Source organism: Neolamprologus brichardi, chromosome 3 (assembly GCF_056152115.1).
Source record: "Neolamprologus brichardi isolate AB-2024 chromosome 3, ASM5615211v1, whole genome shotgun sequence".
In the NCBI taxonomy this organism is placed as follows: domain Eukaryota; kingdom Metazoa; phylum Chordata; class Actinopteri; order Cichliformes; family Cichlidae; genus Neolamprologus; species Neolamprologus brichardi.
This window is the reverse complement of record NC_142106.1, coordinates 7,555,972-7,700,150: the sequence shown is the minus strand read 5'-3', so window position 1 is coordinate 7,700,150 and position 144,179 is coordinate 7,555,972. Positions and strand designations below refer to the sequence as shown.

General features: G+C 40.2%; 7 protein-coding genes across 9 annotated transcripts in view; 6 read left to right on the top strand and 1 right to left on the bottom strand.

Moving 5' to 3' along the window:
- Positions 1-10,903: 10,903 nt before the first annotated feature.
- Positions 10,904-14,085, top strand: LOC148103335 (butyrophilin-like protein 2). Of its 2 annotated transcripts, XM_087832148.1 has the most exons (3): positions 12,232-12,301; positions 13,417-13,752; positions 13,991-14,085. In XM_087832148.1, the coding sequence occupies exons 1-3, from the start codon at positions 12,232-12,234 to the stop codon at positions 14,083-14,085; spliced, it is 501 nt and encodes a 166-aa protein (XP_087688274.1). The 2 variants fall into 2 exon arrangements, 1 of the variants encoding a protein (XP_087688274.1); XR_015716800.1 differs by lacking the exons at positions 12,232-12,301; positions 13,991-14,085 and adding an exon at positions 10,904-11,146 and having other exon boundaries at positions 13,417-13,556.
- A 3,017-nt stretch (positions 14,086-17,102) lies between these two features.
- On the top strand, positions 17,103-38,430 carry LOC148103334 (immunoglobulin superfamily member 10-like). The gene is made up of 11 exons (XM_087838090.1): positions 17,103-17,385; positions 18,386-18,721; positions 19,663-20,000; positions 23,022-23,349; positions 24,943-25,275; positions 27,285-27,620; positions 29,551-29,883; positions 30,910-31,242; positions 32,410-32,751; positions 36,776-37,108; positions 38,252-38,430. Exons 1-11 carry the CDS (start codon positions 17,316-17,318, stop codon positions 38,428-38,430), a joined length of 3,261 nt encoding a protein of 1,086 aa, XP_087694216.1. The 5' UTR covers positions 17,103-17,315.
- Positions 38,431-42,908: 4,478 nt separating this feature from the next.
- LOC102793734 (uncharacterized) lies at positions 42,909-127,540 on the top strand. The gene is made up of 8 exons (XM_087831988.1): positions 42,909-42,970; positions 43,574-43,609; positions 49,415-49,678; positions 52,429-52,674; positions 52,761-53,225; positions 118,802-118,897; positions 125,781-125,865; positions 127,287-127,540. The coding sequence occupies exons 1-8, from the start codon at positions 42,940-42,942 to the stop codon at positions 127,291-127,293; spliced, it is 1,230 nt and encodes a 409-aa protein (XP_087688114.1). The 5' UTR covers positions 42,909-42,939; the 3' UTR covers positions 127,294-127,540.
- On the top strand, positions 59,038-64,133 carry LOC148103333 (polymeric immunoglobulin receptor-like). 2 transcript variants are annotated; one of them, XM_087832016.1, is made up of 5 exons: positions 59,038-59,107; positions 60,888-61,241; positions 63,150-63,485; positions 63,724-63,827; positions 63,918-64,133. In XM_087832016.1, exons 1-5 carry the CDS (start codon positions 59,038-59,040, stop codon positions 64,131-64,133), a joined length of 1,080 nt encoding a protein of 359 aa, XP_087688142.1. The 2 variants fall into 2 exon arrangements, with proteins under 2 accessions (XP_087688142.1, XP_087688140.1); XM_087832014.1 differs by having other exon boundaries at positions 63,724-64,133.
- On the top strand, positions 88,318-89,732 carry LOC148103332 (barrier-to-autointegration factor-like protein). The gene is made up of 3 exons (XM_087832183.1): positions 88,318-88,475; positions 88,727-88,853; positions 89,499-89,732. Exons 2-3 carry the CDS (start codon positions 88,728-88,730, stop codon positions 89,643-89,645), a joined length of 273 nt encoding a protein of 90 aa, XP_087688309.1. The 5' UTR covers positions 88,318-88,475; position 88,727; the 3' UTR covers positions 89,646-89,732.
- LOC148103331 (Fc receptor-like protein 1) lies at positions 115,489-117,713 on the top strand. The gene is made up of 5 exons (XM_087839476.1): positions 115,489-115,543; positions 116,560-116,595; positions 116,719-116,982; positions 117,062-117,307; positions 117,394-117,713. Exons 1-5 carry the CDS (start codon positions 115,513-115,515, stop codon positions 117,711-117,713), a joined length of 897 nt encoding a protein of 298 aa, XP_087695602.1. The 5' UTR covers positions 115,489-115,512.
- Positions 127,541-134,262: 6,722 nt separating the features above from the next.
- The window catches only part of LOC118456030 (cell adhesion molecule DSCAM-like), a 533,233-nt gene continuing 523,316 nt past the window's right edge, over positions 134,263-144,179 (bottom strand). Inside the window, exons 12-13 of the mRNA XM_087831802.1 lie at positions 140,618-140,947; positions 134,263-134,363 (exon numbers count right to left, since the gene is read on the bottom strand). Coding sequence (XP_087687928.1) covers positions 134,263-134,363; positions 140,618-140,947 — 431 coding nt within the window. The remainder of the gene's footprint in view (positions 134,364-140,617; positions 140,948-144,179) is intronic.

Genomic DNA, 144,179 nt, shown 5'->3' with positions numbered 1-144,179 from the left:
CCGATTTAAAAACGCTGAAAACTAACTTAAAAAACAAAAACAAAGAAAAGGTGGTCGGAGCAGTCGTGATGGCAGCCGACCTCACCGGCACCATCTTTTGCCAGAACAGTTCTCCACAGTCACTGTCCACATGGGTCAGTGGGGCCAAGAAGCACTCTGCTAATGTGTGGACTCAGACCAACAACATCCAGCAACACCCATACAGCATTTTCTATCTCCCAGCATTTTCCCAGTTTTTTGTTTGTCTTTGACTGGACAGTCAGATGTTTGTTGAGGCTGGAGGAACAGCCTCACACTTGCAGAGGTAAGTCAAATTGCAGAGATCCTGTTGGGTGCAAACACGAGAGACTGCAGAACACAACACAACAGCCACTCAAGAGCCATTTTACTTGCAAGGGGAGACTGCACTCAGAAAGCTAACACAAGCACACCTGTAGCCAGCTCCAAACTTCAGTCTCCTCTCACAGTCTTTTATTCAGCCCAGTTACACAACCCCCCCATCATAAAACCCCTGTGGGGTGCCATAAAAACTAAGGCACTGTGTGTGTGTGTGTGTGTGTGTGTGTGTGCGCGTGTGCATGTCTCTGTATACATGACTTCCTGCCACACAATATATGCTTACAACTGTTTAACCACATTTCCTAGTTATTCAAAGGTAATGTCCTCACACCCGTATATGGCTTAACTTTAATGGTTCACCATATTCAAGCATAGGCGAGCCCCTAAATACCCAGGGGTATCCCTCAGAAGATAAGGAAACCTGAATCTCACAAGGAATGTGCCTGCACTTTTCAATTCTATTCTATTCTATTCTATTCTATTCTATTCTATTCTATTTATATAGCACCAAATCACAACAAAAGTCGCCTCAAGGTGCTTTATATTGTACAGTAGATACAGAGAAAAGCCCAACAATCATATGACCCCCTATGAGCAAGCACTTTGGTGACAGTGGGAAGGAAAAACTCCCTTTTAACAGGAAGAAACCTCTGGCAGAACCAGGCTCAGGGAGGGATGGCCATCTACTGCGACCGGTTGGGGTGAGAGAAGAAAAACAGGATAAAGTCTTGCTGTGGAAGAGAGACAGAGGTTAATAACAGATATGATTCAATGCAGAGAGGTCTATTAACACATAGTGAGTGAGAAAGGTGACTGGAAAGGAAAAACTCAATGCATCATGGGAATCCCCCGGCAGCCTACGCCTATTGCAGCATAACTAAGGGAGGATTCAGGGTCACCTGGTCCAGCCCTAACTATATGCTTTAGCAAAAAGGAAAGTTTTAAGCCTAATCTTAAAAGCAGAGATAGTGTCTGTCTCCCGAATCCAAACTGGAAGCTGGTTCCACAGAAGAGGGGCCTGAAAACTGAAGGCTCTCCCTCCCATTCTACTTTTAAATACTCTAGGAACAACAAGTAGGCCTGCAGTGCGGGAGCGAAGTGCTCTAATAGGGTGATATGGTACTACAAGGTCATTAAGATAAGATAGGGCCTGATTATTTAAGACCTTGTATGTGAGGAGCAAGATTTTGAATTCAATTCTGGATTTAACAGGAAGCCAATGAAGGGAAGCCAATACAGGAGAAATATGCTTTCTCTTTCTAGTCCCTGTCAGTACTCTTGCTGCAGCATTTTGGATTAACTGAAGGCTTTGCAGGGAGTTTTTTGGACATCCTGATAATAATGAATTGCAGTAGTCCAGCCTGGAAGTAATAAATGCGTGAACTAGTTTTTCAGCATCACTCTGAGACAGGATATTTCTAACTTGCGCAAGATGTTGCGCAAATGGAAGAAAGCAGTCATACATATTTGTTTAATATGTGCGTTGAAGGACGTCCTGGTCAAAAATGACTCCAAGGTTCCTCACAGTGTTACTGGAGGCCAAGGTAATGCCATCCAGAGTAAGAATCTGGTTAGATACCATATTTCTAAGATTTTCAGGGCCGAGTACAATAACCTTAGTTTTATCTGAATTAAGAAGCAGAAAGTTAGCGGCCATCCAGGTCTTTATGTCTTTAAGACATTCCTGCAGTTTAACCCTTTAAAGCCAGTCGGAGCAGGCTTATTTATATTAGCACGCTCTGTTTTGCATAACTATTTTAAAATCCCAGTAGCACTGCAACCACATAAGCTAGCGCAATATTTTTTTTTGCATATGAAACCGGAGGAGTTGCACTTACATCTTATGCCATCAGCTTGTCCTAAGTCACAGTTTCCTTCCACATATAGCTTTGCAAAAACTGCATAAAAAGCACTTGCAGCAACAAAAAACATAATATTCCAGAAACACGTTTTGCCAATCCGATCAGCGGTTTGTAACACTTCCTACGTCCATCAGCGCGAACTATCGCATGTCCACCATGTCCTGCCCGAAACCGGAAGTGACGTAATTTTGCGGAAATGTAGTTTTTACCATCAGGGCCTTTCTGTTTGTTTCACGGACTTTCTGTGTCGTTTCTGGGATGCTTGGGACTCATATTGCACTGCTGGAAATAGTTTATTTTGATGCATATGCTGCTTTTTTTTTTTTGCAAATTTGCATTATAATATTTATTTTCATTTTTCCTGCAGTATATAAGAATTGGTGTATTTCAAAAATAAAACTATGTAGACACTCAAGATAAATTTCCTGTGGTGGGAAACAATTTTGTGCAACTTTTTTGTATTTACAGTTTTGAGGGATAAGCCTCTTAAATTTCTCTAACTAGAAATATATGTTAAAAAAACAAAAACAATTTTCAATTTTTTGTAGTTTATTGCACTTTTTTGCAATTTATGTAATTACTATGCACTTAATGCAGACATATTATTAAAATTTGGCTATAAAGGTTGTATTGATGTATATCAACTTGAAATGAACCCAAAAATGGCACTACAGCATGTAAAAATATAATATAAGCTCTTGTGGACTTGGTTCTATGGTAGGTCTTAAAGGGTTAGAATAGACTAAAAATGAACTGCAGGTTCCTGTGTTATCTGGCTTCATGGACAGATAGAGCTGGGTATCATCTGCATAGCAGTGAAAATGTATGCTATGTCTTCTAATGGTGCTGCCTAGGGGAAGCATGTATAGTGTAAACAGAATTGGTCCTAGCACTGAAACCTGTGGAACACCATAATTAACCTTAGTGTGTGAAGAGGACGCTCCATTTACATGTACAAATTGGAGTCTATTAGATAGATATGATACAAACCACTGCAGCGCAGTACCTGTAATACCTACAGCATGTTCTAATCGCTCTAATAGGATATTATGGTCGACAGTATCGAACGCTGCACTAAGGTCTAGCAGGACAAGCACAGAGATGAGTCCACTGTCAGAGGCCATAAGAAGATCATTTGTAACCTTCACTAAAGCTGTTTCTGTGCTGTGATGAACTCTGAAACCTGACTGAAACTCTTCAAATAAGCCATTCCTCTGCAGATGATCTGTTAGCTGTTTGACAACTACTCTTTCAAGGATTTTTGATATGAAAGGAAGGTTGGAGATTTGCCTATAATTAGCTAAGACTGCTGGGTCTAGAGATGCTTTTTGAGTAAAAGTTCAACTACAGCCACCTTGAAGGCCTGTGGTACATAGCCAATTATTAGAGATAGGTTGATCATATTTAAGATTGAAGAATTAATTAATGGCAGGACTTCTTTGAGCAGTTTTGTAGGAATGGGGTCTAAAAGACACGTTGATGGTTTGGAGGAAGTAATTATTGAAGTTAACTCAGAAAGATCGATTGGAGAAAAAGAGTCTAACTTAACATCAATGGTACTAAGAGTAGCTGTAGATAATATTACATCTGTGAGATGATTATTGGTAATTTTTTCTCTAATGATTAAAATTTTATTTGTGAAGACGTTCATGAAATCATTACTAGTTAAAGTTAAAGGAATGGTTGGCTCGACAGAGCTCTGACTTTTGTAAGCCTGGCTACAGTGCTGAAGAGAAACCTGGGGTTGTTCTTATTTTCTTCAATCAGTGACGAATAGTAAGATGTTCTGGCTTTGCGCAGGGCTTTCTTATAAAGCAGCAAACTGTTTCTCCAGGCTAAATGATGATCCTCTAAATTTGTGACACGCCATTTCCTCTCCAGCTTACGAGTCATCTGCTTTAGGCTACATGTTTGAGAATTATACCACGGAGTCAGGTACTTCTGATTTGAGGCCTTAGTTTTCACAGGAGCTACAGTATGCAGAGTTGTACGTAGTGAGGAGGTAAAATTATTAACAAGATAATCGACCTCTGATGGGGTAGCATTCAGGTAGCTGCTCTGCTCTATGAGCATTGAAGATGTTAACAGTGAGTGGATTATATTCTTAAACTTAGTTAAACTCACTTAAACATTACGGCCTCCCCACCATTCAACAGGCCAGGAAGGAGAACAATAGAATATGTAAACATGCTGTTTTAGACAAGGTTTACAAATTTAAGCACAAAAATGACACTTTTAACCAAATCACTCCAACAGATCCCTCCCACCCTGACCTTTATGTGGTAGATTTCTTATCTGAAACAGTAATATTTCAGTGACTGTTGCTTATACCACAGGTTAATTCACTCTACTGATCCCTGGTGGGAGAATCATCACCTCTGCCAACAAAGCCTGCTGGATGTTTGTTTACAGTCTGATGATGGGACATCTCCAAGCATGACATCCCGGTGTACTTCAGACCCAGCAACACACTCAGACAAAAACTGGTTCACCCGAAAGACAAAACGCCAAAACACAGACTTAACAATGTGGTGTATGCCGTACAGTGCAGCGAGGAATGCCCAGACCTCTACATTGGAGAGACCAAACAGCCACTTCACAAGTGCATGGCACAACACAGAAGAGCCACCTCCACAGGACAAGATTCAGCTGTCCATCTGCATCTTAAGGATAAAGGACACTCTTTCGAGGATGCCAATGTTCACATTTTGGACAGAGAGGACAGATGGTTTGAAAGAGGAGTGAAAGAAGCCATTTATGTCCACTGTGAGCGACCATCTTTGAACAGAGGCGGTGGTTTACGACACCAACTCTCTGCCATCTATAATCCAGTTTTGAGATCCCTTCCCAGACGCCTTAACGCCCACTCACACCCTGGGCCATCTGACCTCAGGAATTCGCATGATAAGGTGGGGCCAGGTTTCACAATGAGCTCACCCGAAACTCTGGCTGATTGAGACCCACACCCAGTTCCACACCTTGGCTCAGGCGATTAGAGGATCATCAGGGGGTCCTTTTGTCCCTCTGTGGGGGGACACTCCCACCAGGTTTATATCTGGGACTCTCCACCATTTGACCTTAGAACTGAAGAAGCCTCTCGGATGAGAGGTGAAACGTCTTCAAGTAACTTAAAGAAGTCCAGACGCTTTTCTTTGCAAGCTCCTTTGACTACGATGACCTGGATGACTGAGAACCTTCACAGACATGATGGGACATCATGCTCTGCATCTCCAAAGTTTGATTGTTATTCATACACAGTAATGTGAAGTATGCTCATATCTAGTATAAGTGGACCAACCTGAGTCTGTTTGAGTCTGAATGTTGGATGTTGTGTATCTCATGTTCTCTGGGCTTTGTTGTCCTCAGTCTTTTTGCAGGATTAGAAAACAAAACCAGGAGGCCCGTAAATGTTTCTTCTTGAGTTGGATGATAATAAGACCATGACACGGGATGCCACCTTTGGTCTTGTGATGAAACAAAGCTCAGGAAGAAGTGTGATTAAATGGTACCCACATGTGTGCTACTGAGAAGGATGTACAGGGGTACCTGCAGCTAAATCCAAGCCTCCTGTTAGTTGCAGCTGCAGAACGCTATAAGACTGAGACAGCTGAGGCATCAAATGTTTGATTAAATGGATGAAAAAGAGAATTTTCTTCCCATTAATTATCACTTTTTAAAATCTTTAGCAACTTCAAGTCTGTCAGCATGTTGAGGTTACAGAAACAATGAAGGCAGCTTGACTTCATAGAGTTGTTTGCAGTTTTCTGCCATCATGATCTCCCCTGAAGTTTATCACTATTACCCAAGCAGTAAGTCGACAGTGTAATGATAACAGCAAATCCTTATTTGCCTAGTATCATGTTTTATGTTGTTAATACTCCTAGACTGTAGGGGGAGTTAGATAGCTAGAGGAAGGTACCTCTGTGCGGACTGTGATGGCGAAGCTTTGTTTACATGTGAACCACAGTTCGATAAAATACCTTCTCTTCAAGTAATGGTGTCGTTCTTGAGAACCTACAACAACATAAAGAAACAAGACACACAGTACTGATAATGATGATTACGACATTGGTCACGGTGGCAGAATATGCAATATTAGACAACACAAGACCAAAATGGGGAAATGGATTCAAACCTTTCTTATCTTTCTTTTTTTCCATCCTGATGATTAGCAGAGCGTTTTGGGGTTTCAGAGATACTTCAGAAAAAACTGTAAGTGTTTAAAGTTACCTATTTCAGGTAATCTGACAGGTTGACTGAAGTCTGTGAAAACTCATCACATTAAATTAATTCAATGTGTTTTATCATCTGAATAGCCAAAACCTGTCAGACTTTATCTGACACAATATAAAGAAGAAAATCTACTCAATCAAAAAGACAAAATGTATTCCATTACTCGACTCTTATGAAACTAATTATTTGATGCTGTTCGTTCTCCTGCGTCTTTGTTCCTCACAAAGGTGGACAAAGTTCTCCAGAATAGCTTTGGTTTTATAGAAGCTACAGCAATATACACACAATATACATTTTTATACAGTGATATCCAGTGTTGAAAAGGTTACTTTTAAAATGTATTCCATTACAGAATACAGAATACATGTCCCAAAATGTATTCTGTAACGTATTCCGTTACGTTACTCAATGAGAGTAACGTATTCGGAATACTTTGGATTACTTAATATATTATGCTGTTTACAACAACATGAATGTACTATTGCTGTGTGATTTATTACTGTTACTGAAGGTCCACGGCTCCGAACCATAAAGGGACCTCTGGCTAATACGTTGTCGGGCTCGTAGCCGAAAACTAGCTTTACTTTGTTGTCTGGGTCAACTTTGCTAGCCAGAGACAGAGAGAGGCGTTGAACGGCTGCTCCAAAGGAACTTATTGTTTTTGGAGCAAAACACGAACACGGTGTACAGTCGAGTCTTAATAGCTTACTTACAACTGGGCTCGTCAGGCACTCTTCTTGGCTGCAGTGGTTATTATTATATTTACATGCTTCCAGCTCCCGTTTTTGCTCGATGACAGCTTGTACTTTTCTTTTTTCTCCCTCCCTCGCTCACAGACACATAAGGGGTATGGCAGTCCATTCTCCCTGCAGCACGGACTACACTGCCTATGATGCTACATTCTTTAGAGCTATACCGGTAGCATTCTGCCTATTAGCTTAGCACAACAACAACAAAAAGGCCTCTCTCACCCAGGAAACACACAGAGAGAGAGCGTCACCCTGTAACCATGGCAACCGTAACGCTGCCACGTGGAACAACAGCACGTAGCTGTCAAACAAAACCCAAACAGTCCTGACCCGCCACAATATGAAACAGGGAAGTACCGCCGTGTAATCCATTTATTTCAACAAAGTAACTGTATTCTAAATACCACCTTTTTAAACGGTAACTGTAACGGAATACAGTTACTCATATTTTGTATTTTAAATACGTAACGGCGGTACATGTATTCCGTTACTCCCCAACACTGGTGATATCATTTTAAAACACTCAGACCTGTGTTAGATTTCACTGCTTCTGTGTAACACACTTCATGATCGTCCTACACTCCAATCTACCAAATATCTGTCACATGACTTCCCTCACAGATGTTGAAGCAGAAGTGTGAAAAACAATTAAATTTAATCTCATGCAGTCAGGGTGTGTTTTTTGTGTGTTTTTTAGATGTGTTTTGTAGTCAATCTTCTGCACACTGTAGTTTTAACATACGAGACATCTAGCACCACATTGTTAAGGAGATGACAGCGTAAGGTTATTTAGCAAATAGAGCATATTTCTATTAGCATATATATAAATTCCCCACTCACCCCTGTGGGCGGTCAATCCTTCAAGCTCGGGTCCTCTACCAGAGGCCTGGGAGCTTGAGGGTCCTGCGCAGTATCTTAGCTGTTCCCAGGACTGCGCTCTTCTGGAAAGAGATCTCTGATGTTATTTCCGGGATCTGCTGGAGCCACTCGCCTAGCTTGGGAGTCACCGCACCTAGTGCTCTGATTACCACGGGGACCACCGTCACCTTCACCCTCCACATCTTCTCGAGCTCTTCTCTGAGCCCTTGGTATTTCTCGAGCTTCTCGTGTTCCTTCTTCCTGATATTGCTGTCATTCGGAACTGCTACATCGATCACTACGGACGTCTTCTCATGTTTGTCTACCACCACTATGTCCGGTTGGTTAGCCACCACCATTTTGTCCGTCTGTATCTGGAAGTCCCACAGGATCTTAGCTCGGTCATTCTCCACCACCCTTCGGGGCATCTCCCATTTTGACCTCGGAACTTCCAGGCCATATTCCGCACAGATGTTTCTGTACACTATGCCGGCCACTTGGTTATGGCGTTCCATGACCTGCCTGCTAGAATCTTGCACCCTGCTGTTATGTGCTGGATTGTCTCTGGGGCATCTTTACACAGCCTGCACCTGGGGTCTTGCCTGGTGTGATAGACCCCAGCCTTTATGGATCTTGTACTCAGAGCTTGTTCTTGTGCTGCCATGATTAGTGCCTCTGTGCTATCTTTCAGTCCAGCCTTGTCCAGCCACTGGTAGGATTTCTGGATATCAGCCACCTCCTCTATCTGCCAGTGGTACATACCGTGCAGGGGCCTGTCCTTCCATGATGGTTCCTCGCCTTCCTCCACTTTCTTGGGTTTCTGCTGCCTGAGGTATTCACTGAGCACGCTGTCAGTTGGGGCCATCTTCGTGATGTATTCATGGATATTCGTTGTCTCATACTGGTCTGTGGTGCTGACACTCACCAGTCCCCGGCCCCCTTCCTTCCGCTTAGCATACAGCCTCAGGGTGCTGGACTTGGGGTGAAACCCTCCATGCATGGTAAGGAGCTTTCTTGTCTCGATGTCAGTGGCTTCTATCTCCTCCTTTGGCCAGCCTATTACCCCAGCAGGGTACCTGATCACGGGAAGGGCATACGTGTTGATGGCCCGGATCTTGTTCTTACCGTTCAGCTGACTCCTCAGGACTTGCCTGACCCTCTGCAGGTACTTGGTGGTTGCAGCTTTCCTAGCGGCCTCTTCATGGTTCCCATTCGCCTGCGGGATCCCCAGGTACTTGTAACTGTCCTCTATGTCTGCAATGTTGCCTTCTGGTAGTTTGATCCCGTCCGTTCTGACTACCTTCCCTCTCTTTGTTACCATCCGACTACACTTCTCCAGCCCGAACGACATTCCGATGTCATTGCTGTATATCCTGGTGGTGTGGATCAGTGAATCGATGTCTCGTTCACTCTTGGCATACAGCTTGATGTCATCCATGTACAGGAGGTGGCTGACAAATGCTCCATTCCGTAGTCGGTATCCGTAGCCAGTCTTGTCAATTATCTCACTGAGGGGGTTGAGGCCTATGCAGAACAGCAGTGGGGACAGGGCATCTCCTTGGTAGATCTTCAGCCAGTAGGCTTGAACCATGTCAGGGCTTGGTGCTGTCCAACTCTTTATACTGGAGACCCTTTCTTGGATATCTGCCACTGTGATGGTTACTGGACCCTGTTCGGCTTGGCTGGCTGGTTCCGTGGAGAACAGCTGGTTTATTCTCTTGCCTTCTTCTTCTTCTTCTTCTCTGGTGTACCTCCTCAAGCGGCTGGCCAAGGCTGTGAGTCGTTGCTTGGCAGTTTCCAAGGCCTCAGGTATGGACAGCTTCCTGTACTTCTTAGGCACCTTCCTCATCGCGCCTTTCTGCAACTCCGATAGCTGGCTAACCTCCTTCCGTGCTACCTTGATCTTAGCCTCTAGCCTCCTTCTCCATATATGTATATATATATATATATATATATATATATATATATATATATATATATACTAGGGGAAGCTGGGATCAGCTGAGACCGGAGCTTCGGACTGTCACAACAAATGAAAACTCAAAATAAACATGGCATCTGGCAACGAACTGTGTGTGTGTACGTGTGTGAAGTGCATCTCACAAAGAGTTTAGTTCTGAAAACAAGAATCACTGTAAGTCTACGACAGAAGACACTGGAGCTGTGATCAGTCCCAACAAGTTATTTTATAACAAAAGTGCAAACACAAAAATGCTGCTTTGCATTTAGGAGCTTCTGAAAAGCTGACTCTACCATAACCTTAAACTTAAATCTTGTAAACATCCCACTAAACATCTGTGTGGCCTGATGCTCTTTAAACGACTAAATACATTTAGTCACATTCAAAGAACTGCAAATGGCTTTGGCATTTTAAGGTATGCTTGATGTCTCCTACTGGAGATAATAATAGTTAAATAGTTAAATAAATAATAGATAAAAGTTATTCCTGAAATAATTGGTGTGCAAACCAAGACAAGGGTTCAGAGAAATACAGCAATTTGCTGTATTTCTCTGAACCTTTGTCTTGGTTTTTCCTCCATTGTTTTTTTTCTTAATCACCTTTTAATTAATTAATTAATTAATTAATCAATCAATCACCTTTTTTGATTAAACACAACAATATTGGTGAAAAAAGGTGAAAATGCGTACCACACAGATCTTATGCATCACTGAATGTTGCCTCAACCTGCCACACAGTATGAATACTCCTCAAAATCTGAGCACGTTTGCGATGTCAATTTTAGCTCCAAGTTTCAACATGTTCATCACTGCATCAAACAACATAGCAAAACATGTCTGATCCTGTCTGTCTGACGGTGTAAAATAGTTGTGCTCCCCTGTCTCTGTGTCAGATGGTGTTTTCACAGCTGAAGTTAGTAACTTGGTGAAGTTAGTGTCTTGTATTTCTATCAGTACTTATTTCTGGATTTTTCTTTTTACTTTACTTTACTGTTTTACATGAATTAATTTAACACTTATGTCAGCTTTGGACTACTTCTAACTCAGAAAAGTGACTGAGAGAGATAAAAATGTGATCTCATCTTGCTCTTTCCTCATCAAGATGAGCAGCAAGAAACTGAGGACTGTCCTGATACCCCGAGAACAGTAAGTGATCTGACACCGTCTGGTTTGTATAGTTCAAATTATTATTTGAGCAATGCGTTGCTAATGTTAATTAGGTTACAATGATTGAATTGGCATTAAGATTCCTTTTACGTCATTTTGTTTTTTGACGATTTCACACAGAAGTTAATTGAGTAACTCATTTACTGAATGTTGGTTTGATTAAAATGAGAGAAAAGAAATTGCTTACAGTGAAGAAAAGGAGAAGAACCCAAGCATGTACAGACAAGCCTCCTCAAAGATAGGGTGTGTGCCTTTTTCAACGCTTTTTCAATCTCAGGACAGAACTAGACTAGACCTATATGTAGAGCATGTCTTTAATTTAATTCTAGTTTTAGGCTCCAACAATTTCAGCAGCTGTACTTCCTTCCTTTTTCTTTTTACTCAGTAAAGAATTCAAAAGTTTTTTCCATGTTTCCTCCGTGTGTGTTTCTGCTGCTTCTTTGTCCTCACTGTAAACATGTACTGAGAGACTCCTGCACTGATGTTTCATAGGAAAGTCCAAACAGCCTCACTGGTTCTCCATAAAGAACAAAGATTTGCTCTCTGTTGCTCCAACACAACTTAAAGACAATCAAAGGTGGACAAAGTTGTCTGTGGTTTTATGGAGGCTACAGCTAAATGCTGCCTCCTCCATAGTACAATATACATTTTTATACAGTGACGTCATTTTGAAGTGCTTTGGCTGATGATGGTCTTTAGTGTGTAGCTGATTATTGATGATGAGATTATGAGGTTATGTTTGTGTTGTTCATTGTGTGTTGTGTTGATCATTCAAGAATTGAACCTGTTAAACATTCAGACTTGCTTTGGATTTCACTGCTTTAGTTATGACGCACTTATTTATGATCGCCCTACAGTCCGAAGTATCAAATGTCATGTGACTTCCTGAAACGAGATTGAAGCGAAGGTGTTGAGTTTGAGTAGCAGAAAAGACAAAACATTTAGCTTTATTTAGACCTGAATCGAATGAAGTCGAGATACTTGGGTCATTCACTGGAAATACTAACAGTCTCAGACATTTTTCACAATTAAAGTGTCGCTCAGCTGAACTTGAGAACGCGGACATGTCTGCTATAACTGCGTCACTCGGTTACACTTCGCTGTTTGTCGGCTTCTTCATGTTTGTCTCTGCAGGTGAGGTTTAACCATTATAAACAAAAATATATTTGCTTCTGAGACAAAGAGAATGAACCTGTATTACAAGTCAACAATATTTCACAAAGAGTTCGTTTTATTTTGATTCAGAGGCCTGATAGACTCTGTGTAGATGTAACATCTGTGGCTGTAATCCAGCTGTGACAAAGACAAAGAAGTGTAATGTGTGTGTCAGTGAGATGTGTTGTAGTGTCAGGAGTCTGTATACAGCTACAAAGCTTTTTGTTCAGTGTATACAAACAGCTGTAGCTACATAAAGGCAGCAGAGACTCACAGTGTGTTATAATGAGAGGGCTGGTTCCTGTCACAGCAATTTTACTTAATTTTACTGCTGAAGAGCATGAGCATTTATTGAATGCAAAATCATACTTTTGTTGTATAAACATTGCCTTGGTTTGTCTTTTAGTCACTTGCGTATTCAAATTTTTAATGCCAAAATTGGGTTTTATCTGACAGACATGTCTTGTCCCTTTTCTCAAGAATTACTTAAATATGCATTGAAACAAACCGGTTGCAATATTATTCCAAAATAAATCAACTTCAACTTAAAATAAATTAAAATGTTTTAATCTTCTGTCAACATTGTGCAATTTCAAAATATAAGCATGCTTCAAAAACATGAAAATATAAATAACATTTGTGCTTTTAACTAATATTATAATAATAACAAGTCAAAACATTCACCATTTTGCCAGAGCTGGATGTTTCGCATCTTTTCTTGGCAACAATCCTGTTCATGTTTTTAGGTTCTGTGTTTTGGAGATTCTCAAGGTGGACCACAAGTGTTCATCAGTGTTAATATTCATTAACACAACATGACACAATCTTTGTTGTGTTTAGACTCATTTTCATTAGCATTGACTGAACCTTTTCGATCGCCTGTATTATTGTTGTTTCCTACTGTAAAATGATTGTTTTTATGCATTAATAAGAATTATATTTACAACTGACTGACTGAAACACCACTGATGACCGATCTGAGCGAGATCAGCAGTCTCACTTTCTGCAGTTTCTCTCACTGATCGCTTGCTGTTGAAGTGATCAGTTGTGCTTTGACCTTTAACCTCTCTTCTCTGTGTTGTTTCCTCTTTCAGAGCCAAAATCCATCACAGCTGAGTCTGGACAGGACGTCACTCTGACATGTCGAGCTCCAAAAAAGGAGATCATAGTTGTAGAGTGGAGCCGAGCTGACCAGGGAGATGAATATGTGCTTTTGTACCGAGATGGGAAGTTTGTTCCAGACAACCAGCATCCATCTTTTAAGAACCGGGTGGATCTGCAGGACAGACAGATGAAGGATGGAGACGTGTCTTTGATTCTGAAGAATGTGGTGATTAATGATGCTGGAACATACAACTGTGGTGTCGTCCAGATAGGAACAAAGCATTTGAATCTCATCAGCATCATCTACCTTCATGTTGTTCCTCCAGGTGAGTGAGTAGAGTTGAGTGTGTGTGTGATCAGAGGTGAAGCTGCTTCCTGGTTGTTGATGTTTGTTTCTAAAGATGTTGTTGATGAGACTTTGTAGAAAGCAGCTGGTCTGAGTGATGTGATCAGAGTGCAGTAGATAATGTCTGACAGCAGTTTGAAGAGGAAATGGATTCTGTTCTGTTCTTCACTCATCACCTACCTGACAGCTGACACCTCACACCTGTTTCTCACCTGCAGGTCAGACAGGAGGACAAGAGAAGGATGGAGGGAAGAAGGAGGATTTACCTGTTGTATTGATGTCCTTCTTGTTGCTGCTGTTATTGCTTTCTTGATCTACAGAAAATATAGAAAAGGCTCAGTATTCTGTTTCAGGCGTCTCAGGGCTTCGTACAGATAACTGTGAGACTCCTGCTGCTATTTCAAACCATTAGTGTTGACTTTCAGAATGTGGAAAGAAAGTGAGATTCAGCTTTGGCGTTCAAATATGTCCCGAATTTAGTTTCAGGTAACACTTTGTAATAACCATTATTAATAAATTATGAATTGCTATTTAACCTTAAGTTCATCAAAGTTATCATTAAACAATAAAATCAGAATTCATAGACAACAAACATTAACTCTATGTATTAATGTTTACTGCTGGTCCTGTCCTGGTGTACTAAACCTCACACTCAGTGACAGCTGGGATCGGCTCCAGTCCTGTTGAACTGAATTTCACCAGCGAATGCGAAACTAGAAGGAAATTTACTTCTTCACAAATAGTTGGTTTAGAAACAAGATCCAACTTTTACCAAAACGTCCAGATAATCCTCACATTTGTTGTTTATGAAAGCATGTACTGTATAAGTAGGCAGATTGCTCGTACTCGTTACATTGTGTATTTACATTTATTAGAGAGGGTTATGAGAAAGTTTCACAATACTTAATTTTTCATTTCATCAAACCTGTTCAGACTATGTTAGTTTGTCTCTCTGAGCTCTCTGTCAGCAACTCTGTGATCTACAGTGTCATTTTTCACAGGATTAATTAACACCATTTAAAACAGTATTACAAAGTTAACATCAACTTAAATTAGCGTTACAATACAGCTTCTTTACACTGTGCAAGAATTCAATGTACACGATTTTACAGTTTTGTAAAATATTATATACACGTGCAGTATATTTGTTTCATCTTTATGTTCAGCAGCTGTTTGTAAGATCAAAGTTATTCTGTGAGGATTGAGCTGCACAAACTGTTGCTCAGGTAGAGATCTGCTGTTACAGAATAATTAGAGTCACTGACTAAATCAAATGACACGACAAACACTGTATAAAATAATCTGAACAACAAAGCAAATACTGTGAATTATAGGGAATCAATAATCGGAGTGTGAATGATGATCTGCTACAGTTGAAAGACATCTCAAAAAATTTTTGTTACATAAAATTAGGTAGAGCTTTTTTCCTTTGGCACGTTTTTGGGTTTTGTGGTCTTTTCCTTCTTTATATTCTTCACCTTTAGATGATGTTACTTTTTAACTGAATAAATAAGTTTGTGGATGTTTTTAAGTGAAGCCAGTTTATCAAATTTTACAGTTTGCAAAGTATTCTGGGCAATAAACTTAAACTTTATAGTTGCAGAGTCAGATATTCATTTCTCTAAATCTGTATCACAAAGCGTATTACATATTTGTTGCTTTGAAGCAAGTCATTTTATTATTGTATTATCAGTATTGTAATGGTCTTCATCATTGTTGTTTTTTTCATGCTTTTTTGTTTTTGTTTCCATTTGTAACTTTTGAATGTTTCATGTAAAGTTTGTCATGAGCAACAACAAATAATTCCACAAAATAAAACCAGAAAAATGTCCATTATACACAGAGCCTTGATCAAATTTCAACTTTATCAAAAATCACATGATCAGCAGCCTTTATCATTGAAAGTAATCTCCCTCTTGTTTTCTGTTCCTGCTTCTTCATCTCTGAAAATCATCATCACACATTCGCCCTGTTTCACCCTGTTGCACCTTTGGCCAACAGACATACAGATTGTGATCCAAACCACACAGAAACTACCCCATTGATATCCCTAAGATAATTTCTCTAGATCCGCGCATGTCTGTAAGAAAGCCATCAGAAACTTGAAGATTCTACAGCAGACTGATCACGAACACACCTCAAAGCTGTGACTAACACTGGACGTGAACCAGAGCTTATATTTGATTTTCTTGATTTTACAACTGCACTCTTCAAACACTCCTCCATCATGTGTAAAATTAAAAGTGAAACCAATAAGACCACTGAGCTCATCCTCCATCTTGTCTACAAAAGAAAGTGAAACTACTGAGCTTATCCTCCATCTTATGATCTTTTAATACAGGAAAAAAAATGATTAAAAATGAAAGAATAACAGGAAGGTATTTGAGTCTGATAATAAAGAAAACTTAGAGTAATGAAACTTTATTCAATACAAGCATCACGAGGCTTTATTTGGTCGTCACTGCTAAAAACTGATTCTGAAGTATGATTTCACTAACTCTGAGGATCTAGCAACCTGGACAGTTGTTGGGTTTAAAAAAAAAACTCTAACCTCCACATTTCAACGTTTTTCTCAAAAGACATTTTCGACTTTAATTGAGAAAGTTTGACTTTCTTCTCAAAATGCTCATCAATAATTTTTTTTATAATGTGGGCTTTTCACTATGTACTTTTGTTATATTGCATGTATGATCATCCCGCCCATACGATGTAAAACGTCCTGTGGACTTTCAACTTCCTTAAGAGTAGTGATGACCAAATGAAGCTTTCTGAAGATTGTATTTGAAAAAAGGTTCATTCCAAACTTTTCAACACAGTCCTCTTTGGTGACATCTGGTGGCCAAAAGTATAAAAAGCAGCTTGAATCTAAAACTGGAAATGAACTGCTTCGTTATGATTGTCCACTCTGCAGAGCTGAGTTGCCAGCTTCTGTTTGATATGATGTGGCATTTCTGTGAGACATCAGGATACCGTTGTGGGGCTTTCAACATGTATTTTTTGGATAAAAATGTTGTATCTATTTGATGAATAAATAATTTTGTTAAAACGTGTGCCATGCTGTGTTCTCTCTTTGCTTGTGTCTTATTGATTTGTTAAATAATAATAATAATAATAATAATAATAATAATAATACAACCTCTAATAATAGGTTGGCCGTATGCTTTTTTTAACAATTTAACGACTCTCTTGTCTCTAATCATGTTGCACACTTTTTTCGCTTTCTCCCGCACAAAATCACCAAAACACAGCACAAAACCCGCCAATATTGAGTCACTTCCTTATAAACCACCTAACCAGTTACGAAGCAACAGTGACTCTGATCACGTGACTTTTCGTAAATAGAGCTCCGTACTTGTGAGACGAGTCGGACATTTCAGGATCGAGCGAGTAAAACTTTATTTAAATCTTAAATTTAATCTCGTGGAGTCCGATTTTAAAATCAGGTTGTTTAATTCACAGAAAATAGCAACAGACATGTAGACCAAGCTACGTGTCGGATCAGACAAACTAACAGTCAGATCAACGGAAGTACGGAATACGGAAATGTTTTTTGTAACTGCGTCGCTCTGCTCCACTTTGATGTTTGTCGGAGTTTTCGTGTTTGTCTCAGCAGGTGAGGTTTACCTGTTAGAAATCTCACAGTTTGGGGGCGAATTGGTAACAAGTAAACCACACTGACAGTCACATGTCTTCTCTAATAATTACTTTCATATTGATTCAGTTTGTCCGTCTGCAAAGGAGAAACGAGTCTGGGTGGATTCAATGTGGATTTATGTCTGTTGGCTGTAATCCAGCTGTGACAGAGACAGAAGTGTAATGTGTGTGTCAGTGTGATGTGTTGTAGTTTCAGGAGTCAGTATGCAGCTACAAAGCTTTTTGTTCAGTGTATACAAACAGCTGTAGCTACATAAAGGCAGCAGAGAGTCACAGTGTCTGAATTGTTGATGATTGACAGTGAATATTATAACAATTTAAAAATAACGGCAAGCTGTGACTGTAAAGTGTGTTTCAGCATATGAGGCTCTTTCACTTAGTTAGTAGTTATAAAATAAAACACTCTGAGCAAAAACTGATATATTTGTTGTCATAGGTGTAGATGTTTCCAGCTGTTCTGTAGCAAACATACAAATGTTTGGGCTCCAGCATACCTACACACCAGTACCTTTGGTAAACTTGGGGCTGTGGCTCAGAAGGTAGAGCAGGTTATCTTCTAAAAGTTAGTGGTTTTTCCTCCATGCCAAAGTATCTTTGGGCAAGATGCTAAAAACAAGACTTGCTCCTAATGTGTTAATGGGAGTGTGAATGTTGGATAGAAAGCACATAGACACAGAAAACAGTGATTGTATGTGTTTTTTATTGTGTTGGACATGGTGGATATTTTGGAATACGGTGACCAATTTGTAAATTGAAATTGTAAATTGGGATTTTTCAAATGATTGATTCCAGGGTGACAAACACAAACAAAGGGTTTGGTGATTTCTATCTACATTTGAAATATTTTATACTCCCAGTCAAATGTTAAAGAAAAAAACATTGTGTTTAAATGAAATCTTTCTGAGGATAATTGTACTTTGACCTTTAACCTCTATCCTCTGTGTTGTTTCCTCTTTCAGACCAGAGAAACATCACAACTGAGTCTGGACAGGACGTCACTCTGACATGTCGAGCTCCAAACAACAACATCGTAGTGTTAGAGTGGACGAGAGCTGAATACGGAGCTAATTATGTCTTTTTGTACCGAGATGGGCGTTTTGATCCAGCCAACCAGCATCCATCTTTTAAGAACCGGGTGGATCTGCAGGACAGACAGATGAAGGATGGAGACGTGTCTTTGATTCTGAAGAATGTGACGATTAATGACGCTGGAACATACAAGTGTGGTGTTTTCATGAGAGAAACACGCTTATGGCAGCTCAGCATCATCTACCTGACTGTTGTTGTTCCTCCAGGTGAGTGAGTAGAGTTGAGTGTGTGTGTGATCAGAGGTGAAGCTGCTTCCTGGTTGTTGATGTGTGTTTGTTGTATGGATGAGCTGGTGGATGTCAGAGGTAGACAGATGTTTCTCCAGCTGTTGTCTTTGTGGCTGGTAGTCTAGAGTTGTAGAGCAGCATTGTTTGGGTAAGGTTAGAGCAGAAACAAAGACATTTATGAATCCGTCTCTTCTTCTCTTGCTCTCTAACTCGTCTGTAAACATGTGTGGGGAAACTCAATGTTAAAGCCTACAGCTGGAGGGGGAGGGGAGGGGTGAAGCTGGTGGTTGTGAGTCTGTGAAAGTGAATCCTGCCGGTGCCATAGCTGTGAAAATGTACTTAGTGCAGACACAAAACATCCATCAGCTTCAAAGTGTGTCAGAAAAATGTCCACATGGTGACTGATGGATGAGAGAGGTCCCATTTTTGTTGTTGTGCACAAATCATTGAACAACACAAACACTTAGAGCTGCTTTCAGTGCTGCCTGTTTTGTTACTGCACACATTTCTGATGGTCCTACAGTCCAACGTAGCAAACATCTCCCTGAAGCCTCTTCTTAGAGACCAAAGGTTGGATCAGAGCGAGCAGCTGAAAGGACACATCTATGAATGCAGTCAGAGACTTTCTCACAACCTCACACTCATGAATAGAATTTAATAATCTAAAAACTGTGGTTTGTTGCTCTGTTCGATTTTGGTATTTGTTTCTTCCAGTGAGACTAAGTAGTTAAAAAAAGTGAGATAAAGAGAAATAAGTAGTTTTTGCTCAGGTTATATACTGATTATTTTATTACTGATTCAGAGAGGTGTCAGATAAATATCATTTTGGAAAAAAGTCCTCAATCTGATTGGTTGTTGTAGAAGTGAACAGTTGTACTTTGATCTTTAACCTCTCTGCTCTGTGTTGTTTCCTCTGTCAGACCAGAAAATTATCACAGCTGAGTCTGGACAGGACGTCACTCTGACATGTCGAGCTCCAAACAACAACATCTTAGTTGTAGAGTGGAGCCGAGCTGACCTGGGAGATGAAAATGTCCTGATTTATGACGATGGGAAGTTTGTTCCAGACGACCAGCATCCATCTTTTAAGAACCGGGTGGATCTGCAGGACAGACAGATGAAGGATGGAGACGTGTCTTTGATTCTGAAGGATGTGACGACTACTGATGATGGAACATACATGTGCCGTGTTTTTATAGGAGCACGGACATGGAAACTCGTCAGCATCATTAACCTGAATGTTCCTCCAGGTAAGTCTGTACAGTTTAGACACTGCTTCACCATTGTTTGACACAGTGACGTCACAAATATGAGCGCTTACTCTGCTGCCATTTTTAAAAATAAGATTGTGGCTGCAGTTTTTTGTCAGATGTCCTTTTTTAAATCAAAGCACAGAAAATTCCACCAGCAGGTAAATCTTCACTAAACCTTTATTTTTTACTTAACCTCCTGCACATGGATTCTGTTCTGTTCTTCACTCATCACCTACCTGACAGCTGACACCTCACACCTGTTTCTCACCTGCAGGTCAGACAGGAGGACAAGAGAAGGATGAAGACAGAGGGAAGGAGGCTGGATCTGTTGGGCTGATAGTCGGTCTGTCAGTTTCTGCTGTGCTTGTTGTTGTTATTGCCGTTCTTGGTTTTCTGATCTACAGAAAAAAGCATCAACCTTCAAAAGAGCATCCTGCTGATCAACACAGCAAACAGCCTCTTCAGACTTAAAAGCAATTTCAGATTTGGTGTTTAAAACTGCATGGACTTGTAACTATTTCATTCACCACAACAGCCCATTATCAAACAGAAACTGACAGTTCTGTACAGTAAAAGCTTTAAATGTTAGCCTGAGCCAACTTAAGGCTTTCTGATTAAAGGTTAAAAGCAAAGTTGTCACTAAGTAAATAGAATACTGTTTATAGTCTAAGGAGCTTCGTAAGAAAAGAGAAGTATCTGGACTTCTTTAGGTTTCTTTAAGACGTTTCACCTCTCATCCAAAAAGCTTCAGTTCTAACATGACAACATAACATGACAGGTGACATTTTGGGTTGTCTAGACCAGCGGTCCCCAACCACTGGCCTCGGACCGGTACCGGTCCGTGAGTTCAGGTGTTCAGGCTCAGGTGTGAAATGTGTGGTTTTCAGGACTTTTATTGGTTTTCAGCGTTATTTTGTTATCGTTTTTATCGTTAACTCGGTTTTCCTGAGTCTTTTCACGTGTGTTATGAATAAATCTTCTTTTTTTCGGTACCGGTACTACTTTTATTTTGTTGTATTTATCCGCAACACCATTTATTCCACAGCATGTCTTTATCCTGTCTTCCTTCTCTCACCCCAACCAATCACAGCAGATGGCCCCGCCCCTCCCTTAGCCTGGTTCTGCCGGAGGTTTCTTCCTGTTAAAAGGGAGTTTTTCCTTCCCACTGTCGCCAAAGTGCTGCTCATAGGGGGTCATATGATTGTTGGGTTTTTCCCTGTATCTATGAAGCGCCTTGAGGCGACTTTTGTTGTGATTTGGTGCTATATAAATAAAAATTATTTTATTTTAGAAGAATGTCTCAGCCTCTTTTCTTGCACTTAAGTTAGTCATTTCCCAGTTATCTAGCCCACTTCCAATATTGCCAGAGCTGCTGTCCAAGTTCTTCCTTTTACATTTACCCGAGTGTTCCTCTCCATGTTTATCATTGCAGTCTTTGCACTCTTTTGCCCACCCATCCTGCTGTCGTGTCAAAATGTGATTGTCCATCAAGTCATTTCTGATGGCTTTTTTGGTCGTTGTTTATTTTTCAATGTGTGATATATCTCTGCTAGTATTGGTAAATAGACTGTAGTCAATAGGAGATAGGAAGATGTTATAAATAAAAATAACATAATGTGAGTTGCTTTCAAAAAATCCCAGGGATGAACAACAAAAAAATAACAACTGTTTCAAAACCAACTTTATGGTTCTGTATGTAACTACATTATAATGAATCCCGTCCTTTTCAGGCTGAACTCTGATTTTATGTTTGTTGAAAAATATATTTTTAATGTCACTGCGCCTTTTAAGACATACAAATAAAGGAAATCTAAATGTCACTTTACCAGAAAAAACTGATTGGGGCTTTTCCTTTTTTGACATGAATGTCCGCTTTAGATTATCTATGAAAGACATGTGTGACAGATTATAGGCCAAGGACTCATTTACTTTTAATTTACATTTATTGTTTAAACACAACTACTTCCAACTGATACACAGTGGTTACTTCCTTGGCAGAACTTTCCAGAAATGAGACATCTGTCCAGACCTAAACAGGCAGTCAGTCAGTTCCAGTAATACCAGTCATATCATCAAATAACAACTCAAATGAACCCACCGCGAAGTTTACCATCATCCTCTGTCAAACTCAGAAATCACTTGCGGTTTCACCTGGTTAATTATTAAACACTTTATGATTCTACAGTCCAAAAGTCACTCTAACACAACGTCTTTAAGAGACTTTGTGTGTACATGAGTAGTTTGTTCTCACAGTCAGTGGCCTTTTGCTTTATTTAAACCATAAATTTAAGTTTTTAAACTCAGGTTCTCTGTTGTTTGCTGATGCAAGGCTATCTATAACAAACAGAGTTTGATCGTTGGAACTCAAGAACACGGACATGTCTGCTGTAACTGCGTCGATATTCTTAACTTTGCTGTTTGTCGGAGTCTTCGTGTTTGTCTCTGCAGGTGAGGTTTACCTGTTATAAATCTGTCTGTGTTTCTCTCTAAGATAAAGAGTAAGAACTACAGTAGAATTAATTTCATGTTAGTGCCAAGATCATGTCTGTAGGAATCATGTATGAATTTAAGATGTAGATTTTATGCTGTTGTTAACTCTTTGGTTTCTGATTGTTACGTTTAAAATGAATCTGAGCATTAGGGACAGGTAACCAGCCTGTCTCATGGCTAATACGGCGAAAACAATGACTGTACACAGTAACACCCGCAGCCACTACAGTATCACCATTTTCATCAGAAAGAAACCAGCACAGTTGCAAAGAAAACATGTACACTCTGCACAGAAAGGCCCAAGCTCACTGCTCAGTTAGAACCAGGAACCTTTTTGTTGTCAGGTAACAGTGCTGACCACCTCAATGAAGCCCTAATACTGTTAGTTTGTGTAAATTTTTGTTTTATAAATATTTTCTTTTGTAATGTGTGATTTTTTTTAATGTTTTTTTTTTTTATTTAAAAGCTAATCAATTTTTAAAAGTGAACAGTACTTGACCTTTAACCTCTCTGTGCTGTTTCTTCTTTCAGACCAGAAAACCGTCACAGTTGCATCTGGACAGGACGTTATTCTGCCATGTCGAGTTCCAAATAAAAATACAAACAAATTTGTACAGCGGAGCAGAGCTGACCTGGAGCCGGAATATTTCCTTGTTTATCGGGATGGGCAGTTTCCAGATAACCAGCATCCATCTTTTAAGAACCGGGTGGATCTGCAGGACAGACAGATGAAGGATGGAGACGTGTCTTTGATTTTGAAGCATGTGAGCAGCGCTGATACTGGATCATATGTGTGTCGTGCTTTCATGGAAGAAACGCGTTCATGGAAACCAATCAGCATCATCAACCTGAATGTTCCTCCAGGTGAGTGAGCTCAGACACTGCTTGATTTTCTTTCTCTCTCCATTATAATGTTACTACCATAAAAACAGAGACTGCTCATTTTTTAAGAAGGCAAACACAGGAATTCAGCTGAGGATGAAATAATTATTTCCCAGACTGTAGCTGTAGATGGAGCAGGTGATCCTGAACTATGCCTTAGTTGTGATGTAATAGACTTGGGCTGCTTGGTCCCTTTATTATTAGCAGTTATTAAAATAGATCTCTCCTATAGTTTGCCTTTTGTACTGTTTCTCTGTACTCTCTTTTTTTCTCACACCAACAACCAGTCCCAGCAGATGACTGTCCCTATTGTAATTAAAGTGACTTCCTGTATTCCTGATAACCTAACCCTTTCCCACTGCGCAAACAATGTAAATATGTATATATGACAGCTGAAAATATTTGTCATACTTTAAGTTGCACATCTGGTTCTTATGCAAGCCTCACTCCCCACATCATCGAGCCATTACTGCACTTCTTTTGGCTTTTTTGAAAATGTATTAATTGATTGATTAGTTTACAACATATATGGACTAGAGCTGGGTGAATATGTCAGTCTTCTTCATGTTCTCCTTTTTTTAAAATGTTTTTTGAATTTGTGTTGAGGATACTTGTAGGAATGTTTTCATTTTATTTTGGATAAATATCAAATTTACTTATTTGGAACTGAATTTATTTTCCATTTTGAGTGTGTTCTTCTGTAACACTTGAAGATTTAGACAGTTTAGTTTATTTTATACATCAGTATTGGTATACTGTTAGGATGCCTGGGTCGTTGACCCAGGGTTTTGAGTTTATTACATTATTTATCATTTCTAGTCTTTGGTTTCTTTGTTAGAGTTCTGTCTTATGGTTTATGTCTCTGTGTTCTCTAGTTGCTGTCTCCCCTTGTCAAGTCCATGTCTCTGTGTTATGTTTCCTGTTTTACTTTGAAAGTCTGTGTCTCATATAAATGCATCTGGTTTTGTTTCCTTTGTCCACAGATTGCTCCCTCTGTGTATTTAAGTCCTGTGTTTCTCTGTGTCTGTGTCGTGATCTAACCTTATCTACCTCTGTGGTCTGTCTGCATAAGTTTACCTTGGCGTCTCAGTTTTCTTACTTTTTGTAGTTCAGCATTAAAGTTGTATTGAAGTTCACCTTTTGTCTCCGACTGTCTGCACCTTAGGTCCTTTTCCTGCCTGCACACAGCCTTCACATAACTTATACAGCTACAAAGCTTTTTGTTCAGTGTATACATTCAGCTGTAGCTCCATAAAGGCAGCAGAGACTCACAGTGTCTTATAATGAGAGGCTGCTTTCTCTCACACATTCTGTTCACTTATTATCAGCACATGTTGTTGTTCTGTGGAAGCTAACATCTTGTAGTTTCTGACACTTTGCATGTTTAGCATGAGGCTAAAATCCCCCCTCAGTGGGTCACTGGTGACCTGCTGGATGTTCAGAGGTTCAGGAAATCCAACATGACTAAAAACTCAAATGTCAAAGGAAATAAACAAAATATTTAAAGTCAATCATTCTGATCATAATTGTACTTTGACCTTTAACCTCTCTGCTCTGTGTTGGTTCCCCTTTCAGAGATGAAAACCATCACAGCTGTGCCTGGACAGGACGTCACGCTGACATGTCACACTCCAAATAACAACAACATCAAATATGTACATTGGAGCAGAGCTGACCTGGAGCCAGAATATCTTCTTGTTTACAGGAATGGGCAGTTTTTTCCAGCCAACCAGCATCCATCTTTTAAGAACCGGGTGGATCTGCAGGACAGACAGATGAAGGATGGAGACGTGTCTTTGATTCTGAAAAATGTGAATACTGCTGATGATGGAACCTACCAATGCCGTGTCTTCATGGAAGAAACACGCTCATGGAAGCTCAGCATCATCAACTTGAGTGTTCCTTCAGGTGAGTGAGTGGAGTTTAGACACTACTTTCTGATCTGTGATTTATTTATTTTCTTGTATTTTTTTAATGGTTGACCTGGTAATCAGAGGTAGACAGATGTTTATCCAGCTATCCCGTTTTTATTCGGTCTGTGAAAGTGAATCCTGCCGGTGCCATAGCTGTGAAAACGTACTTAGTGCAGACACAAAACGTCCATCAGCTTCAAAGTGTGTCAGAACAATGTCCACATGGTGACTGATGGATGAGAGAGGTCCCATTTTTGTTGTTGTGCACAAATCATTGAACAACACAAACACTTAGAGCTGCTTTCAGTGCTGCCTGTTTTGTTACTGCACACATTTCTGATGGTCCTACAGTAGAACGTAGCAAACATCTCCCTAAAGCTTCTTTCTGAACATTGGGAAGCGGTGGTGCTGCAGTAACCTCTGTTGCACTCCCTTTTATATACAAAAAAGATAGCTTTAGATGTTTAAAATGTTTTAAACACTACTTCCATACTTTCTGTAAAAATGTGTGATAAACAAGTAAAAATACCATAATGAGATGCTTCATACCCCTGGGAATTCTGAGAATTGTCCTCATACTGGCCTCCTTATCATCCTCCAACTTCTGATTAAAATCACCTTCATGGTTCACCACGGTATGCAAGGAACTCGCACATCTGTCTCTGATGAATGTCCTCACAGACATTTAAAAAGTTTGAACACCAGTGGGGGGAACCTTCTGAGCGCCAAGTGATATTTTGGTGTACTATAACCTGGTTTAACATGATGACTGATGAGTAATTTCACACTCTTGCAAAAGGGCACTTGACCATGCTTTTGGGCCAAGAAAAAGATTATCTATACCTGGACAGGTTCTGGTCAGCTGTGCACGAATAGGTTTATTGTGTTTTTACTACTGTGTCCTATGAAATCTTGCATTCACAAGTCTGTCATACTTCTTAATAGTTTCATACGAAGTGTAAGTGTGTGTGTGTGTGTGTGTGTGTGTGTGTGTGTGTGTGTGTGTGTGTACCCTTGGTATATTGTTCTCAGTTGTGCTGACAACTTCACTTCACTTTAGGCTGCTTATTCCAGTCTGCTGTGTTCAGTACAGTGTAGTATTTCTAAGACTGAAACACAAATTTTAAATGGCCATGTACACTTTTGTGGCTCAAGAGTTGGGAGTTCGCCTTGTAATCGGAAGGTTGCCAGTTCGAGTCCCGGCTTGGACAGTCTCGGTCGTTGTGTCCTTGGGCAAGACACTTCACTCGTTGCCTACTGGTGGTGGTCAGAGGGCCCGGTGGCGCCAGTGTCCGGCAGCCTCGCCTCTGTCAGTGCGCCCCAGGGTGGCTGTGGCTACAATGTAGCTTGCCATCACCAGTGTGTGAATGGGTGAATGACTGGTTGTGTAAAGTTCTTTGGGGTCCTTAGGGACTAGTAAAGTGCTATACAAATACAGGCCATTTAACATTTAAATCCCTCGGTTTTAATTTGATTTTACAAACTTATAAATTTTACAAACTGAGTATTACAAAGTTAAAATACATGATTGCACAGGAGTGGTTTGTGCCATGGCTCAATAAAATGGTCCATTTTTAAGGGGCTTTTAGTATTAACCATGGCACTATTTTCTGAAATAATTCTGTTATTGCATGCAAATAGATATAAGTCATGCTTTTTAAAAGGAAACTATTATGTTTAAAAATGTTAAGTTTTAAACCTAATGTTTAAATAAGTTTCCCTTACTCTGTTATAGAAGCACTTGGAAAATGTTTTACAAAACTTTTACATTTCAGAACAGTGCAAAAAAAAAAAATTGCATCTGTAAAGTCAATAGAATTCATTCCATTCATGTTTTGGGAGATAACACAAATGTTAGGCTGTAAATGAAATTCAAAATGATGAAAAAAAACAAAACCCTAAAATTTCAAAGAATATAAACAATATATTTAAAGATAATAGTTGTAGTGATAATTGAACTTGGATCCCTGTAACCTGTCTGCTTTGTGTTATTTCCTCTTTCAGATGAGCAACACTTCATCACAGCTAAATCTGGACAGATCGTCATTCTGCCATGTCTAACTCCAAAGAAAAACATCAAATTTGTTCACTGGAGCAGAGCTGACCTGGAGCCAGAATATCTTGTTTTGTACAAGGATGGGAAGTTTCTTCCAGATAACCAGCATCCATCTTTTAAGAACCGGGTGGATCTGCAGGAGAGACAGATTAAAGATGGAGACGTGTCTTTAATTCTGAACAATGTGAACACTGCTGACAAGGGAACATACCAGTGTCGTGTTTTCACAGAAGGAGCACGGACATGGAAAACCATCAGCATCATTAACCTGAGTGTTCCTCCAGGTGAGTCAGCACAGTTCAAACACTGCTTCACTGCTGTCTGATGACAGCATCGCAAATATAACAGACTGAAAAACTGCAGTACTTGTATAGATTTTCCTGAATCTTGATTTTAATGTATACCCTCCATACAAAATTAGTTATAAAGGTTGAAATAAACACTGAGACCAGTAATAAATGAACTAAAACTAAACAACTAACTAATACTAAACTGAAATAAGAAAACTTTAAATTAAATTTTAAAAAAAAGAGATTAGAAAATGCACCGCTCTGGAAATGGCCACGTATCATGGTGGAGTGATTTGTGTGTCCCCGTGATCCCAGGGGCTTTGTTTTTTAAGGGTTTTGTTGCCCCCTGAGAGCATCTCCCCATGCAATTTGAAAAAAGTGTTTCAGTGTGCCCCTATGGAAAGAATAAAATCAAGGGACCTGTGTATCCTTCATAGGGTCATAGGGTTACTGGTGCTACACCCGGGAGCTACACCTGCTTGGATCCAGTCTCCTAGAGAGTGACTGGACTCTATTCAAGTTGAGAGCGGTCCTCATTGAGAAGCAGAGGCAGCAACAGCAGTGGATATTATCGTGTCAGTAGTATGTTGGAGTTCTCACCAGTGGACAAGAGAGTTGCTTCCCTGTGCCTTTAGGTCGGCAAACTGATCCTAACTATTGTTTATGCTTAAAAATTAAGAACACCCAGGCTTCCTAGGGTCACTTAGTGGGGTACTTTAGGGTGTTCTGTCTGGTAACTCTGTCGTCCTACTGGAAGACTTCAGTGCTCATGTAGGGCTTCCCTGATCTGAACCTGAGTGGTGTTTTGTTATTGGACTCCTGAGCACAGTTTGTCCATAGCAAACACCAAGTTCAAACCAAAGGATGTCCACCCACGTGCACATTGCACCAGGGCATCCTAGGTCGCAAGTCAATAATTGATTTTGTAATCGTATCATTGCATCTGCATCCATATGTCCTGGACAATTGGGTTAAGAGAGGACCCGAGCTGTCAACTGATCACCACCTGGTTGTGAGATGGATCTTGGTGTGGGAGCATGCTGGACAGACCTGATACATCTAACATCTAAGTATAGCGAGGGTCTAGTCCGGGAGATCAACTCTCACCACCAGCAGGACTTTGACAGTGTTCTGAGGAAGGCGTGGGTCTGAGTGCAAATGGACTCATTTCTGCACTTCTATTGCTCAGGCTGCTGCAAGGAGCTGCGGCCAAAAGGTGGTTAGTACCTGTTGTGGTGGTAATCCATGAACCAGATGGTTGATACTGGAGGTGAAGAGAGCTATCAAGCTGAAGGAGGAATCCTATTAGTCTTGGTTAGTTTGTGGGACTTCAAAGACAGACGATAAGGTACTGACAGGCCAAGCAGAACATGGCTTGGGTAGTAACTAATGCAAAAACTCATTTGTAGGATGAGTTCAGTGGGTGTATGGAACAAGATTTTTAGAGTGCCTCGAAGCAATTCTGGCCAATCGTCAGGTGAAATTGTGCTCCACTGACACGATATACAGTGGAGGTGGGGTGCTGCTGAATAGAACAAGCAGAAAGGTTAGTGAGAGATGAAAAGACAGATTGGGACGGCGTATGCAGTTATAAGAACTGACCATAAAAGCGAAGCTCTCAATTTACTGGCCAATCTATGATCCCTACCTTCACCTAAGGTATGAACTCTGGGTAGTGACCAAAAGAGCAAGATTGCGGTACAAGCAGCATGAACGAGATTTCTCCAAAAGGTGATTGGCCTCTCCCTTAGAAGTAGGGTGAAGAGTTCAGTCTTTCAAAAGGGGCTCAGAGTAGAGTCACTACTGTGCTTCAAAATGAACCAGTAGAGGTACTTCGGGTATTTGGTTAGGTAAAGATGAAAATTCTAGTTATAATTGTACTTTGTCCTTTAATGTCTCTGCTATGTGTTATTTCCACTTTCAGACCAGAAAGTCATTGCAACTAAGTCTGGCCAGAATGTCATTCTGCCATGTCAAAACCCAACCAACAAGATCAAAGCTGTACGTTGGAGCAGAGTTGACCTGGAGCCAGAATATCTAATTTTTTACCGTGTTGAGCAGTTTCTTCCAAATAACCAGAATGAGCCTTCTAAGTATCTGGTGGCTCTTCATGAAAGGCAGATTAAAGATGGAGATGTGTCTTTGATTCTGAACAATGTGAACACTGCTGATAATGGAACATACGTGTGTCGTGTCTTCACGGAAGAAACACGCTCATGGAAATCCATCAGCATTATCGACCTGAATGTTCCTCCAGGTGAGTTACAGGAGTGCAGACACTGCTTTCATGTTATTTATGGATGACCTGGTGGTTGTCAGAGGTAGACAAACGTTTCTCCAGCTGTTGTCTTTGTGGCTGGTAGTCTAGAGTTATAGAGCAGCATTGTTTGGGTAAGGTTAGAGCAGAAACAAAGACATTTATGAGTCAGTCTCTTTTTCTCTTGCTCTGTAACATGTGTGGGGAATCTCAATGTTAAAGCCTACAGCTGGAGGGGGAGGGGAGGGGTGAAGCTGGTGGTTGTTGTGAGTCTGTGAAAGTGAATCCTAATTAACAAGCAGATGATGGAGCCACGTGATGGATTTACCATCGTTGTTTGCTAATGAAGTGAAAACAGTCACTTGCCTGTCCTGAGTGTAGTTATTTTGAATATAAGATAAAGCGAGAACTATAAGAAGATTATAATTATTTTCTCATTTTATAGCTAAAAATAAAAAAATAGTCCATTAGGCCTGTATGAATTTTGGCAGATGACACCACCCACACAGTCAAGCACAGAGGTGGAACTATAATCCTTTGTGGATGCTTTTCTTCTAAGGATACAGGAAGAAAGGGTATACAAAAGGGATTTGATTCATATATTAATAGTTTAATCACTAACATAACATTAGCAATAGTGATATGTTATTAAAAAATAACGATATTGCCCAGCTCTACAGTGATCCAGAAATGGCAAAGACAAAGAAGTGTAATGTGTGTGTCAGTGTGATGTGTTGTAGTTTCAGGAGTCAGTATGCAGCTACAAAGCTTTTTGTTCAGTGTATACAAACAGCTGTAGCTCCATAAAGGCAGCAGAGACTCACAGTGTCTTATAATGAGAGGCTGCTTTCTCTCACACATTATGTTCACTTATTATCAGCACATATTCTGCTGAAGCTAACATCTTGCAGTTTCTGAAACTTTGGATGTTTAATGCAAAGTAAACAATTCTAGTCATAATTGTACTTTGATTCCTTTGACCTGTCTTGTTGACCTTGACCTGCTCAGTCTTGTTTCATCTTTCAGATCAGAAAAACATCACAGCTGAGTCTAGAAAGAGTGTTATTCTGCCATGTGGAGCTCCAAACAACAAAAAGATCAAATTCATACATTGGAGCAGAGCTGACCTGGAGCCGGAATATCTACTTGTTTACCGTAATGGGCAGTATCTTCTAGATAACCAACATCCGTCTTTTAAGAACCGGGTGGATCTGCAAGACATACAGATGAAGGATAGAGATGTGTCTTTGATTCTGAAAAACGTGAATACTGCTGATGATGGAACCTACCAATGCCGTGTCTTCGTGGAAGAAACACGCTCATGGAAGCTCAGCATCATCAACCTGAATATTTCTCTAAGTGAGTTATTGTCTCTAAATCATCTGTAAACATGTGTGGGTGATAGTATTTCTATACCAGCCACTTCTTCTGTCTGTTGGTGGACTACCATACAGTCCTTCCATGATTGTTCCTCTTCTTTCTCGGGTTTCTGCTGCCTGAGGTATTCACTAAGCATGTGATCAGTTGTGGCCATCTTTCTGGGGTACTCATGGACCTCAGCATACAGTCTGGGGGGTTGGATTTGAGTTGAAACCCTCCATCTATGGCAATCAGCTTTTTTGTCTTGATATCAGTGGCTTTTATCTCCTCCTTTGGCCAGCCAATTATCCCAGTAGAGTAACAGACAACAGGCAGGGGATAGGTGTTAATTGGCTGGATCTTGTTCTTTCCATTCACCTGACTCCTGCGGGTATTTATTGGTTGCGGCCTCTTTATGGTTATCGTTTGCCTGTGGGATTTCAAGATACCTGTAGCTGTCCTCACTATCTGCAATGTTGCCTTCTAGTCGTGCCATCCCGTGTGTTCTGGCTACCTTCCCTCTCTTTTTTGCCATCCGACGTCACTTCTGCAGTCTTAATGACTGAATGACATTTTGATTTCTTTACTGTAGATCATATTGGTGTGGATCAGTGAATCAGTGTCTAGTTGGCTGATGGTATCCATAGTCAGTATTCATAGCAACTGTTGTTAATGATCTGGCTGAGGAGGTTCATGCCTTTGCAAACAGCAGCGGGAACAGAGCATATCCTTGGTAAACAGGTTAACAGACCCTCGGTAACAGTAAGACAAAATTTAATCAATACAAGAAAAGACTAAATAAACAATGCTGAATATACAAATGTGATTAGTAGAGCTGCTGTTTTCGTTATATGAATCCTGTAACTCTACACCAGGAAAACCATCAAATATGATGCGGGTCTGATTTTAGAGATTTGAAGCTGTCCAAAAAATTATGATACACTTTATTTTAAGTTTGGTGTGGAATTACATTAGTGTGAGCACCCCACCCACTAGTTGTTTCTTATTACAGAAACATTGTTTTTAAAGTATAGTATACAGTAGGTATGAGTAGGTATGATGTGTGTAATATACCATGAATTTGGAAATAAAGCTCAGTGGACTTTCTTCATTAGAAGTGAACAGTAGTATTTTGGCCTCTCTGCTCTGTGTTGTTTCCTCTTTCAGATGAGAAAAACGTCACAGCTGAGTCTGGACAGAACATCACTCTGACATGTCGAGCTCCAAATAACAACATTGATGTTTTGGAGTGGAGCAGAGCTGACCTGGACACAGAATATGTCCTTTTGTATCGCGATGAGCAGTTTGATCCAGACAACCAGCATCCATCTTTTAAGAACCGGGTGGATCTGCAGGACAGACAGATGAAGGATGGAGACGTGTCTTTGATTCTGAAGGATGTGACGATTAATGATGCTGGAGCATATGACTGTCATGTCTTCATGAGAGGAACAAACCACAAGAACAGTAAACCCATCAGCAGCATCTACCTCAAGGTTGTCCCTCCAGGTGAGTGAGTAGTGTTTTTTTCTAAAGATGTTCTTTGTAGAAAGCAGCTGGTCTGAGTGATGTGATCAGAGTGTAGTAGATAATGTCTGACAGCAGTTTAAATAGGGCAGCCGATACATGTAGTTGCACAGAAGGCTTTTCAAACTTGTGATATAAACTATCAGCCAATATCAGATACTATATCAGATGGCATGTACTGGACATGGAAATTACACAAATTTATCAATGATTTTGATAGACAAGGAATGGCTTGGCATAGGAAGACCTTGGATGGCAGGTGGTTGTTTTCCTGACTTGTTGCATGCACGGACAAGGCAAGCCAGCACATAGTCCTAGATGTCCTTCTCTATAGTCGGTGACCAAAATCAGCACATTGGGAGAGAGATGTCCAGTCTTTTTCAAGGTGTTGGAGCTTGTGTTGTGTTGGACCAAAAGTGCAGCACTCTGAAATGAAGGGTGAACTAAAATTCAGCTTTATTTCTGAGCAGTGACAAAGTACAAAGTCAGAAGCAAGTAATCTGAAATAATAGCTCTTCTTAGAAACCATATAACAAAGAGGGACACAGTGAAGAGAGAGAATGTGACAAAAGGGAGAGAAAAATATATATATACACAAACACAGACACAGAATCACGTGTGAACAGGAAAAAGGCAGGAGAAATTCGTATATAATGCTTTTTTACTCTTCCAGGCTACTCAAAGTGCTTTATAAAACATTTTCACTCATCCACACCCTATCAGCCAAGCATTTTTTCTATGCTTAAGTGCTTTCTATCTAACATGTACACTCCAATGGATGTAATAATGGAACAGTTTGGGGTTAGTATCTTGCTTGAACCACCAACCTTCCAATCAGTAAATGACCAGGAGAAATGCTAATTATAAACTAATTATAAAGTGATGAAAGTAGAACTAAATTCAAAGCACACAAGATAATCGGTCACCAAAATAAAACAGGAAGATACAGAGGACCGGAAACAAATGCAGACTTGACACAAAGACAAGAAGGTTAAAAAAAACATGAAGACAAGACTGACTTCACAAGAAGGCATTAAGATGGGGTGGCTTGTCTTAGAACATAGGTCATTTACTGATTGGAAGGTTGGTGGTTCAAGCAAGATACTAACCCCAAACTGTTCCATTATTACATCCATTGGAGTGTACATGTTAGATAGAAAGCACTTAAGCATAGAAAAAATGCTTGGCTGATAGGGTGTGGATGAGTGAAAATGTTTTATAAAGCACTTTGAGTAGCCTGGAAGAGTAAAAAAGCATTATATACGAATCAGTACATTTACCATAACAGAAACAAGATAGAATACAAAAAAAAATAGCCTAAAACAATTAGACTGTTTTAATAAAACAAAAAAGAACTAAGCATATAAAGACTAAACACAGAGAAAACCAACCAGGACATCTGCAGCAAGGACTAAACACAGAAGGATTACAGCTATAATGAGAACCAAAGTCTCCAACTACTCTCAGATGGAGAGACTTGTGTCTCTCCATCTGAGAGACTACCTATCCATACAGCCCCTGGATGGAAAGGGGCTGTGTGGATAGGTAAAAGTACTATGGCATTTACTTGGAGTCCCAAAGAGACTGTTAAAATGATTGCCAGAGTGAGGGTGCAGGCTTTGTGTCTGGATAGGTAAGGTTTGCTCTGGCTATGTGTGTATGGCCATGTCCACACTAATATGTTTTCATTTGAAAACAGATCCTTTTCTCTCATTTTGGCCCTCCGTCCACACTGAGGCAGCATTTTCGGTCAAGAGAAACGGAGCGTTTTGAAAACGCTCTCCAGAGCAGAAACATTTTAAAACACTGTTTTCGCGTTGCAGTGTGGACAGCAAACCCGGAGCCTTTTCGAAAACGATTACACATCTTAGTCATGTGATGCAGTCATCTGACCAATTAAACCAAGATAGCGCAGAACATTACAAAACAGTTGTTTTGTTTGCTCTCAATTTTGACAGCCCTATTAATGGTTAATATCAGTTTGTACGTGCTCCAGATAGCATTCGTTCAAGTTCTTTAACTCCCACTCACTTTTGCAATTTTGTACTTTTGTGTTACTCCCTGGAACAACTCCACCTCATTGTTAGTTCATTTAAAAAACTCTGTGCTTTTCCTCAACATTTTGCTGCCACGTTTCAAAGAGTTGGAAAGTAAATAAACGGCAGACAGAAATGAGGCAGGTGGAATCTTCTTGCATTTCACATTTGGCTGTTTCAATGTGGATGAAATGCATTAAAATGATAGTGTGGACGTGGAGTGTTTTCAGACACATACCCCGTTTTCAAATTTATCCAGGCTAGTGTAGACATAGCCTGCGTGTTTGTGTGTGTATATCTATCTATCTATCTATGTATATACAGTGGATTAATTAAATTAATTCATTCCTGAGGGTCTTTCGTAAGTCGAAGCACCCATTGCGTGTTTTGGGTGAAGCAATGCTGAACGATAGGCTATAGGCTAATTGCTAACTAGAACAACAGTACGTCGTTCAAGTGGAACAGCGAAGCGCAAGTACGGAAGCCAAGGGATTGTCACATGATTTGGAAGGCATTGTGGGCATTGTAGGCTCAGCCAATCAGAGCCACCAGATTTCGTTACTCGGGCATTTTGCCATAACACGGGCAGAAATATTGCAATTCAGTGCCTTCGTAACTTGAATTTTGACAAAGTTGGCCTTTATGGAAGAGTGGCAAGAAGAAAGCCATTGTTCAAAGAAAACCATAAGAAGTCCCGTTTGCAGTTTGCCACAAGCCATGTGGGGGACACAGCAAACATGTGGAAGAAGGTGATCTGGTCAGATGAGACCAACATGGAACTTTTTGGCCAAAATGCAAAACGCTATGTGTGGCGGAAAACTAACACTGCACATCACTCTGAACACACCATCCCCACTGTCAAATATGGTGGTGGCAGCATCATACTCTGGGGGTGCTTCTCTTCAGCAGGGACAGGGAAGCTGGTCAGAGTTGATGGGAAGATGGATGGAGCCAAATGCAGGGCAATCTTGGAAGAAAACCTCCTGGAGTCTGCAAAAGACTTCAGACTGGGGCAGAGGTTCACCTTCCAGCAGGACAACGACCCTAAACATAAAGCCAGGGCAACACTGGAATGGTTTAAAACAAAACATATCCATGTGTTAGAATGGCCCAGTCAAAGTCCTGATCCAAATCCAATCGAGAATCTGTGGCAAGATCTGAACACTGCTGTTCACAAACGCTGTCCATCTAATCTGACTGAGGCAAGGATTTCAGTCTCTAGATGTGTAAAGCTGGTAGAGACAGACCCTAAAAGACTGACAGCTGTAAATCCAGCAAAAGGTGGTTCTACAAAGTATTGACTCAGGGGGCTGAATAATTACACACACCCCACTTTTCAGTTATTTATTTGTAAAAAATGTTTGGAATCATGTTTGATTTTCATTCCACTTCTCACGTGTACACCACTTTGTGTTGGTCTTTCACGTGGAATTCCAATAAAATTGATTCATGTTTGTGGCTGTAATGTGACAAAATGTGGAAAAGTTCAAGGGGGCCGAATACTTTTGCAAGCCACTGTATATATACACACACACACATATCCGCGACCTCCTCTATCGGTCAGTAATACTACTGTGCAGGGGTCTGTCCTTCCATGATGGTTCCAACTCTTTCTTGGGTTTCTGCTGCCTGAGGTATTCGCTGAGCACACTTTCGGTTTGGGTCATCTTCTTGATGTACTGATGCTCACTAGTCACCAGCCTCCTTGCTTCCATTTAGCATACAGTCTCAGAGTGCTGGAATTCAGGTGAAACCCTCCATGCATGGTCCAGAGCTTCCTTGTCCTACTGTCAGTCGCTTCTATCTCCTTCTTTGGCCAGCAGGGTACCTGATCATGGGCAGGGCGTAGGTGTTGATAGGCCAGATCTCGTTCTTAATATCTGTCTATGTTTAACATGAGGCTAAAATTCCCTCTCAGTGGGTCACTGGTGACCTTTAACCTCTCTTCTCTGTGTTGCTTCCTCTTTCAGACCAGAAAACCATCACAGCTGAGTCTGGACAGGACGTCACTCTGACATGTCGAGCTCCAAATAAAAATATCAAATTTGTACATTGGAGGAGAGCTGACCTGGAGTCAGAATATGTCCTTGTGTACAGAGATGAGCAAGTTTTTACAGATCACCAGCATCCATCTTTTAAGAACCGGGTTGATCTGAAGGACAGACAGATGAAGGATGGAGACGTGTCTTTGATTCTAAAACTTGTGACAAGTGTTGATGATGGAACATACAAGTGTCGAGTGTTCATGGAAGAAACTCGCTCATGGAAACACAGCATCATCCACCTTCGTGTTCTTCCTCCAGGTGAGTGAGTAGAGTTGAGTGTGTGTGTGATCAGAGGTGAAGCTGCTTCCTGGTTGTTGATGTTTGTTTCTAAAGATGTTGTTGATGAGACTTTGTAGAAAGCAGCTGGTCTGAGTGATGTGATCAGAGTGCAGTAGATTCATGTTTAACCTATAATTTAAAAATAAGATACAAATGATCTGACCAAAACGGTTTACGCCATAAAGCTGCCATTTTGGAAAAAAAGACAAAATAGGCACCAAACCAGTAAAAAATGTATATTTTTGGATGAAAACAGTACTTGTGTTATTTTATTTTCATTTAATTTGTTTTTTGCTTTGTGAAACTCCATCTTCGGTCTTTTTCCCTTCTGGTTAAGTCAAATAAGTAAAATTCAGAAATACATAATCCCTCAAACTAATGGAATTTTAAGTTATCATTTTTGGTACTTTGAAAAAACAAATGTGATTCTTAATAATTAGCATGGTTGCGTAGTATTTAGCATTTGCCTCACAGCAAGAAGGTCCTGGGTTCAATTCCACCATCAGGCTGGGCTCTTTCTGTGTGCAGTTTGCGTGTCCTCCCCATGTTTGTGTGGGTTCTCTCCTCGCTTCCTCCCACAGTCCAAAGACATTTAGTTAGTGGGGTTAGGTTAACTGGTCGTTCTAAATTGCCTGTGAGTGTCAGGGTGTACCCTTCCTCTCACCCTGCAGTAGCTGAACAAGGCTTCAGCCGTCCTTTGACCCTGTATAACCTGGCTAGGTTTTCTTTTATTGAAGCAATTTTTAACAGTTTTGTTCAGATCATATGCATGTTTTTTTAAAGAAGCTCAGAGCTCAGAAATCCCCATATTAATAATAATAATAATAATGGATTGGATTTATATAGCGCTTTTCAAGGCACCCAAAGCACTTTACAATTCCACTATTCATTCACTCTTGCATTCACACACTGGTGAAGGCAGTTACAGTTGTAGCCACAGCTGCCCTGGGGCAGACTGACTGACTATGTAAGAGTTTACACAATATTCACGTTTTGACCAACTTACATTTTACCTAATCATTAGATCAGACATAAGCATTCGAAGAGGAAATGGATTCTGTTCTTTTCTTCACTCATCACCTACCTGACAGCTGACACCTCACACCTGTTTCTCACCTGCAGGTCAAACAGGAGGAGACACAGGGGATGGATCTGTTGGACTGATTGTCGGTCTGTCAGTTCCTGCTGTGCTTCTTCTTGCTGCTGTTGTTGGATTTTTGATCTACAAAAAATATAAACAGTCTCCAGGTTCAAATGAGCGTCGTGCTGATCAACAGAGTGCACAACCTCTTCGGAATTAAGATCATCTTATCCTGAACATCCAGAGTCTGATGTTATTTCTCTGGTGACCATCATGTTCAGACTCAGGCCAACTGTGTGTGTCTGTGCTGTCTGTCAGTGATTCTGAACTACAACTTATTCATCTTCAGGCTGTTCATTAGATAAAACTGTGTTACAAACATGAATGAATTTATGTGCTATAATCTCAGAATCAACTATAGTTTTTTCGTATTTTAGCTTCAGGATCAGCACTTTACAGTTTAATTACAGACACTGACAGACACTTACTGAAGTGTGTGATGGTGTATAGATAAGGTCTGGTGGATTATAGATGATCAATAACTAATCTGAAAGTTTTAAGGAATTGATCAGCTACAACAGAACTGTTACCTGAATTGTGGGTGTTTAAACCTGTATGGAAAAGAAATAGAAAAAAAACCTTATAAAATAAGATAGGGCCTACTTCATATAGTGAATCATATAAGCCTTATATGATTTACTCATGAAAGTGGCCACTTTCTCATTACTTTCATATATTGTTTTAGTAAGTATCCAAAACATACAAGTTTCATTTATATGATTTTTCAAGGGATCTTATATCTGTTTTCACTCTTGTATGCTTTTCATACAAGTTTCACACAAGACAGATACAAACTTTACAAGATTTATATATATCTTTTCCGTATGGGTACATTCACGCGTACACAGGTATTTTTGAAACTGGAGATTTTCCGTTTTTGTTTTTTTGGGTTTTTTTTTTAATCCCGTCTACACGTACAGTTTTGGAAAAATATCTATGTCCACATGTAAACACTAAAAACTGAGTTTTTTGAAAATCTCCACCCTGGCAGGAGTTCTTAAAAATCTCCGCTTTCACTGATCCTTTCATTTGTGTAATTTATTACACAATTGATATATATTCAATAGGTAGCTCTTTTTTGGAAGTTCAGTTAACGCTAGAAATGTGTTTTGGAGTTTGTACATGCTTTGGAGTTTGTATGTTCTTTGTCTCTAGGGGCCACTGTATATATTTATATATAAACATATATAAATAAAACCAATTTTTTTTACATTAGTAATTCCTTTTGTGCATAATTTTATATTGTTGTTAATAATAAATTAATTAAAGCAACAAAACAACCTGAAGAGCCGGTTGGGAGCTGAAAGAGCCGGCTCTTTTTAGTGAGCTATGCCAAAAGAGCCGGAAATTCCATCACTAGCTGGGAGTTAGCTGTTCTCACCGGCTCGAGTGACCCTTGAATCCCCGGTTAGCTATCGATTTGGTGGGTAACAGACAGTCGATGGCCCCACCCCTCCCTGAGCCTGGTTCTGCTGGAGGTTTCTTCCTGTTAAAAGGGAGTTTTTCCTTCCCACTGTTGCCAAAGTGCTTGCTCATAGGGGGCCATATGATTGTTGGGTTTTTGTCTGTATCTATTATTGTACGATCTACTGTACAATATAAAGCGCCTAGAGGCAACTGTTGTTGTGATTTGGTGCTGTATAAATAAAATTGAATTGAACTGAATTGAACTGAATAGAAACCAGACTGTTCTGTTCTATTAAGGCAGAGGGCTGTACCATTTGCTTCCTACAGATCATCATGAGGAGATTGTGAACAACAGTGAAATGTGGAAAAGCTGGAAAGTGATCCTGCAGTAACATTGAGGAAGGCTACAGGGGTGTACGACGTGCTCTGCCCCTAACCCTAGAGCAGAAAAACAGATATGGCTCAACACAGGAGCAAGCTTGCAAAATAATGTACATAATCTGGCAGATAAAGGTTAAGAGAGACAAGCAGCTAAAGGGAGACCTGTGTGCTCTTGGGGAATTATCAGATAATGTCTTTTGTACAGTTGACATTGTTTTGTCTGTCTGAAGAATGCATTTCACCATGTATAAGATAAATGATGAGTACAATGATTGCTAATACATTCACTAACTATATTCCTTTGCAGCAAAGTAATGTGGGTGACATGGCCAAAAACTGTCACGTGGTTAACTGAATTGTTTGTACCCTCTTTTATCAATTAAAGAGTGAGGCGGACATGCAGGAATTGGAGTTGCTTGGACAGGCGAGTGGCAACACTGCCCTCCTTGATGCTCCCCTTGCAAGTGAAACGTACACTGGTGTCTGTGTGGTTGCTTTCAGTAACAGTTTCTGTTTACCAGCAGGGTTGACTTAAACCCAACAGAAAGCAGTCTTACGTATTTGTTTAATATGTGCATTGAAGGACATATCCTGGTCAAAAATGACTCCAAGGTTCCTCACAGTGTTACTTTCTAGTCCCTGTCAGTACTCTTGCTGCACCCTTTTGGTCAGATAGAAGAAGTAGTATCCAGAAGTTCTACCAGTGGCTGGACGAAGCTCGACTGAAAGGGAGGCACTAATCATGGCAGGGCAGGAAAAAGTTCTGAGCACAAGATCCACAGAAGCTGGTCCTCTACCAGAGGCCTGAGAGCTTGAGGGTCATGTGAAGTATCTTAGCTCTTATAGAAATTTCCAATGTTGTTCCTGGGAACCCCCTAGCTTGGGAGTCACCACACCTATTGCTCCAATTACCACTGGGACTACTATTACCATCACACTTTTCTTGAGTTCTTCTCTAGTTAGTTTTTTAAACTTAAACGGTAATACTCCTTACACTAACATAAGTAAAATAAACATAAACAAAAGATAGTGTGATACCCAGTCTTCATCCACTGAGATTACAGCCGATACAGGTATAGATCAAACAACAATGCCACGAGTTTTCAACTCACACTGGCGAATTAGCTCTGGCTGCTAATTGTTAGCTTCATGGTTATTGCTCCCAATGAATATATACTAATGACACATAAAGTGTACAACTGTCCTACATTCTCTGTAACCCCGTTGACTTATCTTTAAACACAGCTCAAGTTATTTACTCTCTTGTATCTGCTTACCTGCAAATGTATAGACATTGTTACATCCCCCAGGAGGATGTCTCTTCTCCCTACTAATCCTTTGTTTTGTCCAGGTTCCACCTCCTCTGTCCTGATTGGATGCTGCGCAGAGTCTGGCTGATTGGTAATCAGCAGAGCACTATTTAAGGCCTGTGGAGCTGTGCTTCTGGGCCCTCTGGCCATTTTGGTTGCTATACCTGAGCAGGCTTGCATGCCTTTGTAGCTGGTATGAGCATTGTTGTTGTCTTGTCCAGACTGCTTGTAGGGGAGAGCTGCCTTTTGCTTTGACACCCTGTTTTCTCCTGTTTATGTGCTGTTAGGTAGGTTATGGTTATAGGTTGTATATTTTGTTTCTTTGGAGTTAGGTAAGTTTCTTTTATTTCTACATCAGGGATGTTTTGTTTGTTATGTTGGCCTTGGCTCTCCCTGACGTTACACCTCAGTCTGGACTCAAATCCCATCACCAGTGTTCAATAAACCTACTAAAATTACCATCTTGACTCCTCCTTCTCTATCCACCTTTATGTTCGTCCCTCCAACCCCCTAGACTAGCCAGGGGACGTAACAACATAGTACATTGTTACACCTTTGTACATTTGTCTCACACAGCTCTTGTTAGGCACTGCATTATGGTTAGTGGCCGGGCTTGTTTACTACTGTGAGAGCTGCTCATTTCAGGAGATACTCCCTTTTGTGGTGTAACGGAGGAATAACTACCCTTCCAGCACTATGTCTTATTGGAGACTGGGGCACACAATATTTTACAACAATAAAAAATAACATATTTGAACAATCAGAACATTTTAAATAAATATTATATTGTAAATAAAATGGGGGATGTGTTGTTTTTGTCCATAATGCCTCTCTTGTCCTACAGTATTTATAGTGAAACATCTCCATCTACTGGCCATATATAAACCATGTGTGAGGATGGTGTTAATGTAAAATGTGAATCATAGTGTTCCAGTCAGTCATCAGTGTGTCTCTGCACAGCTGTAATTAAAATGTGTTCAGAGGGCCTCAGTGTCTGAATGGTTCCAGTTCAGCTCCATAACAGCAGCGTCCCTGGTTTGATTCCTGTGTTTCAGCTCATATCTGCCTCTCTCACTGAGGGGGACGTCCACTACATGGACATGGATTTGTTTATCAACCAAACTACAGATCACTGAGAGCAGAGGGGACTTCATCCTCCATAAAGTCTTCTTTTAATAAACTCAGAAATGTCACTGAGTAGGATGAGCTTAATTGAATAATAGAAAATTCATCCTCTGCATTTAAATGTCGTATAAACATCTCAGTTAAACCTCAAATGACATCAAAAGAGTGTTGTTGGTTTCTCTAACTTAGAAACCACAACAGACATGTAATGACTTTAACATACACACAATTTTATACTCATGAGCGTGTTACATTTAAACAATGTTACAAAAACTGGGGCACTGCAATGTGAATGTCTGTATATTGTAGAATAACTGTATAAATCTTAAAGACATTAGTTACGCAACCTTGTGTGTACAAATACAGGAAGAAACGGAGGAAGAGGGTGGGCTTTACTTGGTGTCAGTGACAGAAATGAAAAAAAGCTCAAATGAGTGAGAAGGACGATGAAGGAAACATCTGTGCTGTGTCTGCTCTGTAAGTAGAATCTCTGTGTTTGTTTGAATTCTTGTACTTTGACTGTCTGCTCTCCTGATAACTGATGATGGAGGAGAAGACATGAAAAACAAATCAGGCTGAATTCAAGTTCAAAACACCACGAGGACCAACTGCAGGTCTGAACTGACTCTTTATCTTTGGAGTCGAGGAAACACAGCAGGCAGTGAAAAGATCAAATCATTCACTCATTATATCAACATAGCTGCACAGTGGACACATGACTTTACTGTGGGTTTATTTTAGGAGTAGAGGACATTTTGTATTAAATGAACAGTGTAGTCAGTGCACATATTTATGATCACAACAATTACATTCAGTGCTGTTTCTGAGATTAAAAAAAATAATGATTACATTTGAGTAGAGGAGTATGAACAGCATAAACCGTAGGAATATACATATGGGATGTTGTGTTTTACTATTACACACATTCCCATATTTTGTTGTCCAAATGTTTTTGAAACATATTCCTGTCATCAAATAGAAAATGAACAGATATACCAGAGTTTGTGTGTTTGTCAGCTGTTTGTGTGGAGTTGTTCTTTATGTTCACCTCAAATCAACCTGAGTGTCATTTCTCTTTAGTTCTGATCTCACTGCTGAGCAGCACAACAAACCAAGGTCAGTAACCTTCTTCTGTCACAGTTTAAACCTGATAAATGTGGTAACACTTTTATGCAATGCAATTTGTGGGCAACAAGGCGCAACTACCCTGCAACAAGAAAAGTGATTATGATAGTTTTAATTTTATAGGTAATATATAAGACAGACTGAATAGTGAAACTTCCATTATGCAGAAAATTACTTAAGCAGAACCAGTAATTACTCGGGTTGCTGTGATACTTAAAATTATTTACAGAACAATCTGTATCTCTTTCCCTTTAAAATACCTGGAAGTTAAAATAGACGAAATTAAGTGACTCCATAACACGGCCCACAACCCCGTAAGTACTTACAGTGTACTTGTTTTATTGTTTCTTGCAAAAACCTGATTTGTTGCCCGCAAAATGCACATAAGCACAGGGAACTTGCGCAGTATTCGTGGGCAGAGTTGGGGAGTAACGGAATACATGTATCGGCGCTACATATTTAAAATACAAAATATGAGTAACTGTATTCCGTTACGGTTCTTGTTTAAAAAGGTGGTATTTAGAATACAGTTACTTATTTTATGCAATAAGAGACTCTAATGCAGGGGTCTCGATCTCGTGACTGTACACTGTGTTCGTGTCATTCAAATCCTCTCTCTGTCTCTCGCTAGCAAAGTTGACCCAGACAACAAGGTAAAGACACTTTTCGGGCTACGAGCCAGAGCATTCAGAATACGTTACGCTCATTGAGTAATGTAACAGAACACATTATAAATACATTTTGGGGCACATATTCTGTAATCTGTAGTGGAATACATTTTAAAAGTAACCTTCCCAACACTGATTGTGGGTCATTTTTTAAAATGTTGCTAGAAATGCTTGCCAGTCCTGAGATTGTTAATCAAAAAATGTATGCATTACACATTACAGATTGTAGTTTGTTATAATACTCAATACATGTATATACCAATACCATATAATACCATGTTACCAGGTAAAATGACCTGAAATACACAGTCTCATAATTACCATTTAACAAAGATAAAAGCTAAGGCTACAGCCTCACACACCAATACACTTAATGAGGACACATTAAGTGATTTGTATTGGTGATATTTCACTTAGCATTTATGTACAAATACAACACAAAATAAAGATGAAAACCGGTGCAAAGACACTTTAAAGTGATTACCACAGCGTCTCTGTGGAAACATGAACAGGTAGAAATGGAGGCTGCAGCCTGACTGCTGATCAGTTTGTTACCTGTTGAAGTTCAGCATCTGGCTGCTGGGCTGGGGTCAGCATTCACTCAGCTATAACATTACTCTGGATTCCTGGCTAAATCGCCACAGTTTTCAAAAACTACAACTATTCTCTTCCTCCTGCACATGGACTGAAATTAGTTGACTGTAGCACAAATGTGCCAAAAAAATTGAATTCTTTAAAAATAAAGAAAATTTAATAGAAAAAAAAACATTCTTTGATTGTTTTTTCTGTTTCAATTCAATTTTATATTAATCCCATAGAGTCAAAACACAAAGCACATTATACAGGGTGGGCCATTTATATGGATACACCATAATAACACGGGAATGGTTGGTGATATTAAAGTCCTGTTTGTGGCACATTAGTATATGTGAGGGGGCAAACTCCTCAAGATGGGTGGTGGCCATTTAGAAGCCGGCCATCTTGGATACAACTTTTGTTATTTCAATAGGAAGAGGGCCATGTGACACATCAAACTTATTGGTAATGTCACAAGAAAAACAATGGTGTGCTTGGTTTCAACATAACTTTATTCTTTCATGAGTTATTTACAAGTTTCTGACCACTTATAAAATGTGTTCAATGTGCTGCCCATTGTGTTGGATTGTCAATGCAACCCTCTTCTCCCACTCTTCACACACTGATAGCAACACCGCAGGAAAAATACCAGCACAAGCATCCGGTATCCGTAGTTTCAGGTGATGCACATCTCGTATCTTCACACCATAGACAATTGCCTTCAGATGACCCCAAAGATAAAAGTCTAAGGGGGTCAGATTGAGAGACCTTGGGGGCCATTCAACTGGCCCACGACGACCAATCCACTTTCCAGGAAACTGTTCATCTAGGAATGCTTGGACCTGGCGCCCATAATGTGGTGGTGCACCATCTTGCTGGAAAAACTCAGGGAAAGTGCCAGCTTCAGTGCATAAAGAGGGAAACACATCATCATGTATCAAGTTCAAATATCCAGTGGCCTTGAGGTTTCCATTGATGAAGAATGGACCCACTATCATTGTACCCCATATACCACACCAAACCATCACTTTTGTTGTTCCAACAGTCTTGGAGGGATCCATCCAATGTGGGTTAGTGTCAGACCAATAGCAGTGGTTTTGTTTGTTAACTTCATCATCCTGTTCCAAATTTTGTTTTGCCCATTCTGCAAATTCTGTGCTGATCTGGGTCATCCTCGTTGAGATGCTGCAGTAGCTGGAGTTTGTAAGGGTGTCATTTGTGTGTAGCTAATATCCGCCGAAGGGATGTTCGACTAATGCCACTCTCCAGTGACATGCGGCGAGTGCTACACTGTGGGCTTTCTTGCATCCACATTTTGACAAATCAAACACTGAACCAGTTTCACAAAACTTAGCAAGCAGTTTGCTAACTGTAGCATGGGAGATGGGTGGTCTCGTAGAGTGTCTTTCATTGAAATCTGCAGCAATGACCCGGTTACTGCGTTCACCAGATATTAACACAATTTCGATCCGCTCCTCACGTGTTAACATGTCATCGACATGTCAATGGCTGTGAACAAAGAGAAACTTGTAAATAACTCATGAAAGAATAAAGTTACGTTGAAACCAAGCACACAGTTGTTTTTCTTGTGACATTACCAATAAGTTTGATGTGTCACATGGCCCTCTTCCTACTGAAATAATAAAAGTTGTATCCAAGATGGCTGACTTCTAAATGGCCACCATGGTCACCACCCATCTTGAGGAGTTTGCCCCCTCACATATACTAATGTGCCACAAACAGGACTTTAATATCACCAACCATTCCCATTTTATTACAGTGTATCCATATAAATGGCCCACCCTATACTGTAAGATCAAGATTCTACAATAATACAAAGAAAATCCTTACAATCAACCCCGTTTGAGCAAGCATTTGGGAGAAAATAACTCAGGCAGAAACCGCCAGGAGGACACAAGTTAGGGAGGGTTGCCTGTCTGCTGCTTTACACACACAAGTTCTTGCACATGCATACACGTGCACACACATAAACACACATAGTGCCTTGTCTTCGTAACCAAGGGGGGTTTTACGGAGGGAGGTGCTGTGATGTGTATTGTAACAGTTTGTCAATAAAAAAGTTGCGAGGACAGCTGCTCTTTGAAGTATTTGGGCTAGAGACAGGTGAGGAGCTCCACTGCCTGGTTCTGACCAAAGCCTTTCCTCGTTAGCGAGTTAAAGACCGGTTGAAGGTGTTCTTTCTTGATTTCGCTCTTCATGAGGAATAACTCTCTAAACTAGCGGGGCCTGTGGAAACACAGACTCAACACTCACCTCAAGGTGCTCAATATGCTTCATATTGAGAGAGAGAACTCTACAAAGATGAAAAGAAAACCACAACAATCAGAAAACCCCCTTTGAGCAACCACTTTGGCGACAGTGGAAGGGAAAACCTCCCTTAAAGTGGGAAGAAACCTTCAGCAAAACCAAACTCGGAGAGAGGCAGCCATCTGCCACAACTGGTTGGGGTGAGCTGGGGGAGATAAAACAAAAGAAATGCTGTGGAAGACGGACAGAGATTAATAAATCTAAATATTTAATATCTAAATATTAAATGCAGTGGCTAAGGAACGAAGACAGAGGACATGACAGACTTAGACAGGAAATGGGGAATGACAAAGCAACAAGAAAATATAGATCAGGAATAACTAAACTTTGAAGCAAAACCAAAAATACATTATAACTAAAAGAAATCACCATAACACACAACAAAACATTGCTGAGTCTAATGACCCAGAACCATGACAATTTGTGCCCTACCCGATTTCCCTTTTTTGTATGTTTGTCACACTTTTTTCCACACAGGGCCATGTGAGCATGGATTTTTTCCATGGTGGCGTTGGTGTAATTTAATTTATAAACTACATTTGTGTTTTCTTTGTCTAATATTTAAATGTGTTTGATCATCTGAAACATTTACAGAAAGTGTGACAAACATACAAAAACAGGAAATTAGAAAGAGCACAAATGCTTTTTCACAACACTGTAAATTCAGTTGTGGATTTAACAGGGAGCCAGTGAAGAGAAGCTAACATAGGAGAAATATGCTCTCTCTTTGTAATTCCTGTCAGTGCTCTTGCTGCAGCATACAGCTACATTTTAGTTTAATATATTCACTGAAGGACATATCCTGTAAAAAAAAAACAAGACCTTCCTCACAGTGTTACTGGACGTCAGAATAATGCCATAAGTATCTGCTTAGATACCACATTTCTAAGATTTTTAGGGCCAATTATTCTAGCTTTCATTAATTTCATTAAGAAGTGATCAAACAAAGAAGTTTTCAGGCAACACTGTTAATGTTCAGTTTCTATGCCATATTTCTTTTTTCCTGGTGTGGAGAAAACTGAAGAACATTTGTAATGCAAGCAACACCATAACTGTAACTGTAATGTAATTACGGAATTTAGTACAGTATAATTTATTGTGTTAATGGAAAATGTAATGTAATTATGGGATTACAGCCAACTCTGATGCTCATTCATATGATCTGTTTGGTTTGATGTTTTGAGAATGAAAATTATAAAATAATAAAAGCAATAAACCATTTTGACCATTTTATCAAGTATAACCAGTGTTTGAAAAGTTACTTTTAAAATGTATTCCATTACAGATTACAGAATACATGCCCCAAAATGTATTCTGTAACGTATTCCGTTACGTTACTCAATGAGAGTAACGTATTCTGAATACTTTGGATTACTTAATATATTATCATGCTGTTTACAACTACATGAATGTACTATTGCTGTGATTTATTACTGTTACTGAAGGTCCGCGGCTCCGAACCGTAGTAAAGGGACCTCTGACTAATACGTCTGGTTCGTGTCGGGCTCGTAGCCGAAAACTAGCTTTATTTTGTTGTCTGGGTCAACTTTGCTAGCGAGAGACAGAGAGAGGCGTTGAAAGGCTGCTCCAACAGAACTTATTGTTTTTGGAGGAAAACACGAACACGGTGTACGGTCGAGTCTTAATAGCTTACTTACAACTGGGCTCGTCAGGCACTCTTCTTGGCTGCAGTGGTTATTATTATATTTACATGCTTCCAGCTCCCGTTTTTGCTCGATGACAGCTCGTACTTTTCCTTTTTTCCCTCCTCGCTCACAGACACATAACGTGTATGGCAGTCCATTCTCCCTGCAGCACGGACTACACTGCCCATGATGCTACATTCTTTAGAGCTATACCTGTAGCATTCTGCCTATTAGCTTAGCACAACAACAACAAAAAGGCCTCTCTCACCCAGGAAACACGCAGAGAGAGAGCGTCACCCTGTAACCATGGCAACCGCCTGGAACAACAGAACGTAGCTGTCAAACAAAACCCATACAGGCCTGACCCGCCACAATATGAAACAGGGAAGTACCGCCGTGTAATCCATTTATTTCAACAAAGTAACTGTATTCTAAATACCACCTTTTTAAACAGTAACTGTAACGGAATACAGTTACTCATATTTTGTGTTTTAAATACGTAACGGCGGTACATGTATTCCGTTACTCCCCAACACTGAGTATAACACATAATAAATGTTTCATTTTAATCCTCACAGCTCGTCTGACTGTGAGTCCCAGCAGCTCCCAGTTCTTTCAATATGACTTTGTGTCTCTGAGCTGTGAGGAGGACGACAGCTCTGCTGGATGGACTCTGAGGAGAAACACAAGCAAACAACAGAGGACTCAGTGTGCAGATGGGTGGGGAAAACCAGCTGGATCTTCCTGTAACATCAGATATACTTACCCATCTGATAGTGGAGTTTACTGGTGTGAGTCCAGAGAAGGCACCATCAGTAACATGGTTAACCTGAGAGTCACTGGTAAGTAGATCAAAAACCACCAAGTGCTTTACAATAAAAAAAACTGAGAACAAAAATATAAAACAGCATACATATAACATCATACAGCCTAAAACTAGTTAAAAGCTAATCTGAATAAATGAGAATTTAGTTGATTCTTAAAAGAATCCACAGCTCCAAAGTATTTATCAACCCTGGTCTTAAAATGAGTTACAGGGACCATTAATAGCCTTCGACTACAAGAATAGGTGTTGCGTTCTAGAAGGTCAGAAATATTTGGTGGGGCTTGACCACACAGGTCTCTAAAAGTAAAGACAAAGATTTTTATATTAATTTTGTGCAGTCTCTTTTTTGTGTTGTTAAAGCCTAGCAGCAGCAGCATTCTGTGCTGATTGAACAAGGTCAAGATCCTTCTTATTCAAACACATAAACAGCTCTTACAATAATCAAGCTGTGATAAAATAAAAGCATAAAAATTTACCTCTATTTCAGCTTGTGAGACAACTGTTTGACACTTAGAAATATTTATTAGTTGAAAAAAAAAACAAACAAACAATGTTTCTGATTCATTCACAAGAATGGCTCCCGAGTTCAATTCAATCTATATACCACTAAATCACAACAACAGTTGCTTCAAGGTGCTTTATATTGTAAGTAGACCCTACAATAATACATACAGATAAAAACCCAACAATCAAACGACCCCCTATGATCAAGCACTTTGGTTACGGTGGGAAGGAAAAACTCCCTTTTAACAGGAAGGAACCTCCAGTAGAACCAGGTTCAGGGAGGGGCGGCCATCTGCTACGACCGGTTGGGGTGAGAGAAGGAAGACAGGATGAATGACGTACTGTGGAAGAGAGACAGAGGTTAATAACAAGTGTCATTCAATGCAGAGAGGTCTATTAACACATGCTGAATGAGAAAGGTGCCTTAAAACTCAATGGAATCTCCCAGCAGCTTATGTCTGTTGCAGCATAACTAAGGAAGGTTCCACAGAAGAGGGGCCTGAAAACTGAAGGCTCTCCCTCCCATTCTACTTTTAAATACTCTAGGAACAACAAGTAGGCCTACAGAGCGAGAGCAAAGTGCTCTAATAGGGTGATATGGTACTACAAGTTCATTAAGATAAGATGGGGCCTGATTATTTAAGACCTTGTATGTGAGGAGCAGGATTTTGAATTCAATTCTGGATTTAACAGGAAGCCAATGAAGGGAAGCCAAAACAGGAGAAATATGCTCTCTCTTTCTAGTCCCTGTCAGGACTCTTGCTGCAGCATTTTGGATTAACTGAAGGCTTTTCAGGGAGTTTATGGACATCCTGACATTAATGAATCAGAGTAATCCAGGCTAGAAGTAATAAATGCATGAACTAGTTTTCCAGCGTCACTCTGAGACAGGATATTTCTAATTTTAGAGATGTTGTGCAAATGGAAGAAAGCAGTCTTACATATTTGTTTAATATGTGCATTGAAGGACATGTCCTGGTCAAAAATGACTCCAAGGTTCCTCACAGTGTTACTGGAGGCCAAGGTAATGCCATCCAGAGTAAGAATCTGGTTAGATACCATATTTCTAAGATTTTCAGGGCCGAGTACAATAACCTCAGTTTTATCTGAATTAAGAAGCAGAAAGTTAGCGGCCATCCAGGTCTTTATGTCTTTAAGACATTCCTGCAGTTTAACTAATTGGTGTGTGTTATCTGGCTTCATAGATAGATAGAGCTGGGTGTCATCTGCATAGCAATGAAATTTATACTTTGTCTTCTGATGATACTGCCTAAGGGAAGCATGTATAATGTAAGTAAGTAAAGTAAGTAAACTTTATTTATTAAGCGCTTTTCACAGACAGACAATCACAAAGCGCTGTACACAAATATTAAAATAAACAGTAAAATCAATAAACATTATATACAATGTAAAAGATCAAATTTAAATAATGTAAAAAATATAAAATATGTATATCAACAAAAGGCTTGTTTGAACAGAAGAGTTTTTAACTGTTTTTTAAAAGAATCCACAGAGTCAAGCAAACGTAATTGTAGTCGTAAACTGTTCCACAGCCTTGGTGCAACAGACTGAAAGGCTCTGTCGCCTTTTGTCTTCAGTCGTGTACGGGGAACAACTAAGAGACTCTGAGTCTGTGAGCGGAGATGACGAGCAGCAGTGTATTTTATAAGAAGTTATGGATAAGTATAATGTAAACAGAATTGGTCCTAGCACTGAACCCCGTGGAACTCCATAATTAACATCAGCGTGTGAAGAGGACTCTCCATTTACATGCACAAATTGGAGTCTATTAGTTGCTGTAATGGGTTCTGAAACTCTTCAAATAACCCTCTGCAGATGATCAGTTAGCTGTTTGACAACTATTACTGGCATATGACAACAATTATTGTATCTAAGCTGATCACCAAATCAGATAAAGTCTGAAAAACGAGACTTACAGAGTATTTCTGTGAGTATCTCTCCAGGTGGTGTCATGAATCCAGCTGTGTGCATGTAAGATATGACCCCAAAGCAGAATCCAATAAACCAAAACTAAACTGAAAAACCCAGGCACTTACCAAATAACACTTAAAATAACAAAGTAGCCTTAACATAATACAAAAATGACAAAAACTCAAACCGCTTAGATAAAATGACCCAGGACCATGACAGGTGGACGATAGATTACAAATAACACTGGTTTTTCAGTTTTTCAGTGTGAAGTTAGTGTTGATGAAGCTGTGTGTAAATGGATGAAATGCTGTAGTTTGTCTCTGTGTTGAGGTGGATCAGTGATCCTGCAGAGTCCTGTCCTCCCTGTGATGGAGGGAGATGACGTCACTCTGCTCTGTAAAACAAAGACCACTCCCTCCAACCTCCCAGCTGCTTTCTATAAAGATGGCTCCCTCATCAGGAAGCAGCCTACAGGTCACGTGACCATCCAGCATGTTTCCAGGTCTGATGAAGGCCTCTACAAGTGTGACATCAGCGGTCATGGAGAGTCTCCATCCAGCTGGATCATTGTCACAGGTGACACACTCACCTGTCTGTGTTTCTGCAGCTTTCAACATTCACAATGTGACGACAACTTCATGACTGTGTTTGCTTTATTTTAGGGGAACACACCACCACACCTCCATCTACACCCACCACCACAACCACCACAACTGTCAGATCTTCACCCACCTCTATACATACATCCAGCACCACAACTCCACCCACCATCACACCCTCACCCACTGCTACCAAATCTCCATTAATAACTGCTCCATGCATGACAACCACACCTCCACCTACATCCACCACTACCACACCTCCACCCAACTATACACCTCCACCCACCAGCTCACATTCACTCACTGCCACCAAATATCCATCAATAACTGTTCATGGCATTACATCTACACCTCCACCTACATTCACCTCTCCTCCTGGTTCAACCTCCATCACTCTTCCTCCATCACGCTCTCATCCTCTTCTCTCTATGATGTTGGTCTACTCTGTTGGATCATCTTGTGTTGTGGTTCTACTGGTGTCACTGGTTCTGCTGGTGAGACGATGTGCTCACAGGAAACCTGAAGGTGAGACTCAGACTTCCTGATCTTTCATGTCTGTGTTTGTTTAGAAGAATGAAGTTCACATTCATTATTATTATAGTTACGACTTTCCTAAATGCAACCTGTTTTTAGATATTTAATTTATATTATTTTTAATTTTGCATCATTTCAGCAGATCAAGAAGAAGCTGGAGAAGATGACATCATCACTTATGTCATGTACAGCTACATCCAATTATCAGATCCTCAACAGCCAATCAGAAAAAGCAAAGGTAGTACTGTGTTTCCATCAAAAGGGTTGAGGTTGACATTTAACATTTTAAATATAATTGCGAAACTTTGTGACGTGTTTCAAATGGCTGCTGAGTTGTTAGATTTGTTTCTAAAACAACTTTTTTGCAACTTTACAATTAAGGAACACTGCAAAGTAGAGGTGAGGATGTTTCAGAAATAGGACATTAGTAAGGAACTTTCTCTTTGATTTCTTTGTTTTAACACCAATTTATTGCTTCTTGGCAATAAATCTTATACTGTTGGAAAGTCTGTTTCTTCTCTTAAATGGCACAAGATTTGTAAGGAAAATTTGTGAGTTGAGCAGCAGAGTCAGGTATGTAGATTGTATGTGGTTGTGTTGTTCATGATGGCATGACTAGTACTCACAAGCTGATTCAATTCAATTCAATTTTATTTATATAGCGCCAAATCACAACAAAAGTCACCTCAAGGCGCTTCATAGATACAGAGAAAAACCCAACAATCATATGACCCCCTATGAGCAAGCACTTTGGCGACAGTGGGAAGGAAAAACTCTCTTTTAACAGGAAGAAACCTCCGGCAGAACCAGGCTCAGGGAGGGGCGGGGCCATCTGCTGCGACCGGTTGGGGTGAGAGAAGGAAGACAGGATAAAAGACATGCTGTGGAAGAGAGACAGAGGTTAATAACAGATATGATTCAATGCAGAGAGGTCTATTAACACATTCCACAAGTGTTCAGTGAGGTCGAGGTCAGGACTGCAGGCAGATCATTCCATCTTCTCAGAAAGTTGTGCCTGTGAAAGTTCTTGAGAAGATAATTTTTTTTTGTTTAGTGTGAAGCCAATTAAGTAACAGATTGAACAGTCCATAGACCTTTAGCTGTGTTTTCAGCCTCTCAGACATTTGAACCATTTTTAAACTTGCATGTAAAACCACAGCAGCTACGTCCTGTTGATGACCCCAGTTAGTGTGAACCAGGTTAAGGTTTAGACGTCTCACCACAAGATCTAATGATAGTGTTCAAGTCATGAGAACCCTTTTGCTTTGTGCTTTGTGGTATAGTGTGTGCGTTTGTATTATTAGACTATAGCAGCCTTGTGGTCATCCACACTTGTTTTTCACAGAATGAGCCGTCAGTTATTTCTCGTCATTATGAGTTTCACAGCAGAGGTGTTAACATAGGAAAGCTGAAAAATGCTGCAGATTATAAAAATTGCTTAATCACCTAATCTTGTCAATTACTTTGCAGCTGTTGAGTAATAATATATCAATGGTGTTGCTGTAGTTTCAGTAATTTTATATGCTTTATATTGCAGAGACTGATACAACTGTGGTCTACCCAGCAGTGGGCTCTGATGATGTCAGTAATGGACAAACAACCATCAGGACAAGAAAGCTCAGGTACAGCTGGACTGTTCACCCTGTTTACCGTCATTATGCTAAGCTAAGCTAAGAAAAGTTTAAAGTAATCCATGAGAACCAAAAGTGCAGGCTGCAGATTGCTCTAAACATATAACGATTTTTCTACTCTTGGGTTTGTATGATATCATAGATACCTAATATGGTCTCAGTTACATATGCTCCAGCCACCTGTTATTTCAACCTTTTATTAGTAATTGGAAGCCAATCAGTAGAAAGTTGCCTTAAAGGGAGAGGAGCTAATACAGATTGTCTTAGACAGGATGAACTAAGGGGCTCAAACAAAGCTCAGTGTAAGCTAATGAAATATTACCCTGAACTGTGAATCGTGCAGAGGTACTCTAGTCAAGTCCAAGAATAAAAATAAAGAGCTGGAAATGAACACAGAACACAAATCTTCACAATCTGATTCAACAAAAATAAACTTGTACAGTGAAAACACAAGTTATAGTGCATGAACTTCAACAGCGTAGTGTTGCTTCAAATACAGGAAATGGTGCAACATATAATTGTGACGCTCCTTATAACCCTGCTGGTACATCAGGCAGGCGGCTGAAGTTGACGTGCAATAGAATAACACCGACAATAGTGCAGGGTCTATTTTTGATTGAACCTGCAAGAAACAGTAGATTTTTTTTATTTGTTTCTCTAAAACTGCACACAACAGTTCACCTACAAAGTAAAACCTCTGAGCTTGAGAGAAAAAAACAGAGCACTGTTTTTGTACCCAGAGAGCAAAATGTTACTAGTCTTCAGTAGGATACTGTCCATAAATGTTTCACTAGGACTTTGAGATAAATTGAAACATATTAGCAAGATGTCTGACAGTCCAGTTGACTACAGCTGAATAACTATAGAACATACATCTGTCATTACCGCTGGTTATCAGTAGACCATCCAGGTATATATTGTGCTAGATGTATCTATACTTACTCTTGCTATAGTGAGAACACACGTATGCACTCAGTATTCCATCATGAACAACCCACATCTCCCTCTGTATGAGTCTGTGAGGGTGCTGAGCAGCTCTTTCAGTCAAAGACTGAACCTCACTGACAAAGTAAAACAGGAATGAAGATCGACACAAACAACCATCAGAAACAGCAGCATAAATGAAGTAAGACATGAAACACTGAGAGGTGAAGCAGAGAAACTACAGACGGAACACAGAGGGAACTAACTGACAAACACAAAATAAGAACTGAAGCTGAGAGAAAGAAACACTAAACCTACACTAGAAGAAATCATGTGATCAAAGTTAAAGATCAGCACAGATCTGTGGGCTCTAGGTTTGAAGAAGCAGTTTAAAGTGTGAGCAGTGTGGACGTTCTGATTTGTATCTAAACTGGTTTCCAGTAAAGTCTGAACTGGGACTGTGTGTGATGCAGAGAGGTGGAGATTGGAGGTCTTGATTAACCTACAAAGCTTGTAATCATGTTTCCTGTTGTTTGAACTGTGTGTGTTTGTGTTCAGACTTTAAACCAGAGCCAGACGTCGTCTACTCTTCACTGAAGTAGTCCACCAGTCCAACCACTGACGTCCAGCTGCTGGTCTCCAACTGGTCCCCCCAGCACCTCAGACCAAAGGACATCCACATGTTATAGATTTTATGTCTTTTTATCACTGAATTAGACTCTGATGATGCAGAACTACTTAATGGAAATCAGTTACTTAATTTATTGGCATGCAGATGTTTTATGTCTTCAGTAACTTACAACAAGTATCCCGTTGTTGTCCTTGGAAACATTTATATTGTCTCACTCAGTAATATAAGATTAAAACACAGACTTGAGTGCTGCAGTGTCTGATAAACTACAAATTCATGAGCTCAGACTGGACTTCCTTTTGAATCACATTTCCTGAATGAGCACAGAGCTCAGTCCTGTTAAACTTTCAATGAAGCTTAAAGCCTCTCTGAGGTCAAAGTCATCATAGGTCAAAGGTCAAAGTCATCATCCAGTTATCTAATTTGGAGAAGAAAAACTGTTTTGGGTAAAAAAGTCCCACAGCTCATGGTCACAGGTTGGCTTGGGCAGCCAGTTTTGCTTTGCGTCTTTTGTTCTAATGCAACAGAAAATGATACAGACAGAGTATAACTGAGGTGTACTGAAAAAAACAGTTCCAGAAGGCAGATTTGGAAAAATAACTTCTGATCTCTGAGTTCAATAATAGCAAACTTTTCATTCTAGTTAGTTCAACCCACTCTGTGTATTACTGTGTATTTTCCTCTTGAGTTAACTACATATATGAATGCCTGCTGATAACTTAATGGGTGTTCAACCATGTATGACCATAGTTCACTAAGTCATGAAGCAGGAATTATAGATTTTATCCTAAGCTGTGAACTTTTTTTATTCTAACTGTGAACAAACAACGTTTCTGAAATGGCAGCAACTTCACAAACGCATTGCACAACATAGAAGAGCCACCTCACATTTTGGACAGAGAGGACAGATGGTTTGAAAGAGGAGTGAAAGAAGCATCTATGTCCACTGTGAGCGACCATCTTTGAACAGAGGCGGTGGTTTACGACACCAACTCTCTGCCATCTATAATCCAGTTTTGAGTTCCCTCCCCAGACGCCTTAACGCCCACTCACATCCTGGGCCATCTGACCTCAGGACATCACATGATAGGGTGGGGCCAGGTTTCACAATGAGCTCACCCAAAACCCTGGCTGATTGTGAGCTACACCCGTTTTCTCACCTTGGCTCATGTGATTAGGTAGAGGTTCAATAGGGGGTTCATTGTCCCTCTGTGGGGGGATACTCCCACTGGGGTTAAATCTGGAACTCTCCACCATTTGACCTTAGAACTGAAGAAGCTTCTCGGATGAGAGGTGAAACGTCATCAAGCAACTTAAAGAAGTCCTGATGCTTTTCTTTCCAAGCTCCTTAGACTACGATGACCTGGATGACTGAGAACCTTCACAGACACAGACAAAATAGACTTAAGTAAACCAAAGGACATATCTGTCTCACCACATCTTAGTGGTTAATGCAGTTGTTCCGGTAAACAGAAACAAACACTTCCTCTCTGCTGAACTGCAGACACTGTATTTATTGAAGAGGCACAGCATCACTTTAGTGAGTCCTGCTCGCCTTATGACCAAAGAATCAATCCAGATGATCACAAAACTAGAATCAAATATCTATGATGATGTATTATTGGAGGCTGAGATGAGTTATCAGACATTGTTGATCTTTTGGAAAAAATTCACAAAAATATTCAAATACGTTCTCCTCCTCCAAAAGCAGTTTTTATTTTATTTTCTTCACTCTAAAAAAAGTGTGTGTGTAAGAAAGGTTTCCTGTGTGAGGTACTATATGTAAACTATGTAAAGATCCAACAGGTGGCAGCAGAGGAGCTTCAGTTTGACCAAGGTAGGGTGTCATTCTAGAAGATGAGGACTGCTGGGGAAAAAAGTGGTGGGGTTACTGTACCAGTGTGAGGGGCGGAGGATGGTTGCTTTCCACTCAGAGGTGTGAAACTGAGATTTTTTCTAAGCCCGTTTAAAAAAGAAAACAAAAAAAATCATTACAATCATCTAAGATGGATGACACAAACACACGTGTCAGTTGTGATAATTTAAATGATTTACCTAAAGCAGTGATGCCCTTTAATTACTCTTTTTTATTAATATTCATTGCCATAATTTGTGACACACAGGAAAAAAAAACAAGCTTGAAGAAAAGCTTTGTCTAATCTCCATGTGCCAGCTTCAATTATCTTCTCAGCTTTATATATAGTATATATACTGATGACTTATAAATAATATAAAATAATTTCCAAATCCAAATTGGTGAACAATAAATGAATGACAATAAAGCTTTTATCCAGTGTATTATAATCAGTCATATCCAACCAAATGACTGTTATTAAATATGTTTCTGCCATAAATCCAGATTGTTCCTCATTAATTTAATATAATTTAATATATAATTTAATATACGTTAGTCCTAATGTTAACCTAATGCAGAACCATTTCTGCGTTTCCATTGGAGGACTCCGGTCCAGCCCACCATCTCTATCTCTCTCTCTAAGTCATAAGTGTGGCGTTACAGACCTGCTCTCTCACTCAGGGACTTTCAGCTTTATCTGAACCTCAAAGTTCATCTCATATAGTCTGAATCTCAGATTCTGATTTTAAAACAGAAACAGAAATGTCTGCTGGAACTCTGTCACTCTGCTACAATTTCCTGTTTTTCAGCGTCTTTGTGTTTGTCTCTGCAGGTGAGTTTATGTGAGAAAGTGAAGGTTATATATTAATAATAATGTGTGTGAAAGTGACACAAGGTTAGATAGAGTCTGTGTGGATTTAACATCTGTAATCCAGCTGTGACAAAGAAGTGTAATGTGTGGATGGGCTCAAACTGTGCTCATGAATGTTTTGTACTTGTAAAGTTGTGAACTGAGTTTTGTAACCTTGTAAACCAAAATATCTGAAAATGTTATGCTTGTGCATCTGTAGACTAGAATTTGCGTGTTTGTAAAAAAAACAAACAATTATTTACACAAGTTACAAATATTTTTTTTGTTAAGGTCTGGTGAGACATACAAAGCAAAAATCTACACTGTGTTCTAAATTATTATGCAAATTATATTTTTCTGTGATTTTCCTAAAAAGTCGATTCAGTCAGCATAATTTTTGAGTCAACCATTCGAGTATAATTTAAATGTTACTGAACAAACCGCACAATGAAAACAGTGTTTTTCAAATTTAAAAAAACAAATTAATAAGCACAGAGTTGTAAAACATTTTATAGGTTGTAGAGAATTGAAAATGGTCATTTGTTTAATTTGCAGTATTAATAGATCAATTTTTGCTGAAATCCAAAGCTATTTCCATCAAAAAACACCTTAACAGGTCAAGTTACATATTAACATAGCACCCCTTATTTGATAGCAGTTTCACATTTCTTGGATGTTCCATGGATGCAACATTCAAGTTTCAACTTGAAAAAAAAAAATTATAGACTATATTTTGTCAGGTTCCTGTTTCTGTTGACCCAGCGTTTTAAGTTTTAATTTATTTGGGTGTTGTTTATGTTTAAGTTCGTTAGATTAGTGAAGTTCATTTGGTTATTAGACTCCTTGTGTTTTCTGCCCCTGTATTACCTCACCCTTTGTGTTTCATGCTGAATGTCTTATGTTATCAAGTTTGTATTGTCATGTCTGTGTCTCGTGTTTCCTGTTATATTTTGAAGGAGTTGTGTGTTCTTTGTTCATCGTATTTAGTTTAACTTCCCCTGTCCTGTCATTAGCCTCATGTCAGTCAGCTGTTCCCGCATGTGTTCCCACTTCCCCTAATCACCTCTTGTGTATTTAAGTCCTCTGTTTTCAGTGTGTTATTGTCAGATTGTCTGCGTTGTTTCTCGGCCAAGAGTTCATGTCAAATTTTCTTATGTCTGGTCCATGTTCCTGTGGTAGGTTTTTATTTAATTTAGCTCACCCAGTTTAGTATATTGTTAGCCTTGCCTTTTTCCTTTTGCTTGCAGTTAATTTGCCAGCCACAATAAATGGCTCGTGTTTGGTTATTCAAGTCACGTTTCATGTTTTGTTTCATCTGCATTTGGGTCCACCTTTCACTCTACACACAGTCAGCCCCGCTGATTGTGACATATTTATACAAAACATGTGTATACTTACTACATTTGAATCACACGTGCTCTTGAAGAAAATGTATCTAAATCTGCCACTAAGAGACTCGCAGTGTCTTATAATGAGAGGCTGCTTTCTCTCACACATTCTGTTCACTTATTATCAGCACATGTTGTTGTTCTGTGGAAGCTAACATCTTGTAGTTTCTGACACTTTGCATGTTCAGCGTGAGGCTAAAATTCCCCCTCAGTGGGTCACTGGTGACCTGCTGGATGTTCAGAGGTTCATTAAATCCAACATGACTAAAAACTCAAACGTCAAAGGAAAAAAACAAAATGTTTAAAGTCAATCATTCGGATCATAATTGTACTTTGACCTTTAACCTCTCTGCTCTGTGTTGTTTCCTCTTCAGACCCGAAACTCATCAGAGCTGAGTCTGGACAGGATGTCACTCTGACATGTCGAGCTCCAAACAACAACATCACAGCTGTACATTGGAGCAGAGCTGACCTGAGAGATAAGGATGTTCTTTTGTACCAGGATGGTCACTTGGTTACAGACGATGGTCGGTTTGTTCCAGCCAACCAGCATCCATCTTTTGAGAACCGGGTGGATCTGCAGGACAGACAGATGAAGGATGGAGACGTGTCTTTGATTCTGAAGAATGTGACGATTAATGATGCTGGAAGATACAAGTGTCATGTCTTTGTGAATGGAACAGACTCATGGAAACTCCTCAGCATCATCAACCTGAGGGTTTCCCCAGGTGAGTGAGTGATGGTCCTACAGTCCAAGTCCAAAGAGCATATTTAACTCTGAAGAATAATTTTAACCATTTTTATACAATATTAATATAATAATAAAATCACTTTAGTACATGAGGATGCAAATATTTTAATCTAAATTCTAATGTCAATGAACTTACTTATCATGACTCTGTTATGTAGCACAAAAATTACAAGTTTCAGCACTGGACCTCTCTGTGAAATCAGCCATCTGTCTACACACAAAAGATGACCCTGTGTAACTACAGGGCTCCAACAAACATTATATTGATGTTTTCAAGTTTGTTTCTCTCTCTCTCTCTCTCTCTCGTTCTCTTCAGAAACCATGAACACTGAAGAAAACACAAAGTTTACAACGTAAATGTCTTTGATCTTATCAAAGTCTCACATATTATTGCCCATAAACAGTCTTGAGCTAGCAGGAAAATGTTCAGATGCTGAACATACAGCATCTGTAGCTCTGTATCCATGCTAGTTCTGACCCACAATGCCATAGTTGTGCTCTCAACTAAACTCTGGTCATGTGACCATTAGCGAAAAGAATGTCACGGATAGAGGCGGCGACCGGGAGCAGCGTTCTAATGGGCTACAGCCCATGCAGTGTGTTTTGAAATGTGCAGTACCGGTATTAAAGCCTCATGTCTTCTAGTTCTGGGTGTCTCGGCTGATTTCTGTCAGCCTCACTACTCCACAAAAGTGAAGGGAGGATAAAACTTCGGCCCTGGAGGAAGCATCTCCCCTTGCGTCTCCCGAACACGGACTGACAGCGAGGATTGGTTAACAAATCAACGCTACACATTTTTATTATTTATCCAATAAACAAATTGACTAAATTAAAAATAAGTCTATCACAGAAACACGTAAAACAAACAACATCTAATTAACTGTCTCAGGGACAGTTACCCCCTGGATTGGGCCATTTTATACCTCAACAATAACAAGTATTATTATGACTGTCTTTTTCTGGAAGCAACATGGCAGTCCTGCTGACTCCCAACGAGTCTTCTTCTCCATTCACGTCCAACCTCACCTCGTATTTGCTCCTTTCCCTGGAAGAGAAATGAAAAGAGAAAATGAAGAGAAAATTGGGCTAGCCTAGCTTTGATTAATAATATTATCCTATATATATATATATATATATTATATTTATTATCAAAGTTCGTGACATTCTGTTCAGACTCCCTTTGCCCAGAAAATATCATCCTGACTGTTAACTAGTGTGATGTGTAAGCATGTTGCAAAAGCCATTATCACAATATTTCTCTTCAGTCATAGCGCTGAATGAATCTGACCCTTAAAAACACGTAGCACCAAGTCTCTAATTTAGCCTTTAAACCAGGGGTGGGCAACTCCAGGCCTCGAGGGCCGGAGTCCTGCAGGTTTTAGATGTGTCCTTGATCCAACACAGCTGATCTAAATGACTAAATTACCTCCTCAACATGTCTTGAAGTTCTCCAGAGGCCTGGTAATGAGCTAATCATTTGATTCAGGTGTGCTGACCCAGGGTGAGATCTACAACCTGCAGCACACCGGCCCTTGAGGCCTGGAGTTGCCTACCCTTGCTAGTCTGTCTGAAAGGAATTAGAAAGTACTATTATTTTTAAAAATACAGGGACTTAAAATAAAAAGTATTCAGAAAATAATAAATCCTCAAAAGTAAAGATACCCGAAAAAGTATTTGTTCTTTCTTTCCTCCCACCTCATTAGGATACATGGAGTCTGTGTGGGCTGTAATCTAGAGCTGAGTGATGTTCAGAGGTTCATTAAGTCCCACATGACTAAAAACTAAAATGTCAGAGGAAATAAACAAAACATTTAAAGAAAATCATTCTGATCATAATTGTACTTTGACCTTTAACCTCTCTGCTCTGTGTTGTTTCCTCTTTCAGACATGAAAAACATCACAGCTGAGTCTGGACAGGACGTCACTCTGACATGTCGAGCTCCAAACAACAACATCATAGTTGTACATTGGAGCAAAGCTCACTTGACATCAGGCTATGTCTACTTGTACCAGGATGGTGACTTTGTTCCAGATGACCAGCATCCATCTTTTAAGAACCGGGTGGATCTGCAGGACAGACAGATGAAGGATGGAGACGTGTCTTTGATTCTGAAGGATGTGACGATTAATGACACTGGAACATACGAGTGTCGTGTGTTCATGAAAGAAACGGGCTCTCGGGAGCTCATAATCATCATCCACCTTCATGTTGATCCTCCAGGTGAGTGAGTAGAGTTGAGTGTGTGTGTGATCAGAGGTGAAGCTGCTTCCTGGTTGTTGATGTTTGTTTCTAAAGATGTTGTTGATGAGACTTTGTAGAAAGCAGCTGGTCTGAGTGATGTGATCAGAGTGCAGTAGATAATGTCTGACAGCAGTTTGAAGAGGAAATGGATTCTGTTCTGTTCTTCACTCATCACCTACCTGACAGCTGACACCTCACACCTGTTTCTCACCTGCAGGTCAGACAGGAGGACACACAGAGGATGGAGGGAGGGATGAAGAAGTGAAAAAGGAAGAAGGGAAGAAGGATGAGGGAAAGAAGGAAGAAGGGAAGAAGCATGAAGTGAAAAAGGAAGAAGGGAATAATGAAAAGGGGAAGAAGGAAGAAGGGAATAAGGAAGAAGTGAAAAAGGAAGAAGGGAAGAAGGATGAGGGAAAGAAGGAAAAAGGGAAGAAGGAAGAAGGGAAGAAGCATGAAGTGAAAAAGGAAGAAGGGAAGAAGGAAGAAGGAAAGAAGGATGAAAGGAAGAAACCTGAAGTTAAAACAGAAAATGGCAGGAAGGGTGAGGGGGAGAAGGATAAATCTATTGCACTGCAAGCTTTACCTCTGCTTCTTGTTGCTGCTGTTAGTATTTTTTTTCTCATCTAAAAAAACAAAAACAAATCTGGTCTCATCTAAGTGACTTCTTCAGTCTCAGCTGACTCCAGGTTTCCCCAACATGGAAAAGAGAGCTTTGTTATCCAACCCTGGACCATCACCAAGTTATTGGTTCAGTTACACCTGGGTGAAAGTCAAATCTCAGGATGTACCACTGATCACAATAACTTTGTGGACCAACACATCAAATTCACCAGGGAAGATGTGAGATATCTCAGAGGGGTCAGGGGTCAAGAGCTGAACTCTGAGTCTCCTGCTGCTGATCCAAACTTTGTGTTGACACCAAAAGTGAAGAACATGCTGATCATCATCTTTAAACCTCACAGCAGAACTGTGGGTCAAATGATCTGAAGACACACAGAAATGAACTTTCCTGTGCTGCCCGTCAGTGACTCTGAACTACAGTTTATTAATTTTCAGGATGTTCATGAACACAAAGTAAAGCTGTGTTACAAACATGTATGAATTAGTGCTGTCAGCGTTACTCTCTTTAAAATGACGTTAACACCATAACAGCATTAACGCAGCAAATCTCTGTTAGTGAGTTACCACCGATCACCTGCACAGTGACAACATTTTACGTAGCTAACCACGTTAATGAGCTAACTGTGCTAACGTGTTGATGCTGTGCAGCCCCACGCACGGGGTGATCCACGATAACTTGCTAATGGAGATTTGCCTGACGGCTCATGGTTCAGCTACAACTGAATGACGATGTGCAAGGTTGACATTGAGGTTTTTATTGAGAATTTAATTATTTTTTTGTGAAATTAAAATTTGATTCCAAAGAGACAAAGAAGTTTGGGTGGTTCAAGTCTTTTGCACAGTACTGTGTGATTTTTCATAATATAACAACAAACATTAGATGTGGTCAAAGTGTCTCCAGATCACAAACTTGCCTCAACTCTTCCAAACCATCCCAGCAGTTTATCAGTTACCGCGACAACAGGAAAAAGAAAAGCACCTAAATTTGCCCAGAGACCTTAAATAAAGTTCCAAGCATCCGCAAAGATAAACATCATATAAACAAAACATTCCAGCAGCTATAATCGACGTCCTCAGATCTGATACATTAATTGTCCAGGAAACTCCTGTTTTTATAGCTTGGATCATTTTTGTTTTTTTGTTTTAAAAAAAATAACTATTCAGTTATTTCTTAGTGTTTATGGGTCTTTATTTTCTTATTCCTGATGTGGGTTCCTGTCATGGTACTTTATGCCTTCAGTTCTGTGCTCCCATTCAAGAGTTCTTTAGGTGTATGTGTGTATTTTGGGTTTGTAACTTAATTGACTTAAGTTTTTGTTGTTAGTGCTGCATTGAGTTCTGCTTATCTGGTTTCCTGGAAGAATTTCCTGTTGTTTAAGATTCTTTGTTCCTGACCTGCAGTGGTTTTGTACTTTGAGAGTTCAGCTCTAAAGCTTCTCTTGAGTTAATTTTTTTGGTCCTGAATCTTGCATTTAGGCTCCATCTCTTACCTAACAAACAATCTTTGATGAAATCTTGAAGAGTGGATTAGTGAGACTTGAAATTAAATACAATTTAAGATTATTTCACACAGATGATGTGACAGTTTCCTTCTGGTCCCTCCTCTGAGGTCATAGCCTGGAAGATGTTATGTCATATATTATGTACTGTGTGGAGTGGACGGGATAGAAAACCCAAAATGTAGACTCTCAGAATAATTCTCAACAGGCAGCTTTTTTGCCATTTTTTTTAATGGGAAACATGTTGTTTACGAAGTGTTTTGATAACCATCTGCATGCATTCAGAGTTGTACGTACCAAAGAGAGATGTATAGTGAAGATGTCAGATCTAACATTTTATAAACCTTTTAATATTCAAAGATCATCCTTTTCAGATGGGACATTGTACATTGTTCCTTCATTCACAATGTTTTGAAGACAAAATAAATGTTGTTTCTCAGAATTTTTTTTTTTTAATATTCTCTACTATGTTTGTGACACAAAAGGAAAAAAAAAAACGGCTTGAAGAAAATGGTAAATAGACTGGTTCTCAAATAGCCCTTTTCTGCCCTGAGCACTCAGTGTTTTGTCTAAAAAGCTTTGTCTAATCTACTTGCACCAACTTAAGTTATCATCTTGAGCTGATGATTCTTAAAATAATAGAAAATAATTTCTGAATCCAAAGTGCTGAACAACCTTGAATGACACTAAAGCTTTTAACCAGTGTATATTTGTTATAATCAGTCATGTCCAAAACCAAATGACTGTTATTAAATATGTTTCAGCCACAAAACCAGATTATTCCTCATTAATTTAAGAAAATAAGAGTCCTGATTTTGACCTCTTAGGTACAAATATTTTGGCATCATTATTTAAAGACTGGCTGCTCTCCAGTTTTCTTCATTTCTGCGTTTGCATTGGAGGACACTGGGCTGGACCAGTGTCCTCCACCACTGTCTGTTCCTCCCTCTCTGACTCTTAAGTGTGGAGTTACAGACCTGTTCTCTCACTCAGGGACTTTCAGCTTCATCTGAACCTCAAAGCTCATCTCATATAGTCTCATCTGAAGCTCCGATTTGATTTGAAGCCCTGATTTTAATTCAGAAACACAGACATGTCTGCTGGAACTGCGTCACTCTGCTCCACTTTGCTGTTTTTCAGCGTCCTCATGTTTGTCTCTGCAGGTGAGATTAACTGTTAGAAATTGTTTATCTCTGAGGTAAATAACTGAAGAGTATGAGCCTGTTTACATGGTAATACACTTTGCATGTTTAGCATGAGGATAAAATTCCCCCTCAGTGGGTCACTGGTGACCTGGTGGATGTTCAGAGGTTCATTAAATCCAACATGACTAAAAACTCAAATGTCAAAGGAAATAAACAAAATATTTAAAGTCAATAATTCTGATCATAATTGTACTTTGACCTTTGACCTCTCTGCTGCGTTGTTTCCTCTTTCAGACGAGAAAAACATCACAGCTGGGTCTGGAGAGAACGTCACTCTGACATGTCGAGCTCCAAACAAGAAGATCGTAGTTTGGAGCAGAGAAGACCTGAAAGATGAATATGTGCTTTTTTACCAAAAAGGACAGTTTGTTCCAGACGACCAGCATCCATCTTTTAAGAACCGGTTGGATCTGTGGAACAAAACGCAGGAGGAGAGACATCAGTACGGAACCAATCACCATCATCTATCTTCACGTTGTTCCTCCATGTGAGTGAGTAGAGTTGAGTGTGTGATCAGAGGTGAAGCTGCTTCCTGGTTGTTGATGTTTGTTTGTTGTATAGATGAGCTGGTTGAAGTGCTCACATGACTGCATCAAATGACTAAAATGTGTCATTGTTTTCGATTGTTTTCAATCGAAAATGTATTAGTGTGGACGTAGCCTTAGAGACCAAAGGTTGGAGCAGAGCGAGCAGCCGAAAGGACACATCTATGAATGCAGTCAGAGACTTTCTCACAACCTCACACTTCATCTGACCACATTTAGACTCAGGTTCTCTGTTAGTCACTGAAATAAATATATGATCAGATCAGAGGACCCTCCAGCAGAGACGAGGACAGGCTGGCCGGGCTCTCCAGAACCCCCAGCGGAAACAGTCACTGAACCAGCGGGCACAGGGGCCCCTGGCACACACATGGCTGACTGCAGCTGCACAGAGCACTGACCCTGCTCAGGCAGCGACAGCCGGGTGCAGTCCTCAGCTGGGTTCTTAGCCTCCAGGGGTCCAGAGTGGGCTGAGGATTGAAACCCAGCCTCTGGGGAGGCCCTGGAGTGCGCACAGTCTCTGAAACGGCCAGCTTTTGAGGACTGATTACAATATTTATTGGTTCATCTCTCTGCTTAGAATTAGAGGAACAGTTCTTTATGGGTTGAATAAACACAGCTTGCTGTACAGGGGGAGTAGGTGAAGATGATGGCTGAATAGGTGGCTGACCTGAGGGCGACTGAAGTAAAGGTTGGGACGATAATGGTGGTGAAGTTGGAGACTGAGCTGATGATAAGGCTGATGATTCTTTTACCAACTGAGCTATTGCCTGGGCTATGGATTGTAACATAGTCTGTAGTAAGTCTGGCTGTGGTAGTGACTGAGCTATGGGTTGTGAGGTTGAATGTGATGGAGGTGACGACTGAGCGGCTAACTGAGCTAGTGGCTGCTGTGTAGCTAACTGAGCTTCAGGCCGGGCAGCCAACTGAGCTTCAGGCCGGGCAGCCAACTGAGCTTCAGGCCGGGCAGCCAACTGAGCTTCAGGCCGGGCAGCCAACTGAGCTTCAGGCCGGGCAGCCAACTGAGCTTCAGGAAACACAATCTTATTAACGACAGTTGCATGGCGAGCCAGGGAAAACACCATTATCCTCACTGGCAGCACAGAAAACAGCCCCAGAATAAACAGTCCTTAAATTGGAAAGCTCGTGATTATTATCTCTTGTCTCTCAGAAGTCTCAGGACCTGGCTGTGGCAATGGGCATCGGCGGCGTGAACGTCGCTTCCTTCTTGGCCAACCGGCCGGGTAATTCCACATCCGGCGGGCCAGGCTGCAGATTCCCCAGCGGGCAGTGCAAAACGGCCGAGTTTATTAAACTCCACCGAGTCAGCGGTGACGCTAATCAGAAGGCTAGACCGTCCAATTTCCCCAGCCGTTTACTTCCGGCCTACCTGACCTTCTGAGGACCCGGCCCACGTAGACCGCGAAGGCCGGGTCCTCAGGAGGATGCAGCCCATGAATTTGGACACGACCCATGCCGTTAACTGCCAATTCCCCATGATGCACCTCGATAGCAGTCACGTGGGACAGTTTTGAATCCTGCTGTGCTCAACTTCCCCACATTGTCAAGTTCACATAAGTTGCTGATTTAGCTGGACATGAGTTTTCAAGTTAGCTTTTTTTGGTGTAATTGGGACGTTTTTAACTTGTAATTTTATGTTATAACAACAACTTCAGTCATCTATCGTCAAACTGATATAGAATAATATGTTGAAATAACAAACATCTAGAATTACATTTTACAGTGTGGTAGATGGTCACTCTCAAGCACAGCAGTGTAAATCACAACAATATGTACACAACACAATACCCCCCCCCCCCACACACACACACACACACACACACAAACACACGTGGATATATACATTTACACAAACATACACAAAGCTTTGTAAACCGACCATAAATAACCAATCTTAATCTTACATACATAAAATACAGGATGACAGAAATGAAATGAATAACACTGAATTTACATAAGGTGCAGAGGAACAACCTCTTTTATTTCATGAATGACTCTCAGTTTTTCGTTACTTTAGTTTAAATTATTCATTTTTCAATTTGTGTCATTGGTAGAGAAGCTAAATTGTGTGTGGAGTTAATGAAGTTTGCTGGGTGAGAATTATTATGTGCAATGCTCCAGTTTGACCTCATGGGGGCAGTGCTGTTACACACTCAGACTGCAGGACATAATAACAGTGTTGGAGTGTGAAAGTAAATCAGCTTTAAACCATAAACCATGTTTGTTTCTGAGTATTTCCAGAGTGATTTCTGATGACATCATGGTAAATGTCCTGTATTTATATAGCGCTTTACTTAGTCCCTATGGACCCAAAGCGCCTTACATATTCAGTCATCCACCCATTCACACACACTGGTGGTGGCAAGCTACATTGTAACCACAGCCACCCTGAGACGAGGCTGCTGGACGCTGGACAAATTTGACTTGAAAAAATTGTTGAAAATCAGTTCAGGTCTCTATTACACATTCTTGACCCTTTTCAGTCTGGCTTTCAAAAGCAGCACTCTACAGAGACCGCTCTGTTAAGAGTCTATAATGATCTACTAATGGCATCTGACGCAGGGAACTGTTCTGTGATCATTTTGCTTTATCTTAGTGCTGCCTTTGACACCATCGACCACAAAATCCTACTTAACAGGCTCAAGGTTTTGGCTGGTATATCTGGCTCTGCCCTAGACTGGTTTTCTTCCTACTTATCAGACATATTATATCATGCCTGTTATTTATATATATATATATATATATATATATAAATAACAGACAACTCTTTATTAAAACTTACACACTGGTTATATTTCATTCATCTACAGAAGGAATTCACTCATTAGACTCGTCTTTGTCTTAAAAAGTCTTATTTTTTGAGACTTAATTACAGAGATATAAAAAAACCCAAAGGAAAACAAAACAGTGTTGATAAAGGCACAGCCAAGCAAAACACCACAAACACAAAAACAGGCTGTTTAAAGAAGGCCACAGAGTGAAGAGTACAGAAGTCAAGCAGGGTGGAGCAGTTCAGTGATGTAGGTGGAGGCTTCACACTGTGAGGCCAGAAAAATAAGAACCATGATTTGAACTGAACCTAAAACAGTGCAGAAGCTCTAACAGTGGAGAGATGTTTAGAGTTAAAGTTTTGGTCAGACCAGAGATCAGAGCATCAGTTCATCACACTGCCCTCACTGCTGTAATGATTCATGCCACACTGTTGTTCTTTTATGTGCTAATGTGATACTCATGCTCATATGTTAGTGTTACCGACCATATAGTTCTGTATGAACCACACATTCACATACAGCATACACGGATAAATGAGAAACAGCCATTTATGTTTTTGTACTGTGGTCAGAGTCAGAGACCCAGAATCCACTTCAGCAGCTGTAGAGACATGTATGACCTCTTTTCATTATGTGCACCATGTATTATTTTACTAATTCACTGCTGGAGTTTGTTTCTGTGGGCAGCAGGATGAACGTGCTGTGAACAGAAACATCACAGTCATGGCTGAATCAAGGTGCCCTTTGACCTCTGACACCACTGTCTCTTTAAAATCCACACAAACATGACGTGAACATTTTCACAGTGTCAAATTATTCTAAAATCACAATGTTCCTTCATTTGAGCCAAACTGGTGGATCTAAAAATCCATCTAAACTGATACGATTTAAATTGTCCCAAAACAGCACCAATGTACAAAAGTTTGTATCATCTGTACAAGAGTATAACATATTTAAATAGCAATTTCATTGTTGTGTATTTTGTGTCAGTTTAAGAAAAGTCATCAAGTTTCAGCCCAACAAAAGTAGATCAGGGTGTCTGACCTGGACAGTGTGTCAAGTTAAAGAAAAGTTGAAGAGGTTGTCAAACTTCTCAGTGCAGGATCAGAGAGAGAGAAATATCAGAGTCTATAACAGTTTGTAAACTCTGTAAAATTTGATAAGATGGATTTACAAACTAAGCCTACATCCACACTAGCCTGGATAGATTTGAAAACGCCGTTTTCGTCTGAAAACGCTCCGCGTTCACACTAGCATTTTCAGTTGTTTTCACAGAGTTGTGCGTTCACATTGAAACGGCCAAAAACACATACGTTCCAGTACTGCACATGCGTGAAACGCAAGAAGATTCGGCCTGTCTCATTTCTGTCAGCCGTTTATTTACTTTCCGGCTCTTTGAAATGTTGCGGCAAAATGTTGAGGAGTTTTTTAAATGGACTAACAATGAGGTGGAGTTTTTACTGCAAGCAACACAAATGTGCAAAGTTGCAAAAGTGAGTGAGAATTAAAGAATTTGAAGAAAAGCTATCTGGCGCATGTACAGTTTGATATGAATCTTTAATAGGGCTGTCAAAATTGAGAGCAAACAAAACAACTGCTGTGTAATGGTCTCTGGGATCTTTGTTTATTTGGTCACATGACTGCATCACATGACTAAAATGCGTCATCGTTTTAGAAAGTCTGCTAAAGAGAAGAAAATGCAAACTGTCTTCCAGTGGGCTGAACTTGAGGAAAAAGTCACATGAAGTCAATAAATATAAATCACACCAACATAAAAGAGTTAATTTGCTGAACCTGAAGCTCCATTTTAGATTAGAGCTCATAAATTCATGTATGTTCGTAACACAGTTTGAGTTTGTGTCATGTTGGGCTGTGTGCAGCAGGCAGGAAAGGACCCAAACCCAGAACTCAAAACCAGGAGGTCAAACTTAAAGTGCAGCTTTATTGCTGGGAAAAAAACTCTTAGTAAATTAAATTCACCAAAACACTCTGGACATATAGATCTAAGGACTGAAGCACTGGAAGAGAAAAAGTAAACAGGCACATGAGGGGAAAAAAACACACAGCATGTAGAAGGCAAACACAGTGCTTAAATACACAGTGGAGTAATCAGGGAATAGGAGACAGGAGGGAAACAAAGTTGGGAGAAATTATGGCTAATGAGAAATGGGGAAAGCAAAACTGAATACACTGACATAAGACGTGTACCTTATGTCATGTATATATATGTAAAGTAAAACAGGAAACAAGAAACAATTCACAAAGACACAATTTGTACACTGAAATAAACCTACACTAAACACAGAGGCATAAGAACCAAACCTAAGAACTAAACCCTTAACCAGAATAAACTGAACCATAGAATTATAATAACAACCAACAAAGCACAACAACAGAATCAGAATACAACCCATGAAGCAAAATCAAACCAAAACTCAAAATGCTTGGTCAAAATGACCCGGAACCATAAAAAAACAGTAAATCTCATGAACAGCCTGAAGATGAATATACTGTAGTTCAGAGTCACTGACAGACAGCACAGACACACACTGTTGGTCTGATTCTGAACATGATGATCATCAGAGTTGTCTGCAGGATGTTCAGGAGAGTTCATTTATGTCCTCAGATCGTCTGACTCACAGTCCATGCAGATATTATAGATTTGTAAATGATTACCTAACAATCTTGTCAACACAAAGTTCTTTATTGACAGGCAGTGGGCAGAGATGGGCAGTAACGCGTAACGCATTACTATTGCAAAAACAGTAATTAGATTACCGTTACATTCCCGTAGGAATGCTGTGTTACTGCGTTACTAAAACCGTGATTTTTTGCGAGAATGTCTCATGACAGTGACGTAAGCGAGTGCCACGTTTGTGACAACAGCTGTGTGCAGATGAACAATGGATAGTATATCGAGTGCAGAGAGAGTATGAGCGTGCAGCGTTTAAAGCGTGGAAGTACTGACCTTACTTTGAGTTTGATTCCATAAAAAGTGACAAAAACATTAGTGTCCACTGTTCACTGTGTGGGAAGAAAACTTCTTTTTACAGCGAAAAAAACCCTAAACTTCCAAACAAGCACCGAGTAGCTACGACGTAATGGGAAACTCACAGAGAAACTCGCGGATTCTTCCACTGACCGCTGCACACCTGCACCAGGGTAACCCTCCGCCTGCCACAGTCCTGCGTTACAGGTGAAAATAGAGCAAAAGGACCGCTAGTCTTTGACTTTATTTATTTTCTGCTGTGTTTTACTTGCATCTATTTGAAAGACTGAGTGTAAACACACAAAATATTTTATTTTATGTGCTGGAATGTGCAGAAAATAGGTTTAAATATTAAACAAATTTCTTCCAGTCAGAGAATGTTGCATATAATTAAATGTTTGCTTGATGCATAAAGTTAAAAGATTAAAACTAATAAAACAAGTTTTAAAAAGAGACTTTTCCATTTGATTACATTTTGTATGATGGATTATGCAGAAAAAGTAGAATTGGGCTGAAAGATCTATCACTTTATCACCTATTCAGGTTGTAAATCGTGTTTTTAAAAAGTAACTAAGTAACTAAATAATTAATTTTGAAAATAAGTAATCAGTAAAGTAACGGGATTAGTTTTTGGGGCAAGTAATCAGTAATTAGTTACTGATTACTTTTTTCAAGTAACTTGACCAACACTGGATGTAACACTATAGATCAGGGCACGCGTGCCTAGGGTTAATTGATGGCACGACCATAGCTGGTTTTTAACTATTATTTTTTGTAACGGTATAAACAATAAAAGGTGGTGGATTGGCCAGATGCTGGTCAATGTGTTAAAATAGCTCAGGATATACAGGAGGAGGAGAGACCCGAGTGTCAAGTGAACTGAACTTCAGGTAAGAAGTTATGACCTGCAGTCTATCTGGGTCTGCAGGTGTAGTTTACTTTTGTTGTGCTGACTTCTTACAGTCAGTTACAATAACTCTGGGTACTGGGTACTAGCTAGCATGACGGAGTTTCTATACAGCTGGGTGGGTGCTATGTTACTGATAGTGAACTTTATTTTATTCATAAGGTTAGTTAGTAGAGTTGCCAACTGTCCCGTAAAAAGACAGAATCGTCCCGCATTCACAGAAATTATTACCCGTTTCGTGTTGAGCTGAGAAGGGACGCAGTTTGTCTAGGATGGAAAAAGACACAAAGATGGATTTATTCTGTCGTTACACTGCACAGCTGCCTCTTCTTCTCCTCTCATTCTCTTCCTTCTCTCTCCTGTTGCTAATTTAATCATGAAACTGATCAATAATCAGCCGGAGCTCAGCGGGAGGTGCCCGCGCCGCCAGCTGCGCAGCTCAGCGAGCTGGAACAGGAGCGCGTGCTGCCAGCGGAAGACCTCAGCAAGCCGGAGGGACCTGCTCAGCCGAGGTTGTAGGTCAGTCAATATCCTTTTCATTTCTTTTCTTAAAACTTCCATTTGCTTCATCTGCCTAGAGTTTAACTCGTCTGTTTCTCTCTCTGGGTGCTCACTTGTCACAGTCAGTTCCTTTTATGGGCATGCAGTTCCTGTTACACACACCATTTCCTGTCACACACACAGCTGCTATTTTCTCTCAGACTTCCACTTTTCACTCACTCTACTATCAACTTTCCTAAGTTTTTCTTACTTATTATTTTTGTACAAATCACACCCAATCACTTAAAACCTGCTTCTCACAGCATTCACACACTTAACCTGTGCCAGGAGTTGAGGAATATAACTCAAAATACACTTTCCTAAGAGTCTTTTAGACATGCCTTTCATAATCAGAAAGAGCAAGTCAAAAAAAAACAAAAAAAAATTGAAACCTATATTAATTCTCACAGCACACACAAGAAATTAAAAAATAAAACACACCAGCATTTATTGCTGAGGAAAGGTTACTACTGAAGTTAATATGTTAGTCTTAAGCATGTACAATGCACTCAATATATTTATATCAAAACTCAGTCACAGATCACACATTCACAACAATCCATTCAAACTCTATTTATACTCTCGTAATGAGCAAAACCAGCATCCTAGTTACAGGCATTTAGCAATATTTGCAAACAATAGTTATAAAGCTCAATAACACTCTAAACCAAAAGCAACAATCTCCATGCCTCAAAGAGGAAAAGGCCTAGGCGTCCCTGGCCTTGGCAAGGGTTACCTCTGAGCACTGCGCCTCCTAGTGGTCCAACCACCATCCTTCAAATAATTTATAATACTTTGGAACAACAGTAAAACACCCAAAAAAGTGTAAGACTGAAGCAGGTCCAACCTTATAACCAATAAGGGTTTTAACCCATAAATAACCAAATTCCCTAATAAACTAAATTCACTCAGCAGTCCAACTGCTTTAAATCCTCATTAGCGGTCCAACCGCATTAAATCCTTTTAGCAGTCCAACTGCTTTAACTTCTCATGAGATTTTCACCAAAATCAAAACAGACATTCACCAGTAATTTCAGTAAGTAGACTTTAATTTTTCCATGTCCAATTTAGCACATTTTGGAAATAATTCAACAGGTAGTGCCTTACCTTTGGATAAGCTGGCTTATGCCCACTCACTTTGACCACTGATATTCGTGCCTGCCCGTCTGACCACCTCGGACCCCGGATTTCTCCATCTACACCTCCAACTCACTCTCCCTCCTCAATAACCGGACGAGCCTCCCAAAATGTTAGGTTCAATATTGAGGAGGGGTAGAGGAGGGAATCAACTTCCATAATAACAACACTGGTCCGGCCGGGCGGAGTCAAACGATGATTTTAATGCACACGCGTGGGAAGACCGCCCGCTGTACGCAAACAGCGCAGATCCCGAACTTACAGAGCATAAGCAGGTGTTTTATACCTTTCAGGGCTTAAACTTAATACGCCCCTAAACGTCACTCAGATACAGTTCATACATAGGTTTCAAAACCACAATGACTTAAGACAGTTTAAAATAATATTGTCTCCGTCTCCACAGCAGATGCTTCCTGTCATCTGACTTTCACTTCTCGTCTGGAAAACCAGACCCCCACCCTGCAAGAAACTGTTCCTCTTTTTGCAGAGACAATTTTAGAGTTACAAGCAAACAATAAAGTCTACTGTGTGTTTGTCAGCATGAAATGCACTCAGTTTCAACTTGTAACCTTTTCCACCAGACAGAAGGCCAGCCCGTACACATTTAAGATTATAAAAAGCATTCAAAAGCATTTAAGATTATAGATTCAACTCAACAGTTTAGAGTGGTTATAACTGCACCTGTAATAAAGGCTAATTGGGTACCAATATGTTTAAACATCTGAATACAATATCAATACTACAGATTGTATTATTAATGCAATGGTAATGATGATGATTATTAACAATAGCAGTAAAATATATTTCTAATTGCTCACACTACATAGGAGAGTCTTGGAGCTCCCACCGGCGCGGGATCATTTCGTGAGACTTCCCGTCAGTTCTCCAGCTGGTCTGGTTGTGTGTTTGTGTGCGCCTACCTGTGTAGTTGAGGGTACTAACCAATGACTGTATAAAACATGGACGACGCGACAGCTCCCCAAAAATGAAGCCAAAGCGTCTATATGCCCCCCCGGTGTCTGGCTGCAGTATAGGTCATAAACCCCGCCTCCTCCATGTTAGCGGATGGGACTGGGGTCAGACTAAAATAAATTTATTCTCCTCAGATCATTTTTTTCCAAAGATTCTTTCTTTTATTATCAATAGTTCTCATCACGCTGATTGATGTTCAAGGGGTCTCCTCTCCCATAAGTTTGATTCTAATTCCTACCGCGGTGATGTTAAATTGGGGTGAAACGTCATCATAACAGCTTTGACTGGCAGCTGCAGTCACGGAGAAACTTGCGTATCTCTGTTCGGGAATAGCAGATAGAGCGTAGGCTCTGAGAGGACGCCCAGCGTTTACGCTACGCAAACACGACCGAGTGTTTTAACCTGACAGCCTGAGGTGTTCTTCAGTAAACTGGACTACCCGACAGAAGGACCCGAGGCCCTGCTGCACTTTTTCGGTAAGTTAAACGTGTTTGTAAGCTAATCCGTAACTACTGTCCTTAGCTAGCTCCTGAGACCTAGCTAGCTAAGATGGGCACTCGGCTGTCAGGGTTCGTTTAGCTAATCCGTGCAGGTGAATGAATTTACACAGACTAAAGAAATCAAGAGAAACGCTCCGGGCTGCTCAGTCACTAATTACTGTTACTGTACTTTTATTACAAGTATTATACTGTAAAAGCAACAGGCTGCATCCTGCTTCAGCTCCTGTGCAGAGCTGAATATTAAATATTTGCAAACAACAGCATGTTTTCAGCATGTTTTCTCTTGCCACATCTGTAAAGACAGTAACATTTTTTTAAAAGCTTGTACCTTGTAGCTCCTCATTAATCAGGAACTATGGATTAAAGTACTGTAGTGTACTGTAATACTGAAAATACTGAAAAAAATGTAAGAGAAGAACTTCAGATCCTGAGTGTGTGAGGACAGAAGAATCAGCTTTATTTAAATTTTGAGGGATAAAATTTATATTTGAGTTTGATGGTTCTGTTGTCTTTGTGATTACAGGAGCTGCCCTCAGATTCAGACCTCAGCCCCATCGAGTGACAGCAGACAGATCATCCAACATGTTCACATGTTAACTGCAAATTGAACTGATGAAAACAGTACAAAGGTTAAAGTGCCTCATGTGCTGTAGTGAAAGCTGCAGCTGTTTTATTGATAAAGTTAAAGACAAAAAAACAAAAGGAATAATCACTCATGTAACTGTGTCACTATATATCAGCATTAACAGGACCTCAGTTTGGTGTTTCACAACGCTGCTGATCTCAGACCTGCACAGCTTCTGTTTTAAACACTTGATGTACTCAGCTGCATGAAGAGCACGTTTGAGTTTTTTTAACACAAGCCAAATTGCATCCGAGTCCATTCAAACAAGGCAAATGATGTTGTAACCGCCGTTTTTCCCCTGTCCGCTTCGCTCATGGCCACTTGGAAGTAGCCTGCAGTCAGGTCCAGGGTTGAGAATAACAGCGCATTGCCAAGCGCGTCCAACGACTCTTCGATGCGAGGAAGTGGGTATGCATCTTTGCACGTTACTTCGTTCAACCGCCTGTAATCGCAGCAGAACCGAACACTTCCATCTTTCTTAATAACTACCACCGCAGGTGAGGCCCATGGACTTGAGCTCTCTTTGAGGATCCCCTGGCTAACGAGTTCCTGAACATGCCTCTTAAATTCCTGAAAGACATGGGGTTTGACCCTTCGGTGCCTCTGTTTGATAGGGGGTGCCTCGGTAGGGATACTGTGTGTCAAAGTGGTGGTATAGCCATAATCGATTTCACTTGCTGAGAATACGCCTTTGTGTTTGGCTAATAGCTGACAAAGCTTTTGACACTGCAGCTCCGTGAGATCTTGAGTGTTGGCCTGTACAGGGACTGGTAACTGCCTAACCTCGCCCCCTGTCGCTATGCTCTCACCCTGGCCCAGCAGCTTAACCACGAGCGCCCCCTCTCTCTCCTCTACTTGTACAACCTCTTTGGGGAGTACAGCTCGTGGCTTGCTAACAACTGCAAGCCTGGCTCTAGGCATCAACTTGACAGCTCTCTCACTTGTGTTCATCACTCTGAGAGGGATTCTTCCACCACTGGTCATCGCGAGAGTGTTGGCAACTAACAGTCTCCGGGGCAGCTCTATTTCTCTTGCCGCCTCAGCCAGCACTTGGCACTCAACCCTAGGTGGGACTCTGCAACGGCCCTCCACCACTTTCTCGCTCATCGGGGGAATGATGATGGGTTCCCTGCCAGCCACCTTGACAAACCCAATTTTGCCACCCGGACCCATGCGGGAGGTCTCCTTCCTCGCTCGGGCTATCAACCTACGGACGGTGGCCTCTGTCTCGTCGGGAGCGTAAGGATCCATTTGGACACAACCCCCATAAAAAGTGCTTCGAGATCTTCTATAACATTCATCCCCCGTCTAGTTTTTTGGTACAGCGCCGGCTAGCATGGCCGGGTTCCCCACAGCTGTAGCAAATGTATCGCCCTTCACTGTCTTTTAGGGGTGTTCGCCTGCGCTGTACACTCTGCTGGCTGCTCCCCCCTTCCCTGCTCTGCAGTGCTAGGTGTTAGGTTTTGTATTGTTGATTGTCATTTATGCTTAGAAATATTTAACCATATATGCTTAGAGGTGTATAATTAATTGTGTACTTATAGGATGTGTGATCTTTAGCAGGCTGCAAAGGCTTGGTGTGCATTCCAGAGTGTTCTGGAATCCACACCTACATCCTGGGAGCATGGGAAGAGGTCGTACATTGTTTTATTGTTTTATGGTAGGATAAACGTAGCTATATCTGTTTTAGGCTAAGTGCCTTTTGTTTAGATGAACTGCTGGACTTCCAAACCAGCAGGTTTAGGGAAGTCATTTATGGGGTCACACTCTGACCCCCCCCCCCCCCCCCCCCCCCACACACACACACACACACAAAGGCAAGGTACTCTTTGTGTGTTTGTATACGTCATATATTAATGAACCTCTGCATATTCATGTAACCTCAATAAAAGAGCAGTGTTACGGGGGAGCGGACGAGAGCAACTGGGGTCAAGCGAAGGAACGGCGTTTGTCCAGTTCTCTCCCGTGCACGAGAATGATGAAGAACTTTGCCTACTTCGTGTATTGCTTTGCTGTGTAATTATATTGTCTTCAACGTTCCAGCGAATAGGTTTAAGCTACAAACCTATCACTAGGTATAACTCTTCCTGGCGAGAAGCTAGTTTCTTAATCTCCTCATGGAGCATCTCCATGGTAAGGGGGGATGGTCTATCCTCAACCGGTGCAGTCGCATTCACTGCACCTTTAGATCTAGGCCTATTTTGGGGAACAACAGAGGGTTGAGCCTCTTCTTCCTCAGACCAATCAACTGCTGCTTGCAACAGCCCGACAAAGGTTAGGCCTTTCACCTCCTTCAACTCCTTCAACTCCTTAAGTCCTCGGCTGTAAAGGCACGCGCGCGCTCAGTACCGCACTCCGCTCGCTCCCAACAGCGCGTGCACGTACTCTCCTCAATATGTCACTTCCTCTTGGCTTATTCAGACAGGCTGCTAAAGACCCTACATGGCTTTTATGGATTAAGGTTTACCAGTAAGGAAAACTAATGCAAATGTGTGTGTGAAATCTAGGAATAAAAGTGGTGCAAATAAGTGTAAGATAATGATTACTCACCTTTCTTGCCTGTGTCCTCTTCAAGGTGTTTGGGCAAATGTTTCCCCGGGGGTCCAGACACCATCTAAAGTTTCCGGGAGAGACCATTGGTAAAGAGAGTGTGGTGAATCTTTTTGTGCTTGGGTTTCTGGGTTTTTATAATATTGGGTTTGGTGTAACATTAAAGTGTGAACTATGTATTAATATGAAAATGTGAAATGTATTTATGTATTTATTTATTCTAATTGATATATTGTATACTGTGGTGGAAGGATGGGATTTAAGAATTTACCTGAGAGTGGAAGAATGGGTTAATCTGTGACAGCTGAACATATTTAAGACTGCCAGTTGTCATTAGAGGTGGATTTGTGTGCTGTGAAGAAGCTCGACGAGTTAATTGTTGTAAGGAGAGCTGTATAGCAAATAAATACTTTTGTTCCTCTACACTTGCCTTGGTTCATCTCACTGTGTTTCCAGCCGCTAAGGGCCGCCCTGTTAAGGTGGTGTCAGAAGTGTGTCATTCATGCCACAGTGAGAAGATGATGACAAGAGGTGGAAGAAAGCCAGGCCATGAGGAGCAGCCTGATGAAGGAGTTGGAGCTTCATCTGAGCTAGAGGCCATGGCAGCAACAAGCCCTGAGGACAAATTGGAGGAGTTGACAGGGTTGGTGAAATCTCTTATGCAGTCTCAAGCAGCCAGAGACCAAAAGTGGGAGAAGGATTTGTCACATCAGGAACAAAGGTGGAAAGGCATGCAGCATCAATTTCAGCAAATCCAGCTACAAGTTAATGCTGTAATTGATAAGCCTGATCCACCAGAGGCGCCAGCGCCCCCTAAAACATATGAAGAACAAGAACTTGGATTCAATGGTGAAGACATTCCAATGGCCAGTGGGTCCAGGTCTTTAATTGAACCAAAACGTTTTCCTCTGTCAACAGAAGATGACACTGAACATTTTCTGACTACGCTTGAAAGAATGGCAAACGTGTGTCGATGGCCCAGAGATGAGTGGGCTATTCGTCTGGTTCCCCTGTTGACAGGTAAAGCCCGCACAGCCTACATTCTTATGGATTTAACAGACTCTGAGAATTATGATAAAGTGAAAGAGGCAATTCTGGCAAAATATGAGATCACTGCTGACACCTACAGATGCCGCTTCAGATCTCTGAAAGTTGAACCAGGTGAGACGCCATGTGAACTTTATGTAAGATTGAAAGACCGGTTTTCAAGATGGATTAAACCTGAAAAATCAACTGTAGAAGAAATATCTGAGCAGATAATTCTAGAGCAGTTTTTGAGAATGGTTAACCGAGAGCTGGAGATCTGGATACGTGAGCATGACCTGAAGACAGCAAAGGAAGCAGCTAGCCTCGCAGAGGTTTTCACTTCAGCCAGAAAAGGAAGCAAGAGCACCTACTTCAGACCCACTACGCCCAACCAAGTAAGTCCATTGGGGGTGAACAGGGTTCTGGTCAAGTTCAGGCTAGAAATCTTTCTAGTTCTAGTCAGCTCCCTTCTCATAGACCTCACAATGTGAAGAAATCCTTTAAGTCTTCATTTCAGGATATTAAATGTTATCACTGTCATAACTTTGGCCATACACAACAATTTTGCCCTGCCCTTAAGTCAAAACCATCTCTTTTGTGTGCAGTTCCAAGATCAGCCACAGAGCCGGTAGAAAAGAAAGCTTGTACTGTCCCTGTTTTAATTAATGGGCGTAAAGAGGAAGCTTTGCTTGACTCTGGGTGCTTCCAAACTCTTGTACACTGTAGCATAATTTCAGGAGAAAAGCTACAGTGGGGTTGGGGCTACAATAAGTTGTGTGCATGGAGATGAACACAGGTACCCCACTGCTGAGGTTTACCTGACAGTGGGAGGTCAAACCTACTTGTTAGTGGTAGCTGTGGTTCCCAGTTTGCCATATTTAGTGATACTTGGTAATGACATCCCCACTCTTTTTGATCTAATACATCAGTCAGTGTATGACCCTCAAGTGAGTGCTGAGAAAGACATTCAAGGCTTAGGTGATGAATCTGGAAGCTCACTTCCTCTAGATATGACAGTTGAGCCATTTCAACCCTGTCATGTAGTCACAAGAGCACAAAGTGCAAATGAAATGATGCAAGAGCTACCATTTTTTGAGGAGTCTCTCAAAACAGAGCCAGGGAAGATTAGGAAGTCTAGGGCTCAGAAAAGAAGAGAAAAGTTCAAAGGCTCAGGGGAAAAAGGTACAGCATTGTTTCCTAAGCCAAATAACCAGCTTGAGTTTGATGTTCCCTCAGATTTAGGTGCAATTCAAAGAAGCGACCCTACTCTAAAACCCTGGTTTGAGAAGGTAACAGAGGTAGAGGGGGCTAGTCAAGGTCAGGTAAGCTGTCTTGCAGATACTGTTTACCTAATTAAAGGAGGCATCTTGTACCAGAGAAAGGGGAAGTGCGAAGCTGTAGCACTCCCACAACAGTTCAGGAACAAAGTTATGGATTTGGGTCATTTAATTCCATGGGCAGGTCATATGGCTTTTCACCAAACACTGAATAGGATCAGCAGCCGTTTTGTTTGGCCAGGGATGTATATCCAGGTTTCTGAGTTTTGCCTTTCCTGTGAAAAATGTCAGTTGACCTCAGGCAAAGGAGTAGCGCGAACCCAGTTGCAACCACTGCCAATTATTGAAACACCCTTTGAGAGGCTAGGCATGGATATCGTGGGCCCTTTAGAGAGGAGTTCCACAGGTCATCGCTACATATTAGTCATATGTGACTATGCAACACGGTTTCCTGAGGCCTTCCCACTCAGATCAATTAAAGCTCGTCACATTGCTAATTGTCTTCTGCAGCTTTTCTCTAGGGTAGGCATAACAAGAGAAATTCTGACGGACTGTGGAACAAACTTTCTATCCAAGTTGTTGCAGCAGGTTTATAAGCTGTTAGGGATAAAGGGACTTAAGACCACCTCGTATCACCCCCCAAATGGACGGACTAGTGGAGAGATACAACAAGACTCTCAAAAGTATGCTGCGCAAGTTTGTCTCTGACACAGGTGCTGACTGGGATCAATGGCTGCCATACCTTCTGTTTGCCTACCGGGAGGTCCTGCAGGTTTGTACTGGCTTCTCGCCTTTTGAACTTTTGTACGGTCGCCAAGTGAGAGGCCCCCTGGATCTGCTTAAGGACTGCTGGGAGGACCCCAAAGCAGAGGGTGAAAACATCGCAGCCTACGTAATTAACATGAGGGAGAGATTGGAGAAAATGGCATCATTGATGCAAGACAACATGAAAGCTGCACATCAAAAGACTTGGTATGATCAGAAGGCCAGGGATAGGGTCTTCCTTCCAGGTCAAAAAGTACTGTTATTGCTTCCCACCAGTAATAACAAGCTGCTGACAAAATGGCATGGACCATACGAGATTGTCAGACAAGTGAGTAAAGTCACTTATGAGCTGAATATGCCAGAAAGAGTTAAAAAATATCAGACATTTCACATGAACTTGTTGAAGGAAAAAAGATGAAAAGGTTGATAACACATTATATGCAGTAAACGCACTGCCCAAGTGTCCCCTCTCCCCACCAGTGTTGGTCAAGTTACTTGAAAAAAGTAATCAGTAACTAATTACTGATTACTTCCCCAAAAAAGTAATCCAGTTACTTTACTGATTACTTATTTTCAAAAGTAATTAATTACTTAGTTACTTAGTTACTTAGCTACTTTTTATAAACACGATTTACAACCTGAATAGGTGATAAAGCGATAGATCGTTCAGCCCAATTCTACTTTTTCTGTCAGACCCAGGATCCCCGAGCAGCTATGAATTATATTATTATTGTATGTATATTTGGTGTTGCTGTCCTTCTCCCTGTTTGCACGTGTGTGTGTGTGTGTGTGTATATCTGTTTCTGCGGGCGCCTTCAGGCCTGGTGGGTGTGGCCCTGCTGGCGGACTGGTCACACCCGAAGCCACACACCTGCTGCTGATCAGGCCTCGTCGGGGGAGCTACTTAGGAGAGTCTTGGAGCTCCCACCGACGCGGGATCATTGCGTGAGACTCCACGTTAGTCACCCAGTTTAGGGTTAGTCGTTTAGTGCATGCCTGCTATTGTTAAGTGTCCTGACAGCTGCCGCTATTGTTTCCCGCAGGAGGAGCGTGGGAGGCTCAAAGAGCAGCGAGCACCGGGAGTGCAGACACGGAGCAGAGAGCACAAGGAGGACACGACATGGGAGTCTTGAGAAACACGGGGATTTATTGTTGTTTTGCACCATACACTGTAAATAAACGCACTGTTCGCACACAGAGCACCGCGCCTGGGTCCTCCTTCCCTACACCCCCACGGTCTGCCTGTCAAACCGTGACATTTTCTGCATAATCCATCATACAAAATGTAATCAAATAGAAAAGTCTCTTTTTAAAACTTGTTTTATTAGTTTTAATCTTTTAACTTTATGCATCAAGCAAAAATTTAATTATCTGCAACATTCTCTGACTGGAAGAAATTTGTTTAATATTTAAACCTATTTTCTGCACATTCCAGCACATAAAATATTTTTTTGTGTGTGTTTACACTCACTCTTTCAAATAGATGCAATGATATAGATGCTCTATTTTTACCTGTAAAGCAGGAGTGAGGTAGGCGGAGGTTTACCCTGGTGCATTTGTGCCGCAGCGGTCAGTGGAAGAATCCGCGAGTTTCTCTGTGAGTTTCCCATTACGTCGTAGCTACTCGGTGCTTGTTTGGAAGTTTAGGGTTTTTTCGCTGTAAAAGAAGTTTTCTTCCCACGCACAACGGACACTAATGTTTTTGTCACTTTTTATGGAATCAAACTCAAAGTAAGGTCAGTACTTCCACGCTTTAAACGTTGCATGCTCATACTCTCTCCCGCACTCGATATATGATCCACTGTTGATCTGCACACAGCTGTTGTCACGAACGTCGCACTTGCTTACGTCACTGTCATGAGACATTCTCGCAAAAAAATCACGGTTTTAGTAACGCAGTAACGCAGCGTTCCTACGGGAAGTAACGTAATCTAATTACTGTTTTTGCAATAGTAATCCCTTACTTTACTCGTTACTTGAAAAAAGTAATCGGATTACAGTAACGCGTTACTGCCCATCTCTGGTTACATCATATTCTATGAGGATGTTATGTGTTTGTAGACTTTCTGCCCAGTTTGGACCATTTAGCAGAAGTCAGCCTGTTTAAGGCTCTGATATCTATTCTGTATGATTTAAAGCAGTTATGACATGGTCTGATTTTCTCACCCAATAAAAGAATATCTAATATATCAGTCTACTCTTCATTCTATCAGAAACAGTTATCACAGCTCGTATATTTTCTTTTTACACATATATGTAAGCATTGAGCCACATTTAGTAATGCCAACATATTAAACGAACAATATTTGTCTCTCATATATAATACATCTATATACACACTGTCAAAGATGTCTTTGAGTGAAGATTGAAGGTGTTAGGAAATTTGAATAAATGCAACTTGAATCTTTACTAAAGTTCAGTGAATGACACAGAGTTCAAGCTTACTGCTGTAATATATCATAATAATCTGACAATAACTATAATTTTGGCCCTATTATATTTACTTTAACACAGTGAGATGACTTTAGTCTCATGAACAACATTAGCTAATTGTTATTTACTAACTAATCTTGAAATGACTTTTCAGTACAGAAATGAAGCCCAACAATCATGTTTACAGTCCTGTGATTTCAGCCTCAGGTACTCAACAAATCAAAGTGATCTCATAAAAAAATTAATGAACAAAAAAAACATTTTTTCTCCCTCACTTAGTCAGACAATGCTGTATGAAACGTTTCTCGTGGCTAGTATTATTGTTTCTAGGCAACCTGAGCAGCGCAACAAAGGCCAGATCGTCCCATTTCACAAGCCTCTCACTTCCGCACTTCTCGTACTTCGTAGTACCTGCTGTATGTAGTCCGTGAACTACGCACGGGGCTGGACAAAAAATCGGCCCGGGCATTTTGACTAGAGACCGGCCCACCAAAAAAGTGACGTCATTCAGGGGTAAAACCGCAAAGGATTCTGGGAACTTGTGGCAAGCGGTACTAGCGCATGCAGGCTTTCAATTGAACTCAGTTACACAGCGATAAAAAGAAACACAAAAAAGGGCAAGAAACTGTTGTATTATTAACTGCAATAGCCGGTGTTGTGCCAAAAAGTGATTGTCTGCCAAAAACTGATTTCCGGTATTTGCCAAAAACTGATTGCTCGTATTTAAATTGCTATAAGTAACTTGTTGGGCTATAATATGTGAAACATATGTCAAATGCATCCTCATGGATGACATAAAGTCATATTGAGCTACAAACAACATTAGTGTAACAAGGTAGAAGCCGCAATCAGTCTTTGGCAGTGACTTTTATATAACCTTTATTCATGCCTTTAAAAAAAAGTCTAATTAACATTAAAAATGTCTTTTGTAAGAAGTAGTTGGACAGCAGAAATGGCTCAAATATTACAATAGTTCTGTAAAAATATTTAAAGTGGGGATAAAGGACCGGATTATTTATAATGTAAGTACAATAACACAGAGTTGTAAAGATACTTGAAAAAACAGCTAATTTTTTAATTCCATATATAGCCCCTTTGTAAACGCTGTTCACCGAAGTCTATTTACCAATAGACTAAATGGATGGCCTATAAGATTGCTAAACAAGGGGGAGGGTGCATCCGACCTCCTCGGCTGTAATTGGTCCAGCCCAGAGTCGATCATGACCAATTGGCCAATCCAACACCTTTCATTATTTATACCCTTCCAAAAAAAAATAAAAAAAATCGATCGGCCCATAAAAACAAAATATCGCCAGCGGCCCACCGGGCAAATGCCCGGTATGCTCTCGTCCATCAGTCATCATGTGGACATTTTTCTGTCACACTTTGAAGCTGATGGACGTTTTGTGTCTGCACTAAGTACGTTTTCACCTGCTACGGCACCGGCAGGATTCACTTTCACAGACTCACAACCACCAGCTTCACCCCTCCCCTCCTCCTCCAGCTGTAGGCTTTAACATTGAGTTTCCCCACACATGTTTACAGACGAGTTAGAGAGCAAGAGAAGAAGAGACGGATTCATAAATGTCTTTGTTTCTGCTCTAACCTTACCCAAACAATGCTGCTCTACAACTCTAGACTACCAGCCACAAAGACAACAGCTTGAGAAACATCTGTCTACCTCTGACATCCACCAGCTCATCCATACAACAAACACACATCAACAACCAGGAAGCAGCTTCATCTGTCTGTATGCCCGATGGCCAGTCCAGCTATGACTACGCATACTACGAAGTGTGCGGTCGCTGGATTGGGACACAGCCACAGATGGTATCACTCCCTCCAGTTAATACACGACACCACGGTTCTTCATTCACAGATGGATTTATTCTTCCGTCACACTTCTTCTCAGAAACACCATAAAATCCACCGTCAAACTGTTATTACATAAAAGTACAGAATGACCAAACATAAACATTACAAATAAACATTTAAACCCAAGTTAACAAATACGCGATAAACAAACACAGTTAACACACCTCGCTGGCTGCACGTAACCGTGAGGGAATGAGTCCGCTTCAGGAACAAAAACTTAACAAAAATAATTCCCAACTTCTTCTTATTCTTCTTCGCAGCTTTACCTTAAACTGCTTATTTATTCCTTCTTCTGACTTAGTTAACTTATTAACTCTTTGCACATGCTTTTGACCTCCCTTTACGTCACTTAAAGGGCGCAACACAGAATGAACCTTAGTTCCTACCCCAAAAGGAACAACAACAAATAAAGGAAATAAACATACATGAACACAATAAATTAAACAAACGGGGGGGGGGGGGGGGGGGAGTGTTCGCCCAGGGCACCAAACAGGCCAGCTCAGAGGTCTGACGCTTTCTGGAAACAGTGACATGCAGCTGCGATGAGCTGCACACCCCGCCTCTTTTAGCTCCTCCCACAGAGGGGAGGCTGTTGTTGAAGTTCTTAAATTCATCCTCATTTTCTTGTCGGTTCCTTTTTTGGGGTGAGCGCGTGGATATCTGTGACAGCACGTGAATTTCACGAGGACAATATCTGCAATCACTTTGAAACAGGTTCGTTTGCACCTGAAAAAGAATATGATAAGTTGAACATTCATTTTGAAGCATTTTAACTCTTGACTTCTTTTTCCTTTCGTAGTTTAAATATTGTTGATGCTTGTTTCTCGTCTCGTGTATCTTCAGCCATGCTTTGACCTACGACTTTCATCCGTCCCCTGACGGAGCTCCTAAATCAAACTACCCGTGTGTCACATTAATGTTCTTTCTCTTTCTTTTCTTTTTCTTTTTTTTCTATTTCTTCTCAGGATGTCAAGCAGCACTCAGAAGCACCGCACCTTCGTCAGCGAGCCCATGGCAGGGAAACCGGTGACGGCGGTGCCAGGAATTGGACCTACTCTGGGGAGGGAGCTGAACAGGGAAGGCATCAGCAAGGTGCGCAAAACACACACACAAAGCAGAATTTGGTTTTTTGGACATGAACGACTTTAATGAACTATAAATGCCTGTGACAGGGGAGCGCGCCTGTCACCTGTCAGGCAGAAGATCCCAAACAGATTTCTGCATTTCACCTTCATGCTGTGTTTTTCTTACATTTATAGCGTACATATTATTTATAAATGCAGTTTGAACCTCTCTCTCACACAACGTCAGTCTGACTTTTACTGTTTTTAACTTGATTTTTGCTATTCTTTGTTTATATCCCTGTTGTAAATATATAATCATGTGAATTCCTGAACTCTCTCCTGAAGCTGTCAGAGGAGCTGATGTGTTTGTTCATGTGTGGTATTTTCTGTGTGTCAGACTTTAGGTTTTGTTTTCCTGCTTCGTGAACTTTGTCATAGGTTTCACTTTCCTCTGAAATGCCTCCTTTGCGCCTCACATCGGTCATATCCTGCTCCTGTTTGCACTTATTTCTCTCTCATGTCTTCAGTTTTGTCTTGTCCTGTCCTGTAAACCAATCTTCTTGACTCCCTCAGTCTCCAGCCTCTGTTTGTCTCAGTGATTGTAAGTGGTCATTACAGCTCAGCTTCCTTTTTAAAGCTGTCTGATTGGATGGTGTGTTTCTCGTGTTTTCAGGCCTCTGGCCTCCTCGGTCACTACCTGACGCATGACCGAAACCCGCAGAGCTTCAATCAATGGGTCAAACGCAGCAGTGGAGCGAACAGTCACCAGGCCAACGCCTGCACCCAGGCTATGAAGGAGTGGACAGACAACAATCTGTGAGGACCTTCCCCCTCTACCTGAGAGGCACCTCTCAGCTTATCATGTGCTGAGCATGAATAAAACATAAATAAAAGTTTGTGTGCCGGAGCTTCGTTTGTGTGTGTGGATCTGTGTTTGTTAAAAACTTTGTTTTTAATGACTCGCTTGCACTGGCTCAGTCTAACAGACGCCTGAAGGATGATGCGACTCACATCCGGTGAAGCGCCGCTCTCCTGTGGCCGTTTTTGGTACTGCAGATAAATGCTGAGAGGTAATAAATGACAATCATAGTTTAGGAAGCAGGTCAAGGTGTTTGTTTGACCTTCATGATGATAGCAAGGGGAGGGGGGGGGGGGCAGACTGAGTCTCTGAAACACGATGGAGTCACCGATCAGGACTCTGTTAAGCCCCGCCCCTCATTGCCCAGCCACCCAGAGTCACAGAGGAGAGCACAGTCAGTTTGAGCTGCGTCACGTTTCCACAATCAGCCTGCCAGGACATTAGAGAAGAAGTCCAGCACATTCACGATGCTTTTAAACATGTTTTCATGTGTCAGTGAGTCATCGCTCACATTCATCACGTCAAAACTGAAGCTGCACTCTGTGTTCGATAAAGTTCACAGATTTAGACTGTTTCATAAAGCAAAAGTTATCATTCCTGCCCGTGGACAGAAATGGTGCAGAGTTTGTGTGTGTTTGATCATAATTAATATTACTGATCGCTTGAGTGGGCAGGCCGAGATGGAGGAGGAAGACTTTAAATTAGTTCACAGTTTGTGATCAGAAAGTGAAAATCGAACTACATTTCTCACCAATAGGTGGCAGTGTTTACCACAGTACTTTCTGTGTCCTTGTAGGATTAGGATTTAACTTTATTGTCATTACACATGTATAAATACAGGGTAATGAAATACAGTTTGCAACTAACCAGAAGTGCAAGAGCAGTAAGTGAGACTTAGACTTAGAGGTCATGTCCAAATTCATGGGCTGCATCCTCCTCAGGACCCGGCGTTCGCGGTCTACATGGGCCGGGTCCTCAGAAGGTCGGGTAGGCCGGAAGCAAACGGCTGGGGAAATTGGACGGTCTAGCCTTCTGATTAGCGTCACCGCTGTCTCGGTGGAGTTTAATAAACTCGGCCGTCTGCTCCTTGCTGTCTAAAATATAACAGGACACTGGTGTAAATTCTCGACCATCTCACTCTTCTGTTTAATCAGTTTTCTGTTTGATGTTTATTCAGCTGTGTGAAAACCACCTGGGGGATTAATAATGTTTTATTTTATATAATCTAATCTAATAACTTTAATCTCAACCAAACCGATTTACTCACGAACAAACAAAACACTGAAAAAAGCCCAACAATAACATTTTTAGGTTGTTGAAGTGAGTTATATGTTACGTTTAACCTGAGTAGCGAAAGACCGCGGTGATCTGTGGTCTTTCGCAGTTCTCGGGGGCTTCAGTGACCCTCGAGCTCCTGGCTAGCTATCGGTCTGGTGGGTAACAGACATCTCCGAAAACATTAGAGCACTTTAGCAAATATGTGATATCTTGATAAACTGAGCAGATATTTGATGTTTACACAGCTATATTCTCGTCTGAAAATATGTTAAAAGTTTATTTTTTGACCCAGAAAGAATAATAAGAGTGATATTAAAAACTTAGTAGCGGCCGCCATTGTTGAAAACTGTAATTGGCTGGGCCGCGCTATGAATTCTGGGATATGGTGGGCCACGAATGACACACCAGACCCATCCTTCAAATTCGGGGAAAAGGAGGACGCATTTGTCGGCTGCATTCGGAGGAGTCTACGAATTTGGACAGCCTTTGTCACGTTGCTGTGACATAATCGGCCTACAAATGCAGCCCATGAATTTGGACGCAACTACAGACTTAGAGCTTTTTATTGTCATTGTGCAATTTCTTGAACAGCAAAATTGGGTAGCTGGCCACAAAGGTGCAAAAGCAAGAAGAGGAGACACTATACAACAGGGGGGGTGAATATATGTGAGTGAAATTATATACACTGTGTATGCGTAAGAAACACTGAAACAGAAACATTGTGGGTCTGTATACGAGGGCAATTATAAAATATAATAAATAAATAAGGGTGGAGGGGCTATGGTCATTTAGGGTGGAGATGGTAATTTCACAGAGACCAAAATATTGCACCTATCAAAGATATTGCACATGAGCCAAAAAAAAAAATAGCAATTAAGTCCAGGGAGGGGAGTGGACACTAAGTGCGGATCTAGAGACATTTTCTTAGGGTGGCAAAGAATTCAAATTGGAAAAATCAAAGCCTTTTTTTTTCAAACACACACGCAGGTGGTTACATATGTTTAAAACGATTCAAATGCAGTAAGTATACACCTTTTCGATATAAATACAGTCTATAACTTAATTATTTTCTGTAGCTCACATAATTAAAAACTTTAGTTACATAAAACATGCGAATTTTGATCTTATGTACTGTATAGCCTGTATAATAAATAAATATGTAGCCCAAAAAGAACAAAATCCAGAAAGCTACACCCAGGGGTGGTTCATCTACAAACACAACTTTAACTAAAGTTTCACACTGTTTTTGTTAAAAAAAATAATAATAATAAAAATAAAAATAATAAAATTGTTACAGGCTTAAATTGCACAAAATGTCAGAAATCTGCACTGTCATGAACAAAAATTTAAACCTAATTTTTCATGATTTCTTGGATTAACCCTCAGAGGTCCAAAATATAACTGGCCATTTTTGACTCCCTTTGATTTTACATTTGGATGTCACCTTCAAATTGTTTCATTTTATTTTTCTCCACTTGCCTTGTCTGGTATCGTTCTTTTCTTTTTCAGCTCAACCTCACGTGTCTGAATTTGGCTGTTTTTTCATTGACATACTGTATTAATATTACTGATCTAAAATCACACAAAAAACTTAAAATCCTAGTAGTTTATATTTTTATAACTTGAAATGCAAATATAAATTGTAGATTTTGAAAACTTGTGCACACATTTTGTAAACATATATAATACACCTGCTGGTTTTTTAAAATTTTGTACAACCATTGAAAAATATTACACAACCACAGTCGCCTCAAGGCACTTTATATTGGACAGTAGATCGTACAATAATAGATACAGAGAAAACCCAACAATCATATGACCCCCTATGAGCAGCACTTTGGTGACAGTGGGAAGGAAAAACTCCCTTTTAACAGGAAGAAACCTCCGGCAGAACCAGGCTCAGGAAGGGGCGGGGCCATCTGCTGTGAGAGAAGGAAGACAGGATAAAAGACATGCTGTGGAAAAACTCAATGCATCAATCAATGCATCACACTGACACACACATTACACTTCTTTGTCTCTGTCACAGCTGGATTACAGATGTTAAGTGTCCACCCAGCCTCGTGTCTCCTTCACACACAAACAAACTGAATCCAGATGAAAATAATCCTCCTGTACTTCTTGTTATCTCGGAGAGAAACTCAGTTTAGTTCAGTCTCACCTGCAGAGATGAAGACAAGGACAAACAGCAAAGTGGAGCAGAGCAGCGCAGTGCCAGCAGCCATCTCTGTGTCAGTATTTGTGCTGATCCGACTCTTAGTTTCTTCTTAATGTCTGAGTCTCTCGCTGTTTTCAGTCAATAACAGAGCCTGACTTTAAATACTGACTACATCAGATTACATTTAAGCTTGAAATAAAGCTGAAAGTCTGCTTTGAAGAACAGATCTGACTTTCAGCGGCTCACTCGGACTCTGCGCTGTTTGTGGTGCATTCAAGAACCTCGGAAATAGGGGCGGTCCTGTTTTGTGCACTGGGCGAACACTCCCTCTGCAGCGTTCCTCCCTGTCCAGGATGTGTACATCCTCATCGCTGAAAGAGTGTCCACTGGCCTGTAGGTGTAAATAGACTGCGGAGTCCTGGCCCTACTACACTCTAAAAAGTAATTCATCAGGCCTTTTACCACCACTTGATTAAATCCATGGCTGCAACATAAAAAAATCTAATTTATTGATTAAGATAGACCTTCTAAGTTGCAAACTTTATTTTTTGGGTTGTGTTGAATTAATAATGTTGGTAATTACATTAAATTAATTTTATATGTAATTTGAAATTAAATCCCAATGTTAGTGGGTTCAAAATAAAATTCAAGTTGTAATTACTTAAAGAAATTGAATAGATAACTTATTTTTTTCCACTGTAACTTCTGATTTCAAGTTCCCTCCCCTACCGACTTAACTAGCCTGGGCAAATTCACACATGTTGTGTTGCATGGTGCAAGCTTTTGTAAAAGACATTTCAAGGTAAGTAACATTTCATTTACAAATAACAGTTCTACCAAAGCAAAGCATTTGTGCTAGTCAGCTGTAGTGGATTTATGTATGATGTGACGCTCATACAGTTAAGGATAAGACTTATAAAGTTTCATCTGACAAAAGTCTTCAGCTAGAGAGTGCAACTGTGGCTAGGAAAAGCGTGGTTAAAGTTTTGCTACACAGTGCAATCTAATTTCGATCATAGGTTGATTTTGTTTTTCTTTTTACCACAATTAGACTCCTTTAAACTGTGAATAGTTTTGTCAGAGGGATAACCTAGAGGCTTCTTTTATCCGTCTGGCTCACCTATTGTATGTCTTTATAAAACTTGCATGACCTATACGTAATATTACATTGTAAATGATTTTGGTTAGTATTGTGATACAGCTTAAAGTAAGTATTGTTCTTGATCTTAAGAGCTGTAGCTATCTTTGTTTTGTTTTGTTTTTTAAAAAAAAACAGATTGTGTGAAATATTGTTAATGTCATTCCAATAGCATTATTGTGGCATAGGCTATGTGAATCTACTTAACATTTAGACTTTTGTAAGCAGTTAGTATAGTGCGATAATCCAGGGTCATTAGTGCTTTGTTAAGTTGGGACACATTTTTTACAAAATGGGCTGGGAGTGAACAATGTGTTAATTCTAACCTCTGCAAAAACAGGGTTGCTAAAACATTAGAGATTACACCACGGTTATGGTGGGGAAGTCTCCCTTGTCTTCACCAAGATTGTTTTTGTTCCCTCAAAACTTGGAGTAGCCTTAGGTCACACCTATCCTCTTTAAATAATGTATTAGAGCATTCATTAATGCAGTATAGCTAATAGTCTGCAAGGTTTAATTCTTCTGTTTGTGTGGTCTACAGATAAAGGAGGAGTTCAAGAGAATAACCACTGTAAGCCTTAAATGGCTACACTTGCCCATTGCACCCCAAAACTGATGGATGTCATTTTATCAAGGGTAGGAGCTAAGGGAGTGAGAATCAGGCAGCTCAAGGACATGCTTCTTGAGGCAGGACAACTATTTAGACTTTAGGTATCTTTGAAATGCACTTTGTTGGCAGTCACTCATGTATTTTATACTCATACTTTATTTTTTCTTAAAAGCACAAGACAATTGAAACACGCAGAGAAGTAGCCATCTGCTGCCTCATCACTTTCCTTGGAGAGAAAGAAGAGGACCTTTTCATGGAGTTTGGTGTAAGTAATCCAGCATTGTGTGTGTGTGTGTGTGTGTGTTCCATTGATGATCTGATTTCATTAAGATTCAGTAAGTATAAAAGTCTAATCTATAATTCACTAACCTATTTTTAAAATTTGCTTTACAAGGACACAGAAGAATTTAAGGCAGGTGATGAAAACTGCCATCATCAGTGACCGGTACACCCCTGGATCTAACATAAGACTGCAACCATTGTGGTGGAGGAAACAAAAATCATGGAGGGCCAGAATTTTCCAAGGTGCTGGGTTTTGCTCATGGGCATAATATATGCTCTCAATCTGAGCTGATGCAAGGATCTGAAATATACTTTTGAAGCTGTTCAGAAGCTGTTCCTTGACCTTGATGGAACCATCATTATGTTAAAGATGCTGACTCTGTTTCAAAAAGTGTTAACTGTTTTGAATCCTGTATGTGTAACATTGATCTTAAAGGTGTTTGCTGCATTTTGTAATAGAAAGATGCAAGATCTTGTAAAGTTTGGAAAGCATTGAAAGTTTACATTTACTGAACACTTGCGTGGAAGTATTACTGTAACAAAATGTTTTCTAAGTAGATTTTTTACCAATTGAACACATTTGTTTCTGTGGTGTTAAATACATAAAGGCATATTCTATAACTTGGCTGTGATGGCATAAATCTAAACTTCTGGTTTATTTTCACTTTTTAAATACAACGTGTTGAAATGCCTACAGTTAAAAAATAAAAAAGTTATTTGATAAAAAAAAAATGTTTAGTGAATTCCTTTCTTAAAAGCTATTACAATAAAAAAACAAGAGAAAGCTAAAATGATGATAATAATGATGAAAATCAGCAACTTAATATTTTAAATAATGAACTTTAAAAATTGTTTTTTTAATTGCTGTAATTAATTACATAACACTTAAAAATCATTTTAAATAATGTGGAAAAAGTAATTGGAGGAACTTAATTTTTATGAGTAAACAACTTAAAAATATGTTTTTAAGATACCAAATATTAAGTAAATGGTAATTAAAATCACCTTTGATTATGGAGGAAAAGTTAATTCCCCTAACTCAATATAGTTTGTTGGTTCAATCTAATTTCAACATAAGTTATCGTAACTCAAAAAGAGTAATGGAAACTGTTGCGTTAATTTTTTTTGTTGAGCTTAAACAATGGTTTTTAGAGTGTAATGAATGTTATTTCACACAACCCAGGAAAAATCATTAATACATAATGGGCTTGGATTGACAACATTATGGATGAAATGTGCTCTATTTGGAAGCAGCCTGCCCCCTCCCCTCCCGACAACTTGCATGTGAGACTTAAGCACAGCAGCAGCAGCAATCAGGTGCACCGAGGACCCTCGCACTCACTTTTCACGTATATGTGTGTGATAGAATTTAGAAAAAACATTGGTACAAATTATAAGTCTATATCAAAATGTCTTCTGTTTTTGTGTTTGTTGTTGGGCTGTCAACGTTAATGCCTTAACGCTGTCATCACAATTAATGTGATTACATTTTCTAATGCAATCAACCCATTTGGAGCGCAGAATGGACAAACTTTGGACAAACTGCCTGAAATGCATTGACAGAGACATTTCAGGGATTTTGAGTCATTTTGCGCTCTGAATGGATTGATTACGTTAAAATTTTTAATCGTGTTAATCATGATGACGGCATTAACGTTGACAGCCCTATTTTGTTGGTTTGTTTTCTTTTTGTTTTATTTTGCGAGCTAGTTATTAGATGCTGCTCCAGCCAGAGAATCCCCCACTGCCCCGCCCTCTCCTCGCTGTGTTTGGCAAGCAGGTGCACCCCACAAACGGAGGCGCCTTTACTCCCCGCAAATGGGCAATAGAACACCAATCGGTGCCCATGGCCCAAAATGAGCCAGCATGATGTACAAGCAACCTTTTTTTTCTTGCAGATGCCAAGATGCCGCCCCCACCATGTTGCTGCCCTGGGCAACCACTGTCATCGGGGTGACGTCAGCACAAATGTGATAAAAACATCATAAAACATCAGTTTTAGTAGAGCCCTCTTGTTCTCTCCTGTAGTCTGAGTGTAGCCATGATAACAGTGAGACAGCTCTGCCACCATGAGGTCAAACTGGAGCATTGCAGGTAATAATTCTCAGCCTGAACACTGTTGGAACATCAGACCTCCTCACACTTTGGACTCATTGTTATTTGAGTTTATTCAGTGTTTCTAGTTTCACTTTGATTCTATTATTTTCTTCTCTCTGTGGCGATTCTTTGGTTTTCTTAATATTTCTGTGCTTCCCTGTTTGTGTTTGCATCTTGTCTCTCTATTCGATCACTTCCTGTTTTATTTTGAAAGAATCTGATCTCATTTGTCACTTTACTTCCTTTTTCTGTCACTCCACACAGATTTCTACCTTCATGCAGTGACCCTGAAGTATCTGCAGCTGCAATCAGAGCTGGTTGAATCTCTAAACACCTCGATTACCTCCTTTCAGATACACTGACGCCTGACCTGCATCTGAGTGTCCTGGACTTATGTGGAAGACCAAAATCCAGAGTTAGTTCTGAGCAGGTTTTAAGATTTTTTTTTTCTTAATATAACAATTAAAACATTTAGATCCCTAAAACACAAAGTGTGAGGAACACTTTGATCTCATTGTTTTTCTGAATGTTTCCAGTTTCATTTTGATTCTATTATTTTCTTCTCTCAGTGGTGATCCTTTGGTTTTCTTAATGTTTCTGTGCCTCCATGTCTGTGTTTGCTTCACTGTTTCCTCTGTGTGGCTCATGGAGGAAGCTTTGATCTGTGTTTGGTGTTTCACTGACTGAACAGACAGCCTTTGCTTCTGTTCACTCATAGAAGACTGATTACAGCAGGATTCATAACAGTGACAGCAAACACACGGGCAGGAAACTCAGGCTAAACTACATTGGCAGCATCAAATGAGAACAATTTGAGGCTGCTGTGTCTCAGAAGATGCTCGTCTGTGCTTTCATGGGCTCTCTTATTTATTTTTTAATGGTTTTCTTGTTTGACTAAAACAATTCTGTCCAAAATGCTTCTGCGATGTTTTTAACTCATTCTCATGAAGCTTTCAAAGCTTCTTCTTTGGCTCCCTGTCAGCTTCAGACTTAACGTCTTGGTTTTTATCTTTATGGTCTTGTTGGTGTCATGTGTTCATTTTGCTTTGTGCTGCTGGCTTTTTTTTTTTTTTTTTTTTTAAATTACTGTAAAGCTTAATGACTGTTCTTGGTCTTAACAAGCACAACAGAAATAAACTTTACTTACTGTAACACTGACCTGAAAGTGTTCAGCTGTGTCTAAACTAAAACCATGAGCTGATTAAATCCTGTCACAAATATTTGCTCTTCTGTATTTGCTCTTTGCTACATTTTACTGCCGTGGAACTTGCTAACTCTTTTCTCTTCACATGCTCCTCCATACTGGACACTGTGGGTCCAGTTAAGGTGAAACGTCCTAGAACCTGCTCACAACCCTGGCTAAATGACTCTACACGAGCCCTACGACGCGCCTGTCGCCAAGCCGAGAGGAAGTGGAAGAAAGATAAGCTTCAAGTGTCCTTTGACATCCTACGTATGAGCTGTTTGAGCTATCAGGAATCTGTTAAGATGGCTAAAGCAGCTTTTATGTCGGCTATTATCACAGCTAATAGTCATAATCCTCGTATGTTATTTAAAACCTTTAACTCAGTGGTTAATCCTCACCCTGATGTTCTGAGAGTGACTTCCCCGGCTCTCTGCGAACCCTTTTTAGTTCACTTTACAGAAAAAAATTTGTTCCCTTAGAGTTCCGCTTTCTCCTCTGTTTAATCAAATTTCTGCTTCGGGATGCACCTCGTCCTTCCAGCAGTTTGAGCCTGTGTCACTCTCTACCCTGAAAAGGATAATTGAGCATCTGAAAAATTCCAACTCTGTACATGACATCCTCCCATCTTGCATCATCAAGGAGGGTTTTAATGTAATTGGGCCTAGTATTCTATCCTTAATGAACTTATCATTACTTTCGGGTTGTGTCCTGACCACTTTTAAACATGCAGTAGTGCAACCTGATCTTAAAAAAGACCCGATCTTTCTCTGTATCTATGAAGCGCCTTGAGGCGACTTTTGTTGTGATTTGGCGCTATATAAATAAAATTGAATTGAATTGAAAAAAAAAGTAGCCTTGACCAAAATGACCCTGCAAACTACAGGCCGATTTCCAAACTTCCTTTCTTGGCTAAAATGCTAGAGAAAAGAGGTCTTTTGTAACTGCAGTCCTATCTAGGTGCGAATAGCATCACTGATAAATTCCAGTCTGTGTTCAAATCACGCCATAGTACGGAAATGCATTGCTGAGAGTCTTCAATGACCTCCTTTTAATCGCTGATTCAGGGTGCTCAGCGGTTTTAGTTTTACTGGATTTGTCCTCAGCGTTTAATTTGGTGGACCACAATATCCTTTTAATGAGGCTAGAGAGAACAAAAACAAAACGTAGTCAGCCGGCGAGGCACGGGACCGTGACACATATATACGCCAGGTTAGGGAGATTAGAAACACCAGGGAAAACATCTTAACAGAATCTTATCAACGAGAAAAGGAAAAATAAACAACATCCACGAGATGAGACACTATCAAAATAATATAATTGATAACATAAATAAAACAAAGTAACAAACATATTCTAGTACTAAAACATATCAACTTTACACAACACAGCAGTTACACATGGAGACATAACTGTGGAGATAGGAAGGGATCACAAAATATAATAACTAAAAAATACATAACCCAACCAGGAACTTAGAGTTCCATGGCTTCGAAAACCCAATGCCCAGCTCAGAGTGGCTAAAAGTAATTTCTTTTAACATTCTTTCATTCTGCTTCTATATCAAAAGTCCAATTAAGATAGTCTAGTCCTTCACTAATATAATGCTGCCTTCCAAATCTTTATAAGAAATATTTGCACATTCTGTATTGAAAAATACCAAATTCTTTCAGAATTTAGTTTTATCTTATCAAAAATTTATCAAACGTACTAAGAACGTAATAAAAAATATAACCAAAAAAAGCTTAATTTACAGTTTGAAATGCAGAATAATGAAAATAAATAACTATCTATTAATTCGCCATGTCCAAGTAGCAAAAAGTGTATGAAAAATTATATCCTTTTCTCACATTCTGACAGAAACGCATGACATTATTCAACATTATACACATTATTCATAAGGGCACAAAGACTTAAAAAACAATAAAGAAAATGTTAATAGAAATGTTTTTTTGCCTTGACAACATACATTCGTCTTCATTTCAAACAAGTATTTCTTTTCCACACAGAGAGCAGTCCCATTCTCCAGCCTCCACTTTCCCAAACTGCTCTGTATTCATCTGGAGCCACTGTGTGTGAAACCACCTGGAACAGCTGTTACACTGGATCTGTGGGTGTTAAAAAAAACAACAGAAAACACAATAAATTATTTCATGACTTCATTTCAGGTGACTATATTGATTAATCTGCTATTAATAGGTGTTGCATAATGTGTTCCTCAAATATTCAAAAGCAAAAACGCAACAAGCAAAAACAAATGACATGAAGGCTAAGGGTGAATTTCTCCTCTTGCCCACCTACATCAATATAAAAAATAATAAAAAAGAAGCAATTATACAAAATAGACTTTCTACAATAAATCCCTCAATTATAAATATGTCTTACCCATTTGGTGATTGAAGGCCGTGGAATTGGTGGTTTTCGAGTAGAACACATGGCACAATGTTCTCTGTCTCAAACACTATTAGAAATATTGTCAAGTTAGGGATGGATATATTGATATACAAGTGCTTTCTTTCTGCTATAATAGTTCACAAACCTGAGGCTTGCAGTATTTGTATAGCAGTTGCTTCACATTGCTGTACTGTTGCCTTTATTGTTATATTATCTTTCTGGAGGTGGCTCGTATAATTGATCCTTCCATATCTTCTGAGCTGTATAAGAAATGCTGCATGTAACTTTGATTCAAACAGTTGACCAATTAAATAGTGTCACTCCCTTAGAAGTAGGTTTGCAGGAGACTCTCGCCCATGCTTGGCTGCAAAAAGTAGAGATAACAGGAAACGGCCAGAGGAGAAGTAGGGCAAGGTCGCAGCCTCGCTGGAGCTGAGAAAAGATGTGTTGCAGCTGATAGACGATATTCTATGGGTACGCTGTACAACGTGACTACTGAATGCCTGTGAAACACTGCTGTTTAGACTAGAATGGGATAGATGGTAATAAAACTGTTAGCGCATGTCACCATTTTGAGATTCGCAGCACCGTGTCATGCAGGACGCATCTCCCTTCTAGATGTAATTTTGTGAGAGAAAAGTGTGAAATGGTCTACAGAGCAGTGTGTTGTCTTACATCAGATGCCTCTGAGGTATCAAAAGAACTCGGTAAAGTGTTGATATTTAACATAGCATACATATTATTTAAGGTCCTGTGTTGTTGAATGCTATAATTTTTTTCACAATTATTCCAAAATCAAATTGACATGACAGCAATAATTACCAATATTTTTAATTAATTCACTGACATCATGTATTTTATGAGCTAGCTGTGGGTATGTATGGAGTTTACAAAGGGATATCATGATGTTGGTTCTAAAAGTTGTGGAAGAGTTATAATGTTTTTAATTTTGCAATGTATTATGGCCAGTGTTGGGACTAATGCGTTATTAAGTAACGCGTTACAGTAACTACGTTATTATTGTGGTAAAGAGCACGGTAACTAGTTATTATGCCAAAACCAGGAGCGCGTTACTCGTTACTGGGATTTAGATAGGGTCGTTACTCGTTACTTAGCAAGTGGTGGAGGCAGCAGGTGGATGAGGGAAAGGGGAGGCAAGAGGAGAGACCCGAAGCGGCCGCCGGTCCGAGTGTGAACTGAACTTCAGGTAAGAAGTTATGACCTGCAGTCTGTCTGGGTCAGACATGAACCAAGTTTAAGTGGAGTTTATTTTCGTTATGCTGGCTTTTTCGTACTGCGTGCTAGCTAGCATGACGGCGTTTCTATACAGCTGAGTGGGTGCTATAATGTTACTGATGTTGAACTTTATTTTGTTCATAAGGTTAATTATTAGAGTTGCCAACCGTCCCCTAAAAAACGGAATTGTCTCGTATTCAGAGAAAATATCACGTGTTTTGTATTGAGGTGAAAAGAAACAGTTTGTCCCGGACTTCAGCTACAATGAAAAAGACACAAAGCTGGAGCTATTCTGTCTTTACGCTGTCAGCTGTTTCTTCTCCTCTCATTCTCTCCCCCTCCCCCTCCTGTTTCTACTTCAATCATTAAACTGATCGATGATCAGCTGATCGGCTTTTCTCTCTTGTTTGTTTATCGCCCACTTTGTGCCAGAAACAGGAAACCAGCGGATGTCTCGTTAAACAACAGCAGCACGTTTAAGCTTGATCAGCTGTTGTTAGAATTTATTTAATATTAATTTCTAGTATCAGCTGATGTTTGCTGGAGCCACAGCTGTAAAGCTGCTGGTCATGATATCGGTTTGGTTATCTGGTGAGAGGGAAACATGAAGATGAAACCAGGAGATGTCCTTACTGAATCATCAGAGCTGAACAGGTGATGGAGAAACAGGTTTACCTTTTAGGTGACATGAATGAGTTGAAGTTATGAACTGTTTCTGAGAGACAAATAACACCAGGATCCTTTTCTAAGTAGCTGACAGCTGTTAACTGTGCAGGGGCGGCTCTAGCAAAGTGTTGCCAGGGGGGCCAAGTAGCGCATTAACAGGCAGAGGGGGGCACAAAGAAATACTTTTCTCTCTTATTATCATTTAAAATGTCTAGCTTTTATTAAATAATTATCTGAATCTTACAACCAAAGTTTTTATCTGACGTAAAATGTATAGAAATTATACATATACCAACAAGACAGCGTGCATCACTGTCACAACAGCCTTTGTTTTCATTCAAAGGCTTTATGGCTTTAATACCTGGTGGGCCCGTCTCTAGTCAAAATGCCCGGGCCGATGTTTTGTCCCAGTCCAGCCCTGCTGGTCAGTCATTATCTCCTTCGGGATACTGACTCAGGAGATGACCACAGTGCCTGTGCCGCACTCTTTGCAGAGATGGTGCACAGTGGCACTGCTTCTGGGTATCGCGCTGCATAATCCACCAGAACTAATACAAAGCGATAGCTGTGTGCACTCTGGTGAAGCGGCCCAATAAGGTCTATTCCAATGCGCTCAAACGGGACCTCCATTAGTCTCCAGCCTTGGTGGTCCTGTTCTCATATTGTTCCTCTGCCACTGAGAGTACACCTTGGCTGGTTCTGTGGGGAACCGCTGGTTTATTCCCTTGCCTTCTGTCTCTCCGGTGTACCTCTTCAAACAGCTATGAGGCTTTGATTGGCAGTTTCTGAGGCCTCAGGTATTGACAGCTTGCTGTACTCCTAGGGACTTTTTTTCTTGCACCTTTCTGGAGCTCCAATAGCTGTCTAACCTCCCTCCATACTACCTTGATCTTGGCATATATATATATATATATATATATATATATATATATATATATATATATATATATATATATATATATATATATATGCAGTGCCTGGATTGATTACAAGAAGGCCTGTGACTCAATGCCCCACGCCTGGATCCTGGAATGCCTAGAACTATATAAGATCAACAGGACCCTGAGAGCCTTCATCAGGAACCCAATGGGGATGTGGCGGAAAACACTGGAGGCCAACTCCAAGCCCATAGCACAAGTCACCATCAAGTGCGGGATCTACCAAGGAGATGCTCTGTCCCCACTGCTGTTCTGCATAGGCCTGAACCCCCTCAGTGAGATCATTAACAAGACTGGCTACGGATACCGACTACGGAATGGAGCATTTGTCAGCCACCTCCTGTACATGGATGACATCAAGCTGAATGCCAAGAGTGAACGAGACATCGATTCACTGATCCACACCACCAGGATATACAGCAAGGACATCGGGATGTCATTCGAGCTGGAGAAGTGTAGTCGGATGGTAACAAAGAGAGGGAAGGTAGTCAGAACGGAGGGGATCAAACTACCAGAAGGCAACATTGCAGACATAGAGGACAGTTACAAGTACCTGGGGATCCCGCAGGCAAATGGGAACCATGAAGAGGCCGCTAGGAAAGCTGCAACCACCAAGTACCTGCAGAGGGTCAGGCAAGTCCCAAGGAGTCAGTTGAACGGTAAGAACAAGATCCGGACTATCAACACGTACGCCCTGCCCGTGATCAGGTCCCCTTCTTGGGTAATAGGCTGGCCAAAGGAGGAGATAGAAGCCACTGACATCAAGACAAGAAAGCTCCTTACTAGGGCTGATTTCTAGAATCGATTCGATTCCGGTTCACAAGGTCCTGAATCGATTCGATCCACGATTCGATTCAAATCGATTCGATTCGATTCAATTGGATTTGAATCTGGGAAATTTTGCCTCAGACAGTCAGAAATATTATAATTCAGATCTGTACATTTACATATTTTTGTATCTATAAAAAGGAAGCTGACATATTCGAGACTTTATCAAAAGTGTGAGCATCAAAGCAGATGCCTTTGTGTCAAAGTAGCTGAAGATAAAAAACAGAAAAACATGAAGGTGATTTTCCTGGCCTGGGATTTTATAAAAATATTCCACAGTACATCAAAAACGAAAGAAAACCATTAATCTACATATGAACATTACCTCTGAAGTTTCAGCGGTTTTATTACAGACACAGCTGAGCGTTTTGCATTTTGCATAATTTTAAAAAGTTTAAATTTGTTCAGAAACCTATTGAACAGCAGAAATTAGGTTTTCTTTTCGGAAGTAAGTAAAAGGGAAAAAAAATATCAGCCGACAGCGCTGTAAATAACGGTAGTCTTGTGCGTAACAAGCAAGCGAATAATACAGAAAACAGATTTCGGGGATAGATGGGAAACTGTTCTTGAAGTACACTGAGAGAGAGAGAGAGAGAGAGAGAGAGCTGTGTATGAAGTGTGATTTTATCGTGTTGAAAGCAAAACAGCAAAAGTCAGAGTGAATTCATGACGATGTTTATGTGAAGCTTAGTTTGGATCTTCTTTTGCTGTTGGTTCGGTCAATATTGTTTGGAGAGATAAAACTAACAGCTTTAGAATCAGCGCAAAAAGGGCGTAAACACAAAGCGCGGACCCGCCGAAACATTCTGATCTGCGCTTTGTGTTTACGTCTTTGTGCAGAAGTTGTGTACCTGCTCTCATTTACTGTTTTAGCTGTTTGGTGGTTGTCAAAATTTTGTGACGTTTCACCTGAGATTTCGGAATTTCGGGCAAAATACATTTATATTAAAAAATCGATTCAGGATTTTAATGAATCGATATCACGTTATCCAAGCCAGAATCAATTTTAATCGATGAATCAATTATTAAAACCCACCCCTACTCCTTACCATGCATGGAGGGTTTCACCCCAAGTCCAGCACCCTGAGGCTGTACGCTAAGCGGAAGGAAGGGGGCCGGGGACTGGTGAGTGTCAGCACCACAGTCCAGGATGAGACAACGAACATCCAAGAATACATCACGAAGATGGCCCCAACTGACAGCGTGCTCAGTGAATACCTCAGGCAGCAGAAACCCAAGAATGAGGAGGAAGGCGAGGAACCATCATGGAAGGACAGGCCCCTGCACGGTATGTACCACCGGCAGATAGCGGAGGTGGCTGATATCCAGAAATCCTACCAGTGGCTGGACAAAGCTGGACTGAAAGATAGCACAGAGGCACTAATCATGGCAGCACAAGAACAAGCACTAAGCACAAGATCCATAGAGTCTGGGGTCTATCACACCAGGCAAGACCCCAGGTGCAGGCTGTGTAAAGATGTTCTAGAGACAATCCAGCACATAACAGCAGGGTACAAGATGCTAGCAGGCAAGGCATACATGGAACGCCATAACCAAGTGGCCGGCATAGTGTACAGGAACATCTGTGTCGAGTATAACCTGCTGGAGCAGGAGGAGTGGCACCTGGCTGAAAGGAGCGAGCGAGAGAGCAAACTAAATGGGGCCTAAGAAAACACCGACCGCTGAGGAAATTGAGGACATCAAAAAGTCACTGGACTTTTTAACTGAAGAAACATCAGCTATCAAGCTACAGCAGAAATATATCCTGGACATTGTCGAGGAGATAAGGTCGCTTCGGAAACGGATTGTCTATCTGGAGAGCAGGGTCGCGGACCTGGAGCATAAAAACACTTTATTTGTTACATTTATGATTAATGTATTTGAACGTAGATACAACACATTTGTGTTGGCCTTGGCGTATTAAAGTTCTTGTCTTGAACTTTGTCTGTGTGTGTTTCAGGTCCTGCACTCTCAAAGACTGAATGAACCAGCATTGCAGCCATGGGACATTGTGAGCATCACAGGGAAGGTTGAAGCCGCCCACTGCAGCTGTAAGGCCGGAGTCGTGGAGACCTGCAGCCATGTCCCTGCTCTTCTGTTTAAAGTAGAAGCAACCAGAGATGGGCAGTAACGCGTTACTTGTAACGCGTTACTGTAATCTGATTACTTTTTTCAAGTAACGAGTAAAGTAAGGGATTACTATTGCAAAAACGGTAATTAGATTACCGTTACTTTCCCGTAGGAACGCTGCGTTACTGCGTTACTAAAACCGTGATTTTCTTGCGAGAATGTCTCATGACAGTGACGTAAGCGAGTGCGACGTGTGTGACAACAGCTGTGTGCAGATCAACAATGGATCATATATCGAGTGCGGGAGAGAGTATGAGCGTGCAGCGTTTAAAGCGTGGACGTACTGACCTTATTTTGAGTTTGATTCCGTAAAAAGTGACAAAAACATTAGTGTCCGTTGTGCGTGGGAAGAAAACTTCTTTTTACAGCGAAAAAACCCCTAAACTTCCAAGCAAGCACCGAGTGCGCTACGACGTAAAGGGAAACTCACAGAGAAACTGCCGTATCCTTCCACTGACCGCTGCGGCACACCTGCACCAGGATAACCCTCCGCCTACCCTACTCCTGCTTTACAGGTGAAAATAGAGCAAAAGGACCGCTAGTCTTTGACTTTATTTATTTTCTGCTGTGTTTTACTTGCATCTGAAAGAGTGAGTGTAAACACTATATATATATATATATATATATATATATATATATATATATATATATATATATATATATATATATATATATATATGATGTGCTGGAATGTGCAGAAAATAGGTTTAAATGTTAAACTAATTTCTTCCAGTCAGAGAATGGTGCATATAATTAAAATTTTGCTTCATGCATAAAGTTAAAAGATTAAAACTAACAGAACAAGTTTTAAAAAGAGACTTTTCCATTTGATTACATTTTGTATGATGGATTATGTAGAAAAAGTAGAATTGGGCTGAAAGATCTATCGCTTTATCGCCTATTCAGGTTGTAAATCATGTTTTTAAAAAGTAACTAAGTAACTAAGTAACTAAGTAATTAATTACTTTTGAAAATAAGTAATCAGTAAAGTAACGGGATTACTTTTTTGGGGAAGTAATCAGTAATTAATTACTGATTACTTTTTTCAAGTAACTTGACCAACACTGGAAGCAACAGTGTTGATCTGTGGCACAAGGACAGATGAACCTGCATACTGGGTTTTGCTGGGTAATGTGACCAAGATACAGCCAGAGGTTGGCCATAAGATAGACTTCTCCTCTTCAGCTGCCCAAAAAAAGGCTCTTGATCAAAACATAAACAGACCATCTGTAGTGACAGGTAAAAGCAAAACAGAAAAATTCCACCTGCTACTGTGGAGGAGTTGGATCAACTGATGGGAAATATTTTTCCAAGCATAGTTTTGTTCTGAATAACCCATAATGTTTTAATTTAGGGGGGCATGTAAATAATTTGCATTTACTGAATATGTACTTACTAATTACCACCAAACAAACAAACATTTGCCTATTTTTAATTAAAACCACTTTATAGAACATCACATCAGTAACAATGTAGAATCCATGTCATGTATAGTTTACAAATGACAAAATGTTCACATAAAATCATGACAGCATTTTTATATCACCCACTACTAGCATTCTGTAATTTACTGTCTCTTTTGAAAATGTATCACTACATAAACAGCACAAGACTTTTAAGAGTATTTAACAAGAGTATTTTCCCCTGGTTTTACTAACACACTGGGGCACATGTTCACCAAAACGCAACAAACCTTCACCATCTTATCCAGGAGGGTCACCTTTTCACCCTCACATGGAAGAAGTAATCTGATTGGCATGGTGGTGTGTAGCATGTAGTTTGAAGCAGGGATTTCGTAGTGCCCCATGTGTAGTGTTGGAACCCAGTCAGGATTTGTTTCATTCATTTCATCGGTTGGTTTGCTGCAATAATGCCAAATAATTAGCAACTCTATAAATAAAGGTAGTTCTGCATGTTTGTTCTAATTTGCTATGACCTCAGAGCGCATTGAAAATAAAAAAAGTAATATGAACTTATTTAGAACTTACAAGAATGAAAATACTGGAGCACACCAACAGATATCTGTGGCTGGTAGAAAACTGAATATCAGCTCGTCTCACAGCTGCTATCCAAGCTAGACGCCTTCTTTTGGTAACATCCAACACATAAGCTCCCTCATGATGCTTCCAGGTGAGGAAACAATGAAAAGAGCCAGTTTTCAAGCTTATTCCTTTGCCAGTAGTGCAATCTAACATTACAACCGACCACACAGCAAGCATTTGTTTGGCCTGCTAATATGGCGCCTCAACCAAAGATCCTGGCTACGCCCCATCCGGTAAGCTCACACTCCAGAGCCCTATTATGGTAAATGGTAAATGGACTTGTTCTTATATAGCGCTTTTCTACTCTCTCTGAGCACTCAAAGCGCTTTATACAACTAATTCATTCACCCAATCACACAAGCACTTTTTTCTGACCTAAGTGCTAAGTAATCTACCATTCATACACATTCACACTCCGATGGATGCATCGGAGAGCAACGCGGGGTTAGTATCTTGCCCAAGGATATTTGGCATGCAGACTGGAGCAGCCTGGGATTGAACCACCGACCTTCTGGTTAGTGGCTGACCTGCTCTGCCACCTGAGCTACAGCCACCCCGCACTATTAACATACGGATCTCGAAAGAAGACGCTGCATTTTTAACTCTGAGGGAGATGGAGAATGAGCCTATTTCCCAAAAAAGTGGAGTGTGTTCCTTTAAGTACTATATTGTATATATTGTGTACATAGCAGTTGTTGTATCTTGTTTACTGTATCACTGACAGATAATTTCAAAGTCAAGTGAACGCTACATTATAGTGAGATATTGTGTAATGTGAAATACTGTAAGCAAATGAATAAACAGCCTAATTCTTGCTAAACCTTTGACTCTGTTTTGTTTGAATCCAACTGTTTTTTGCAGATGTACATAAAACATGTTACTTTTATTATTATTATTATTATTATTATTATTATTATTATTATTATTATTATTGCACTAAATACATTTTAAATAAAGGATACTTTGATATACATTCTACTGTAAGGTTGGAAATGTATTTTCTTCACCCTGAAATATCTTTTGAAATGTATTTTGGTTTGAAAAAAATATATTTTCAATTTCAAAAATATATTTTTTTGAGCATCACAAATACAACATATATTTACCATATATTTGAAATATATTTCAGGAATTTTTTTTTTTTTTTTTACCATATGGGATAGTTGTTTAGAAGTGGTTATAAAACTAACTGAGTGCAAAACTAAATATATATTTTTATTTGTTCGCAAATAAATGTGAACAGTTGTACTTTGACCTTTAATCTCTCTGCTCTGTGTTGTTTCCTCTTTCAGACCAGAAAAACATCAGAGCTGAGTCTGGACAGGACGTCACTCTGACATGTCAAGCTCCAAACAACAACATCACAGTTGTAAAGTGGAACAGAGCTGACCTGGGAGATGAATATGTGCTTTTGTACCGGGATGAGCACTTTGTTTCAGATGGCCAGCATCCATCTTTTAAGAACCGGGACGATTAATGATGCTGGAACATACGAGTGTCATGTTGTCCAACGAGTCGGAGGACCTATGACTCTAATCAACAGCACCAACCTGAGAGTTGTTCCTCCAGGTGAGTGAGTAGAGCTGCTCTTTAGATAGCTCTTTCAGACCAGAAAGTGTAAAGTGGAGCAGAGCTGACCTGACGACAGAAAATGTTCTTTTGTACCAGAATGGTCTCTTTGATCCATCCAACCAGCATCCACACATTAAAAAAATGCTGAGTTACCATTAATGTTAAGATTTCTACTTATTAGAAAATTTACCATATAAAAACTAGATTGAAAACAGATTTTCTCAAAAAAATCTTTTTTATTGTTTGTATTGTTCCTTTGGTGACGAATTCTTCTTCCTGATAGAACGAAGCCTTTTCCTGACACTCCTCCAGAAATCCAGTTGCTGGCCTATGAATTCTGCAAGGGCTAACCACACATCCTGTAATTTCTAAACAAGAGAAAAGGGTCAATAAAGTAAGATTTAAAAGATTATTTGCAGTGTTTTGGTTAATGTCAAGTCGTCTGTAATCCTGGAGCGGCGAGCTCCAACACTATGCCTGACATTTGCTCAGAGAGGATGTCAAGAGATGTATTCTAAAGACACTTCTTCAGCTGAGAGTCAGAGAGTAGAAACACACACGCTGCAGTTTTTACTTGCAAGGGCGGTCACAGAGCGCTCGCACCCGAGAGTGTGGCTCAAGGACTCGCACTCTGCCACTGCCATGGTCTTTATTTATATACAGCGGTAATGCAATAGTGAATACCTCTAGTTAAAGACAGAGGAATGTTGGTGCGTATGTATGTGCGTATGTAGGAGTGTATGTGTGTGATTCTGAAGGACGTGGCTCCTCTTCTTGTTAGGAAGTGAAGATAAGAGTGTCCAGCTCTCCTCTTCCTGGTAGGGAGTGAAACTGCTTGTTCAGCTCTTATTATCGCTGTGGGAACAAACTAAAAGACAACAGAACAAGTCTTTGGTGAACAACAGTCTAAGTCATCAAAAGGTCATCATGCAGTATTCTATCATATGCAAACTTATATCATTAAAGGTTTATACTGACTACTAAGTACAATTTTCTATTGACAAAACAACAATGAAGCAGACCAGTCTGTGGTTGTGAATGCTTGCAATTAATTGTTAAGAGATGGACTAAGCCAAGATCAAGTATTGTGTTTTCACACACTTTATACTCCATCTTTCATATAGGGATATGTGCTGGTGATCCTCAAGACTGGCACCACAAATATCCTCTCAGATGTTCTAAAGTTAAAAGTTAAATAATTAAATGGTAAATGGCCTGTATAGCGCTTTACTAGTCCCTAAGGACCCCCAAAGCACTTAGGAGACACACACAGTGATTATTGCACACTTTCTGTAAATCCAATAAACTTCATTTCACTTCTCAAATATCACTGTGTGTGTCTCCTATATGATATATTTAACTGACATTTTGTATCGTAACAACCAACGATTTATACAGGAAAAGAATCACTATTAACAAGGTTGCCCAAACTTTTGCATCCCACTGTATATACTGAACATCGGTGTTACAATAGAGCCTTAACCATAACACTAAACGTACATTTTTTCTTCTTTAAATATAGGATTTAATTTACAGGGTAATAAAGAATTGGTTTTGGTTTAGAATGAATTTACTTATAGAATCACATAATACAGTATTCTAAAATAAGTGTGCACATTTTAGTTTACACTGTTATGTATGTCTGATTTAATCTTTCTTTGATTTCTAAGTTACCTCAGTGGCAGCTGCTCCCAGTCCCTTATGAGCTGTAAATTGGGTCATACATGTTTTGTGTGTTCTATGCCTCTCTTTGTTTTGTTTGTGTTTCCTGCTGCTCAAACACAGCATTAGAAAAGCCTGAAAACTCAGTGATCACAGTCTGTGAGCTCCAAATGTTTGCATGTAGGACCGAGAGCAAAGGTCAGTGTGTGAGTGTTTCTGTGTATTAAATAATAAACTACTGGATCAGTCTGATCCTGTTATCATCCTATTATTTCATCAATGACTCTCAGTCAGTCATTGTAAATGACCTCATTAATATTTTCCTTTGTAAATTGGTTCATACGTGCATATTATTCTGTTATAGCTTGGACACAGCTAATGTTTTTATTTGGAAAAGTGTAGAACGACCAGGTATCAAACATCAGTCGATGTAAACTATACAGCAGCTCCAACGTACAGAGAGAAGGTTTGCTCATCGGTTAAGAAATGGGAAAAAGGCGGCTGTTAAGGTGTAATTCTAAGTTGCAAATAGTTCCCTAGCACCTGGTTGATGAGGGAACAAGCTTGGTTTCAAAGTTTGTTGTGTAAATATGTAGTTTGTTATTTCACAGAGCATAAAGCTGCTGACTGCTACTAGTGTAACGGTTACGTTTTTACCCACTAGAGGGTGCTCACGCACCTTGGTCAATTTTTCATGTTTAGTCAGCTATGAAAAGGTTTACAAGATTCACTGTTATATGCTTTTTAAGGTCAAAGACAATCGTAATATGGTGTATTGTATCTCAGGGTATAGAAAAGGTAAGAGGCTAAATGTTAGAAGGGTTGAATAAATATACACGGCAAAAGCACTCAATGTAGAGATTCAAAGGCCTTAACCCTTTAAAGCCGGTCGGAGCAGCACGCTCCGTTTTGCATAACTACTTTTAAATCCCGGTAGCACTGCAGCCACGTGAGCTAGCGCAATAATTTTTTTTGCATATGAAAACGGAGGAGTTGTACTTACATCTTATGCCATCAGCTTGTCCTCGGTCACAGTTTCCTTCCACATATAGCTTTGCAAAAACTGCATAAAAAGCACTTGCAGCAACAAAAACATAATATTCCAGAAGCACGCTTTTTCGATCCGATCGACTGTTTATAACACTTCCTGCGTCCATCAGCGCGAACTATCGCATGTCCGCCATTACCTGCCCGAAACCGGAAGTGACGTCATTTTGCAGAAATGTACTTTTTTGCCTTCAGGGCCTCATGAGCCTATACTGGTGTTTTTAAAAGTTATGTTTGACTTTATGACTTTCTGTGTCGTTTCTGGGATGTTTAGAACTCAAATTGCACTGCTGGAAATAGTTTATTTTGATGATTTTCGTTTTTCCTGCAGTCTATAAAAATTGGTGTATTTCAAAAATAAAACTATAAAGACACTCAAAATAAATTTCCTGTGGTGGGAAACTATTTTGTGCAACTTTTTTGTATTTGCAGTTTTGAGGGATAAGCCTCTTAAATTTCTCTAACTAGAAATATATGTTAAAAAAACAAAAACGATTTTAAATTTTTTTATAGTTTATTGCACTTTTTTGAAATGTATGAGTTACTATGGACTTAATGCAGACATATTATTAAAATATGGGCTATAACAGTTGTATTGATGTATAGCAACTTGAAATGCTCCCAGAAATGGCACTACAGCATGTAAAACTATAATATAAGCTCTGGCGGACTTGGTTCTATGGTAGGTCTTAAAGGGTTAAAGGTGTAATCATTTAAAGTAATGAATTCATTTATGATTAATAAGGAAAAATGTTAAAGGTTTGAGTTACCAATGGTAATTTTATTGTGTACATTTTGTAGCTTTTACGGTGTGATCACATTCAAGGCTGTTCAATAAAAGGATTGTGACCCATCAGTTTGGAGACCATCTTTTCATCCTGGGATGCTGTGCTCGTTTCTTCACTTTAAATTATTCCTTTTTTAATTTGTGTCATTGGCAGAGAAGATAAATCATGTGAAGTTTATCATGTTACATGTCCCCACAGATTTAAATGTAGATTTGATGTCTCTGTGTGTTTGTTATTAACACTGTGGATTTTTCTCATATACTGAGGTGTTACGTCCTGTGAGGCTGTGGGAGTGTTTGGGCGTGGTGTTGTCCTCTTCCTCTCCTCCTCCTTCTTTCTTGTCCCTCCCCTTGTCTCTCTCTGCCCCTGACTTCTCCTTTAGGACACACCTGCTGCTTATCTGCCCTCATTTACCACCAATTACCCTCCAGAGGTAATATAAGCTGCAGGAGCACAGTGCAAGTGGGAGAGGCTTCTGGTGAATATCCTCACACGGATACCTGCTAATCAGTAACATCTAGATACAGTCTCACTGAAACTGGAGCTCAGATTTCCTGGCAGAAGGAGAGAGGAGGCTGCAGGAGGAGCTGGAATCATGCAAAGGTTGATCCTTAAGGAGTCCATTACCTTCAGGTAGAAAAGAGGCGTGGCCACAGCTGGAATATACAGACCATGGAGGGAGGACTCCTGTGAGTGAGCTCTGATATCTGTCACACTAATTTATTTAAGTGTCTGTAAATATGAAAAATGTCATTATCTCTGTTACACCTGACATCATAAGATGCTGCCGTTTGTGGACTTTAACAAAACTGTTCATGATGGAGATTAGTCAACTTTAAAACAAGGTTTAAAATCTAAGGATGTCAAGATGTTTTATCTATTTTTAATTAAAGGCAATCAGGTCAAAGACAGGAAACAGAGGAGACAAGGGGACTGTGGTAGGGGTAAGTTGGTGCGGTCTCTGGCTCCACTGCAGTGGAGGAGGTGGTGCAGTGTGCTCAAGTGACAGTGCCAGGGTGGCTGGCGGGGCAGTTGCTGCCACTCAGTAATCAGACTGTCCCTATTTCAATGACACAGGGGCTCGAGAGAGCTAGGAGTTAGGAGTGGAGAAGCAGCTGAAAAGCTGACCTCCCAACTCATAAAACTGTTGCTCCACGTCCTGCTTACTTGCTGAACCTTTCATCACCCGCTCGTGCCTCACACACCCACTTCACGACACCTACCAACACTTTAACACAAGCCAACAGATTAACAAAGTTGTGGAGCATATTATGTTACATTACAACATAAAACAATCAAGATTATAACTAGAAACTCAAATTAAAGATCATAACTTAAATATGGCCTAAACTGTCTAAGCTCCAACAGCATGGAAATGGATTTGTTCATCAACCAAACTACAGATCACTGAGAACAGAGACAACTTTATTCTCTTTAACGTTTGTGAATAAACTCAGAAGTTTCACTGAGTATGATGTGATTTATTAATCCTCACATAAAACATTTAATGTTTTTAAATGCACGGGCAATGGGACTGTCTGTGTATTTGAGAATAGTTTTGTTAATGAAGTTGAGATTCATGCATCACTATCGTTGGTAGCGTAGTTGTACCAACTGTCTCTGTACTAACAAAGGAACAAGACAGCTTCAGAGAAAAATAAGTGAGTCCCCCACCTCTGTGTTTGAACCAATACAAAGCTGGTGCTCAGAGGAAGAGGGCGGGCTTTACTTGGTGTCAGTGAGAGAAATGAAAAAAAGCTCAAATGAGTGAGAAGGACGATGAAGGAAACATCTGTGCTGTGTCTGCTCTGTAAGTAGAATCTCTGTTTGTTTGAATTCTTGTACTTTGACTGTCTGCTCTCCTGATAACTGATGATGGAGGAGAAGACATGAAAAACAAATCAGGCTGAATTCAAGTTCAAAACACCACGAGGACCAACTGCAGGTCTGAACTGACTCTTTATCTTTGCTCAGGAGTCGAGGAAACACAGCAGGCAGTGAAAAGATCAAATCATTCACTCATATCAACACAGCTGCACAGTGTAACAGTAATACTTACAATTAGTGCACATTTTTCTCTATATCTCCACAGTGCAGTCAGTGCACCTACAGTAGCAATACTGATGGTTTAAAGAGCTCTTAAGGTAAAAAGAAGCAGAGACTGTTTAAAATCTGTTTCTCAGAAAACTTGCAGTTGATCAGTAACATGTCACATGTCAACCACTGACAGCTGGACTCCACATTTTCCTCAAAAATATGAAAAATGAATGATGCTCTTTCTCCTTTTTTCAATCATCAATACTTTTTTTTTAGGCAGCATGGTGGTTAGCACTGTTGCCGCACAGCAAGAAGGTTCTTAGTTCAATTCCACCATCAGGCCGGGGTCTTTCTGCGTGGAGTTTGTGTGGGTTCTCTCCAGGTCCTCAGGCTTCCTCCTACCGACCAAAAACATGCAGCTTGTGGGGATAGGTTAATTGATTAATCCAATTGATCAATTCATAGGTTGATGGTTGTCTGTCTCTGTGTTAGATGTGCAACCTATCCAGGGTGTACCCTGCCTCTTGCCCTATGACAGCTGGGATAGGCTCCAGGACCCAACACAACCCTGAAAAGGATAAGCGAATGGATGGATAGATTTTTTTTTTTTTTTTTTTTTTTTTTTTTTTTTTTACTCTTTTGTCAAACTTTACTGAAATTTGTTTCTGGAATCAAACAGAAAATGAGCAGATATATCAGAGAGCGACGAGTTTGTGTGTTTGTCAGCTGTTTGTGTGGAGTTGTTCTTTATGTTCACCTCAAATCAACCTGAGTGTCGTTTCTCTTTAGTTCTGGTCTCACTGCTGAGCTGCACAACAAACCAAGGTCAGTAACCTTCTTCTGTCACAGTTTAAACCTGAGAAATGTTCACTGATATGACCTGATTGGGTTAATGTTTCACAATGTAAAGTCTAACAGATCATCAGTTTTTCATTTTAACCCTCACAGCTCGTCTGACTGTGAGTCCCAGCAGCTCTCAGTTCTTTGAAGGAGACTTTGTGTCTCTGAGCTGTGAGGAGGACGACAGCTCTGCTGGATGGACTCTGAGGAGAAACACAAGCAAACCAAACATCACTCAGTGTGGAGATGGGTGGGGAAAACCAGCTGGTTCTTCATGTAACATCAGATACATGTACCCACTGGACAGTGGAGTTTACTGGTGTGAGTCCAGAGAGGGTCCCATCAGTAACATGGTTAACCTGACAGTCACTGGTAAGCTGAGTGTGTGGAGTTAGTGTTGATGAAGCTGTGTGTAAATGGATGAAATGCTGTAGTTTGTCTCTGTGTTGAGGTGGATCAGTGATCCTGCAGAGTCCTGTCCTCCCTGTGATGGAGGGAGATGACGTCACTCTGCTCTGTAAAACAAAGACCACTCCCTCCAACCTCCCAGCTGCTTTCTATAAAGATGGCTCCCTCATCAGGAAGCAGCCTACAGGTCACATGACCATCCAGCATGTTTCCAGGTCTGATGAAGGCCTCTACAAGTGTGACATCAGCGGTCATGGAGAGTCTCCATCCAGCTGGATCACTGTCACAGGTGACACACTCACCTGTCTGTGTTTCTGCAGCTTTCAACATTCACAATGTGACGACAACTTAATGACTGTGTTTGCTTTATTTTAGGGGAACACACCACCTCACCTCCACCTACATCCACACCTCCACCTACATCCACACCTCCACCTACATCCACACCTCCACCTACATCCACACCTCCTCCTGGTTCCACTTCTATCACTCTTCCTCCTGTTCTCTCTGTGTTGTTGGTGTCCTCTGTTGGATCAGTCTGTTTTGTGGCTCTGCTGGTGTTAATGAATCTGCTGGTGAGAACATGTGTTCACAGGAAATGTGAAGGTGAGACACAGACTTCTGGATTTTATAAATTCATTCATTTTAAATTGTGTTTGGTTTTGATGGACATGTTAACATTTACACACATTTGAAGGTTGAACATTTCAGCTTCACTTCACTTAAAGTTTTACATGTTTGTAAAACTTCCACATAAACTTTGATGTCAAGCCTTTTATTTCAGTAATAACCTACATGTCCTGTTAAAACTTTGTTTCTGATTTGAAACACAAATATAACTGACTCATGTTGAGGTTCACAATAGTTTAAACTCCTGTTATTTTTTTCTTGGATAACAGAGTCTATAACACGAGCGAGCCCAGTGTCTGCTCAATCAGTGAAAGATGGATGTGGGCACTGTGACGTTGCTTGGTAATATAATATGATATTTGAGGACATTTCCTTTGGCCTGGGTTTCAGGATGATGGGTAGAATTAGATTTATGTTTATGAGCACTATTTCTTACTATTATCATGTGATGGATGGTTTAAATTCACAGTTATAAAATAGAAAATAGAAAAAATATACAAAATATATTACAAATGTTTAATTAAGCATTTTACTAATCTGCTGCCAGAATTTACCCCTGAAAGAGTTTAAATTAATACTTCTGTTTACACACTTGGTGATAGACTGTCTCCAGTGTTCATTTAGATTTCAAAGATCAAAACCAAATGTAACCATGAATGTTTAACTCTGTACTCACTGAGTGTTGTTCACTGTGAGCTGGACTGTGTGTTTGTGGTCTGTGGTTAACTGAAGCTAACAGCTCTGCAGTCGTCCAGCATCCTGTTTCTGATAGAAAGGAAACAAACGGTAAACTCTGCACACAGACCACTAGTCTACAGATAAAACTCTAATACTTACCAGTCATATGTTGAATTGTATTATATACAGTATTTGCTTCTCTTTTTTTTTAATTCCCTTCGATTCATATTCAATAATCACATCACATTTCAAATTTAATCCAACATTATTCTAAGTTAATAATTAGGTAGTTTCTGTGATATCCTGACATGTTAATCAGAAACATTCATCCTGCTGATAAAAGCTCAGTCACTTCCTCCTGTATCAGGTCTGATTCATTCAGTGAATCTAAATTCCACTTTTTGAACATTATCTGTCAGTATACGACGAGCTGTTATTCCTGCACTGATGTCCTCTGTGTGTGTTTGTTGTGCAGACAGTGATCCAGCTACAGTTTACTCAGCAGTGAGAACTGAAGACGTCACTTGTGGAAAAATCCTCATCAAAGACAAGAAGAAATCAAATCTGAGAGGTACAGCTGCTCTTCTTCTGTCTCTGTCATGGTTCACTCAGGCTTTGCTTTAAGCTACATGCTAATACTAACATGCTAAGTTATTAGCATTCTCCTTCAATCTTACGAACACATTTGCCTTCAACATACAATTACTGACCAAATGTTTGTGTCAAACACTTATTATTTATTTATTGAACACATAAGTAGCTCCTAGATAATGAAACTCAAGCACCACCATCAGGACAAACCTATAATTTAGGATAAATGTATCTTTAAAAGTTTGCATTTAAATCTTTTCAAAATTACTGACAACATTAATGACTACAAGTGGATGAACCCTATTGGGTTTTGGTGATGACATGACCTTTTTTCTAGCACTGCCATTAGGTCAAACTTTCAATTTTAGATGTAATGTATCTTCAAAATCTTTAATCCATGTTTTTTTTTTTTTTATTTTATTTTATGTGCCCATCCATGTCCTTTAGAATGAATCCTGTTTTCTTGTGACCCAGGACCCTTTGTTGTGTCACCACAACATCACTTTCACTCACCCCTCCTCTTTTCTTATCCAGGCTTGAGATCGGCAATGGCAGAGTTTTTTTGTTTTTGTTTTAGGTGTGTGTTTGTGGTGAAATTCAACCATTTGTGAAACAGAAAATTGTGAAAACATCAGTAAAATAGTCAGAATATGTAACAGTTCTTGTCCAACAATTAAGTTTTTTTTTGTACACATCCTCTGTTGTGCAGAAAATCGTCCTCGACTCTGTTTGTCCATTGTGCTGAACAGCAGGACATTTTTCCTTTTCTTGAGCCAATAGGAGACTAGAGTTGCTTTTTCAGTGAAGGCAAACGCTGAAGATGTTACCTTCCTGCTCTTGACAGCAAGAAGTTCAGAAGGAAGCTCAGGCTTGTTCTTTCTCACTATCCCTAACATGGTAAAGTTCCTTTTGAGCAATTCCTCATCCAAGGCATGATACGTGAAAAAATTATTGCATGTGAAATTATGCACACACAGTCCTTCAGCCAAATCAACATCACTCTTTTGGCCAGGTCTTTCCAACTGTCCCCATATACACACCTCCCCTCTAAATTTGTCATCCAAAGGACAGTATTTTTAATCGATGGTGTCATAAAGATCTCAAATGATGACTTGAGGTCCTCAACATGGCTGACTGCATACCTGGTGGGGCCTGGAACCATTTTGATAATATTAGAAGCACTAAGTCTCCACTGTTGTTTAAAGTTGGGAAAGGGACCATATTATCTTTACATTTTTGGAAGGCATTGTGTCTGCTGGTGACTGAGACAACAGGAGGGCTAACACTCTCATTCTCATTAGATTAGAATTCACAATCCTCTGTCTCTGACACATTCTCATCTATGTGACTTTCACCGTCAAAGAGTTGTGCCAAAACCTGATTGACAGTGAAGCTTTTTCAGACAGCACACATATTACAGAGTACACAATACAGCATGAGTAGTAATTTAGATAGAGGGATGTCATGGAAGCTTTTATAAGTTTGCTACTCCCTAATTTTGCACGAGCTGTCAACTGTCAATGTCCTTGCAGGAAATTCCCTCCCACCACATGTGAAATATCAGTTCTAATCAGCAGGGTCAAAATGACCCCGAGGATGATAGGAGGGTTTCTCACTATGATTTGTCCAATTTATTTTATATTGATTAGGGTAGACCACGGTGGGTTGTCACATTGTTACAGATAAACTAGAGGGCACTTGAATCAGTTTCTCACTAGCAAGCTAAAGACATAGAGCTAGATTAAGTAGCAGCTCTTATGTAGCTACATTACAATATTTATCAAGAGGTCAGTTGGGGGTGTTTATGTCACTGGTCCTGGGTTTGGTTGTGACACGTGTCACAACAGAGCACCTGAGGGTGAAAAATGTTTTTGCAGCTAGGGTTGTAAAGACTGCGATATTTTTCATTTTTGTTAGCAGAATAGTTTGTGTTGGTCCTTGAAGTATGGCTTCAGTGTGTGTCTGCAAAAACTGATCTCACAAACGGTGTAGCCATGGCAATACACTGGAGGAGCTCATTACAGGGTTGCTGGATAAAGACTAGCAACCTTTAAATTGAGATCACAGAAACTTTCCCCACCTGGAGGATTGAGCGTGTATCAAGACTTTAAATGGAGAACAGTTCAGACTCAGTTTGATATTGATGTAGTTCAGTTTGTTCTCACATGAGACTTCCTCACTATTACTCAGGTTAGCAAATCTCACACAAAATGACTGTTGAATGTCATTTAAAATGTGTTGGGAACCTCTATCCTTTTTTAATAACATCAATGATTCATCACTACAAAATACAGTCACGATTGTGGAATCTGTTCTCAGTTGTTTTCATGACTTTAATAAAGGCAACATTATTAAAGTCTCTAAATTCCTTCGTTTCAGTGCACATAAAAAATAATTCACGATAATTATCGCTGCTTCAAATTCATGGTTTAAAGAAACGGTGTATTAGATGGTCAAAGGAGCTTGCAAAGAATTAGTATTAGATGGTGTTTATTTCTAAACTTGTCTCTAACTTAAAAGAAAAAATTATGAAAAATATTTTTTACTGAAACATAATTAATAGTTATTGGATGACTAACCCTGTCATGTAGTCAAAAACACAGTGTGTATTCATGTGGTGATGAAGGATTTGTCTGGTGCAATTTCAGAACAATAAACCAGCTCAATGTCCAAATGTGGCTCATCTCCCCACACAAGTTATCAGCAGGATTATTGAAATTTATTTGTTGATATGAGAGACTAAACAAAGCAAATGTCTTCTAGTGTAAAATATCATTCTGACTCTTCTGAAGTTCTGCATGTGAAACCACAGCAGCTCCTTCCTGTTGTTCACTTCTGCTCAGGCTAATAAAAGTGTTCATGCCATGTGATCATGTGTGCTTTGTGGTCTGTGGGGAAGTTTGTCAGTTATAATTTAAAAGAGATGGCAGCTCTGTGGTCATCCACTTGTCTTTGTCTGGTTCCTCACCCAGGAACAATTTGCCATGGGAGACCCTACCAACAAAGTCTCCTGACAACACAGAAACCCCACAGAACATACAAACCCCTCCACAACAATAAGAAAGTAATTTACAGAAGGTTGGCATATTTTGTGAAAGTTGAGATTTGTGCGGTATTGAACAGCGGCCAACAACACTGTCCAAAACTGGTGCCCGATAAGCAAGCAAATAATGCAGAAAATATACTGTTGATTTAAAAACTGGTTTGCATTTGCTGTTTCAGCTGTTTGGTGGATGTTGAAATGGTTTTGTGAGCTTAGTTGAGATTTTGACATTTCTGTGGATACCACATGTCTCTATATTTAAATAACAGATCGGGCGGTACATCTCTTTAACCCAGATGTTTTCCATTTCAACCCAGCAACCGGGAGCATTGGGATTAAAGAGACTAACACTAACTTTATTGCTTATTTGCTTTGTGTAGCACGTATGACCATAATGGGTGTTTGCTGCTGTAAAACAGTTAAAAGTCCAGAATTTCTACTTGTGCTTGTTTGTAGGAGCAGATCAAACGAGTTAAGATTTATAAATCCTAACTATAAATTCTAATTAACCTTTTGTTCTTCACAATTGCAGGAAATCAAAACACGTATCACTTTAGCCAGTTCCTAATTTTATAAATTCTGCATTTAGCTGTGTGTCTCTAATACCAATGAAATGCAGCAAGATGCTCATTTTATGTGTTCCCTTATTTCTTCACTTTCTCCTGACAAAAAACAAGGAACAAATTAAGGAGGGGTACCTCTCGATTGGCAGACAAGGGTGGTGCTTTTCATCTTCAAGAAGGGGGATCAGAGGGTGTGCTCAAACTAGAGGGGGATCACACTCCTCAGTCTCCACCAGGAAAGTCTATGCCTACATCCTGAGATGAGTCCGTCTGTTAGTCAAACCTCGGAAACAGGATGAAAAATGCAGTTTTGTCCCAGGCGTGGAAGACTGTACCAGCTCTTTACAATCTCGAGGATATTTGAGGGGCATGGGAGTTTGCCCAACCAGTCTACATTTATTTTGTGGAGAAGGTATTTGACCATGTCCGATCTTGGGGGTCCTGTGGGTGTACTTTGGGAGTATGCAGTGTCTAACCCACTGGACTCCAGGGCTAATTTTTTTTTTTTTTTTTTTTTTTTTTTTTACTGCTTCTGTTCAAAATTTTTATGGACAGAATTTCTAGGCATAGGCAAGTGGCATAGCCATCTCTGCTCTTTGCAGATGATGTGGTTCTGTTGGCTTCATCAGGTGATGGCCTCCAGCTCGCACTGGAATGGTTCGCAGCAGAGTGTGAAGTTGGTGGGAATAGATATCAGCACCTCCAAATCTGAGGCCATGGTCCTCAGCTGGAGAATGATGAAGTGCCCACTCCATATCAGGGATGAGTTCCTGCCCCGAGTGGAGGGATTTATGTATCTCACAGTCTAGTTCACTGCTGAGGGGAACAGGGAGTGGGATCGACAGATGGATAGGTGCTGCGGCTGCAGTGATGCGGATGCTGTACCGGTCTGCCTTGGTGAAAAGAGAGACTCATCTCAAATACTTGGTCCAGTTTTACTCCTCATTCAAAAGGCATGTACACTTGGGTAGTTCACAGGGAAGGATCTCTATAAATAGCAATGGCGGCAAGGGCAGCACCTAGCAGACCACTTTTGAAGTCGCTAGAAATCCAAGCATTTACACACACTTCAAGCTTGTCAGAAGTTGCTAAAGTTATATCCTAACATTGAGAAAGGCAACACTGGGCTGCTAAAGTAGAGCAATGCAGCCCAAAGCAACTGGTGTAAAGCACTCCTTACAAACACTTTTCCCAGTGATGATGGAAGAGTTTAGAAAGTAGAGCTCAGGGTCACCAAGCAAGGCTGAGACAAAAAGGTTCCTGAGGTCTGTGTCTTGTTTATGCCTTGAAAAGCAAAGAGCAGTAGAACCGTATGTGTTGTAGACATTCTAGTAGCTTGATGTTCTCTGCTATTTACCAGCAGAAGGCTTAGCTTTGCTAACTGCTTAACAGTATGCCCAGGCGCGTTAGGGGTTTTATGACCCCACCAATAATGAGATCCAGCCAATATAACCCCCCAATAAAATTATTAATTATGGTGCATAAATAGTTTGTTGATTTTCTTTAATCATTTCAATTACTGCCAGCAAAATGTTTAATCATCTATTAATGTAAACTGCTTTTCCCTGACAGTCACTTCTCACCGCTATGAGCTGCTTCAGCAATACCAAAAAACGGCAATATGGTATATCGATGATACTGAAGTTTCGTCTATCCCATTCTTCTTATGAAGTGGTGTTGGAATTACCAAGAAATGCATTCCTCCCCATGCACTGCTGGCTCTGTTGTGCTGGCTTTGGGTCCATTGTGTAACTGACGCCACCAACATTACCAGGACGCCTACATTAGAGCCTCTTATTGCGTGTTTTGTTTGGGTTTCCAGCAATCAGAATCAGAGAAACTGTATTCATCCCAGATGGAAATTGAGTAAAATAAAAAAGGGGGCCACAAGTCATACTCAAACCGGCCACTCTCAGCCATGCAATATATGATAGATGCCCATCCACCCGACTGTGGTGCAGGTCACCAAACTGGAGAAGGCATAGAGAGGGGATAGCCTAACTAACATATGAAACCAGAAATGACCGCTGTGTATTCTATGTATTCTGTTACTCCCAACACTGTTTGTAGGCTTGTTGTTTACAAAAAGATGTAGTCTATGACGGCAACGGTAGGTTGAGGATTAACATAAACATCTGGTTAGCTGTTCTTTAGCTTATCTGCAAAAAATGTAAAATAATTGCAATGTAAGGAAAAGGATTTTTTTTTTTTCCCTATTTGTTGACGTCTGCCACCATAAATCGTTGATGATAGCATTTAGCAATGACGTTAACAATGTGCCGTATATATGGGGAAGGGGCTTACTGATGACGCAGTTGGGTGGAAGGGGGTTGGCAGCGTGCTGTGCTGTGTGCATGTAGGGAGTGGGTTAGTATATGCAATCCAATCATTTAAGATATAGTCATTTCAGAGAGTGGCAAGTTTTCTTGCCATGTTTACCACAGGGACTTGAGCCCCATGTCAGGAACCAAACACAGATGACAGGGACAGAAGGATTTGATGTTTCAGACATCATCTGCACAAAGCCTGCACAACCTGATCCTGAGTTTATAGCAGTGCAGAAGCAAGCTAAATGTGTGTTATCTTTAAAAAAAAAAAAAGTTTCACAACTTTTCCTTGGTTGCATTACAGTGCCACTTTACAAGGGGTTCTGTGTTTTTACTGGTCCAAATTTATTCAAATCAGTCAACATTTGCAAGCAAGTGTGAGCCTGCCTTTGTGAGTGCAGGCTTTAGAAATTGGAAAAAGGCTCTCTTCAGGTTCTAGGGACATGCAGAAAATCAGGTACACATCCATGCCATGAACATCTGTGCTCAAAAAGGAAACACTGTAGCTTCACAGCTACAAGTAGAGTTTCAATCAGAATGCAAAGATCGAGACCAAGAGGTCTCATTCCCCACTGTCCTTTAACCACCATGCTAGATGCACAGACTCATGTTAGTGTGAAGTTGATGAGCTTCTCACTGCAATGTGTTTGTCTAATAATAGTGTTCATGCTGTGAGAACATGTTTGCTTTGAGCTGTGTGGTGAAGAGTGTCAGTGTGCATTTCTCAGAAACTCCACAGTTCTTTGTGGTCACTCAGTGTTTCACAGCAGAGGTGTTAGGATGGAAAAACTGTGAAAAGATACTGCGGTTTATAAAAAGGCAACACTTAATATCTTCAAAAAGCCACATAAAACTAAATAATAATGTGTAATAATATCACAGCACTGTTGCAGTTGTGCCTGCAGTAATTTTAATGTGTTTATTGTACAGAGACTGATTCAGCTGTGGTCTACTCAGCAGTGAGAACTGAAGACGTCAGTTATGGACAAACAACCATCAGAACAAGGAGGCCCAGGTACAGCTGCTCTTTATCTTTGACTGTGGAAAGAGACAAGCTAGCTGCTCACACTGTTCACAGCCATCGTGCTAAGCTAAGCTAACCACACCATTACTCAAGCTCAGACCTGTGGAGGATAAGACACATCAAGCTGTATAGGGCAGAGCAGGAGAACAGGGAGACACTTAGCTTTTTATTTTGAAATTTTGGATTTTCTAAGTGCAGGAAAAACTCTGAAACACTGCTGATGTCATTTTAAAATGGAACAAAACTGAAAGGAAAACACAAATATTTCTGCCAACCTGATTTTTTTTTTTTACGTGTTTAAAACATTTTTTTAAATTAAAAATAAAAAGAGAAATAAAGTCACAAATAAAGTGATAAAGTCATAAGATTTGAACTAAAAAATATTAACTGCTGTGAGTGAGCAAGATGTCAAACAAGACAAATATCAGAACATTTGAATATTTGGGTGAAGTCCCAGTTATCAGCAGACCATCCAGGTACACAGTGCACTACATGTAGCCATACTAATCAGAAGGTCGGTGGTTCGATCCCAGGCTGCCTCCTGGCTGCATGCCAAATATCCTTGGGCAAGATACTAACCCCATGTTTGCCTACTGGTGGTGGTCAGAGGGCCTGGTGGTGCCAGTATCCGGCAGCCTCGCCTCTGTCAGTGCGCCCCAGGGCAGCTGTGGCTACAATGTAGCTTGCCATCACCTGTGTGTGTGTGTGTGTGTGTGTGAATGACTGAATGTAGTGTAAAACGCTATACAAATGCAGGCCATTTACTTTAGTATGAACACACTTCTGCACTCAGTTTAACAAGTCTAAGTAGAAACATAGATCACTTCATTCAGAGCATCTGATTTCTATCGTCAATGATTTACAAGCTGTTAACAAATGAAAGAACAAGAGAAGAAAAGCTTTGAAGAAACCTCAGATGATGATGTAGAAACCCTTTGTGTCTCATGTGATGAAGGATGTGTTATAATTTATGAAAGAGGATGACAGAGGTCAGAGGGAGGAAAATATGAGGTTTATTAGCTGGAAGTCAAACTCAGTCAGTGAAACCAAGAACAGCGAGACATAACTGAAGTAAAACAGGGAACAGACGAGGCGGAGGGAGGACAGACGGGGAACACAGAGAGAACTTTGACAAACTCAAAGTAAGAACTGAAGCTGAGAGAAAGAAACACTAGAAGAAATCATGTGATCAAAGTTAAAGATCAGCACAGATCTGTGGGCTCCAGGTTTGAAGAAGCAGTTTAAAGTGTGAGCACCGTGGAAGCTCTGTGATTTGTATCTGAGCTGGTTCCCAGTAAAGTCTGAACTGGGACAGTGTGTGATGCAGAGAGGTGGAGATTGGAGGTCTTGATCGAACTACAAAGCTTGTAATCATGTTTCCTGTTGTTTGAACTGTATGTGTTTGTGTTCAGACTTTAAACCAGAGCCAGACGTCGTCTACTCTTCACTGAAGTAGTCCACCAGTCCAACCACTGACATCCAGCTGCTGGTCTTTAACTGGTCCCCCCAGCACCTCAGACCAGAGGACATCCACATGTTACAGATTTTACATGTTACAGATGTTTTATGTCTTTTTAGCACTGAATTAGACTCTGATGACCCAGAACTACTTACTGGAAGTCAGTTCATTGACTTGATGTTTGTTGGCTTTTGTTCCCACAGCAGTGAGCAGTTTCTCTGCAGGATTAATAAACTACAAATACAAAATTTAACTTGTTCCTGTTTGGTTGTGGCTAAATGACACACCTCTCTTCACTGATGAAAACAAAGAATAAATACTAAACCACCTCAACCTAAAAACAGCCAGAGCATCTATCGCTTCTACCTCTTAAAGTCAATAAAGAGTTCTTTTACTGATGGCATAAAGTTGGCTTTAATGTTAGTTGTAAGGTCTTGGGGTTGTTACAGCTTCACCTTGATCACAAACTACGCCACCGTCGAACTAAAACATAGCATAAAATTCAATGAAATAGTAAGACGAGTGAAATAAAGACATAAAATGATCTATATAACATACAAACATACCTCGCTGGCTGACCCATGCTTTGAGGCAGAAATGAGCACTTTACAGATACTTTTAAGAAACAACTTTCTCTGAATTAAATTGGCTTCTCTTGCTTCAACTTGCCATGGGTGTGCACATCAACATGGGCGTGCATCTCCCTCAGGTGCACCAGTGGAACCAACATGCAGTACAATGGTTCCTACGTGAGAATTTTCACAATAAATGACCTAATGGCATATAAAATATGCATAGTGCAAAACAAAATACATTAACTGAAAGTAAGGCAGTAAAAGCATCATTCAGTGTCTTTAAACCACACAGAGAAGCTTCAGTGCAGGATGTTTGTGTTTGTGACTGAAACTTTTAGAACTTTAAAGTTCTAGAAAAGCTTATAAGTGAAAAACTGAAATACTTTTTGGATGAAATTCCAGTTCTTTCCCAACATCAGTCAGGATTCAGAAAAAATCACAGCACATTACCTGCTGGTATTAATGTGTTTAATGTTATTTTTGATTCAAAGGACTGCAAAAAATATGTGCTGCTCTTTTTCTTGACTTCTCAAAGGCGTTTGATACAGTTGACCATGTCCATGTCATTTCAGTAAATAGACTAAACAGTATTGGTCTATTTCTAAATGCTATAAGTTGGTTATCAAATTAATTGTCAGCAAGAACACAGTGTGTCCATGCTACTGGGTCTTCTTCCACTTTTCTCCCAGTATACAAAGGAGTTCCACAGGGCCATTGCTCTTTTCTCTTTACATAATGTCGTGGAATTTTTCTGATGAATAAAATCTGCAACACGAAAGAGCTGTGGTCAAGCTATTTATTACTGCATGCAGGAGAGCAAAAATGCACAACAAAGCATCACAGGTCTAAGTTATGAGCACTGTCCCCTTGGGGCATCTCCGTTCCTTTTTTAAACCCTCACACAAAGCTCTCCGTATCTTCCCAGTTACAATAGATTTCTGTCTCACGGGTTGCTAGACGGCAGAGAGCAACTCCCACTATCTTTTCACAGAAGCTGGTCCTCTTGGGAGTATTGTCCATCTAACAGTTAGTAGATAACACAGTGAAACATTGTTAAGCAAAGTTAAGCAGTTTTCACAAGGTCAGGTTGACACTAGGGATGGGTATCGTTTAGGTTTTATCCGATACCGGTGCCAAACCGGTACTTTTGAAACAGTGCTCAAACTGGTGCTTAAAGAATGGAAAACACAAACTTTGTCCAAAAACTTCTCATGTTTAGCTGTTTTTTTGTAAAAAGATAACAATTTTGGCCTTTTCTGCAGCTATAGGGCATATATGGTATCACTCTTGGCTGGAAGCAGTGCTTAAACAAAAAATACACCAATTTTGTCCAAAAACCTCTCATGTTTAACTGTTTTCCACTTTTTCTTTGGTCATTTTAGCCTTTTTGGCCAGGGTGAAGGGAGTATCTGCCATCATACAAGAAGACAGCTGCATGTAGCTATGATGTGTTTTTTGCTAGTTCACCTTACATGCATTAATGTAATAACGTGGTTAGCCTACTCAACGTAAATTACACACGAACAACATTAAGCTACTCACGCAGAGAAGAACTGCTGCTGCCATCATCATCCTCATCATTTCTGCTACTCTGGCAGGGCTAGGGGCCAGGACTCTCCAGTGTTGGGAAGGTTACTTTTAAAATGTATTCCATTACAGATTACAGAATACATGCCCCAAAATGTATTCTGTAACGTATTCCGTTACATTACTCAATGAGAGTAACGTATTCTGAATACTTTGGATTACTTAATATATTATCATGCTGTTTACAACTACGTGAATGTACAATTGCTGTGATTTATTACTGTTACTGAAGGTCCGCGGCTCCGAACTGTAGTAAAGGGACCTCTGGCTAATACGTCGGGTTCTGTGTCGGGCTCGTAGCTGAAAACTAGCTTTACTTTGCTGTCTGGGTCAACCTTGCTAGCGAGAGACAGAGAGAGGCGTTGAAAAGCTGCTCCAACAGAACTTATAGTTTTGGAGGAAAACACGAACACGGTGTACAGTCGAGTCTTAATAGCTTACTTACAACTGGGCTCGTCAGGCACTCTTCTTGGCTGCAGTGGTTATTATTATATTTACATGCTTCCAGCTCCCGTTTTTGCTCGATGACAGCTCGTACTTTTCCTTTTCCTCCCTCCCTCGCTCACAGACACATCACGTGTATGGCAGTCCATTCTCCCTGCAGCACGGACTACACTGCCCATGATGCTACATTCTTTAGAGCTATACCTGTAGCATTCTGCCTATTAGCTTAGCACAACAACAAAAAGGCCTCTCTCACCCAGGAAACACGCAGAGAGAGAGCGTCACCCTGTAACCATGGCAACCGTAACGCTGCCGCCTGGAACAACAGAACGTAGCTGTCAAACAAAAACCAAACAGGCCTGACCGCCACAATATGAAACAGGGAAGTACCGCCGTGTAATCCATTTATTTCAACAAAGTAACTGTATTCTAAATACCACCTTTTTAAACTGTAACTGTAACGGAATACAGTTACTCATATTTTGTATTTTAAATACGTAACAGCGGTACATGTATTCCGTTACTCCCCAACACTGGGACTCTCCTCTTCGGGTTTTTGGGGGATGTTGCTAACTCCGGGTCTGATAACAGGCACCACACCCTCAGTAGATGTGCTCGGTGTGAGGTCTCGCAGCAAGCTATCAAATACGGTGCATTTCTCGGCTTTTAACAAAATGCTATACATCGCCAGGTGTTTCATCAGATTTGAGGTGTTACCTCCTTTGACAGCATCACAGTATCACCTTAAAGCACTTGTTGCAGACTGCTGAGTTTGTATCTTTTGCTGTGAAGTACAGCCAGACTTTTGACCACTTCGCCTTGGGCATTTTTAATCTGTAGCTCTGCTCTAAAAGAACGTACGTACCTGGGCCCGCCTACTATGCTTGGAAAGGTAAAATGATTGGCTAGAATCTGAAGTGTATGACATCTCAGGAAAACAAAGCACCGAAATGTGTACTGCTTTTTGTACTGCCAATATGGCACCGGATACCGGTACCCATCCCTAGCTGACACATACACATACTTCATCTAAGGTAACAAATGTTATACTAATTCATACAGTGAGATGCCAAACACATAAATCTAAATGTGAGGATATACTAGAATATTTCCCATAACAATAACCAACCTTTGTGATAATTTATCTGTTACGGCCCCTGGCTTCGGAGTAAGTAGGCCAGCCTTCCTGTTTGGAAATTCCAGCGTTCCAAGGCTCACAGATGATTGGCCAGCCAGGGACCTGTGCCCCCACCTGCATTGATCAGTTTGAGAGTCTTATTATATTTTCCAAATGAGGAAAACAGCAAACACGACTCTCCTGCTGCTCCCGAGCAGACTACAATCATTGCACTAGACATGCTTCAACATGTTTAAGACACACCTTTATTCTCAGTGGAGTCGTTACCTGTGTGCACTCTAAAGGTCTCTCCTTTTCATTGTTAGGAGAAGAAAACTTAAACGAGTCACACATGTGAATTACAAAGACTGTTTCACTGTGACTGCAGAAAGTTTCATTTACTGTCTTAGATTGAAGATTTAAGATGTGCACATACAGAGGTCACTTTATAATCTTGCAGCTCTCACAGAGTCTAAGTCCTCAGAGTCCTCTGCACAGTGCTCAGGGATTTCCTTATCTTTCATGTTGTCCATCTGTTTGAATTCAAGCATCATCATCAATAACTGAGTGTCTGACAGCCTCAAACAACCAGAGCCTGAAAATAAAAAGCCTCTATGAGTATATTTAAAATTGTCATTTACTTTATTTTCTGAGTTTTATTATTTTGTCTTTTCTTAAATTAGTTTTCAAAGCTGTAAAGTCGAGTGCAGGGGTGTCAAACACAAGGCCCGGGGGCCAGAATTGGCCTGGCAAAGACTCCCAATCAGCCCAATGTAAGTTTTTTGGAGATTGTGACGGAGGTGTTGAACTTTTAGCTGTGTTTACAGATTTTCCTGTTGATGAAGACCTCTGCCATGGCCACTCATACTAAACCAAATGAATGAAATATATATTTTTTACGGTCAGGAAAACTTACAGTAGCTTTAAAATCTTGGTAAAGAGACAGTTTGCTCCTCTGTGCTATAAATATGTTAAACTGAATTTCCTATAAAATAAAATGATGGCAGTCGTGAAAAGTTTCTTATTTAAATCCCGTTCTCAACTCTTGGCTTGGATATTTATTTATTTCCATCCTTGTTCTTAATGCTTTGACCATCACAGCACTATGAACTGTGGGTAATCCCTCAGGTCCACAGAGATGAGGACTTAAAGAAAATGTGAATAAGGACTCAAAGTGTGTGCAGAGAGCCGTCGTGCACTTGATAACATGACAACAGGATGGCCCTGAGAGGCCGACACAAAGCTGTGACTGTTTATCTGCACGTCTCAAACACTCCTCCATTTGTCTGCAGGCTGAGTGATCTGACTGAGCTCAGCCTTCATTTTCTACAGGGAGACGCTCAGAGAGGCTTTCAGTTTCATTTCACAGGAACAGCTTTGCTTCTGTTTTACATGCAGGTGCTGCACAGAACACACCCTGTTTAGTCTGACTGCAGCTCAGAAAAAAGGCTGGATCAGCTGATTCAGTAGGTCAGCAGTTTGCATAATTTTCATCTATACAAACACCAAACAAAGTCCTGTACACAGTGTGTTTGGTGCACTGAGTGTGGGATGACTGTGAAGGTTCTCAGTCATCCAGGTCATCGTAGTATTTGGACCTTAGAAAGAAAAGCGTCTAGACTTCTTAAAGTTCCTTGAAGATAAAGTGAAAGGGTCAGACCCATACGAGCATACAGAGTGGAGTCAGATCCCTGCAACAAGCCCAGGTCCAATTTACTTTGGTGATTTGGACTATTCCACTTCACAGCTGTTAGATTTTTTTCCTTTATCTCCTGTACAGGCCAACAGAATCTATTTGTCATTTCAAGTTGTAGTGTTACACAACATTTTCAGATCTAATAGAAATAAAATGAGTGTTTCGTAATTCCTTCAATGTATTGTCTTTATTTATAACTGGCATTATTGTTTCATTCTATTATAGAATCTTACAAGAAAGAGGCAACATTGTATTCCATTGTGCTTTATCAGCTGCTTCGGTGAAAAACAAATCAACAATGCAAAAACAGAAGAACCAGGACATATCCTGGTCAAAAATGACTCCAAAGTTCCTCACAGCGTTACTGGAGGCCAAGGTAATGCCATCCAGAGTAAGAATCTGAATCTTCTCAGTGGTGTTTTAAGAATATGGTGTGTTCTGTTGTAGATGGTCAATTATATTTCAACCCATTTTATTTTTTCTTTTGTGACAAAACTTGTGATGTCCTGATGTTTTTTTTGTTGTTAATAAAAGTGTTGTTAAAAATAAAATAAAAATATCCCTTTATTCTTTTCTTACTTTCTTTCTTTTTTCTTTCCTATCCCCCAGTCTGTCCAGTTTGTAACAACTTACAATAAATAAATAAATAAATAAATACAATTAAGATCAATCAAGTGGACCAACATAGCAAATTTCCCCTTGTGGGACAATTAAAGGATAATTCTATTCTATTCTAAACACTTGGAAAAATAAATCAGTTGGGCATCTTTGGCCTTCAGACAACAATTCTGATTGCTAAAGTACCAAACGTGACAGGCAAAAAAACCCCAACCAAACAACAACAACAAAAATAATAACAAAACAACCCACAATTAAAGATGGATTAAAAAACTAAACAAAAGTAATGTCAGCTAAAACGTAGATTTTTATACAAACCATTTTATGTACGTAAAAAAAAAAAAAAAGTCAAATGAAGGTAGTAAATAAAATCATATTTATTACCTTCAAAATATTTTATATTTTACCAACATAAAATAGTTCTATTTAATTTGCCAAACCTGAAGCTCCAACACAAAAACACTCACTGACTCTGAGATCAGAAATTCATGTATGTTTGTAACACAGTTTGACTTTGTGTCAGTAAATCTCATGAACAGCCTGAAGATGAATAAACTGTAGTTCAGAGTCACTGACAGACAGCACAGACACACACTGTTGGTCTGAGTCTGAACATGATGATCAGCAGAGATGTTTAATATATTCAGCCGTCTGATGGATGTTCAGAAGAGATTATTTATGTCTGTCCTCAGATCGCCTGATTCACAGTTCAGCTGTGGAGACTGAAGACGAAGATCAGCATCATCAGTTTTTTCTGTCCTTGATCATCTTTCTTTCTTTGGTAGCAATGACTTCTTGGAACAGCAGGCGGAGACTCAGAATTCGGCTTTGAAAACTTTGCAGAACCTCATACCTGTTTGCGACGTTTGATTCTCTGTTTTTGTATTTTTGCCTAGATCCATAAAATAATAATAAGAGGAAGAAGAAGAAGAAGAAGAAGAAGAAGAATTCCCAGAAAAACTATCATCCATACCGGATATCCTCCCGACTGATCTGCAGGTGAGAAAAAGGTGTCAGCTGTCAGGTAGGTGATGAGTGAATAATAGAATAGAATTATTTTCCTCATCTAGTTCAGAAGACTAGGTTAATAAATTCATTCACAATATGTATTAAGTGAGAAAATGTTCATACTGGGGGATTTTCTGTGTGTTTAATTTAAAAACAGGAAACACATGATCTGACCAAAACTGAAGCCTCCATCTTGTTTTTGCCATAAAAGAAAAAAATGAAAATAAAATTAAAACTTAACAGGTCTGACAGCTCCTTTGAGGTCAGAGGTCATGTTTGTTTCATCCAGCTGTTCTATATTAATTTTACCCGTTTGGCTGCAGATCTGTGAGAGCTCATTAAACCATGTCTGAGACTTTTGGGAGGTCAAATCCTCGAGTCTCTGAAAATGTGTTTATTTATTATGAGGCTGAAAAGTCTGAACCTGTTCAGATTCGATGATAACAGCTCTGTCACACCAACCAAACTACACCGTACACAATTTACCACCTTTATATATGAAGCACTTCAAATAATAAGATAATAATAATAATAAATAAAATTGTGAGAACTGACAGACTGCTTTCAAAAATATAGCTAAAAGATGACTTTCCCAACTCTCAGAGAGCTCAGTGTGATCATTAACTCATCATTAACATTATTGAATTCATTTCTGAATTCATTTCTGTAAAATTTGCACTATTTAATTCAGTTACACAAACAAACTGAATTGAGGCTTTTATGGAATTTACTGTGAATAATAAGTTAGTACAAAGATCAGCTTGTTTGTTCTCAACTGTGAATGAATAAAATTAATTAATTTAAATTTGCACAGTGGCATGGTGGTTAGCATTGTTGCCTCACAACACCAATGCTAACCACCAAGAAGGTCCTGAGTTCAATTCCACCATCAGACCGGGGTCTTTCTGTGTGGAGTTTGCATGTTTTCCCCATGTTTGCGTGGGTTCTCTCCAGATACTCCGGCTTCCTCCCACAGTCCAAAGACATGCACTTAGTGGGGATACGTTAATTGGAAACTCTAAATTACCCATAGCTGTGACTCTGTGGTGCCCTCAGCCATCTTTTACGGTGTGGTCTGCTGGGGAGGCAGCATCCCTGCTGGGGACAGGAAGAGACTGAACAGTCTGATCAGAAGGGTCAGCTCTGTTATAGGATGCCCTCTGGACCCAGTGGAGGTGGTGAGTGACAGGAGAATGGTGACTAAGCTGTCATCCCTGTTGGACAACATCCCCCACCTCATGAAGGAGACTCTGACAGCACTGAGCAGCTCCTTCAGTGGCTGCGGCACCCACGATGTGGGACGGAGAGATTTCGCAGGTCTTTCCTCCCCACTGCTGTCAGACTCTACAACATGGTCTCTGCAGATGACCACACACGTGCTGACAGACACACACACATCCCATACACAAATGTAAATCTCGCCCTTTCTCCTTAATGTGCAGTGGCACCAAGTGCAGTTTTCTCTATGTAACAAAATATTTTATTCTATTTGTATATACACTGAACAAAAATATAAACAGGGTAACATAAGTGGCACATAAGTGGTCCGCAGGTGCGCATGCGCTTTCAAAATAAATCTTTAAGAGTTCTAAAGAAATGTCTGTCCTCCAGAAAAACTTCTTATCTGGTGCGTGCCTTTTATTTTGAAATGCACCTGCGGACCACTTATCTGCACTCCTGAATATAAACACAACACTTTTGTTTTTGCTCCCATTTTTCATGAGCTGAACTTAAAGATCTGAAACATTTTCTACATACACAAAGGACCCATTACTATCACATATTGTGTTAGTGAGAACTTCTCATTTGCAGACATAATCCACCCCACCTCACAGGTGTGGCATGTCAAGGTGCTGATTAGAAAGCATGAATATTGCACAGGTGTGCTGCCCACAATAAAAGGCAACTCTGAAATATGCAGTTTGATCACACGGCATCTTAAAACTCTCAAGAATGAGATTAAGTTGCTGAACCCTGACGTCTGACATGCCAAATGAGTTAGTTTAGCTGTAAACTTTGGTGTGTAAATACATAGAGTGAGGAATTTATTGACAGTGGGGGTACGCCTGTCATAAAATGCGTAGTAAGAGCTGCCTCAGCCAGATAAACAGGAAGTCACAGTTATAAGCCTGGGGTTCAGCCTGGGGAGACTGTCCTCGCCATAGAGTGAGAGCGCGATGAGAAAACATCCAGTGCACTATATGAAGTTGTGGTTTGAGGAAAGGTGTTTGTTGAATAGAGTAGTGTGAACTTTAAAAAAAACTGAGGAATGCAGTGAGAAGAAGTGTGTGTGTGTGTAACAGGGAGTGAGAGTGTGTGTGTTCATAGCTCGATGGAAATCGGCTGATGTGTGTAGGATGAATGATTGGGCCGCGATTTTTTGTCAGATTTTTGGGTTTTGTTTTATTACAGTGGAACCCCAATTTACGAGATTAATCTGTTCCCGAGGGTCTTTCGTAAGTCGAAAATTTTCGTAAATCGAAGCACCAATCGCGCCTTTTGAGTGAGCCAATGCTGAACGATAGGCTATAGGCTAATTGCTAACTAGAACAACAATATGTCGTTCAAGTGGAACAGTGAAGTGCAAGTACGGAAGCCAAGGGGTTGTCACATAATTCAAAAGGCATCTGGGACACTGACCACATCAGATGGTATGTCCCTGTGTCTAAAAGGATTGTAACGATTCAATCTATTCTAAAATTATAAAGAATTGTTTTAAAAAAAACTTTTGTAATGACATCATATTGCTGGCAGTGGAAACTTCAGTATGTGGCACGAGAAGTTCTGCAGCCAGCAAAAAACATGAGGGGACTGATTGGGTTAACAATGGGGTAGACTTGTAGTCAAGACCGCCTAAACCAAGACCAAGACAGACCGAGTGAAGACCAAGACAGAGACCGAGACAAAAAAGTCTTTAAACTGCAGCCAGATGCTGCTTCGTTTACGGGTTTCAGGTATATTTATGTGTTTTTGCAATGCACTCGCACAGCCCTCCTCACTGCTGTCTACTGTCTCACTCGTGTACTGAGAGGACGCACGCTCAACTTGACTGTCGCGTCTCTCACCCTGTCTGTTTTTCACACAATGATATTATCCTATATCCTCGCATGTGATTGGCCACAATATGGAGGGATTGGAGCATAGGTGAGCTGTATGAGAGCTGTGCAGCGAAAGGAAATTAAGTGAGGAGCCGTCTCTCGCTCAATGGGAGTCGACTCTTCTGATTCACTATAAAGCACTCTCTAAGCACGGCTCTCAGAGCTGATGCTTTTGCGCATGACACATTATCGAACGTTACGTTGTTTGTCATGGATATTGTTGACTCCAAATCTCCCGACCACTATGTCGATCTGAGACCCAGACAGTGAAACCAAGACAAGACCGAGTGATCCAAGACCAAGACCAAAGTCCGTTGAGACCAAGAGAAGACCAAGACCACGTAAAAGTGACAGGTCTTGAGACATTCAACTCTACAATGGGGACAAAAGTTTGACTGACTTAATACTGATACGCAAGATTGCACCTGCTCCACCCAAACAGTGGGAAAGGGGTGCATGTATGTATGTTTTATTTTGTTTTGTTTTTTTTACAGGAGGAGAAATTTAAGGCAACATCCTCGGTTCACATCAGCTTGTGGGCCCTGCAGACTTTAGTTGCCACTTATCTGTGCTACTGATTTTTTGTGAAGGAAACGGTGTTCTTACTGGCTGCGTGGTTAGTTATGGTATGACACTGTATTGTTGGAAAATGTCAAATGTTACAGGGAGGAAAATGTAATGTGAAAATATACTGTGTTGAAAACAGTGTCACTCCTTTCACAGCAGCAGCAAATTGGTAACTTCATGATTTACAGCAGCACCTCTGGAATCTGTTTATCCAGGCCTGACATCCAGGACTCTAATGTTGTTTTTACTCTGAGAGTCCATCTGGGGGATTTGGCATCCAGCAGACAGACATAGGTTTAATAAAGCAGAATGTGCAGTAATTACAGGCAGTTTTATTGTACTATGTACTATTATATCACTATTTATCTCGAGTCGCTGAGCTCATAGCATTAAACAAGTGAGTGACGTATTTAAAGAACAGTCACAATGTATAATGTGTTGGCATAAACATATGGGATGAGCTAGGATTTGGGCAAATTATGGCAACAGTAGTGGTTCAATTTTCTGGGGAAATAAATTGCACAACACAAACTGGTGACTGTAGTGTTGTATGCCTCATTACTCTTCTGACCTCCAGGTGTTTGCATATGTGAAGCTCATATGAACCCACAGAGTTTTTTTTGAGGCAGTCGTGGTGTGGATGCAAGCTCCAGGCGGAGCCAGGAGTTAGACATACTTAACATGAAATTCATACTGATTTTATTTTCTAACACAGGTTTACAGGCGTGGAGCGAAGCTACTTCAGAGGAAAATTTCTGATGTTGGTTGAGAAATAATGTCACTAACCTTTTTCCTTTTTATTCTTCTAGTTCTGGTGAATTGACACATGGGGGAAACCATGTGTCAAAAAGGGGAGGTCAGCTTTAATATAAAACAGTGTTTTCCAGGATGATTTCTTTATGACTCTACTGTGATTTGTGTGATTAGCAATTCATGCACAAGCAGTGTTGGGGAGTAACGGAATACATGTACCGGCGTTACGTATTTAAAATACAAAATATAAGTAACTGTATTCTGTTACAGTTACTGTTTAAATAGGTGGTAATCAGAATACAGTTACTTTGTTGAAAAAAATAGACCACACGGCGGCCATTTCCGATTTCATATATTAGGCTCGTAACGGAATACATGTACCGGCGTTACGCATTTTAAATACTAAATATGAGCAACTGTATTGCGTTACAGTTACCATTTTAAAAGGTGGTATTTACAATGCAGATACTCAGTTGAAATAAATGGATTACTTGGCGGTCTTTTCCTGTTTCGTATGTTAGGCTATGCCCTCTCTATTTTTGATAATTCGACACAAGTGGAAACCCAATCAAAACATGTATTAAGAGGCTCTAATGCCTGTGTCTCAATCTCATGGCCCATGTCATCTTTATTTACGGACCGCATAATGACATGAAGAAATAATTTTAAAAATTATTATTCAAACAAATTTTTTAATATGAAAGCAATAGGCAGAGTGTTACAGGCATTGCCCTAAAGAATATAGCCTCATGAGCAGTAGTCCGTGCTGCAGGGAGAATGGACTGCCATACTCGTTATGTGTCTGTGAGTGAGGAAGGGAAAAAAAGGGGAGTGGAAAAGTACGAGTTGCCACGATTCCACTTGTAGTCTAAAGAGGTAGCTGGTCTTATTACCTGTTTTATTTTGTGACAAATGTAGCTCCTAGGCACATCTCTTTTATCCTGACATTATTGGAAATTACAGTTGATTAAGATTATTCCAACCTAACCCATTTCCTACTTATTATGTGTCAAATGTAAATAGTCTGGTGTGTGTACTGTTTGTATACAAAATGTTTATTTATTGTTTGTAAATGCATTAGATATTTGAATCTGTTAAAATACAAATAGGTGACAATGGTAATATAAGCGGGTTAATCGCAGTGTTAACAGTACTGCACAGACATGTTATTGATGCTGAACAGCAGCAGAATGTAATTACAGATTTATTGTAAATAAGGATAAAAGACAATTATTTTGTAAGTGTATACTTGTGAGAAAAACAAGGTGACCAAAAGGGTTGAACATATGGACCTGATTGAATGTGTTTTTGGTGTTAAAAGAGAAATGTGTGTGTCTAAATGAACAGAAAAGAACACAGTGCAATTCAGTTAATAAATCAGACGAAGGAAGAGCCTGCAGACCGAGCGCAACTCATGTCTCCAATCTCTGCTTTTCTGTTTAAAAACAGACCCTATAGAAGGCCTGTAACAAACAGTAATAAATCACACAGCAATAGTGCATTCATGTAGTTGTAAAAAGCATGTTAATATATTAAGTAATCCAAAGTATTCAGAATACGTTACTGTCATTGAGCCTGTTTTGTGCAGTAACAAAGCAGGCAGCACTGAAAGCAGCTCTAAGTGTTTGTGTTGTTCAATGATTTGTGCACAACAACAAAAATGGGACCTCTCTCATCCATCAGTCATCATGTGGACATTTTTCTGACACACTTTGAAGCTGATGGACGTTTTGTGTCTGCACTAAGTACGTTTTCACAGCTATGGCACCGGCAGGATTCACTTTCACAGACTCACACACACACTCAGCTCTACTCACTCACCTGTAACACTCAGGTAAACAATGTTAATGGGCTCCCATGAGTCTTTTTCTGCCTCACTGACACCACACATGTATGCTCCAGTGTCATTAATCGTCACATTCTTCAGAATCAAAGACACGTCTCCATCCTTCATCTGCCTGTCCTGCAGATCCACCCGGTTCATAAAAGATGGATGCTGGAAAATTGGAACAAATTGACCATTCTGGTATGAAAGGACAATTCCTGACTTCAGATCAGCTCTGGTCCAATTTACAGCTGTGATTTTGCTGTTTGGAGCTCGACATGGGAGAGTGACGTTCTGTCCAGACTCAGCTTTGAGAATTTTGGGGTCTGAAAGAGGAAACAACACAGAGCAAAGAGGTTAAAGGTCAAAGTACAATTATGATCAGAATGACTTACTTTAAATATTTTGTTCATTTCTTTTGACATGTGAGTTTTAAATGAACCTCTGAACATCCACCAGGTCACCAGTGACCCACTGAGGGGGAATTTTAGCCTCATGTTAAACATGCAAAGTGTCAGAAACTACAAGATGTTAGCTTCCACAGAACAACAACATGTGTAGACAAATTAACATAAAAAGTGTTTTAAAAAGGTTATTGTGTTTTTAACTATTTGCCTGTCTACGAGAGGTCTGTTTGTAAAGTTGTCATGGTGATGAGTAGACCTTGCGTTTTGGGGGTATACTGTCCCTTTAAGAGCCACTTGAAGCCAGAGCACGCATGTACCCAGGTTTGTGTCACCCACTGTGCTCTGCGAGCGGGAGCACTGCAGAGTTGGAAGCTGCAAAAGTTTGCGTGGCTATTTACATGTGAGTTAAATGTGCTAGAAAAGTGTAACATAGTGCAAATATTGTCACCAGTAATGCCAGATACTGTAATTAGCCTGGGAAGCTAACTTTGTTATGTGATGACTCTGTTTTTGTGATGATTTTTGTAGAGTTCTGGGGTCCGTTCTTCGTATCTCGCTTACTACATCCAAGATCAAATGACACATCCAAGATCAAATCATCGCGCCAACTTTGAGCTCGCTGTTCTCCGAACACACCTGTTGTTGATGATTAGTACAGCTGGATGAAGTGATGTGAGATCACTGGGTGGCTTAAAAGGGGCTACGCATCGATAGTAGAAACATTGATCGGCAACCCTTTGATTGGTCGGCGAAAATGTCGAAGGAGCGCGCTCAGTATTTTTCGGCAGCAGAGCAAGAACTCTTGATTGAGGGATTTCAGGAGTTTCAGAGTTTAATTAAAACGCAAGGGAACACTGCAAAGGCTGCAAAAGCAAGGAGAGAGGGCTGGCAGAAAGTTGCTGACAAATTAAACTCGTAAGTAATTTATTATATTATATTATATTATATCAGATTAATGCTCCATGTTGCTGTTTGGAGCTTTTCAGTGAGGTTTTTGGACATCCTGATAATAATGAATTGCAGTCGTCCAGCCTGGAAGTAATGAATGCATGAACTAGTTTTTCAGCGTCACTCTGAGACAGGATATTTCTAATTTTAGAGATGTTGCGCAAATGGAAGAACGCAATCTTACATATTTGTTTAATATGTGCGTTGAAGGACGTGTCCTGGTCAAAAATGACTCCAAGGTTCCTCACAGTGTTACTGGAGGCCAAGGTAATGCCATCCAGAGTAAGAATCTGCTTAGATACCATATTTCTAAGCTTTTCAGCGCTGAGTACAATAACCTCAGTTTTATCTGAATTAAGAAGCAGAAAGTTAGCGGCCATCCAGGTCTTTATATCTTTAAGACATTCCTGCAGTTTAACTAATTGGTGTGTGTTATCTGGCTTCATGGACAGATAGAGCTGGGTGTCATCTGCATAGCAGTGAAAATGTATGCTATGTCTTCTAATGATGCTGCCTACGGGAAGCATGTATAATGTAAACAGAATTGGTCCTAGCACTGAATCCTGTGGAACTCCATAATTAACCTCAGTGTGTGAAGAGGACTCTCCATTTACATGTACAAATTGGAGTCTATTAGATAGATATGATACAAACCACTGCAGTGCAGTACCTGTAATACCTACAGCATGTTCTAATCGCTCTAATAGGATATTATGGTCGACAGTATTGAACACTGAACTAAGGTCTAGCAGGACAAGCACAGAGATGAGTCCACTGTCAGAGGCCATAAGAAGATCATGTGTAACCTTCATTAAAGCTGTTTCTGTGCTGTGATGAGCTCTGAAACCCGACTGAAACTCTTCAAATAAACCATTCCTCTGCAGATGATCTGTTAGATGTTTGACAACTACTCTTTCAAGGATTTTTGATATGAAAGGAAGGTTGGAGATTGGCCTATAATTAGCTAAGACTGCTGGGTCTAGAGATGGCTTTTTGAGTAAAGGTTTAACTGCAGCCACCTTGAAGGCCTGTGGTACATAGCCGATTATTAGAGATAGGTTGATCATATATAAGATCGAAGCATTAATTAATGGCAGGACTTCTTTGAGCAGTTTTGTAGGAATGGGGTCTAAAAGACACGTTGATGGTTTGGAGGAAGTAATTATTGAAGTTAACTCAGAAAGATCGATTGGAGAAAAAGAGTCTAACTTAACATCAATGGTACTAAGAGTAGCTGTAGATAATATTACATCTGTGGGATGATTATTGGTAATTTTTTCTCTAATGATAAAAATTTTATTTGTGAAGAAGTTCATGAAGTCAATACTAGTTAACGTTAAAGGGATGGTTGGCTCAAAAGAGCTCTGACTTTTTGTCAGCCTGGCTACAGTGCTGAAGAGAAACCTGGGGTTGTTCTTATTTTCTTCAATCAGTGATGAATAGTAAGATGTTCTGGCTTTGCGGCGGGCTTTCTTATAAAGCAACAAACTATTTCTCCAGGCTAAATGATGATCCTCTAAATTTGTGACACGCCATTTCCTCTCCAGATTACGAGTCATCTGCTTCAGGCTACGTGTTTGAGAATTATACCACGGAGTCAGGTACTTCTGATTAGAGACCTTAGTTTTCACTGGAGCTACAGTATCCAGAGTCGTACGTAGTGAGGAGGTGAAATTATTAACAAGATAATCGACCTCTGTTGGGGTAGCGTTCAGATAGCTGCTCTGCTCTATGTTGGTACAGGACATTGACGATGATAACAGTGGCTGGATTATATTCTTAAACTTAGTTACAGCGCTTTCAGAAAGACATCTACTTTGATAAAGTCTACTCTCCACTGCTGTGTAATCAATTATTGTAAATGTAAATGTTATCAAGAAATGATCAGACAGGAGAGGGTTTCCAGGAAACACTGTTAAATGTTCAGTTTCTATGCCATATGTTAAAACAAGATCTAGAGTGTGATTAAAGTGGTGGGTGGGTTCTTTTACATTTTGAGAGAAACCAATTGAGTCTAATAACAGATTAAATGCCATGTTGAGGCTGTCATTTTTAGCATCTACATGGATGTTAAAATCACCCACAATAACTATTTTATCTGAGCTCAGAACTAAATTAGATATAAAGTCTGAGAAATCAGACAGAAACTCTGTGTAAGGCCCAGGTGGACGATAGATGATAACAAGTAAGACTGGTTTCTGAG

Excerpts from the sequence above, each read along its gene's own strand:
- LOC148103333 (XM_087832014.1), top strand. The coding sequence starts at position 59,038 with ATGTCTGCTGGAACTCTGTCACTCTGCTACAATTTCCTGTTTTTCAGC. Across the intron at positions 59,108-60,887 it reads CTTTGTGTTTGTCTCTGCAG|ACCCGAAACTCATCAGAGCT; the intron begins GTGAGTTTATGT and ends TTTCCTCTTCAG. Across the intron at positions 61,242-63,149 it reads CAACCTGAGGGTTTCCCCAG|ACATGAAAAACATCACAGCT; the intron begins GTGAGTGAGTGA and ends TTCCTCTTTCAG.
- LOC148103331 (XM_087839476.1), top strand. The coding sequence starts at position 115,513 with ATGAAGGAAACATCTGTGCTGTGTCTGCTCT. Across the intron at positions 115,544-116,559 it reads ATCTGTGCTGTGTCTGCTCT|TTCTGGTCTCACTGCTGAGC; the intron begins GTAAGTAGAATC and ends GTTTCTCTTTAG. Across the intron at positions 116,983-117,061 it reads GGTTAACCTGACAGTCACTG|GTGGATCAGTGATCCTGCAG; the intron begins GTAAGCTGAGTG and ends CTCTGTGTTGAG.
- LOC102793734 (XM_087831988.1), top strand. The coding sequence starts at position 42,940 with ATGAAGGAAACATCTGTGCTGTGTCTGCTCT. Across the intron at positions 42,971-43,573 it reads ATCTGTGCTGTGTCTGCTCT|TTCTGATCTCACTGCTGAGC; the intron begins GTAAGTAGAATC and ends ATTTCTCTTTAG. Across the intron at positions 53,226-118,801 it reads TGCTCACAGGAAACCTGAAG|ACAGTGATCCAGCTACAGTT; the intron begins GTGAGACTCAGA and ends TTTGTTGTGCAG.
- LOC148103332 (XM_087832183.1), top strand. The coding sequence starts at position 88,728 with ATGTCAAGCAGCACTCAGAAGCACCGCACCTTCGTCAGCGAGCCCATG. Across the intron at positions 88,854-89,498 it reads ACAGGGAAGGCATCAGCAAG|GCCTCTGGCCTCCTCGGTCA; the intron begins GTGCGCAAAACA and ends TCGTGTTTTCAG.
- LOC148103335 (XM_087832148.1), top strand. The coding sequence starts at position 12,232 with ATGTCTGCTATAACTGCGTCACTCGGTTACACTTCGCTGTTTGTCGGC. Across the intron at positions 12,302-13,416 it reads CTTCATGTTTGTCTCTGCAG|AGCCAAAATCCATCACAGCT; the intron begins GTGAGGTTTAAC and ends TTCCTCTTTCAG. Across the intron at positions 13,753-13,990 it reads CCTTCATGTTGTTCCTCCAG|GTCAGACAGGAGGACAAGAG; the intron begins GTGAGTGAGTAG and ends TCTCACCTGCAG.
- LOC148103334 (XM_087838090.1), top strand. The coding sequence starts at position 17,316 with ATGTTTTTTGTAACTGCGTCGCTCTGCTCCACTTTGATGTTTGTCGGA. Across the intron at positions 20,001-23,021 it reads ATGTTCCTCCAGGTAAGTCT|AAAACCGTCACAGTTGCATC; the intron begins GTACAGTTTAGA and ends CTTTCAGACCAG. Across the intron at positions 25,276-27,284 it reads CAACTTGAGTGTTCCTTCAG|ATGAGCAACACTTCATCACA; the intron begins GTGAGTGAGTGG and ends TTCCTCTTTCAG.